The sequence below is a fragment of the Ornithorhynchus anatinus genome, chromosome 9, assembly GCF_004115215.2.
Source record: "Ornithorhynchus anatinus isolate Pmale09 chromosome 9, mOrnAna1.pri.v4, whole genome shotgun sequence".
Taxonomy (NCBI): domain Eukaryota; kingdom Metazoa; phylum Chordata; class Mammalia; order Monotremata; family Ornithorhynchidae; genus Ornithorhynchus; species Ornithorhynchus anatinus.
The window spans coordinates 49605992-49750170 of record NC_041736.1 but is presented as its reverse complement, the minus strand read 5'-3'; the positions used below and the strand labels follow the sequence as shown (position 1 = coordinate 49750170).

The following is a 144179-nucleotide window of genomic DNA, read 5'->3' as shown; positions in this document are numbered from 1 at the left end:
ACACCAAATGGTGTTTTTAATCCTCTACAACCAAAACCCTTTAATCGTCAAAGGAACTGCAGAATCCTACCACAAAAAAATCCTTTTATCTTTCACTGCTCTGCCGGGCAAATCTGAGTAGACCCATCATGGTTGCGTAGCAGCTTCTCCTTCTAGTCAGTGGATGAAATTTGGGACCTGCAAAACTATTATTTTCTCATTTAACCTTCTTGGGAAAGACACCGTAACCCCCGTGTCTTTCAGAAGCACACTTAAGGACAAACTTCTTACTTAGTCGGGCACAAAAAGTACAGGAGGTACTCTAACAATAAGGCCCGTGTTGATAAATGCACAGTCCTATCATCTGAAAGATGGTGAGCTACTTTTCCCAAGGGAAGATCTTACACTGCCATTTTCCTGTTGAAAATGGAAATATGTAAGTTCCCGGCCCCCAGTGAGGGAGGGCATCTCATTTTGAGTAAATAGTCCTGTAAGTTTCATTGTTCCCCGCTCTCTACAGAGGAAACTAGAGCCCTGTCTCTTGTATTCAAGGCAAGAGTTATCTCTAAATTCAAAATGGTTTCAATAACACTAGATAAACAAGAACAGACTTGCATTACATCACAAAACTGGCATAGCCGAATCTCACCCCAAAGAAGGGATTGCCAAAGTCAACACAGAGACTGCACGTCCATACCTTATGTATGCATGATGTTGAAATAATATAGAAATTAGAAGACCTCACCGATAACTCCAAAACACCATATATCTTCAGGCTATCCTAGCCTCAACCATTAGGAGCCAGTGATTGAGCAATTAACCCACAAACACAATTACTGCATCTCAATTTGTTTAAAAAAAAAAAGAAGTTAAAATATAGAAACTTATTTTTAGAAGACAGAGGAACAGGTTCAATCTTGGATAATCCCTTCTTGGCTTCTGGTTAGATTTTTTTTTCCCCTTTACATTAAAAATGTATTTTTAACAAGACCAAATGACATTGGCACTTATATATGTAACGCAACCAGTAACTCTTATAAAAGTGGCACACGGGAATGACAGGTTAGCTTGCAAGAAAAAAGATTTTCATTTCGAGCCTGATCTACATGACACAAAAAGCATCACCCTTAAAATTACGTCTCACATTATCATCTGGGTTGATGAGGCATACAGGCAAAGAAATAATAGCAATGACATTTTTAGGGCATACTACATGTCAAGCTATAAGGAAGTGGGGGAAGGAGGGATACAAGAGAAGGGAAAGACTTATCTACTCACCATTCAAAAGAGAAAAGTGGGCCAAAATCAGGAGCCGTCTACTGTAGTTAAAAATTCTGCCACCCCAATGCTCTATATTTAAAATGTCTACTAGCTTAAGAAGTGACTGAAAGAGCTTTAAAACTGGAAGCTCTGATACATCACGTAAGACTTTAAAAGTTCCTACTGAATCTCAAGTGAATAACTCTCTTAGAGGGCTAGAAAATTAACAGAGCTGGTTGATCTACTCTCCTTATACACCGACACTCAACTGTTAAAGGGAAGGAAAATGGGAGAAATTCAGACCTACAGAGGTCCTTTATGAAAAGACTCTAATCATTATGACCATTTATTCGTTTTGTGGACATTTTGGCGGAAACTACGGCTGGTTTGAGGAGAGTTACATCAGTTACCATGATGAATGAAAAAAAAAACCTGCTAATGCCGAGGTGCATTTGTGTTGTGCAGCATCACAAAGTGATAAAAACTAATTTTCTGAATTCCTCAATTCCAAGCAAAATCGATTTTACCAAAAAGGAAAAAAAAAAAAAAGAAAAACCAAAGGTACTCATATATACCTTCTTGAGTGCCCTGAAGTGCCCAGAATTTAACAATAAAATGAATTCATTAATAAAGGACTCTTTATTCCTTGCGTTAATATGTCAGTATCTGAAACTGGTTGAGTGCCGAGTTAAAGTTCCAACAAGACTTATAACAATAACAATAGTGATGATGTTTTGTTAAGTGCTTACTGTGTGTCCAGCACTGTTCTAAGAGCTGGGGCAGATAAAAGCAAATGAGACTGGACACAGTCCCTGTCCCACATGGGGCTCAAAGACAATCCCCATTTTACAGATGAGGTAACTGAGGCACAGAGAAGTGAGGTGATTAGCCCAAGGTCACACAGCAGACAAGTGGCAGAGCCGAGATTAGAACCCAGGTCCTTAGGACTCCCAGGCCTGTGCTCCAATCCACTAAAACCAAGCCACTTCTCACTTCAGAGTGATGTTGGTAAATCGGGAAAACTGCCCTACAGAAAGAGGATGAAATTCAACAAGGACAAGGATACCCTGTTCACTTACGAGCTAACAGCAAATCCACCCACACGGCATGAAGAAAAATGAGCAACCTCCGCACAAATAATAATATTTAATAATAACAGGGGTATTTGTTAAGCGCTTACTATGTGCCAACCACTGTTCTAAGCGCTGGGGTAGATACAAGGTCATCAGGTTGTCCCACATGGGGCTCACAGTCTTCAGCCCCATTTTACAGATGAGGGAACTGAGGCACAGAGAAGTTAAGTGACTTGCCCAAGGTCACACAGCAGACAAGTGGCAGAGCCGGGAGGAATCAGTAATTCAGTAAAAAAGACAAGTTAAGCAGCTTGCCAGGGTCGCATTACAGGCAGCAGCACAACTGGGGTACAAACACAGGCCTTCGGACTTACGGTTCTGTGCTCTTTCCCCTAGGGCACACGGCTCTCAAGCGCTTAGCCCAGCCGTTTGCGCGCAATAAGCGCTCAATTTATCCGACCGATTGATGAAGAGAGCGAAGAGTTGTTCATTTCTCTGTGGAAACGAATAAAAAAAAACTCCTTAGTTGCACTCTAAAGGTTGGCTATCCCGACGGGCGTTCAGTTCTGGTAATTAAGCAGTGAAACGGGTAAGAGGGAGTCATCGTCGTCACCGTGTGTCCTCGGTAGTTATTTCTCTGCATGTGAGCCCTCGAGAATACTCCCAGGCCTGGGGTTGTGCGTCCAGACCATTGAGTGAGACGCTGGGGCAAACGGGAGATTTCACTCAATCACTGGTATTTACTGAATGCTTACTTTGTGCAGCGCACTGTACTAAGCGCTTGAAATCGGTATAGCCTAGTGGAAAGAGCATGGAACTGAACGTCGGAAGGCCTGTGCTCCGCTACTGCCTGTCCCTGTGACCCTGGCAAGTCACTTAACTTGTCTGTGCCTCAGTTTCCTCATCTGTAAAATGGGAATTTAAAAAAAAAAAATCCTGTTCTCCCTTTCATTTTGCCTGCGAGGCCTGTGGGGAGCAGGGACGGGGTTCGATTGGATTTTCCTGCATCTACCCACCGTTTAGCAAAAACAATCTACACCGTAAACTCCTGATGGGCAGGGAATGTGTCTGTCAACTCTGCTGTATTATACTCAACCCAGCATTTAGTACAGTGTTCTGCACACAGCAGTCGCTCGAGAGGTAGCGTGGCTTAGTGGAAAGAACACTGGCTTGCGAGTCAGAAGATATGGGTTCTAATCCCAGCTCCTCCACTTGTCTGCTGTGTGACCTTGGGCAAGCCCCTTCACTTCTCTGGGCCTCAGTTCCCTCATGTGTAAAAGGGGGATTACGATTGTGAGCCCCACGTGGGACAACCTGATTATCATGTATCTAGCCCAGCAGCTTAGAACATTGCTTGGCACATAGTAAGCACTTAATTAACACCATATTATTATTAAATACAACAGCTTAATGCAGTAAGCTCTTAACGAGTACCACAATAATAATAATGAGGTTGGTATTTGTTAAGCCATTACTATGTGCCAAGCACTGTTCTAAGCGCTGGGGTAGATACAGGGTAATCAGGTTGTCCCATGTTGGGCTCACAGTCTTCATCCCCATTTTACAGATAAGGCGACTGAGGCACAGAGAAGTTAGGTGGCTTGCCCAAAGTCACCCAGTTGACAGGCGGAAGAGCCAGGATTCGAACCCAAGACCTCTGACTCCCAAACCCGGGCTCTTGCCACTAAACCACGCCGCTTCTCTACAATCATCATCATTACTGCTTCCCTCCTGGGCATAAGGGAGGGACAGGCCTTGCGGTGGTCATAACCACTAGGCTCCTTTTTTAAAAATGGTATCCGGTAAGCGTCTACTAGGCGACATAACACTGTTCTAAGCGCCAGAGAAGGTATAACTTAATTAGGTCGAATTCAAGCCCTGTCCTGCATGGGGCTCACAGTCTAAGTGATGATGATGATGGTATTTTATTCAATAGTATTTATTGAGCGCTTACTATGTGCAGAGCACTGTACTAAGCGCTTGGAATGTACAAGATCGGCAACAGATAGAGACAGTCCCTGCCGTTTGATGGGCTTACGGTCTAATCGGGGGAGACAGGAAGACGAGAACAATGGCAATGGCAATAAATAGAGTCAAGGGGAAGAACATCTCATTAAAACAATAGCAAATAAATAGAATCAGGGTGACGTACACCTCATTAAACAAAATAAATAGTATTTAAGTGCTTCCTATGTGCCCGGCACTGTAGTAAGCGCTGGCGTGGATATGAGCAAATCGAGTTGGACACAGTCCCTGGCCCATGTGGGGCTCACAGTCTCAATCCCCATTTCACAGATGAGCTACCTGAGGCACGGAGCAAGTGAAATGACTTGCCCTAAGTCACACGGCCGACACGCGGGGTAGGGGGATTAGAACCCAAGACCTTCTGACTCCCAGGCCCGTGCTCTGTCCACTAGGCCAGGCGGCTTCTCCTAAGTAGGAGGGAGCACGAGTATTTAGGGGAGCAGCGGGGCTCAGTGGAAAGAGCCCGGGCTTGGGAGTCAGAGGTCATGGGTTCGAATCCCGCCTCTGCCCCTTGTCAGCTGTGTGACCGTGGGCAGGTCACTGCACTTCTCTGTGCCTCACTGACCCCATCTGGAAAATGGGGGTGAAGACTGGATGACAAATAGAGAAGCGGCGTGGCTCAGTGGAAAGAGCACGGGCTTGGGAGTCGGAGGTCATGACTTCGACTCCTGGCTCTGCCACTTGTCAGCTGTGTGATGTGGGCAAGTCACTTCACTTCTCTGTGCCTCAGTTACCTCATCTGGAAAATGGGGATTAGCTGTGAGCCTCATGTGGGACAATCTGATTACCCTGTATACCCCAGCGCTTAGAACAGTGCTCTGCACAGAGTAAGCGCTTAACAAATGCCAACAATATGAATCCCCATTTTAGGGTTGAGGAAAGGGGGGGGGGAGGGAAATGACTTGCCCAAGGTCTCACCGGCGACACGTGGTGGAGGCGGCATTCGAACCCAGATCCGACTCCAAGCTGTGTCGGCAGCACAGCGCCCTCCGCTGGGCAAACGGAGTTACTCCCTTCGCTTCTCCCGTCGGGCAGGAGATAGCGGAGGAAGGCCGGCCGGAGGTGCGCATGCTCACTGCGGGGGATGGGAGGGGGGAGAGGGGCATAGGCGCATGCTCACTCGTGGGGGGGGGGGCGGGAAAGAGGAGAGCAGCGCATGCTCAGTCTGGGGTGGGAGGGGGAGATAGGCGCATGCTCAGTCTGGGGTGGGAGGGGGGCGCATGCTCACACCCGCGGGCGGGTGGAACCCGAAGGGGAACCCAAGCAAGTCGGGGTTTAGGGCCCCCTCCGGCCCTCAAAGTGTCAATTAAAAAACAATGGGTAGGCGCCAAAGGAAAGGCCGGAGGTTGTGTGCGTGAATACCTCGCTTCGAGTCGGGCTTGTTTCCTAAACGCGGCGTCGGCGGCGGCGGCTCCCCTTCCTTCTGCGCCGGGCCCCGCTCAGACTCGACCAGCCGAGCTCCCGCTGCGCGATCGACGCCGACCCAGACGCGACCAATCGAGCTCCCGCCGCGCCATCGGCCGTGCTGCGCCTGCGCACTGAGTCCACCGCCCTCCGCCGCGGCCGCAGGACCGCCCCGACCCGGCTCCTTCCGCGCCCTCCCACAAAGGAGGCCCTCCTGGGCCTCCTGCCACGGTTTAATCGCCGCAGCAACGGGGTGCACGGGGGCTCTCGGTCTGCCTGAATGATGAAAATGTTCACGCAGGTCAATTGGACTTGCATTCATTCATTCAGTCGTATTCATTGAGCCCTTACTGGGTGCAGAGCACTGTACTAAGCGCTTGGAAAGTACAATTGGGTAACAAAGGGAGACAATCCCTGCTCGACAACGGGTTCACCGTCTGGAATTCATTCATTCGATCGTGTTGATTGAGCGCTTACTATGTGCAGAGCACTGCACTCATTCATTCAATACTATTTATTGAGCGCTTACCATGTGCAGAGCACTGCATTCATTCATTCAATACTATTTATTGAGCGCTTACCATGTGCAGAGCACTGCATTCATTCATTCAATACTATTTATTGAGCGCTTACCATGTGCAGAGCACTGCATTCATTCATTCAATAGTATGTATTGAGCACTTACTATGAGCAGAGCACCGTATTAAGCGCTTGGAATGGACAATTCAGCAACAGATAGAGACCATCCCTGCTCAGTGACGGGCTCACAGTCTCAACGGGGGTGACAGACAGCAGAACAAAACAAAAGCAAGACAACATCATCAAGATAAATAGAATCAAGGAGATGTACACCTCATTAAAATAAATACCTTGGAATGAACAACAGATAGAGACCATCCTTGCCCCATAACAGGTGCCACAGTCTAAATGGGGAAAGGGGGGACGGTGAGCCAACCGGAATAATAAGGATGGTATTTGTTAAGCGCTTACTATGTGCAGGCACTGTAATAATAATAATAATGATGGCATTTGTTAAGCACCTACTATGGGCCAAGTACTGTTCTAGGCGCTGGGGTAGATACAAGGTCATCAAGTTGTCCCACGTGGGGCTCCCAGTCTTCATCCCCATTTTACAGATGAGGTAACTGGGGCCCAGAGAAGTCAAGTGACTTGCCCAAAGTCACACAGCTGATCACTGGCAGAGCCGGGATTAGAACCCACGTAGTAAGCGCCGGGGTTGGACACAAGCAAATCGGGGTGGACACAATCTCTAGCCCACATGGGGCTCACTGACTCGATCCCCATTTTACAGACGAGGTAACTGAGGCCAAGAGAAATGAAACGACTTACCCAATGTCACCCAGCAGACAAGTGGCAGAGCCGGGATTAGAACCCATGCCCTTCTGACTCCCAGGCCACTGATGAGTCTCTGTTCCTCTAGACTGTAAGCTCGTGGGCAGGGAACCTATCGACCAACTTTGTTGTATCGTAATAATAATGATAATGTTTGCTAAGCGCTTACTCTGTGCCAGGCACCGTACCAAGCGCTGGAGGGGATACAAGCAAATCGGGTTGGACGCAGTCCCCTTCCCACGTGGGGCTCAGAGTCTTAATCCCCGTTTTGCAGATGAGGAAATTGAGGCATAGGCAGGTGAGGGAAGGCAAAGGAACAGGAGCTAATAAGTACCACCGGGTCCCGGGGAAATTCCCTGGGCCTCTGAGACCTGGAGTGACTGCTTTATGCATGATGTAGCTTTAGACCAGGACAGACTCAGGACACCTGCTCCAATCTATACTTCGAGCCCTCTCTGGCCCTCAGAAGGAAAAGAAGAAAAACTGGAGCATTTGTTAAGCACATACTATGGGCCAGGCGTGGGAGAGCTACAGGGTCATCAGATTAGGCCCTCACTTGTCCTAAAGAAGCCTCCTAGGTGTGGGGTTTTTTTTGCTGCTTGTGAGCGAGAAGACTCAATCGCTCCAGCGAGATGTGGGATCCCTTAGAATGGAACAGAAAAGATAAAGAAATGAGTTCACCCCCTTGGGAGGCCGCTTTAACTCTTTCAGACCACTAAAGGAGCAACCGGCTCACTGCAAGAATTAAAGGCGCCTTCCAAGGGGCCAAACGTAATCCCAAAAAGTGGATGAATTCTATTCTTGGAATGGGGCTAGGGTTTCTTCTCCCACTCCCTTCTGTGTCACCCTTCCACTTGGATTTGCACCCTTTATTCACTCCTCCCTCCGTCCTCCAGCACTTATGTACAGATCCGTAATTTATATTAATGTCTCTTTCCCTCTAGACCGTAAGCTCATTGTAGGCAGGGAACTTGTCTATCAACTCCACTATACTCTCCCAGACACTCAATGCCTCAGTTACCTCATCTGTAAAAAATGGGGATTAAAACTGTGAGCCCCACGTGGGACAACCTGATCACCTTGTATCCCCCCAGCGCTTAGAACAATGCTTTGCACATAATAAGTGCTTAACAAATACCACCATTAAATATGACATTGATTCCCACAGGGTGATTTTTCTTTTGTTTCACTGGAATTTAAATGAGAATTGGTCTCGGCTATCCTACCACGCCTTCCCGAAATGCATTTATACAACTTCAGAAGACCACTATTTTATTAACACGGCAGTCTGTTAGACACCCCATTTTTTTTGTCCATTGTGTGTTGCAGTGGGGAAAAAAAAATGACCAAAACTTTTAACACCCTTCTTCCTTCACATTGAGCAATATAATAGAGATTTAAGTTCAAATTTCCTTACTCATAAAGACCTGAAGAATATAATCCTACTAAAATATCAAAGTAACCTTCAATTTATTAATGAAAATCCCCATTAGTGTCCCAACCTTTAATAATGTGTTCTTTTCCGACTTCAGAGCACCCTTGTCTCTCAGTTTTTAATATGTTGAAACAATCTACAATGGCTCTTTGTAAATGTGCCTGCCAATTTTTTTTCTAGCAAAGACACTGATAATTTCATTTAGATATAATTCATTTTGGTCTCTGAATAAGGAAATCAGAGCCCTTTCCTGATAACAGTACCCCTGGAACTCTAATGAACAGGCTCTTTTTGCTTTTTTTTATTGTAAAGCTGCATTCCACTTCCATAAGTTAGTCTACAGAGCAGGATGAAACTGACATTTGACAATAGATTATGGTTTTCGGTTCTGCTTTGCACTTACTCCTATCTGATGTATGCCTCAGAGGACAGATGCAAATCACATAAAGTTCCAGTGAATACGATGTATTGACACCTAACAAATTAATCCAAGTAATGCCTTTCATCCAAGGATCCCAAAGCACTTTACAAAAGTATCTTCTGCTGTAGCCTTGTTTGCCATGCGGACCTGCCCAAAAATCCCCTTTTGCCTTCTCCTAGTCTTCTAATTCCAACATCTGAAGAGGAGAAAGATCAAGAGCAGCATTGATTGGGCATCTTCTGGGTACAGGCCACTGTGTTATGCGTTTGAGAATATACACAAGAAGTAAAAGATGGGTCTTCTCTCAAGGAGCTTATAGAGGGGAAGCAATGGTGTGGGCCAGGAATCGGGGGCAAGAAATATGGACTCAAGAGAGTGAGTGTCTACATAGATCTAGAAACAAGAATGGAAGCTCTATACTCGATCTTTCCTCCTAAGAGCTATTTTAGAGAAATAAAATAGCAGGCACCCCAGGAAACTAAATATGGTTACTATCTGTAAATATGTGGAGAAATTAACTAGGTAGGTAGATAGAAGGCAGGTTAGATAGAAGATAGATAGATAATTGGAAGCAGTCTGGCCTCACAGGAAAAGTCCAGACTTGGAAGTCAGAGGACCTGGGTACTAATCCCCGCTCTGCCACTTGCCTGCTATGTGACCCTGGGCAGATCACTTAACTTCTCTGCGCCTCAGTTTCCTCAACTGAAAAAGGGGGATTCATTATCTGTTCTCCCTCCTACTCAGACTCCACCAATCTGATTGACTTGATGTATCTACCCCAGCGCTTAGAACAGTGCTTGACATATAGTACGCACTTAACAATTACTATTTAAGTAAAATAAAAATCGCAGTATTTGTTAAGCACTTACTATGTACTATACATACACATATATACATATATACTATATAGAGAAGCAGCTTGGCTCAGTGGAAAGAGCCCGTTCTTGGGAGTCAGAGGTCATTAGTTCAAATACCAGCTCTGCCACTTTTTTTTTGGCATTTCTTAAGCGCTTACTATGTGCAGAGCACTGTTCTAAGTGCTGGGGTAGATACAGGTTAATCAGGTTGTCCCACGTGAGGCTCACAGTCTTAACCCCCATTTTACAGTTGAGGTAACTGAGACCTAGAGAGGTTAAGTGACTTGCCCACAGTCACACAACTGGCAGGTGGAAGAGCCGGGATTCAAACCCATGACCTCTGACTCCCAAGCCCGTGCTCTTTCCACTGAGCCACACTGCTTCTCTTGTCAGCTGTGTGACTGTGGGCAAGTCACAACTTCTCTGTGCCTCAGTTACCTCATCTGTAAAATGGGGATTAACTGTGAGCCTCACATGGGACAACATGATGACCCTGTATCTACCCCAGCACTTAGAACAGTGCTCTGCACATAGTAAGTGCTTAACAAATAACAGCATTAATTAATTATACACTGGGGTAAGGACTGGGGAAGACCCAATACAATCAGGTGAGACAATCCTTGTCCCATATGGGGTTTATGATCTAAAGAGGCATTTAATTTAATTTAATTTAATTAATAGGCATTTAATTCCTATTTTACAGATGAGGAAAGTGAGGCCAGGAGAAGTTAAGTGACTTGACCAAAGTCAAAGCAGGAAAGCTGTGGACCTGGGACTAGAACCCAGATCTCCCGGCTCCCCTTCAGATAAGTAGCTAGATCATCAACACTGGTATGTAGACAGGTGGGAATGCCTAGTAGAATTTAAGATACGTTTGCATTAATTCTTACTTTCACTTTCAAGAGTGAATTTCCTCAGGACCCTTCTTTGAGCACCAACAGGGAGAATGTAAATATTGTGTTCCTTTCCTCACAACCATCTTCTCTTCAAATGTGGACATGCTATCTTTTCAAAGGGCCTTGCACTCATCAGAGGAAGGACATGGTGTGAATATAAAAGTAATGACCAGTCATTTGTTTCTGGTTCAACTCAATCACCTTAGAATTGTCAAATATTCAAGACGTTAAGTAAGTAATGAGACCATCGAGTGGGTTTTATGGCAGGCTTGGTGGACCTTAGGAGGCACCAGGTTAAGAAGTAAGTGCTTTCAGCTGCTCACTGTGGACAGTAATGGTTCAATTAAATGCCTAAAGACTAGTGTTCCGCTCGTTCTGGTGATTTTCCGGACCCCTCCGCTCCACCGAAACAGCACTGTCGAAAGTCACCGGTGACCTCCTGACAACCAAATCCAATGGCCTCTCCTATATCCTAATTTTCCTCAAACTCGTGTCTAAAATTGAACTCTCCATCTTCTTTTCCCAAGCTGGCCCTCCTTATAAGTCTTTTTTTAATGGGATTTGGGGGAGGTGGGGACTATGGCATATGTCCCAAAGAGCCCCTCATAGTTCTACCTTTAGCATCTCGGTCATTCAGGTCTGACCCCTTTGTTCCTCCATAAATTAAGCCACTGCCTCGATTTTCAACTCTAGTCAGGAACCCCTTAAAATGCCTTATCACTCTATTTCCCCCCCGAGACTAATGGCTGACCGGAGAAAAGTCAGATTCTCCTGAAGCACTGACTGGATGAAATAATTCCTTCTGTAGAATAGCACGTTCTGTTCTCATTTAACCAGAGAAGAGCTACGTGTTTGGCTTTCATCTAGGGCTGGAATTCTACCTTTATAATAACCTTGGGGGAAGAATTGCCTTGGAAATATTCCTTATGAATAGCACAGGAAGGCTTATTGTTCATGCAGAAGAATGTTGTATCCTCCTGGTGGAAAATAAAATGAAACTCGCAATTAGAGACAGAGCTGAATTGAGGGCTCGAAGTCCAAATCCAAAGTCAGAACATTCTGGGCCGAGTCTCCGTCCTCAGTTGACTTGAGCCGCACCTGGCTATCACCCAGGTGGGATAACCTTGTTTGACCTTGCCTAATTAATCAACTCATGACGGGAAAGCACTCTCAGATCCTTGAGGGACAGGAACAATGGCTGCGCAGCTAATTACGATCATGGCTCAATACCTGGGTTAATTAGGAGGAAAGTTTCGGCCTACCTGACAGATTCCACAAAAGCGATGGAATTCAAAGGAAATTCTCCGGGGAGGTGACCGTCATACACTCCTGGGAACGTGCTAGTTTAGGGGCTGAGAAACAACCGTAGAATAATGGGGACAGTGTGCAGATGCTGGAGACTCAAACATATTAGCTTCTTATCACAAAAGTTGATTTAATGGTCATAAATCATGTGTGGATATCTGAATAGGCCTTTTGGTATGTTTTTTCCTGCTGGTTTAGGCAATCTTCGACTTAGGATGTTTGGAGTTTAGACAAATGACGCAGCATTCCTAAATGTCTAATTTGCACCTTTTTTTCAGCTCTACGACCCGTCGGTTTTGACTTCACAATGTCAGCCTCCTTTATGGAACTAACTCTGGGCAGGGTGGGGAGAGGGTGGAGGGTGGGGGACAAGGGTTGCAAGGAAATGGGGAACCGATTCTAAAAGCTGCGATGGGATGAGGGGAAACGTTTAAAGCTGGCCCGGGGGGGGGGGGGGGGGGGAGATGGTGCATTTAAAGATGGCGGGGGGGGGGGGCAAGAGAGCCGTTATCTGATTGACAGGAAGAAGTGAAGCAGCCTTGTTTTCAGTGATTTCCCTCAAAAAGGAGGATTTGCAACGCAACCACTTTAATTTTGTCATTTGAGAGTCCAGCTGAGAGTCATACATTATAATCAGAGTGTTTACCATATGATAGGACATTTCTGGCTGCCTGCTGATTGGGTGGTGCTACTGGGAGACCTGCAGGACCTGAGTGGGTTAGGGAGGAGGCCTAGGGAAGCTGCTGTTTCTACCCGGTCCAGTTCCATCTCCAGACCTGGTCGAGAAACACAGATCTCTAATCCATTTTCCTGAATGAGAAGAAGAGGCTAGGAAATATCATATCCATTGGATCACAGCTTTTCCCCATCTTCAAAACCCTTCCAAAATCCCCTTTTCTGCTGGAGGCCTGCTCTCTCACTGCCCAACTAGTATTCCTCTCTTGCCACTTCAATCCTTCGAGCCACCTAAGCTAAAGTGGACAAGTGGGAAGAGGACTGAGACCCAAGGGAAGTGAGACCCACCTTAAAGCAAGATGAAAAAAACCTTAGTAGGACTGCTTCATAGAGGGAGTGGAGCACCCCTGTTTCATGCTCAGAGGGAGGGTGAGGGCTTCGTGTCCCTCCCCTTCCCTATCCCTCAGCTCGCCACATAATAATAATGATAATGATGATGGTATTTGTTAAGCGCTTACTGTGTGCCAAGCACTGCCCCAAGAGCTGAGGTAGATATAATCAGGTGGTCCCACATGGGGCTCACACTCTGAATCCCCATTTTACAGACGAGGTAACTGAAGCACAGAGAAGTCAAGTGACTTGCCCAAAGTCACAAGGCTGACAAGTGGCAGAGCCGGGATTAGAACCCATGACCTCTGACTCCCAAACCCGTGCTCTTTCCACTAAGCCACGCTGCTTCTCATAATGATAATAATGATAATGGTATTTGTTAAGCACTTGGAAAGGCATTTGGAAGTAGCGTGGCTCAGTGGCTAGAGCACGGGCCTGGGAGTCAGAAAGTTGTGGTCTAATCCTGGCTTTGCCTCTTGTCTGTTGTGGCCTTGGGCAAGTCACTTCACTTCTCTGTACTTCAGTTATCTCATCTGGAAAATGGGGATTGAGATTGTGAGCCCCACGTGGGACAGGGACTGTGTCCAATCCGGTTTGCTTGTATCCACTCCAGTGTTTAGTACAGTGTCTGGCACACGGTAAGCGCTTAACAAATACCAGTTATTATAAGTGTTTAATATAGTGCCCTGCCAAAGGTAAGCGCTTAATGAATACGATTGAATTGAATGAACTTACTGTGTGCCAGGCACTGTTCTAAGTGCTGGGCTAGATACAAGATAACATGTGGGCCAGGGGAAATATTAGTGAGCACCTGATCCAGTCCACTGCCACACACACATAGATACGCCCCAACCCCAATCCCATCCTGGCAGCCAGGAAGCAGCATGGCCTAGTGGAAAAACCACGGGCCTGGGAGGCAGAAGACCCAGGTTCTGCTCCCTACTCTGCTTGCCCGCCGTGTAACCTTGGGCAAATCACTTAACTACTCTGGGCCTTAGTTTCCTCAACTGTCAAGTGGCAGTGAAATACTTGTTCTTCCTCCTTCAGAGACCGGGAGCCCCATGGGGGACATGAACTGTGTCCAACTTGATTATTTTGCATCTGTCCCCGTGCTGAGCACAATGCATAGCACATAGTAAGTGCTTAAGAAATACCACAATTAGTATTAGTATTAAAAGAGGCAGTATCTAAACTTCTTACTCTCCCTCTTCCCTCAATGTGCAAAAGACAGTATATCTGTCCCAATCACCTACCGCCCACTTTCCCAATTGCATCACACCAATGACTTTACGAAAGAATAACAATTATCATATCTAGTGAGCACTTCTATGTGCTAAGCCCTAATACAGATAAAAAATAATCAGATCAGACACAACCCCTGTTCCTTACGGGGCTCAGAATCTAAGAGGAAGGGAGATGCTCTGATTATATCTACTCAGCATTTAGCACATAGTAACCATTTAGCAAATACCATTTTAATTATTATTGTCGTACAGATGAAGAAACAAACTTCAGGAGGTCAAATGAGTCACCCAAGGTGACACAGTAGTTTAGAAGATGGGTCTTCCCAGGCCCATCCTCTTTCCAGTAGGCCATATTGCCCCCCAGGATACTCGATCCCTGCAGACAGGAGGGAGATTGGCTTAACGTCTAGGACCGAAAACCGGATGCTTAAATGACTGCATCGGGAATGCAAGAATTTCTGCAAACTGCTCTCCCTAGCAAGTACCGTGGAAAAAAACTCAGCTCCATCGAGAAAAAGAGAGCAGTAAAAATTAAGGGATGTGTTAGAAACCTTAGGATCTGCTTCGGTTGATCAATCAATGAACAAGACTTACTGAGCACCTACTGTGTGCAAAGGGCTGTGCCGAGTAGCCACCGTCATTATGAAGGTTACTTGCAAAAATACGTATCTATAATGAGCCGGTCCTCCACGGAGCAACAAAAATCATGTTTGCTGTGTTCCTCAGAGAACCGTTCGGCCTGCTGTCTCACTCTTTCTGGTCTCCGTGAGAGGGAGAGGGCCAAGATCAACATATATTTATATAACAAAGATTAAACCATTATAGGCCCATCTTTATCTCCTCTCTAGCCCTTTTTCAGCTGAACAATCCTGGGGAACTGAAACTGAACTATCTGAAAAAAAAATTATACTTTAAATAGGCAAGAAGGGTAAATTACTCCATCCAAAGTGGAGAACTGTGTCTTAATTCTCAATCTCTCAGTCTCTCTATTTTGCTCTCTCTTTTTCTCACTCATCCTTCCTCTGCATGCTCTTGCTTATTCTGTTTCATTTCATCCCTCCTTCCCCTTCCTTCGCTGTAGTCTGCAAAGCTCTTCCAAATATTTGTCTTTTTTTTCCTGGGCTTTTAAATGCCATATCTCCAAGTTAGAAGAAGATAGGCTCCTTGGGGTAATCTATTAAAAATAGGAGGTCTGAGTGGGCTTTGCATTTTGCAGTGTGTTCTCTGCGTGGTGTCTGATCATTTTCCCAAGCAATGCTATTATGCAACTGGGTGGGAACACACAGTTTTCAGCCTCAGAACAGTCTCACCTCTGTCCTTTATCTAATTGGGTATGGAACGGGAAGTTTGGCTTTATATACTAGCCTTGAAATGAAATAGGGGACACAGTGAGGGGACAATTGAGTTGTGACCATAAAGTCAAGTACTGGATTTCCTCTTTCAAGGAAGCATACCTCACAGACTGCATCTTCGCCATCTCCGGGCAAAGCTGTTTTTCTGAAAACAAACAGGCTGAGGTGCAAAGTCAACTGAGAGTACTTTTCTCAGTCCGGGAGAAGCTTTCTGCCATACCTGAGGTATAGCTGATCCCTTTATTCCAAAAGGCACTCTTGTCTGTTATAATTGTGATATTTAAGCGCTGGGCCAAGGACTGTACTAAGCGCTGAAACAGATACAAGATAATCAGGTGGAATATAGCTTAACGGAAAAGGGGAATAGGTATTTATTGCTTATTTTACAAGTGAGATAACTGAGGCACGGAGAAGTTAAGTAACTGCTCTAGGTCACACCGCAGCAGACATCCTCCCCAAAATCCTTGGGAGACAGGTAATCAATCAATCATATTTTATTGAGAGCTTAGTGCGCTGTACTAAGCACTTGGGTGAGGTGCAATATAACGGAGTTGGTAGCCCCATTCCCTGCCCACAGTGAGCTCTAGACTGTAAGCTCCTTGTGGATGGGGAATGTGTCTGTTTATTGTTGTACTGTACTCTCCCAAGCGCTTAGTAAAGGCTCTGCTCATAGTAAATGCTCAATAAATACGATTGAATGAATGAACGAACTTATAGTCTAGAGGGGGAACATACATTAATATTAATGAAAAGTAAATAAAGGAGGGAAGGTACCATTTGCCCCATTTCACAGATGAAACACCTAGAACCCAAAGAGGGGACGGTTTACCCCAAATTTCCTCCTCACCTCCTGTCTCCCTCCGCTGGCCTGGGGTAGGACAGGAGTCTGTGACCTTGCGCGGTCACAGGGCAGTCAAAGGATCATGAACCTACTAGGTCTCTGGGGTCTAAATCCCCAGCGTAGGGTCAGCTGAACTTCCACTCAACTCCCCTCTGAAACCCCTCTGGAAACGTCTGGGCTTCTTAGCTCAAATTAGATTAGATGGGCTCTCTTTCTACCTACCCCTGGCTCCTTTCCCTTTCTCTGGACAAACAAACAAAAAATTCCTAATCAAAATAGAGATGTCTAAGGAGCCCAGAAGAAAGCAAGCAAGAGCCTAGTGGCTTTGTGTCTGGGGGAGAGTGGAGGAAAAAAAAACCCAAACTCTCTAATTCAACATGACTTGTTACGACCCTCTGATTAAAGCTTTTTGAAACAACAACAGATAGGAAGCCCAGATCTACATCCAGATAAAGATAGTTAGTAGAGATCAAAAGGGCTGACCCTTATGTCAGTGAGATTAAATGACAGGATGTGGGGGAACTGCTGGATTAGGTCTCCAGTTACTTTATGGAGGGGCTCATTTGCTGAAGGCAGGTACACTAATAGGTTATTCACTTATAGGGAAACTATAGAAATTAATGGAAAGCCATCTATAATGGATCGAGTGTTTGTTCTGACATGGTTCCAAGACCACATTTCTCCTAATTAGAGTATCACCGTAATTTTTTATAACTGTCTCTTTTACTCTGCCCAGGGTAGTAAATTACCTTAAAAACTTTTAACTCCCTCTGCCAGCATTAGGCTTAAGTACTCCCTGCCTTCCATGCCTGTAGTTAGCTTAGTATTGCCTGACTCAGTTCCCGATCCCATTAGGACAAGAGCGGGAGAGGAGAGTTTGAAAGAAAGGCAGAGTTTTAAGGCCCCCACAGATAAGTCCATCAAAATCGGATGGAGGGGAGGGGGAGAAGTTCTTTTTTCCATTTCCAATTCCATTAAGCCTTCTAATAAAACTGCCTGGGAATTCTAAAAGGACATATGAAGAAAGGGAGAATTCAGTAGAGACGATTAGACCTGTTGGTGTCGTTTCAAAAATCCCTCAGAGTTTTGTTTCTTTTCGGGGGGGACTTGTTAAACGCTTACTATGAGACAGGCACTATACTAAACGCTGGGGTAGATAAAAGTTAATCGGATTGGACACCATCCATGTCTCACATGGGGCTCACAATCTTAATCCCCATTTTAGAGATGAGGTAACTAAGAGAGAGGTTAAGTGACTTACCCGAGGTGACAGAGCAGACAAGCGATGGAGCCGGGCTTTGAACCTTGGTCCTCTGACTCCCAGGCCTTGGCTCTTTCCACTAGGCCATGCCGTTCCATGTGGGCAGGGAAAGTGTTTACCAACTCTGATGAACTGTATTTGCCCAAGCACTTAGTACAGTGCTCTGCATACAAAAAGGGCTCAATAAATACCAATCGATGCATTGACTGATTGATCCAACATCAACTCAACTGGGGATGAAGTAGTTCGGCCCCGTGGCATGGGAGGTGTTTCTGGACATTCATATCAGGACAATAATAATAATAATGATGATATTTGATATTAGGATCTAATGCCTTCCATCTTGGAAAAGACTTGGATCCAGCAGCCAGTGCTCTTGAGCAACTTTAGAGGGCAGATGGCTGGAATCGGGCATCTGAACCAGGCCAGGAGGACTGATTGACACTGCTGGGGGCAACTGAACTGGGTAGATCCAGGCTGGCTGGCTAGCAGGAACCCAACTCACCCACAACTGAGCTGTCTCAGGCTGAATATATGACTCCCTCAGTAATCCACTCCGGAACGGCCCCAGGGATGCATAAAAACGTGCGATTAGATTCAAGAGTGATACGTTCCTTCTGCGCCATATATTTCTCTGACAGCCCTTTCTCTCCCCAGCGAGTAAGTGCACTGGAGCACAGTGAACGGGGTATTGACTTTAGTGAGTTTTCCTCAAGCCTCCAAGCGTGAAGCATTTCAAACCTCCTGCTTCGAGTCTGCATAGGGGGAACAAAAACACTCCATAGCAATGCAAGTAGGGAAATTTTGAAACAGAAATATACGTGAAAGGAATACCATTTCAAATCTTGAGCTCTCGAAATGGGTCTCTTTAACACACTTCCCGACTTTCTGAATGGGAACCTTTTTTTTTTTTAAATGTTATTTGTTAAGCGCTTACTATGTGCCAGGCACTGTACTGAGCGCTGGGGTGGATACAAGCAAATCGGGTTGGACACAAGAAATACTTAGTTTTTGGGTTCTGAAAATCTGAGGTAATGAGTTTAACCATATACCTAAATCAAACATGAATACTGTCCACTGGGAACTGCTGTCTAGAATTCCAAAGGCTTACTCTCGGTGCGATGGCAAGATTCAGGCTCCCAGCTTTCTAACGGATTTACACACAATGACGAGTTGGACAAAAACATAACAAACCTCAGTTAATGGGTTAATTGCTTAATACGTACAGAACCCAAAATTCCCATACCCTTCCAGAAGTACAATACAATTGATAGGCCAAAAACTGATCTAGCAACTAATTCGGATAGGAGACAAAACACACGTGAGACCCGTGCTCTACTCCACATGGGGCTCACAATCTCAATCCCCATTTTACAGATGAGGGAACTGAGGCAAAGAGAAGTGAAGTGACATGCCATAGGTCACATAGCAGCCACGTGGAAGAGCCAGGATTTGAACTCATGACGCTCTTTGATTCCGATAATCTCTATCCCCTACAGCCTACTTTTCCCGTCTCCTTTCCCAAAAGCCTCTGAACCGTCCAACCCTGGCTCTAGCATCTCATCAACAAAGAGTCGTTCTCCAAAAGAACGCGATATCACAGCTTCATTCATTCATTCAATCGCATTTATTGAGCGCTTACTGTGTGCAGAGCACTGTACTAGTAAGCGCTTGGGAGAGTACAATATGGCAATAAAGAGAGACAATCCCTGCCCACAAAGAGCTTGTTTAGAGATACAAGTCTGCCTTTTGGTTGAGGGAAAGGCAGAGTTGAGGCAGAGCTGAGGCAGCCAAATGGATAGGATGCCTCTGACTGGTGGAATTGTTGTAGGGGGAGGAGCAAGGCATAGGAGTGTGGATCCTTTCCCCCTCCCACTTTTTCTCCTGCCAAACCCAACTCCAGTCCATGAGTCACGATCCACCCTGAGACCTAATCCTTCCCATTTATCCACTGTAGAAACACACTCCCACTGCAGTTTACTAAGCACCATGATGTGTTATCATTATTAAATACTTTTAACATTGTTCTAAAGGGAGACTCAACTTGCTTTATATATCAATCGATTGGTCAATGGTAGTTATTGAGCACTTACTAAGTGCACAGCACTGGGCTAAGCACTTGGGAGTATACAACTGAGGTAGGATGCAGTGAAGAAACAGGATAGAAAGAACATCGATTCTTTTGAAATGTGGTGTTGGAGAAAGCTTTTACAAATGCCACGGACTGCCCAAAAAACAAACAAATGGATTTGGGAGAAAATAAAATCAAAGTGGTCTTTGGAAGGCCAAATGATTTGACTTATATTAGCATATTTTGAACACATAATATTTTGAACACAGCATATTTTGAACACACAGGAGGTCTAATTCTCTGGAGAAGACACTAATGATAGGAAAACGCGGAAGAGACAGACCAGCAGCTAGATGGACAGAGACCATAACAACGATAACGGAAGAACCGTTAGAAAGGTTGAGGATTACGGCAGAGGACAGGCCGTTCTGGAGAGTGTATATCCATGGAGTCGCTATGAATCGGAAACTACTCAACGGCACTTATAATAATAAAAAGGGTGCATCCGCTCAGGGTGATGGAAAACAATGTCAAGTTTATTTCCCTAGGAGTTCACTTTGGGGTATAAACAGCTGACCCAGAGAACTCTTTCAATAGGAGTTTTATTCTTGGCCGGGGCCTGCTCAAGGAAGGAGTCAAGCAGGGGTGGGCGGAAGAGATGGAAAAAGAGTCCCAGCTGCCCGGGCTAGGGAGTCCCTAAGCTCTTTAAAAGAAGACAAACGGCTCTTTTTAGAATCGCGTTTTTCTTCTTGCTCCCACTGATCTTTATGTTCGCCTCTCTCCCCCACTCAGACCGTTAGCTTCCTGTGGGGAGGGATCACAGTGTTTGCGTTCACTGAATTCTCCCAGGTGGCAAGTAAAGCGCTCTGCACCCAGTCAGTACTCAATCGTTCACAGGTATTGAGAGCTTACTATGTGCACAGCACTGTACTAAGCACTCGGAAGACTACAACAGAGTCTCCTGCCCACAATGAGCTTTCAGTCTAGAAACATGAATAAACGAATGAATGCATGAATGAATCGGAGAGGGTGGCTTTGGCTTTCCTAGATGCCAGAGTATCAAATATAAAGTCTGTATTTCAAAAGCACTATTAATAACAATAATAATAATAACTGCGGTATTTAAGTGTTTACTAAATGCCAGACACTGTACTAAGCGCTGGGGTGGATACAAGCAAATATAGTTGGACACAGTCCCCATCCCATGTGGGGCTCACAGTCTCAATCCCCAATTTACACGTGAGGCCACTACCACAACGATGGCAGATGGAGGTGGGGGACTCCGGGAGAGATGTGTCCATGGTGTCGCTATGGGTCTGAGATGACTTGACAGCATAAGATGAGACAAAAACCGAGGCACAGAGAATTGAAGTGACCTGCCCAAGCTCCCACAGCAGGCAAGCGGCAGAGCCAGGATCAGAACCCAGGACCTTCTGACTCCCAGACCTGTGCTCTATCCACTGCGCCATGCTGTTTCCGAGAAGAGGATAAGTAGGAAAGTTTTAGTGAATTTTTTTTGGTATAATCAAAAAATCTTGCATCATTTTGTGCTAGCAGGGAAAGCAACTCTCTTTAGACCTGAAAGCAGGAGTACCAGAAACCAGAATACCAACAAACCTACCACCATTGTCTAGAATGCGAACAGCCTCAGTGGGGAGAGGAACAAAATGGATTCAGCAGAAAAAATCAAATGGTTCAAGAAACGGTTAGCATAAATGCATGGATGCCAGATCCATGAGGGTTAGGAGGGAAAAATCAGCGGTGTTAAAGGATCTATCTTTAATCATGAGGGTGGATATCACCATTTCTCCAGCCACCTTATGGCACCACCATTAGATATAGGGCCCTGGGCTGGAGGATTACTCAAGTAATAGTGTTTCTTATGGCCTAATAACGCCAAGCAACTCACTGTACGTCGACCTCATCTATCGTGCCGCCGAACTCTCACCCACATCCTGCCTCTGGTCCGGAACGCCCTCTCTCTTCATATCTAACAATCACTCTCCCCACCTTCGAAGCCTTATTCAAAACACATTTCTTCAGCTTGGCCCTCCCCGACCGAGTCTTCAGTTTTTCTTCTCCCACTCCCTTCTGCATCACCCCTGCACTTGGATTTGCAGCCTTTATTCACCCCTCCCTCAAGCCCATAGCACTAATATTTATATCCATAATTTATTTATTTAAATTCACATCTACATCCCCCTCTAGACTAAGTTCATTGTGGGAAGTGAACATGTCTACCAACTCTTTTATATTGTACTCTCCTAAGCGTTTAGTACTGTGCTCTGCACACAGTAAGGCTCGATAAATATGATTGATTGATTAATATACTACTCATAAAACTGCCACACTGTTCATCCCCATTCTTCCAAGCAGGGACTGGGAAAGGTACCTGAAGCGTTTAGGATGAGAAAAAATTCCTATCCGAAGCTCAGGTGTCACTATTAGGCAGGGTGGAACTCTCTCCAGATGAACACAGTTTCTGGTTCACTTCCGGTATCATTTTAAGAGTTTAAAAGTGATGCTCTAAGACCATTAGGAGCAGGAGGACTTTATTTCCCACTCGAGTCCTCAGTGGCAATTTCTCAACTTCCTGATGTGGTTTGCCATTTGTATGCCTCATCTCCTTCATCCAAGTGGGTAGGCTGGTGGTGACGTTCAGGACGTCGGGAAAAGGCATGACCTCATTTTAAAAAAAATTATCATTATTATTATTATGTTTGTTAAGCGCTTACTATGTGCCAAGGACTGTAGTAAGGGCTGGGGTGGATACAAGTAAATTGGTTCGGACACAGTCGCTATCCCACGTGGAGCTCAGTCTTAATCTACATTTAATAATAATAATAATAATAATAATGGTATTTATTAAATGCTTACTATGTGCCAGGCACTGTTCTAAGCACTGGGGTAGACAGAAGATAATCGGGTTGGACGCAGTCCCTGTCCCACATAGGGCTCACAGTCTTAATCTCAATTTTACAGATGAGGCAACTGAGGTACAGAGAAGCTAAGTGACTTGCCCAAGGTCACCCAGCAGACAAGTCCCAGAGCCAGGATTAAAACCTAGATCCCTTCTGATGCCCAGGCCTGTGCTCTACACACTAGGCAACATTGTTTCTCTTTTCATTTTCCATCCCACTCCTGAAAGTGCCCAGAGATTTTCCCATCGGGCCAGAGGCGAAGCCAGTCCCGGGGGCAGAGCTCAGAGAGGGGTTGGCCCTATGAAAAATGCAACGGTTCCATGAAGTAAGAAACAACAGGCTGAATAATTCAGAAACTATTAAGTCAAGGGACTTCCTGTCGGTTTGTCAATATGGACTTTTTCAATTAGACAATTTTATTACAATGATGAATACCGGTGGCACGATTTAGGAGCGACTCTGCCATAAATGATGGTCGGCTTAGCCTGACGATCCATATTTGCTGTCGAATGAATGTGATGACCGGAGCTAACCGGTGATTAACGGGGCTTTATTGGCAGCTCCTACCTGCGGCGGTACTTAATTCAGGAGGAACGGGAGTGATTTTCCTCACGTTTCTCCCTCCCCTCCTGCAGGGGCTCATCTGGTGGGCTGCCACGATGAGCCCCTCTCTCCCTCCAGCTCCAGAAGAGGAAGCTCCAGCCATGCTGATAACTTGCAACTCAGAATGCCGTGAGTGGATGGTGCTCTGTTTCCCCAGCCCTCAGCCTAAAGTGAGAGAGCAACAGGGGAGATGTGAATATAAGTCTACCCAGGGAAGGTGGGGAGTGGGCAGCCCCTAGACCGTAAGCTCTCCTCTATGCCATAAATCCGGTAGGGGCAAGAAATGTGCCCGCTTATTCCGTTGTACTCGCCCCAGCGCTCTGCACGTTGCAAGCTCTCGATAAATCCCACTGATTGATCGATTGGACTTTTAAAGCTCTTTTCTGCTGTAAATCCCCAGAGCAGTCAGGGAAGCCAATATACCTTGAAAATAGATCTCTTTCGTTCTGAGGGGATGCCAGCCGTACCCTTCAAATAGGTTGTGACGGCAGTGTCACTCGTGGTCGAAGCCGGGCCCACTGTCGGGTGGTCGGCGGGGGCTCCTTCTTAGCCCGGGGTGGCGGCATTAAATGCCTCTTTTTTATGGTGTTTGTTAAGCACTTACTATGTGCCAGGCACTGTATTAAGCGCTAGGGTAGATAACAAGGTAATCAGTTTGGAAGGTCCCTGTCCCACATGGGGTTCAGTCTTTATAGGTGAGCTACGCAAGGAACAGAAACACAAGATGACTTGCCCACGGTCACCCAGCGGACAAGTGGTAGATCCGAGATTAGAATGCAGAGCCACGTATGGTGCCAAGAAGAGCCGGATACGCCTCCCACGTCAGACTAGAGGAAAAGGGGATGCAGGGTGGCTCCGAGGCCTACGTATTCCTCTTGGCACCGCAATGAACATTCCTGATCCGAACACGGGTTCGGAGGAGGGCACGGTGGAACCCTCGCTCCGCAATGGACATAGAGAAAAAAGAGTACGGATCCGTGTGCCAATATCTCCTACGAATCACCGCCTCATCGTGGCAGGAGAGTTTGCGTACGCTGATGAAGCGTGGAGCTATGCCACACAGGATCACCCAGAACGGAAAGGCCTAAGCCCGAAGCATCAGACAAAGTCGATTCCACCTGTGCTGGGTGGCAGCAGCATGGAAAAGAGTCAAAGGTGGACGATCAAGGGATCAAAGGCAGAGACTCAAGTTTTTACTGCGCGGAAGAAGGCAACGGTAAACCACTTCCGTATCTTTACCGAAAAAATTCTACAGATACACAGACCAGAACGAATTTATGACAGAAGATGAGATGTTCTGAAGAGGGTGCGTCCACGGAGTCGTTATGGGTCGGAAACGACTCGGCGGCACTGAAGATGAAAACGTGTGCGGGTGGGGAAGGCAAAGGACCCAGGAGGTGCCTAAGAAATGCCAAGGGTCAACTGCAGGAGAGTAAACCCCGAAGCCAAGAAGAACTACCCCTTAGTCACCACCAAACGGCTGTATCTACGCCTAACGTTGCCCTCACATCCCCCGGGCTCCCTGCCAAGCCTGGAACGGGAAGGCGACAGTTCTCAGTCCCGTTTTACGGCCAAAGCATCGAATAGACGACCCAACCGTGGCCGCGCCTGAAACCAGAGAACAGGCCCGGCTAGCTCTGGCCCCAGCCTCTCTAAACGACTCGTCGGCAAGGGAAAAAGAGAAACTCTAGCTACAAGCGGCAGCTCCCCAGTGGCTACTGAACATCTGAGTTTAGCAGCTGCCAAGGTGCTAGTCAGGGTTTCCTTTCCAAAAGCTTGAGGGAGAAGGGCCACTTCCCCATGGCCTGAATCCATCTTTCCCGCAGCTGTCTAGGGAGTTAGCTCTGGCAGGGAGGAGATTTTGTGACCAGGGAAGAATTTCAGCCAATTCTCGCTCTAGGCCCCCAGATTCTCTTTATGAAGAATCCAAAAGTCACACCTCATTCCATCTCTCTGAAGCACAACAGAGCCAGTTTATGGAACCTCAGAAGCTGTTTTCTGAGGGCATTCTACTTCCACAGTGTTATCTCACTGCTATCAGTGTTATCACCCTCTATAAAAGGAAATAGTCATTGTTAAGGCAAACAACATGTGGTACCTGGTGAGAGCCAGGGTTCAGCTGCAACTTCCCCGGTTGGGTGTTTTGAATGGCAGAGGGTGTTTCCCTTTTGCTTCCCCTTTCCCTCCTCCCCATCCCTGCAGGACCCACTTCCTCTGGCGGAGCCTGGGAATCTGCCCGATAAACTCTTGTGTCTGCTTCTGGGAATCTGCCCGATAAACTCTTCAGTCTGCTTCTCTCTCCCCCCAACACCACGCCCCCATCCAAATGTTGCGAAACTTGAAACTTCCTTTCTTGTCATTTCTCCATTCAGGATGCAACCATTTTGTGGGACCCCCGGCCAGACCGCTTGCTCCCCCGCATCCACTGCCGTGGAGGGTCAAGACCCGCAGGGACTAGAGTGGAAATGGCTTCACACAAAACACTAGAATCAGAGTCAATTCCGGTGTGCGGGTCCTCGGACATGAAGTCTTTGTGGGTGGACCAAGGTCCGTCCAGGACTCTTGACCACCTGCAGACTTGGGTTCTAATCCCGGCTCTGCCGGTTACCTGCTGCGAGATCTTGGGCAAGTCACTTACCTTCCCCGAGCCTTGCTTTCTTCAGCTTTACAACGGAAGGATTAAATACCTATTCCCTCTAAGTCTTAGGCTTTATCTGTATTGTACTGTCTCTGACCTGATTATCTTGTACCTACCCAAGTGCTTGGCATATAATAAGCACGACTGACTGACCTGGGTTCTAATCCCGGCTCTGCCACATACCTGCTCTGTGACCTTGGGCAAGCCATAACTTCTCTGGGTCTCATCTGCAAAATGAGGATTCTTTTCCCTCCTATGTAGACTGTGAGAAGAATACTTCATCTCCCTCCTATGTAGACTGTGAGTCCCGTGTGAGACCTGATTATCTCGTATTTATCCGAGCGGTCGGTACAGTGCTTGGCACACAGTAAGTGCTTAAAAATCTCACAATTATTATTATTACCAGAATGTTAGTAAACATGCTCTCAAGGAGCTTATGCTATAGTGAACTTTTCTCCCTCCCTCTTAGATCGTGAGCCTCATGTGTGGCAGGGCTGGGTTCAGTCTAGTGATCTTGTATCTGCCCTACGTCTTGGCACATAGTCATCACTTTATCGGTGGTATTCATTGAGTGCTTTCTGTGTGTAGAGCTCTGTACTATGCAAAGGAGAGCTCAATAAAGCGCTATCCATGAAAATATATACAGCAGATCCTCTTGAATCCGGCAGAACAATGAGTGTTCTTAAATTAAACTTCACTCAGTTTGGAAGAAGACTCTGTGCAAGCAAAACAGTGACGATTTCCCAGTTACACTGAAAGAAAAATCGATTTCCTTTGGTATTTCAAGTATGGTTGCTATACATATGGCTTTCCACCAGAGGACACTGAATCTTTAGCTATTACAGTGCCTGAAGTCAACAAATTCAGCTCAACGCCATCAGAGGGCCCTTTTTTTTTTTTTCCGAGGAAGCCACTTCGAAATAGAAAAACCTCCACCTGAAAACCTGGTATCAGAAATGTTTTAGCTCTCACTAAAATTCACCCTTTTTTCAGTGGGTCAAATAGTCTTTCCAAGAACAGAGCTCTGAGGTATCCCTCTAACAGAAATAACAGAGGTGAATCCCTCTAACGAAGGAATGAATCGATCTCGCGTTGGCCTCTTCCGTCACATGCACCTTCGTAAGTAAATTCTGCCATCTGGACCCTCTATTTTGAAGACAGAGTACGACTGCTACACATTGTAAGGATATTCAATCCTTGGAAATTCAGATACATACATTTTCTCTGCAATTAAAATGTAATTATATCAGCAACGCAGATGCGCTAGGATCTACCAAATGTCTTCGTTTCAGGTTTTAAGTTATTCCCTTTTATGCAGTCGTCGGTTCTATTGACAGATGGACGCTAGCTAAGAATTCGGCCTGGACGATGTGCTGTTCTATAGTATGAAAGGTCATCTAGGTTTTGAAATAAGACGGACACTTGGGGAATGTAATCAACCGGTCAATGGTCTTTCCTGAATGTTTTTCCGTGCAAAGCACTGCACTATAGAGTACTGTAATAGAGATGATAGACCCATTCTCTTCCCACAAGGAGTTTAGAGTCTAGATGGGGAGACAGATATTAAAACAAATTATAGATTTGTATATAAGGGCTGTGGAACTGAAGGTGGCGTGAATATCAAGCGCTTAAAGGGTACAGATCAAGTGCACAGGCAATGCGGAAGGGAGAGCGAGGAGGGGAAAGGAGGGTTCTGTCAGGGAAGGTCTTTCGCAGGAGATGCGTTTTTAATAAGGTTTTGAGAAGGTCCGTCAGATGGCTATAAAGGAGGGTCGAGGCCAGAGGGAGGTTGGGGGCAAAATGTCAGCAGACGAGATTGACGAGATCAAAGTATACTGAGTAGGCTGGCGTTAGAGGAGCAAAGTGTGCGGACTGGGTTGTATTAGGAAATCAGTGAGGTAGGTAAGGTAAGAGGGAATGAGCTGATGGACTGCTTGCCAATGGTAAAAAGCTTCTGTTTGATGTTGAGGTAGATGGGCAAACACTGGGTGTTCTTGAGGAGTGGGGAGATATGGACTCCATTTTTTTTTAATATTTTTTTTAGAAAAACAATCTGGGCAGCAGAGTGAAGTAAGGACCGGAGTGGGTGGAGATAGGAGGCAGAGGTCAGCAAGGAGGCTGATAACGGTAATCAAAGCTGGAGAGCTGTTTGGGTGGGGAGGATTTTAACTATGCTATGAAGGGAGAACCGACAGGATTTGGTGACAGATTGAATACGTGGGCTGAATGAGAGAGAGGAGACGAGGATGACGTCAAGGTTATGGGTTTTTGAGACAGGGAGGATGGTGGCGTGGGTCTGAAGTGATGGGAAAGTCAGGGGAAGGATAGGGTTTGGGTGGGAAGATGAGGAGCTCTGTATTGAGCTGTGTCACTCAGAAATCGACTTTGAGCTGTTTTACTCAACTGTTAGTTCAGAGAGCAAACTGGCAAGGAAAAAGAACTGGTTACGTTCTCTTGGTAACGTACTAATCAATCGACCAAAAGTAGTTATTGAGCACTGTATGCACTGCACTTAGAGCTTTAATGTAATCTATTTCCATAAATTGTTTTTTTCAGTAAAACAAGATCTTCCCTGCACAAAAGGGTTTTTTTAAAAAATCAATGGGCCGAATTTCCCATAATTTAATGAAAATATATTTACTCTTTTCACTAGTTAATACTCTTTTGTATTATTACCTTTCCTTGGCTAAGGAGGCAGTGAAGTTGACACAGGGCTTGTACTTCCAGGCCTTGAACAACCATTGATTAAGAAGTAACCTCACCTTGCTGCCTGTTTTCTCTGAAAGCCAAGATGGCTTAATTGTACATAACCTGATGAATCTTGGCCCTCCCAAAACCAAATGAAAAATTTGGTTTCATCCCAGCTCTTAATCTGCCACACAGAAATTATACATGATTTCTTTACATTTCAAAAATGAACACTTTTTATTAATGAAATACAGTATATCAAAAAAGTTTTCCCAAATTAGCAGAGGGTTTCAAAAATAACATTCCCGTCCCTTCCAATCACCAAAAATGATCAGTGTCTATTCTCAGAAGTCTTACTATCATTAAAACATCCCCTCTAGGGTAAAAGTAGTTTATCAAAAAATTAAACAAGGAGTCTTAAAAATCTAGATGTTCCATTGTAAATGTAGTGAAAGTATCAGTCAGACACGGCCTAGCTTTCATAAATAAATACTGTCCAGTAAAATTCGGCAAAGAAACTGACGGATTCACGTGTCTAGGTTTAGCGGGGGGAGGGAGTCTCATCAAACAGAATGAAATAATTTCTTCCTTCAACTAATTCAATTATAAGAATCATCACAAATGTGAAAAATAACTTTTGAACTACTGCTTTATTTTTTAAGTTTACACTGTCAAAAACCTGAGAGAGAAATACACTTAGCTCCTGAGACGATTTACTCTAACCTGCCAACAGCCAAGTCGGTATTCATTCAGGTAAATACATCTAACTTCCTCGCACTGTAAGTCACCCTTTACATCAACCTTATTCCACTTTTACTCAGTGAAATGATCCACGGCCAATAAAGCGTCACCTCCCCTGGTCTTCCTGGCAGTTGGCAAGTCCGAGTGTCACACCTTATTGAGCTTGGTAACTATCAGCACTCTCACCGTCTGGTCAAATGCACTACACACACAGAGCCCTCTTTTGTCGGGACTCCAGTCAAGACTAGAGATGGGCTGGGTGGACAACGTTACATTCTGCAGCAGACTGACCGAACCGGCAATGCCCATCTCCACTCCCTCGGAATCTTTCTTGGAGCGCTGAATTGGATATTCGCTGAAACAAGACCAAAGGGATCAATCTAAAAACCTCTAGTGCTAACTGTTAATAATAATAATGCTGATGGTATTTGTTAAGCACTTACTAAGTGCCAAGCACTGAAGCAGCGTGGCCTAGCGGACGGAGCACGGGCTTGGGTTCTCATCCCGGCTCTGCCTCCTGTCTGCTGTGTGACCCTGAGCAAGTCACTTCACTTCTCTGTGCCCTCAGTTACCTCATCTGTGATATGGGGATTAAGATTTTGAGCCTCAAGTGGGACATGGACTGTGTCCAACCTGTATCTACCCCGGAGCTCAGTACAGTGTCTGGCACTTAGGAAGTGCTTAACAAACACCCTAAACAAAAACAAACCAACCTGTGGCTCTTTGTGTAAATCCCTACATTTGCACTTTCTTATGTGAGAGAATATACAGAGCAGTGTAAGTAACTTTTTTGTTTCACCATCATGTTGCTTCAAACTCTTTAATATTTGTACATTTTACTACAAAGCAATTTAAGATTTCTTCACTTAACACACCTGAATCACGCTCTAAAAGCTATACTTTACTTTTCATCTCTTAGATGAGCTTTGAAGAAAATTAGCTATTCCAAAAATACTAGACCAAGACTTGCTGGATTGCAGATCCAGTGAATCATGTTAAAGTGGGAATTTTCTGCTTTTGTACGGAACCCTCTGAAGAGCAGGGACCGGATCAATCTGTACCTGATGTAGCCTGGCCCTCAAGACCCTGCAAACATTAATGAATCAATCAATTGCATTTATTGAGCACTCAATGCAGAGCACTGTACTAAGCACTCGGGAGAGTACGACGCAACATTCACTGATCTATACCACTAAATTTTGAGTTCATTACTATTTTTATCTTCACAATGTACCACTGGGAATTGTCGATCATTTCTATGGATTTTGCACAGAAGAGCATTTGGGATTTGCTCTTTCTGAAAAATTGTACGAGGACCCGATTCTTGGCTTAAAAGAATCAAGTCCTCATAAAACTAGACTAACACAGAAAAATCTCCCTATTAATTCTTTGAACTTGGAGCCAACCTTTTCTCCAGGGAGCTCAAAGTTCTTGATCAACATTTAACTGATTAATCCTGAGAGTACCTTTGCAGCTGCTGAGTATTATTCCATTTTACGGGTGGCATAAAGAGGTGAGGTGACTCCTCTCGGGTCACACGTAAGTCGAACATGGAGCTAGAGTCCAGGTGCTTTCCAATACCTTTCCTCAATATGATTTAAGGGGGATAAAACGCTCGAAAGAACAAATCGTTAAAAGCAAACCCTCCTTCTTAGTAGGCCCATTAGCAAGTGCATCGACTGTTAAGTAGGGTATGCAGAGTCCACGTAATTTTTTTTTAATCCTACACGATCCATTAAAGTTTTATGGGCCCAGTGGAGGAATCGATGAGCCCAAAAGGTTCACAGGCTCTCTCTGATGAAGGGAATTAATACCCAAGGGACAGAAGTGATTCGCAAATCAAACTGGAAGCTAAGTGGATCAAATTCACTGTATCTTCCTGGAGGGCTCTGAAAGGTGTGGAAAATGCCTATGCCTGTGAACTACCTCTATGTCTCCACGCGTGGCCTAGTGGATAGAGCACGGGCCTGGGAGACAGAAGGAACTGGGTTCTAATCCCGGATCTGGTGGGGGAAGGTATGACTCTGCCTCATCGGAGTCAGAGACAGAGGGGAAAGGTCTAGATAAGGCAGCCTCGCTCTCCAGATCTGCAATATAAAAGAAATGGCTCGCTAAGGTAATATCCGGACTCTAAGCTTGTTTTGGCCGGGGACATGTCTACCAACTCTGTTAAAGTGTACTTGCCCAAGCACTTAGTACAGTGTGCCCTGCAAAGAGTAAACACTCAATACCATGAATTGATTGATTATCTCCAGTGATTATCTGGGGGGGCACCAGGCTAATAAATCCAACTGAAATGTTTTCATAGGACCCTCTGGGGTCTTTAGAACATATATCTACTTATTTCATGATTATAAGAACATGTAGATAATTACTTCTGCGACACCCAAACGTACAGGAAACACAGTTGGAACCAACCTCTCTGTGGTTGACACCACTGAGAAAACTGGTAATTTTGTGAGTAAAACAATTACTTAAAATTCAGAGGCAGTAATAACTGGCTAATTATGATTATTGATAATAATCAAATTATTATTATGGTATTTCTTAAGCACTTACTATGTGGCAGGCACTGTAATAAGCACAGGGGTGGATACAAGTAAATTGGGTTGGTCGCAGTCCCTGTCCCATGTGGGGCCCACAGTCTCAATCCCCATTTTACAGATGAGGGAACTGAAGCTCAGAGAAGTGAAGTGACTTGCCGAAGGTCACAGGGCAGACAAACAACAGACAAGAGTCTGGATTAGAACCTATGACTTTTTGACTCCCAGGCCCATGCTCTCTCCATCAAGCCACGCTGCTTCTCTGTTCTTTCTTACAAGTTTCAAATGTACCTTGAAACTATGCTGAAGGTATGAGAAGCAGCGAGGCCTAGTGGAACGATCATGGGCTATGAGAAGCAGCGGGGCCTAGTGGAACGATCATGGGCCTAGGAGTCAGAGGATCTGGGTTCTAATCTCAGTTCGGCTACATGTCTGCTGTGACCTCGGGCAAGTCACTTGAGTTCTTGGTGCCTCAATTACCCCCTCTGTAAAATGGGGATTAAATCTTACTCCTTTTTACTTAGACTGTGTCCGACCTGATTAAATGGTATCTACCCCATTGCTTAGAACAGTGCTTGCCACATAGTAACAAGCCCCATCATTATATTTATTAAGGCATCAAATTCTGCTTCCAAGTATAGGAAGGTACCTATTTGTATCTTATACCTAAAGGCAACTTTTCCAGAGTGAGTTTTTTTTCCAGAGGAAAAATCCACTAAAAATAAACGCTGCCGTCCATTAGCATTAGACTTACTATTTCCAGAGATGAAGGCTCCCAGCTCCTCCAGCGGTCATAAAAATCTCTCTGTTCTGGGGCAAGTGTCGAACTTGCCACATGGTAGATTTGTGAGCCTAATTCAGATCAATAATCACAGAAACGGAGGTAAATGAACAGGGACACATTTAAATATGGATGTTCACAATTCAAAGGTAATCATTTTTAAGAAAATAAATAATATTATCCGGCTCTCCCCACCCCACATTTTGTGTCGGCTACCGGAATTTAACTGAAACTAGTCCAAAAGAAATCTTGAAACGATACCAAGAAAATACAATTAAAGAACCACGGAAGAAGCCTGAACTCTGCTGAGCCCAAGTTAAGAGGTTTCAGAGGTACTATAATTTAAAACATCCATATTTATGGAGCACAGAGTCACCCATTAGGTTCAAAATAGATTTACTCAAATACTCAATGCTTATTTAGCTTTCACTTTCATTAACTTTTAAATATTTTAGAGGGTCATTTCAAGTATTGATATTCTGAATTTCCTCAAGAATGCATTTTCTCCAGAGAATTTTTGATCCGCGACAACAAATGGAGAAAAACCCCATTAACTAGATTTCTTTCCGGCCAAAGCGGGTGCGCCCAACTGAATTCAAATTTCAAACTCCAAATCGGGAGGGTTTTGCTGACTTTTGAGAGCCAGGAGGACCTGCGGACAGAGACCAGGGGCTTATGTGAAAGGTGAGATACCTGCTGGAAGAAAATTAACGCCTTCCAGAAACAGCCTGTAAACCTATTCCAGAAGGAGGGTCATTCAGGAAGCTATCACAGAGGGGAGTTCTAATCTACAAGAGCAGAGAGTCTGGGAAAAATGTAGCCAGCACACATCCAAGGGCTTAGCGCCGTGCTAGATAAATACCACCGATTGATTGATCTGTAATTCTCCAGAACCTAGTGAACAGGAAGCCTCAAAACTGTGGTTTCAGCGGCATCCCCAGTACCCCTCTGTGACACGGCCACAATGAGCGTCCTGGAACACTGGGCAGAGGAGCTCATTGTAATTTGTGCTGAACTTTAAATTCCTCTTAGCACGCTGCCACTTAATACTGCTCTCCTGATGTTGAGCAAATCCACAGGGGGTAGATTCTACCCAGGAAACTGGTAAACACAATTACTGAAGCACAGAGGCAAAGGGGGAAAAAAAAGAAAACACCTTTAACGATCTATCGAAGACATTCATTAGCTAGAGTGAGCCACTAGTCGATGATGAACGCAAGGATTTGCAGCAGAGTACGTCTCCTTGGAGCAGTTTGGGTGCTACCCTGGGTTTCGAGGCACAGTCAACCTCAGCCCCGCTGCCCAAATAGGCGCTAACTAAATTCAATCTCATCTTGACGACAACAAATAATACTCAAATGGATAATAATTGATTTCATCTCAAGATAACTTGCCATATGCCTGTAGCAACTTGTCTTCCCGGGTATTTGGCAAAAGGTGAGCGTGTGTATTGATGATGATGCATAATGCAGAAGCCTGCATATTCCCTAAACTGATTTGCCCTGCTGTTACACCACTCCCCAGGGCCCCTTCTCCTCCTCAGTGACTGGGGGTCAAAACGCTTGTCAAATCCAACTGCAGGGGCATGGGGGAGGTTGGCAATGTGGTGCCAAGGGTTCCAGACGTGGCTGTCACGGGCTGTGGCAGTCGATTGTATTTATTGAGCGCTCACTGGGGGAAGAGCACTGTACTAAGCGCTTGGGAGAGTGTGAATAAACAGATACATTCCCTGCCCACGACGAACTTACAGTCTAGAGGGGTGGCAGTGAAGAGGAGAGCCCGGGAAGACGGGGTGACTCTCCGGAGGCTGCACCAACCAGGAAGCACCTCCATGGCCCCGGGGCGCAAGCCGAGATGGACAGAAATGAGCAGTAGCGTCCTTGGTCCCGCCGGAATGGCCTGGCAGACTATCCACTGGGCACGTACTATGGGTTCCCTTTCCCCTGTCCAAGTGTCCTGGCCCAGCCTCCCACTGGATTCCTATAAGGCGGAATGGCTCGAGCCCTCTCCCTTCACTAGGGAAGAGTTGGAAACCAGCTGCTGGAATCCTGAGGGTACGGACATGTACGAGAAATAAAAGTGGCACCTCTTTAAATCCAGTGTAATCCTTTCCAAAAAATTCCAGTAAGTTCAGCACCTCCTCATTTTTCAGTGATTTTCAGTGGACGGTAAAGAGGGGATGACCAATTGCTCAAAACTGTACACTTAAAGCCCAATCATCAATTTTCCCAAAACTCAGTCAACCTCTTAATAAAGTTAAAGCTGGGCATCTGGCTCAGATTAGATATTAATGGCTGAAGTGAGTTTATTTTATTTTTTTTTGACAATTAGAGCTTCCTGGACCAGTCACTGGACGATTAATTTGTTAACACTTTAGGATGTTTCTTTTACACACAACTTGTTCCACTCTTACAAAAGACTACCTGGGCATTTGCAAATTTATGTCAAGGCGGTCTTATGTAAAGACAGACCATGGTGACTGTTGAGTGCTCAAGGGTGAGAAACAGCTTAAAGACTGGCTGCTAAAAACTACTCTTTATTCTGTATCGATCAATCAATGACTCATATTTATTGAGTGCTTACTGTGTGCAGAACACTGAACTTGGGAGTGTACAATATAAGAGCATTAGTAGACATGTTCCCTGTCCACAATGAGCTTAGAGTCTAGAGAAGGAGATGGACATTACTATAAACATAATTTATCTGAATCTCAAAGAGCCCCAAAATGCAAGAAACCATTACATTTCCACTACAGGAGTTTCTACCTGATTCCTTACCTTTTCTGAAACGGAGGCAAAGCCTTTGGTGGGATGCTGGGTCCTTAAGTCAAAAACATGGAATTTTCCTTCCAGTGATGTGGCTACTAATTTATTCATATTTATGTCTTTCCTGTCAAACTCTACACTACATACCTGGAAAAAAACAGAAGACATGTCATTTATGAACAAATGAACATCTTTAACTTCCTTAACTCTCTTCCGCATTTTTCCCCACCATGTGCTTTTTAAATCAACAATCTCATTTTAATGTGAATATCCCTGCTATGTACTCATCTAATGCTTGAGAACTAAATACCATAAGATTGTTTAAAAATTCGGAAAGCACCTTTGGACTTTCTGGACACAGAAGAGATTACTCTATATAAAGTAAAATCGCTTAGTTATTTCTCTGATCAGATTAACTTCCAGTTTTGCTGCGGCTATGGGGAGCGGCACAGGTCACTACCTTACTCCCACTTGTCTCCAAAACAAGACGACCCTCTGGATTTAGGATGTAATCCCCCAAATCTGATACCACAAAATGGAAAAAAAAAAAATTTAACACAACGAGCAATTCCAGCATAGCGAGATATCTGAGTGCAAATTCAACCTTGATATTACTTTTGTTGTTTATGTTATCGATTCGGCATGACAACTTAAGTTTAACAAAACCGTCACTACTCATCACCTCCACTGGAGCCCACCCCGACTCCTTCGCAGCATTCGTCGTGTGCTGCGTCACTGTCATGCCTCCTCCCCGCGAACGCTCGCAGAGACACTCACCCCCGAGATACCACCTATGGCCCAAATCATCTCACTTACACAGTGCTGATGATAAAAAAAAGCAGTTTTAAGTGGAAGCTTGGTGGCTCCTGATGCCCCTGCTCCCTTGCGGTGAGTGGGCTTTCTGAGGAAGGGAGGGCTTGGGGACACGTGGCTATCTAGCCACAGAAGGCAGATTTAGCTACCCAGATCTAGCTTTAGTGGATACAGCAAGGGCCTGGGAGTCAGAAAGTCATGGGTTCTAATCCTAGCTCCTTCACTTGTCTGCTGGGTGACCTTGGACAAGTCTCTTCACTTCTCTGTGCCTCAGTTACCTCATCTGTTCAATAGGGATTAAGATGGTGAGCCTCATGTGGGACACGGACCGCGTCCAACCCGAATAATGATAATGATGGTATTTGTCAAGCGCTCATTCCGTGCCAGGCACTGCTGTACTAAGCGCTGGGTCCACCCCAGCATCTTAGTACAGTGCCTGGCACAGAGTGAGCGCTAACAAATACCAGAATTATATTTTGCCCAACCGTAATTTAACAGAAAATGACTGCAAGAGAAATTATAGAAACTAAACATAGACTGCTATTATTATTATAATTGTACTGCACATTACCCCATTTTTAATGTTTGTCTCCCATCGTAAGGACATATTTCTCAGATCGAAGAGTTTAATATCTCCGTTGTCATAGCCAGCACAAACGACCCGCTCCTCTTGATTGTAAGCATTGCCTATAAAGAGAAGCTGTGTTTCAAATAAAGAAAAACACATGCAATTCGCTCTTGAAGATGACAGCAAGCTGCCTGACTACAGAATCTTAGGTGACAGGTGGTGATCAGGCAGGTACGTGAAAAGGCAACCTCAAGCAATACGGGATGGATGTGGACGGTGTGGAGAAAAGGGTGGCTGACAGACTGGTCTGGCAATCGCAAGAGAGACGGGCACGAGTGCGAAGCGGTGAGACCTAGGGGACAGAGCATGGACCTCGGCGGCCAGGGCAAGGGTTTGGAAGTCAGGCGTTCTGGTTCCATTTAAGCTCTGCCACTGGCAAGCTGTGTGACGTTAAACAAGACACTAAACCTCTCTGGGCCCAAGTTTATAAAACATGGACAATTTTACCTGCTTCTCCCTACCCTGCAGAGAGGTTGCACAAACAAAATAGAATGGGGATTCATCTGGAAAATGGGGGTTAACTGCCTGTTCTCCCTCCTAACAAGGAGGGAGATAATAATAAGGATTATTGAATATTATATTATTTTTATTATATGAGATACGTAAGGTGACCGTGCTTTGCTCAAATAAAAGCACTCTACAAATTCATGGTATTACTTTTAAAGCTGCTCTGACAGTTGGAACCGGCGTCGGGAGTTGACAGGGCAGAGGGGGAAAACCCACCCGTGGAATCGCTGAAAACATGCAGTGTTTGCATGTTGCTTTGGGCCCATAGTTGGATGCTACTGGATTACGGCCACAATCAATCAGTGTACTATGTGTAGACCATTGTACTAAGCGCTTGAGAGAGTACAATACAACAGAATTAGCAAACACGTTCCCTGCTCTTAACGAGTTTACATGAATCAGAGTTATGTAGAAGATCTTTCCCAGAGGGACCCCAATTTGAGTTTTGGGGTCTTGCGGGAGTCACTTCGATATGAAACTAACTTACACCACTATTGTTACAGCTGAACTTGCCAACCACATCGGGGCATAATAATTCCCATTTCAATGACAATCAGCTAGAGTAATATGAATTCCACAAAAGCCAGGTTGTGCTGTATCTTTAACCCGAAACTTAAAAACCCCCAAATTGATCAAATACATACCAAATGCCACAGTCCAACAGTCTCTCTTGCTTTCTCCTTGTACGGGTTCCATATTAGCTACAGGAGTGTCTTTTTGCCTGGGATCCCATACTTTCACAGTTCCTGCAATGAGGTAACAAAGTCCATGCTATGTTTGCCAATAACCTATGCATTCTCTTTTCATCATTTTAAAACCAGTTCCTGAACATCTACTGGGTTTTCAGCACGGTTCCACACTCTGCAATATTTCAAGATATTTGCATTCAAACGGCTGAATGCATTTAACAGAAAGAGAAATAGCCCAAATAACAATGGATAATTTGCTTTCTAAATGAACTGATGAACCAAACATCTAATAACATCATTCTGAAATCAACTACGGTAGATTCGATTCACTTGGTCAGCACAATACCAGCCCAGTTAAAATTCTAACCTCCTTTCTTTATTCTATCCTTTCCCGCTTATCCAGATCACCTTGTCCCTTCCCAACAATTTGGAGCATGGCATTGTGGCATCCTTTTTATGTACCCCCTTCACCCACTTACCACTGGTGTTTTGTACGTGCATGTTTTCACGTGATTTCTGACTACCGCATTCTGTCTGGGACCGAAGTAGCGGATTTTCGATTAGCCTAAGAATTTCATTTTCTGGCACTCCCTCAGTGGAACCGCTCATCGCGGGGAAACAGCCAAGAGACCGGCAGAAGAAGGGATTGGCCACAGACTGACTCATCACCTCTGATACTGAACAGATGGCTCGACTTCACATCAGATGGCAGTGAGAGGATGCCATGTTAAACTCCGGCTCCAAAAACTGGCCGGACAATGATGTTTCCAGTTTTTTGCTCTCAGCCAGTAGCAACCAATGCAAAAATTCTCAGTAAGTTACACGGGACCCTATTCCTAAAGTGACACTGCCCCAGAGGGAAGCAAGCCACGGTCTGTCTCTCTGTTCTTCTCCATGAGGCTGAGGCATTGAGGCTCACCTTATTGAAAGCCTGCTACAGGATGGAAGGATGAAATTTTGACTTCGACTAGCTGTCGATTTGGGACTTTTCACAAGGCCGAAATTTGCTTGAGAATGAAAAGAAGAAATAGCGACGCCACCACCCATGTTATATTGGCAGCTGTTTCAAAAACCTGCAACTAGCTTTCAGAAGTCTGCAAACCCCACAGGAAACCACAGGTCTGACTTGGCCAGCCCAAACTGAAATAGCAAGCGCTCTGCCACTAACCAAAATACCCTGCAAGCTAACTTCCACATCATGTGGCCGGCTCGGCACGTACCGACAAGGAAGACATGGACGGACGAAGGTGGATTTTTCAGAGCCCACAGGGCAGAATGCACATTTTCTCGGGAAAAACCAAAGAGCCACAGAGCGGGCTGACTCACCGTCTCGGCTGCCGGTTACAATCTCCGGGGCTCCTTCCCCGATCCCTAAACCACCTACACCATCTATAGTATTGATGATTTCCTTGTGGCCCTTCACGGTGTACACTGGGATCTCAGGAGCTTCCAAATTCCTACACGACAAAAAAACCCATCAGGATGACATGTCCCAGATGCCTGAGTCCATCACTAGAATTTAGGGAGGAATTTATCAATCACATAAGCCCGAAACAAAACTCTACTGGATTCTACCTTCACGAGGACATTTTCCTCTAATGTCTTCACAATAAAAGTTACACATTTCACTTATAATGCCTAACGCCTCCATGGGCTTCAGGGGTCTACCTCTGATCCCATTTTGAATGCCTCGGAAAATTTTAGCTTAAGCCCCAAGTCAGATGTGACGAACACATTTAAGACCTTTAGAGATATATGGGAAAAGTGTGGATGGAGGGGAGCAGACAGAGGAGGGATCCAGTAAAGAGTACAGCTAAGTAACTTTCATCTGAAAATGGGAGGTCGCTAATGCCAACCAGGAATCACAATAGAGCAGTTCATGTCAACTAGGGGTATCCAGGAAAAGTCAGATTTCACAGAACTCACTGGAGTTTTCAGGCCAGGGTCACTAACTAGACCACTGAAGTCTTTACTCTGCTATTTGTGGTCTTTGGCTGATGGTTATCTTCAATGAAAAGGCATTGTTTACTTTCACAGTTTGCTCTAAGTGACATTTCAGTCCTGCAGCTGATTTCCCTCCTCTCGAAATGGTATTCTCCAAAAGAGACAACTGCGGTTTGTTTTGGTTTTTTTTTACTGGTATTTGTTAATCGCTAACTCTGTGCCAGGGACTCTACTAAGCGCTACGGTAGTACAAGTTAATCGGGTTGGCCACAGTTCACGTCCATAAGGGGCTCACGATCTTATTCCCCATTTTACAGTTGAGGTGACTGAGACACAGAGAAGTGAAGTGACTTGCCCAAGGTCACACAGCAGACAAGTGGTGAAGGCAGGATTAGAACCCAGGTCCTTCTGACTCCCAGACCTGGGCTCTATCCTTCAGGCCGTGCTGCTTCTCTGTAACTGAAAAGGTAACTTTAGTTATAAATACATATAACATTTCTTAACCCATCAGTGCCGGATGGTGACATGACAATAAATTGATTAATCTAGGTACCCTCAAACGGCAGGTTGATAACATTTCAGGTAGCTAAAGAAAATATGCAGCCATCTTCTTAACCCGCATCTTAATATAAATTCCCAAAATAGGTGTTGAAAATCATTTCTCATCTAAAAACCTGCTAGAGCTGAACAAGAAAGGATGTATTTTTAAAATAAGTGTTCTCTTCCACGGGAAGAACGATCGGGACATCAAAGAACTTCTGATCCCATCTGTCTAAACACAGATTAACTGTTCTTACCATATATGAAGGTTTCCATCAAAATCCCCTGTAGCGAGATATCTTTGCTGTAGAGATGTTGCCCCAAAAGTTCCACATTTAATGGGCTTGGCCTTTTCAATCTGAGGAGAGAAGAAACGATAACTGACTTACTTAAGAAGCTATCTGTAACCCACAATATTTATGGACCTGTTTTGAGATTTAAATGACACGGAATATACCGTGTAATTAAAATATCGCAAGCCGAAATGACAGCCATATTTACTTTTCTCTTTCCAAAAGTTGGAAAATATCACGTTCCTTTCAAAAAGGGGAGCAACAAAGTTGTCAGTGAGGCTTTTAAAATTGTGTCTCTATTCCTTTCCTCTCCCCAAGCTGTTAAGGACATATTCAAAACTGGCTACCTCTGCCCGACTCTCCTCCTGATTTGCAGAGGTAATTTCAAACTACGGTACTGTTCTTATCCCTGAGATCTGCAATCCAAAGAATTAAATTAGGAGAAAACACAATGAAGATATTATTCTTCCTAGAAGACCGGAGGAACCGAATGCTCAAATTTCTTTCCTAGGGACCCCTAGGAACCATAAAAATCTAAGCTCCAACGTCTCTAGCTAACTTTGCATCTCCTCATGCACCAGAGGCACTACAGCTAAGCAAGTCCTTTGAGGTTTCTTTTAATTTCAAGTACTTGAAATTAGAGTAAAGGGCCCAAAGTCAGAGAAAACATAAAGTTAAGGGCTTAAATGTACTTTCCTACATTATAACTTTCTGATAAAGTCTGGATGCTAACTTTTGAACAGAAGAGTAGTTTTTTTTAATACAGTTAATTTGTACACTGGTATTCCGGTAAACAAACGTTATTTACACTGGCTGTTTATCTCGGTGCTGAAACAGTCTTCTGCAAAGGCTTTTGTTTTTTTTCAACTACAGGAAATTAACAAAAATGTACACTATTCAAAGATTAGCTACAATTTTGCTTGAATCATACATTCAGGGACAGTCAAGCTGCAAACAAAAAGACATTTATAGGAGCTATAACCTGGGGTTGTGTTTGTAGCTTACAGTTACTGAATACATAAGTTGACTGCAGTTGAAGGAGGATTCCTCTTCTTGGAGCTGCATTTATTCACTTCGTCTAATTAGACAGAACTTTAGTTCATCTGCTCTTCATTTGAACTGGTTATTTCTAGTACTTAATGATGTTAGCATGCTCTGTACCTTTAGGCTGTAAACTCTTTTCTAGACTATCAACTCTTTATGGGCAGGGAAGCTTTTGCCAGCTCTGCTGTATTGTACTCTCCCAAGCGCTTAGTACAGCACTCTGCATACAATAAGCACTACAATAAACAACATTCTACATACAATAAGCACTCAATAAACTGATCTACCGATTGCCAAGCACTATATCACACCGGGGGATACAGACAAGTTTGGACACAGTCCCTGTCTCACTTGAGGTTCACAGTCTAAGCAGGAGGGAGAACAGGTACTAAATCCCCATTTTACAGATGATGAAATTGAAGGACAGAGAAGTTAAGTGACTTGTCCAAGGTCACACAGCAGGCAGGGTAGGGAGCAGTATTAGAACTCAAGTCCTTTTGCTCCCAAGCCCATGCTCTTTCCATTAGGCCAGGCTACTTCTCCAGACCACTGATGCAGGTCTCTAGACATGATTTGTTAATTTTTCTTTCTTACTTTCCATTTTTGGAGGAAGGCCTACGGACAGAAATAGTAATTATGGTATTTGTTAAGCCCTTATTGTGTCAAGTACGTTTCTCGGGGCTGGGTAAAGGCAAGTTAATTGGGTTGGACACAGTCCCTGTCCCCCATGGGGCTCACAATCTAAGAAAGAGAACAGGTATTTAATCCCCATTTTACAGATAAGGAAATTGAAGCACAAGGAAATTAAGTGATTTGTCCCAGGCACTCGGCAGATCTGGGATTAGAATCCAGGTTCTCTGACTTCCAGGCCCACTACTATGTCCCACTACGCAATACAAAAATACAAAATATCACAAAATGGCATTCAATGGTATAAGGGGAAGCAGCATGGTTTAGTGGATACAGCATGGGACTGGGAGTCAGCAGGTCATGGGTCTAATCCCGGCTCTGCTGCCTGTCTGCTACAGGACCCTGGGCAAGTCACTTCACTTCTCTGTGCCTCAGATAGCTCATCTGTAAAATGGGGATTGAGACTGTGAGCCCCACATGGGACAGGGACAGTGTCCAACTCGATTTGCTTGTATCCACCCCAGCGCTTAGTACAGAGACAGACACATAGTACGCACTTAAATATCATCATTATTATTATTACAACATTTACTGTACACAAAAAGTCACTACATTATCCAGCCCTTGCTGAATGACCAAAACATGACTAGCTGCCTCCCTACTTAATTTGCTACTTTGTTCTCCTGCTATCCCCTACCTCACTTTCTGCACTCCTCTCAAGATCACCCTAGTAATAATAATAATAATGTTGGCATTTGTTAAGCGCTTACTATGTGCAGAGCACTGTTCTAAGCGCTGGGGTAGACATAGGGGAATCAGGTTGTTCCACGTGAGGCTCACAGTCTTCATCCCCATTTTCCAGATGAGGTAACTGAGGCACAGAGAAGTGAAGTGACTTGCCCACAGTCACACAGCGGACAAGTGGCAGAGCCGAGATTCGAACCCATGACCTCTGACTCCCAAGCCCATGCTCTTTCCACTGAGCCACGCTGCTTCTCATGAAGCCTAATTTGCTCCCAATTTTCCTCATTTCCACCTTAGGGTTCGTGCCTTCCCCTGGGCAGACTCCTTCTAGACCTCAGAACGGCCCAATGAAGATCATCCCTCCCTTTACTTCACTTCATCCTCAATAAAGCACCTCCTCCAGGAGGTCTTCTCTGACTAACCTCCACTCCCCTGATCCAATCCCATTAGCCCCCCTTGAAGTGAAGTTTGCGGACTCAGATACAGCAGGAGAGGAGGCCGGGGAAGAGAGCGGATTGAGAGCCTCGAATCCAGGGGTGAGGAGCTGAATTGTACATTCCAAGCGCTTGGTACAGTGCTCTGCACATAGTAAGCGCTCAATAAATACTACTGAATGAATGAATGAGCTTCTGTTAGAGATGGAGGAGGACTGGGAAAGCGTTTTATTCGCAAAAGCCGCGACAGCTTTAAAATGGGCCCCGGTTGACTCACTGCAAAAACAGCTTGCTCTCTGGGGAGTCTCCAAGAAATTCACCACATCTGGGTAAAACGAAAGGTGCTTCTCAGAGCTTCTGCAAATTATATACAAGTATTAAGAATTTTATCTATTCTGCAAAATATGGGCCCCCAAACTGTGAGCTTCTAAGCTCCTTGGGTTTAAATGCCAAGGCCCCGGCTGCAATCCGATGATGAAACCATCCGAATAGTTGGCCAGGAACTTAAAGAAGGGAGGGCGGCCACTGACCCGATGCTGGTAGCAACTAAATTAAATAGTGCAAATAAATAAACCACTAATAATAATAAAAATGATGGTATTTGTTAAGCACTTACTATGTGCTAAGCACTGGGGGATGTTGGTATTTGTTAAGCACTTACTATGTGCAGAGCACTGTTCTAAGCGCCGGGGTAGACACAGGGGAATCAGGTTGTCCCACGTGAGGCTCACAGTTAATCCCCATTTTACAGATGAGGTAACTGAGGCACAGAGAAGTTAAGTAACTTGCCCACAGTCACACAGCTGACAAGTAGCTGAGCTGGGATTCGAACCTATGACCTCTGACTCCAAAGCCCAGGCTCTTTCCACTGAGCCACGCTGCTGTAAAATCCCCATTTTACAGATGAGGTCACTGAGGCACAGAGAAGTTAAGTGACTTGCCCAAAGTCACACAGATGACAAGTGGCAGAGCTGGGATTAGAACCCACGACCTCTGATTCCCAAGCCCGTGCTCTTTCCACTAAAGCAGGCTGCTTCTCAAGTGACTCGCCCAGGGTCACACAGCATCCAAGTGGCAGAATCGGGATTAGAACTCACGGCTCCCAGGACCGCGCTCTATCCACTATCCACGGAGAAGCAGCGTGGCTTAGGGGAAAGAGCTCGGGTTTGGCAGTCAGAGGCTGTGGGTTCTAATCGCAGCCCCGCCACTTTGTCAGCTGTGTGACTCTGGGCAAGCCGCTTCACTTCTCTGGGCCTCAGTGACCTCATCTGTAAAAATAGGGATCAAGACTGGGAGCCCCACGTTGGTCAACCTGCTTACCTTCTATTCATTCAGTCATATTTATTGAGCGCTTACGATGTGCAGAGCACTGTACTAAGCACTTGTATCCAGAGAAGCAGCCTGGTTTAGTGGTAAGAGCACGGACTTGAGAGTCAGAGGTCACAGGTTCTAAAACCGGTTCCGTCACGTGTCAGCTGGGTGACTTTGGGCAAGTCCCTTAACTTCTCTGTGCCTCAGTTCCCTCATTTGTAAAAAAAAAAAGGGGGATGAAGACAGTGAGCCCCACGTGGGACAACCTGATTACCCTGTATCTAACCCATTGCTTGGCACATAGTAAGCGCTTAACAAATACCATAATAATTAATAATTATAATAATGTTAGTTGTGTGACTTTGAGCAAGTCCCTTAACTTCTCTGGGCCTCAGTGACCTCATCTGTAAAATGGGGATTAAGACTGTGAGCCCCACATGGAACCACCTGATGACCTTATATCTACCCCAGCACTTAAAACAGTGCTTGGCACCTAGTGAGCGCTCAACAAATACCATCATCATGATTATTATTATTATTATTATTAGGGCAGCCTGCTTCTAAACCCGGCTCCTCCACTTGCCTGCTGGGTGACCCGGGGCCTCAGTTTTCTCACCTGTAAAATGGTCACCAATGGTCCGGGTTCCTATATTCATTCATTCAATCGTCTCTATCGAGCGCTTACCGTGAGCAGAGCACTGGCCTAAGCATTTGGGATGGACAATTGGGGACCAGAGAGAGGCCCTCCCTGCCCAACAACGAGCTCACAGTGCTTGGCACCTAGTAAGCACTTAACAAATACCAACATTATTATCATTATTCATTCAATAGTATTTATTGAGCGCTTACTATGTGCAGAGCACTGTACTAAGCGCTTGGAATGGACAATTTGGCAACAGATAGAGACAATCCCTGCTCACTGATGGATTAACTACCCCAAGGCTTAGAGCGGTGCTTGGCACCTAGTAAGCGCTTAACGAATACCATGATGATGATGATGATGATTATTAGGGCAGGCCGCTTCTAATCCCGGCTCCTCCATCTGCCTGCTGGGTGACCCAGGGCCTCAGTTTCCTCACCTCTAAAATGGGCACCAACGGCCCGGGTTCCTAGATTCATTCATTCAATCGTCCTTATCGAGCACTCACCGTGTGCGGAGCACTGGCCTAAGCGTTCGGGATGGACAACTGGGCCCCAGAGAGAGGCCCTCCCTGCCCAACAACGGGCTCACGGTGCTCGGCACCTAGTAAGCGCTTAACAAATACTAACATTATCATCATTATTAACTACCCCAAGGCTTAGAGCGGTGCTTGGCACCTAGTAAGCGCTTAACGAATACCATGATGATGATGATGATGATTTATTATTATTAAGGGAGGCCGCTTCTAAGCCCGGCTTCTCCATCTGCCTGCTGGGTGACCCGAGGCCTCAGTTTCCTCACCTGTAAAATGGGCACCAACGGCCCGGGTCCCTAGATACATTCATTCAGTCGTCCTTATCGAGCGCTCACCGTGTGCAGGGCACTGGCCTAAACGTTCGGGATGGCCAATTGGGCCCCAGAGAGAGGCCCTCCCTGCCCAACAACGGGCTCACGGTGCTCGGCACCAAGTAAACGCTTAGCAAATCCCAACCTAATTATCATTATTAGCTACCCCGAGGCTGGGAACGGTGCTTGGCACCTAGTGAGCGCTTAACAAATACCATGATGATGATGACGATCGATTATCATGATTAATGAGGGCGGGCCGCTTCTACTGCGGCTGGTCCACGTGCCTGCGGGGTGAGCCGGGGCCTCGGCTTCCTCGGCTGTGAAATGGGCCCCAACGTCCCGGGTCCCCACCTCCCTCCACGCCATCGGGGCGGCGGCTGGAAGCCGGGCGGGTGCCGAGCACTGGGCTGAACGCTGGGGCGAGGCCGCCGCGGGCCCCGGGGACCGGCGCTCTCCTGGCCAACGGCGCCTCGGGGGTGCGGGACGCTGTGCTGAGCGTTGGGGAGAGGGGAGGGGAGGCGGGAGGGAAGGAAGGAAGGAAGGATGGAAGGAAGGAAGGATGGAAGGAAGGATGGAAGGAAGGAAGGAAGGATGGAAGGATGGAAGGACGGACCTCCCGCAGCAGGCGGACGTCCCCGTGTTGGATCTCGTAGAGCTGGATGACGCCGGTGCCCCGGGCCAGGTTGCCCAGGGCCACGAACTTGGCGCTGCAGGGCACCCACTTGCAGTCGAAGACGGTGTAATGGACGCCCTTCTGGATGTGCGCGATGATCTGCGGCTTCTCCAACGCCGACATGGCGCCCCCAAACACACCGGACCCGGCAACCGGGACCGCCCCCCCCCTGACCTCCTAAACCCCGCCCCTCAGTCGGTCACTCACTCGCTAGTATTTATTGAGCGCTTCCTCTGTGCACACCCCTGCACTAAGCGCTTGGAATGAACAAGTGGGCCAGAGAGAGACCAGCTGATGGATCATCTGGGCCCTAAGCCCCGCCCGCAACCCGCGGGGAGGCGTTCATTCACTCAAAAGTACTTATTGAGCGCTTCCCCTGTGCACAGCACTGCACTAAGCGCTTGGAATGGACAATTTGGCCACAGATGGAGACCATCCCATACGTCACCGAACCCCTCAGCCCCACCCGCAAACCAATGGGAGGCGTTCAATCAATCAATAGTATTTATTGAGCGCTTACTATGGGCAGAGCGCTGGACTAAGCGCTTGGAATGGACAATTCGGCGACAGATAGAGACAATCTGCTAGGTCACCTGACCCCCTCAGCCCCGCCCACCAGCCGTTGGGAGACCCTCATTCATTCACTCCATAGTATTTATTGAACACTTCCTCGGTGCAGCAGCACTGTACTAAACGCTTGGAATGGATAATTCGGCAACAGATTAAAGACAATCTGATACGTCATCTGACCCTAAACCCCGCCCACAACCCGCTGGGATAGGTCCTCTGCCCCCTAAGCCCCGCCCACAACTCGCCGGAAGACGTCATCTGACCCCCTACGCCCCGCCCACCACCCACTGGGATTGGTCAAATGCCCCCTAAACCCCGCCCACACCCTGCCGGGATAGGTCAGCTGGCCCCTAAGCCCCGCCTACAACCCGCCGGGACCCATCACCTGACCCCCTAAGCCCCGCCCACAGAGCCCTGGGAGACGTCACCTGTCCCCTAAGCCCCGCCCCTAACCCGCTGGGATAGGTCATCTGGCCCTTAAGCCCCGCCCACAGACAGCCGAGCCCCGCCTCCTGGCCCTTGAGCCCCGCCCCCAACCCGCTGCGTCACGTCATCTGGGCCCTAAGCCCCGCCCCCAACCCTCTGGGATAGGTCACCCGGCCCCTGAGTGACGCCCACACCCCGGCGGGGACACGTCCCCGATTGGCCGGGCCACGCCCAGAAACCGCCTATCGCCGCCCGTGGCTCCTAGACCCCGCCCCCGCCCGCTGGGAAGCTCTTTGAAAGGGCCGAGCCCCGCCCCTGACCCCTAAGCCCCGCCCCTCGGCTGCCCTCCGCTCCCCTCCCCCTCCCTCCGGCCCCCGCCCGGATGTAGCTGCCCCATCGAAAGCCGGACTCCTGGCGGCTGTCCGCCCGCCTCTTCCCACGGGGCGCGGGGTTCCGAGCGGCCCCTTCTTACTTCACGTCCTCCCGTGACCCGAGGCGACGGGGTCTGGGGCGGGCGGAGCCGCGGCTTTGCAGGGGCCGGGGCGGGCGTTCGTCGGGCCCAGCGGGGGGCAGCCCTGAGCGCCGTCGGGAAGGGAAGGGGCGGGGCTTCGGCGCCAGGGCCGCTACTTCCGGTGGGGGGGGGTGCACGTGGGGGGAGCCGGAGATGGACGGGCCCGCGGTCATGGAGGCTGGGGAAGGGGCTGGCGATGAGGCCGGCTTTACGCGGGTTTCCCGCAAGGGCGGTAAACGGGAGCTGAAGCGTCGGGCGGAGCCGGGGGAAAGCAGCGGCCTCATGGACACCGGGGAGCCCCCGCCCCCTAAGAGACCCGACTTCCCCGCCATCACCGCCGACCGGCTTCAGGTGGGGTTCGGCTCCGATCGGATCGGATCGGATGGGTTCGGATGGGATCCGATGCGTTCGTCTCCGTTCGGATGGGTTCGGATCGGCTCCGATGCGTTCGGCTCGGACGGGATCGGCTCCGTTCGGCTCGGACCGGATGGCCGCGATTCCCATCGGCTCCGTCCGGATGGGATCGGATGGATTCGGCTCCGATCGGATGGGTTCGGCTCGGCTCCGATGCGTTCGGCTCGGACGGGATCGGCTCCGTTCGGCTCGGACCGGATGGTCGCGATTCCCATCGGCTCCGTCCGGATGGGAGCGGAAGGATTCGGCTCCGTTCGGCTGGGCTCGGCTGGGCTGTCTGCCGCCGCTCTCCTGCCCCCCTCCTCCAAGACGCCCTCCCTGATTCCGGGGGCCGGGCCGCAACCAAAACCATAACAACAATGACGGCATTTGAAAAGCGCTTACTAGGTGCCCAGCACTGTTCTAAGCGCTGTGGGGGATACAAGGTCATAATAATAATACTACTTATTATGTGCCAAACACTGTTCTAAGCGCTGGGGGGGGGAATATAAGGTCTTAATAATAATAGTATTTAAGTGCCTACTATGTGCCAAGCACTGTTCTAAGCATTGGGGGGGGATACAAGGTAACAATAATGATAATATTATGCGCTTACTGTGTGTCAAACACTGTTCTAAGCGCTGGGGGGGGATACAGGGTACTAATAATAGTATTTCTTAAGCACTTACTATGTCCAAGCACCGTTCTAAGTGCAGGGTGGGGCTACAAGGTAATAATAATAAAAGTATTTCTTAAGTACTTACTATGTGCCAACCTCTCTTCTAAGCGCTGGGGGAGGCGGGGATATAATGTAATAATAATAATAGTATTTAAGCGCTTACTACGTGAACAGAAGCCAAATGACTTACCCAAGGTCACCCAGCAGGCAAGTGGCAGAACTGAGATTAGAACCCACGACCTCTGCCTCCCAAGCCCGGGCTTCGGCCACCGAGCCACGCCGCTTCTCACCGAGAGTGGATCGGGCCTTGTGGCGAAAATCCAAGGAAGAATTCTTTGGAAGGGAGCATTTTGGGCCACCGCCGTGCAGCATTTTTAGATGCCATTAGGGTTTGAACGCTGAAAAATGATTGGAGCAGCAGGGTGAGTGAAGTAAGGACTGGAGGCAGGGAGGGCTGCGAGGAGGCTGACGCAAAAGTCGAGGCAGGGCGTACGTGGAAAGTGCTGGGCCGGCAGCCTGGGGGGCGAGGAAGGAACATGTTCTGGAGGTGGGCTGAAGAAAGAACCAGTGGGATTTTGGAACTGAATATGTGTCTTTTTTTTTTGTTCTTCCCCCCCCCCCCCCCCCCCCCCGTAGGGCGGCAAGAGTGAAATAAGGAGAATTCCTGTTCCGGCACACAGATACACACCACTGAAAGAGAACTGGTTGAAGATATTCACACCTATCGTCGAACACTTAGAACTTCAGATACGATTTAACTTAAAATCAAGAAATGTAGAAATCAGGGTAAGGGAAACATGCATTCTTCTAAGCTGCAGGAAGTGATCTTCTTCTGGCAGCGTTTTCGAGGTGTTGGATCAACCCTTTCCTTCTCTATTAAGAGCTTCTTGGAGCCTAAATGATCTTAAAGTTTTAGGGGATCCTTCCTTAATTTTATAGTATTCTAACTGAAAATTCCTTGGGGATTGCTGTGTAGGATGCCGGAGACAAATCCAATTAGAACGGTGGAAACTTTTGAAATGTGACCGTTCCAAGATTTTTTTAACCGCCAGTTTTGGCAGGACTTAGCTTGCCCCCCTAATATCATTTAATCTGGAAAATATTAGTAGGATAAGGCCTTTTGGCCGGGCAGAGGGCATTAGAAAAATATTACTCTGTTCCAGGTCTTCATGGCGTGGATAGCGGTTTTGAACGTCCATCTTTGATTCCGTGAAAATGGAGATCTCCTTAGAACGGCCAGATATTATTACTGTATTTGTTAAGCGCCGTTCTGAGTGATGCGGTAGATACAGGTTGATCAGGTTGGACACAGGCCTTGTCCCACATGGGGTTTAACAGTCTAAGTAGGGGAGAGGCCAGGTATCTAATCCCCTTTTTTACAGTTGAGGAAATATAGATTCAGAGAAGCTGAAATGACTTGCCAAGGCTCACCCAGCCAGCAATTAGTAGAGCTGGGATTTGAACTTGGGTCCTATAACTCCCAGGCCCGGGCTCTTTCCGCTCGGCCAAGCTGCTCTGTTGAATTGGAGAAATCCCAACGACAGACTTGGAGGATGTAGTGCAAACCTAGCAGCGTGGCTCAGTGGAAAAGAGCCTGGGCTTCGGAGTCAGAGGTCATGAGTTCGACTCCCGGCTCTGCCACTTGTCAGCTGTGTGACTGTGGGCAAGTCACTTAACTTCTCTGTGCCTCAGTTACCTCATCTGTAAAATGGGGATTAACTGTGAGCCTCACGTGGGACAACATGATTACCCTGTATCTACCCCAGCGCTTAGAACAGTGCTCTGCACATAGTAAGCGCTTAACAAATACCACCATTATTAACTTCTTTCAATTATCCTCTAGTTAGAGAATCTAAACTAAGCCACTGTTCTGCTGAAGAGCGAAAGATTAAGGCTCTAATATGATCCCAAATTAGCTCGGGAAAGAAGTCGAAGATTTCCGAGTGTTGTGGTCCCCTCCTGAGGTGTCCTTTGCACTCTTCCACAATAGCGCTATTGGATTTTAATGTCAGTATCTCTTACGGGCTCTCTCACTTGGTGAGCAAACTGCAAAGTTCACCTTGGCTTTAAGCACACTTTACCCCTCCGTTTGCACTTAATTCTGCAGTTTAGTATTTGGCTAAGATGCTGTTGGGGAAATTAATCAGTGGCTTTTATTTAATTCTTGAAATTAGAGGTAGGGGAAACGGGAGAGTATAAGGATATGTACAGAAGCGCTTCAGGGCTGGGGTCAATGTCGGGTGTTTAAGGAGTACAGACCCGAGTGTGGCGGCGGCGCAGTAGGGGAGGGGAGGACTTAGTCAGGGGAGGCCTCTTGGAAGAGATGAGATTTTAATACTTTGAAAGTGAGGAGGAGGAGTGGGTGGTCTGTTGGATATGAAGGGCGAGGAAGCTCCAAGCCAGAGGGAGGATGTGGGCCAGGGATCGGTGGCGAGATAGAGGAGGTGGAGGTACGGTGAGTGAGTGGTGTAAGAGGCATAAAGGGCGCGGCCTGGGTCGGAGCAGATCAGTGAGATAAAGTAGGAGAGGGGCGAGCCGACTGAACGCTTTAAAGCCGACGGTGAGGAGTTTCTGTTTGATGCAGAGGTGGATGGGCAACCACCACAAGGTTCTTGAGAAGTGGGGAGGCAGTGTGAGCCTCTATTTTTTTTTTTTTAATAAGTGCTTACAATGTGCCAGGCACTGTTCTAAGCACTAGGGAAGATACAGTTAATCAGGTTGGACACAGACCATGTTCCATATGAGGCTCACGGTCTTAATCCCGACTCTACAGATGAGGGAACTGAGGCCCAGAGGGAGGAAAAAAGTTGGTTTTGGTCAAGTGCTTACTCTTTACCAAGCACTATTCTAAGCACTGGGGTAGATACGGGGTAACGAGGTCCCACGTGAGGCTCACAGTCTTAATCCCCATTTTACAGATGAGGTCACTGAGGCACCGAGAAGTTAAGTGACGTGCCCAGAGTCACTCAGGAGACACACGGCAGAGCCGGGATTAGAACCTAGGTCCTCCTGACTCCCCGGCCTGTGCTCTCCACTAGACCACGCTGCTTCACAGAAAGAAAGATTCAGGAAGAGCTTTAAGTTGTGGCTGGTAATTGGCTTCAAGTTGCCCAGCTGTACTTCCCGAGTGCTTAGTAACAGTGCTCTGCACACAGTAAGCACTCAAGAAATACGATTGATGGAATGAACGAGTGAATGAAGTTGGCCTCGTAGGCGGTAAAGAGCCGCCCCTCAAATGGCTGGAGGAAGGGGGGCCTTGGCGTTAATCCGCTTCCATCAGTTGGTTGTCCAGATCCAGTGTGCGCAGGTGCACGGTCCACAGGTCAGTCAGTTTTGGTGATGGTCATTTAAGGCTTTCACCAGTTTCCTGTAGGCGCCAGCCCTGTTCACATCAAATCCCTAAAATGGACCAGTTTTTCTGGACATTCTTAGTAGGTAGCTAGGACATTTGCCAGTTGGGAATGGGAAGTTGTGTGTATCCCTCGGATGCCTGTAGATTTACCCCTGTGCTAAGTCTGTGAATATCGGAGAGAGCTGAGTAAGCTCCCGGATCTGTGCGCCTCCTACAGTTGACAGAATTGGAGGGAGGGATCTTAGGGTGATACTTGGGAAAGGCCTCTTCTACTTTTCTCCCCCTCGTACAGCTCACCTGCAGATGATTGTCATAACACCGCATTTTGATTCTCAGCCCGGTTTTGTCTGTTCTTGCAGACTTGCAAAGAAACCAAAGATATAGGTGCTCTGACCAAGGCTGCCGACTTTGTGAAAGCTTTTATTCTGGGATTTCAGGTGGAGGTAAGTAGTCTCGTCGGGCAGCCCCCACGCTTGATCTGGAAATCTATAACAGACAAAAAAAAAACAGCGGCAAGTTCTAATGGGTCGGTGGTCCAGGATTATAGAGGTCTTTTTACATTTTAGAGATTCTAGCCCTTTTTTTTTTTAGTGGGAGAAATCTACAGGTGGAAGGTCTCTGGTTAATAGCAAATGGCTGGGTTTCTCATTGCCTAATTTTCCCTTCATATCCTCAGAAGATGAGAACATAGCTGCATTTCCAGTGGGACCAGAGCAACCACTCTCTTTCCCATTTAATTCAATAGCATTTATTGAGCGCTTACTATGTGCAGAGCACTGTACTAAGCGCTTGGAATGTACAGTTCGGCAATAGATGCAGCAGGAGGGGAAAAAAGGCCATTTCTGGTCTGGTGGCAGCTTCCCCCTTGAAGTGCCGGTAGCCCAGTTAGCTGCAGGGAGACTTGGGGTACGGGCACAAGCCCAGGGATGTCTTTTCCAAGCTAGGAGGAGTCACCGGCTCGCGCTGGAGAAGATACCACTACTCAGCCTTTACTTAAACACTGAAACTGTGCTTGGCTTCTACCAAAGTCCACGTGATAGTAAAAATTTTAATATACGTTAAGCACTTGGCCCTACCGAGGACTGCACCAAGCATTGGGATGGTGCCAAATGAGCATTTGAAAATACTCGCTGGGCAGTGGAATGTCGACTCGGAATTAACTCTGCCCCCTTCGTATTTTAGGATGCCCTGGCTCTCATCCGATTAGATGATCTGTTTCTGGAGAGCTTTGAGATTACAGATGGTGAGTGAATTGGGGCTCCTTTCCTGTGCTCCATTATCTTTCTGTTTCCTGTATGGTATTATCTGAAATGTCATACCTGCTTGATTTTGAACGTGCGACAGATAATGAAAAGTGTGGAAAATCCCAAGCAGAGTGATTTGAAAACGGACGGAGCCCCGGAGAGGGTTTTGCCGACCACCCGATGCCCGTTTCACTTACTGTTTCTCTTCTGCTTCAGTTAAACCTTTGAAAGGGGACCATCTCTCCAGGGCCATTGGAAGAATTGCTGGGAAAGGAGGGAAAACCAAATTCACCATAGAAAATGTGACCCGGACACGGATAGTGCTAGCTGACTTGTGAGTAACCCATCTTACAAAATATCATCATCAGTCCGTTATGGCAGACGATTGGGCGGATTAAGTTGAAGAAATGCAGTGTTAATCTGTGGATGAGATACCAGTGGTAGATCCAAAAATTGGGATTCCACCTATCAGTTTGAGCCTGGGTGCACGGCTCAGGAGCCGGATCTGTCTGCAGAGGAAGCGGACGGGGACACTTTCAGAAACCCCATTATTTGCTCTCACTGCAAGTCAGGGGTGTGTGCAGAGCGGCCAAGGTTTCTCCCGAGGGCCCAGGACGGGTGGCTGCATATCTGGGTTCCCCAGCCTGAGCTGGAGGCCATTTGGAGTAGCTGGGGAGGGGTTTTCCTCCAGAAATATCTTCCAATCGAAAGGCACCGGGAGTTTGCAAACCCAAGGTGAGCAGCAGGCAGAGAGTAACCCCCTACGATCTCTTAGAGAATGTGAAAGGTGCTTAAAGTAAGAGAGTGCTCAAAGCGCAGGGTGGATTAGCCCTAATTAAGTTTGAAGTTGATCTGTCCACAGGGATTCCAAATGGCGACAGATGGTAGAGGAGTTTACGCAGGCTTCATCAAGCTGTGAAATGAGGCAGGCAGGGGTTGCGAGGAGGAGGAGTTTGCTGCAAAATCCAGGCTCCGATATTTCTTTTGAAATATATTTGTAGATTATATAGATGAGAGGAATAGTTGAAAAAGAATGCATAGGTACACACCTGCACACATACACAAACTTCCCCTTGTGTCCCAAGAGAAATCAGTGCAATCGATGGGTCGAGACCCTAGCCCCCTAATTTACCACTGGAACTCAGAGGATCTGCAGGATTGCCGCTGACGTGTCAAAGGAGGGATGGCTGGCGTGGTGACGGTTTGGGCAGGCTAAGTGTCTGCTGAATCTGTTGTACTGAACTCTCCCAAGCGCTCAGTACAGTGTTCTGCACATAGTCTCAGTAAATAGTTGATTGATTGGGCGTCGGTCATGATTTTATTCACCCGACTGATGCCCTTTCGCAAGTGGATAATAATGATAATTATGGCATTTGTTAAGCACTTACTAGGTGCCAGACACCATGTTGAGTACCGGGGTGGGTACAGGCAAATCGGGTGGTGGGAGGGTAACGCAGCTAGGGAGTCAACTCCAGAAAAGAGGTTTTGTGTAACTCCCTTCCTCTGCTTGTGTGTGTGTCCCTTCCAGGAAGGTTCACATCCTTGGCTCTTTCCAAAACATCAAGATGGCACGAACGGCCATCTGCAACCTCATCCTAGGTAAGTGCCGGTAAAAACTTTCCAGCGGTTTTCAGAAAACATCTCAACGGGGAGCCCGGAACCGCCAGTGGTTGGCCATTTACGGGCCGGTCTGGGTAGAGAAGGAAAGGGGAAAGGGTGGTGGGGCTGGGGGGTGCAGAGCCAGTTAGAGATCCCTAAGTCACCTGTGAAAGGAGCGAAACCGTCCACTCTGTCCTCTTTCCCTTGGCCGCTGGAAGGGAACATCTGGCTTTCAGGTGGACGAATAACTGAAGTGTATCGGGCTAGGAGAAAACCCTCCTCCCTAGGGTTTGGACAGAGCTGGGAACAGCTAGCTAAGCCTAGTGGGAATCACCCGCTTGGACTTTTAACCAGTGGGAGAAAAACATCAGTCTTCCATAACTTTAGAACCACAGTCGTTTGCCCCGAAGGAGAAAATAGGTGTCAGTGGAAAGAGAGTCAAACAAGTTGCAGAATTCCAGCAAATCCTCAGTGGGGCGGGGAGGACGACTGTTAAAGTCAGGTTGCTTTTAAGAAGTGCTGTCTCACTGGGGTGGATGGAGGCAACTCCTCCCCTTAGATTGGTGACCCCTGATCAATGCTATTTGAGCACTTACTGTGTGCAGAGCACTCTAATAAGCTTTTGGGAGAGTACGGTGCAGTGGAGTTGATAGACCCGATCCCCACCTTCAAGGAGTTTACAGCCAGGTTCTGCATTTCCTGTAGCATCTGTGAATGGCTTGATTTATGTTGGGTTTTTTTCTTCTTTCCCTCCTTCTAGGCAGTCCCCCATCGAAGGTTTACGGTAACATTCGAGCCGTGGCTAGCAGAGCAGCAGAAAGATTCTAATTCTCAGATGCGGGACCGTGTCGGACAGACTTGTAGGCGGTCACTCTGAAGAAACTGCGCGACTGTCGATGCGTGAGACACGCCTCCTCTCCCTTCGTTCTCATCTGGACGCCTAAGGAGGGCCAAGCTACAGTCACACTGTGCTTGGGGGCCGCTTAATAGCTTTTATACTATTTAAATCAAAACTCCTAACTTATCCCTACTGATTAAGAAAGAATAATTAACTACTCTCATTATTGACAGCAGTCAGAAAGTAGGTGGAATTCCTCATTTAAGAGGAAAACTGACTTAACTCCTAAGCGGTTTTTAGATCTGAATTAGCAAAGCAGTTTTTGGGGGGTTTTTTGTTGTTGTTTTTTAAAGAATCAGGATTTTTCAGTGACTAAGTTGCTGTGCCTGAATGTGACTGGAAGTGTTGTAAGCACGGGACAGTCGGGGATGGTTTTGCCTCCACCTTGCTCTTTGACTCGGGACAAACCATTCAGTGCCTGAATGAGGTTCTCCAAACCTCCTCTGCAGGGGTGTTGTGTGAAATGCTCTACTTGCCGAGTAAATGTGCTTGTCAAACAATATACAGCGTGTTCATAAAGCAGTAAAAAGGAATAAGTGAAAGTAAAATTGCCACTAGTCTTTTTTTCTTTTCCTGTTGAGATCCTGGAAATTTTGATCCTACAGGGTAAAGAGCTGGAGCCCTAAATTTCATTAGCAAATATATTAACGTGGACATGGTTCATTATCTCAAAAGGGTAAGAATGGATAAGATTGCATTTCTGATGATCATTGTGGAATCTCCACTCGCACGACGGGGGGAAGCCTCAGTCATATCACTAGTTACCACCAAGATCCGCTGCAAAGAATGGAATCTAGAACCAACTGCACTCTCTCTCATCCTAATCCTCAGCCTGGGAGGGCAGTGGGTTCAACACACATTGCGATGTATAACCCAGTTTTCTGATGAAGAGAGAGAGAAAAAGTTAAGCACGAGGAAGTGAAGTCACTTGCCCCAGTTCACACGGCAGACAAGTGGTGGAGCCGGGATTAAAACCCAGATCCTTCCGACTCCCAGACCCGTGCTCGTCCACTAGGCCATGCCCCTGACGGAGGGTACGGTGTGGTAGTAAACCTGTGATGAACAGAATTCCAGTTTTAAAAAATTACTACTCCCGAAACAGCCCGTTTCAATTAGTTTGGACAAACTGATGCCCTATTTCAAAAATCAACATTATTTGAACACCAATGATGCAGAAGAACCCTGTACGAAGTGCTTGTACGTTTACTCACATCTCTAATGAAAGGACGTGGCATCCGCCATCTAGATCCTGTGCTGCAAGTTTATCAGTCACCGGCGGGAGAATCTGCACCTTTAAGTAATAATATGAAATTATTCAAAGTTCCCTTGGGGAGGCGGGGACCCTTGATTAACCACTTTAAAAACATGAGGCCCTGGAAGTGAACGACAAATTCTCCACCGAGGGAGCTTAACAGACGGTTTCAAGCACGCTGGAGCAAGGTTCAAATATTTTATTTTTTTATTCATACAGTATGAAGTTTCCTAAAGATCCCACAACATGATGTAGCATGCAGAAGAAAAACTAAACATTCAACAGAAATCATCCCCGCCGCCCCCACCCCCGACACAAACTAAAAAAAAAACAAAACAAAAAAAACCTCATCCCCGATAAGGAAATAATGTTTGCACTATTTTCTATAACGCCAGCCAAGATATGCACAAGCAAGAGAAATAGAAAGCGTTCGCTAAAATGTTCGTAACAAATACTTATGTACAAAAAATTCACAAAAGACTAGTTCCCCCTTGAAGCAGAGCACATGGCAGTTGACACTGGAACAGATCAAACCCCTGGCTGAGATTATAAGCCACGTACTGATCCAGAGGAAGAAGGTTACATGTAGTGGAGATTTTCGGTTTGAACGTTAACATTTACCAAAGTTTGGCAACATTCTCTTTTTAAATTATGCAAATTATGTAAACAAGAGGAACATTTCAAATCGATCTACATGCAAAACTCCATGTCATGCAAGGACACCAAGCACCTGGATTTCTCTCTCACAGACAGACAGAGCCCATGTTGTGCAGCACTCAGTTGAAGGAACAGCTATGGCAAGACAGGTGCTCGATTGAAGGTTCATACACTACCTGCCCTTTCCACCGCTGATTATAAAACCAGTTTTTATAGAAAAAACTTCTATATAGGAAAGATTGTACTCTTCTAAAAATCTAACAAAAGTTTTTGTTTTTTCTTCCAGCCAATAAGTACCATTGCAGAAAAGGGAAGGGATGATATAAAGTGGTGGAACATATGATTCGCTACTTTTATATCACACAAATATATCAAGATAGCTTTCAATATAAATCAGGATATAGACAAATCAAGAAAGAAAACTCTCCAAATGCTCTCGGCCCCCGAGGCGGGCAGAAAGAGGTTTGAATTTGGATATGTCAAAGTTTCCCTTCTCTATGGCATTGGTTAACAAGATTTCCCCACTGTATGAATCCAATATATATATACATACGCCCACACACACGCCCACGCGCACACACACCCGCACATTAAATATTACCAGTTAGGCTACCTGCATTTTTCTTTTTTCATGCCAAAAGAAAACTATTATGGTTCCAACGTAAGGTTAATGACCAACGTTGTCTCATTTCACTCTGCAGTGTAGAAGACGAGCAGTCGGGAAGGAATCCTGCGCAACTAGAAGATCGGGCTTAAGTTCTCATCATTAAGCTAAGCTGGGCCCTAGAGAAATCACGAATGCGCCAGATACTTTCCAGCTGCTGAACGTAAAACGCACCCGGTCACGCCTGGTGATTTCCATTCACCTCGGTCACTAAGGAGATGCAACTGATTCCGCAGTTCCCAAATCTTTGGGATCAAACGGCCCTAAGCATTGCTCCGTGACCAGGTGCGCCCAAAGCCGAATTCTTGGCATTCGTGTTAAATGACATCTTCTCCTTAAGTAGACGTGTATTAAAGGCTACTCCGCAAAGAGACACAGTCCCTGGTAATATATTAACAGGTATAAATAAACGTACAGATTCTTCCGTTACCAAACTAAGGTCGAGAACAGGAAGATAGCAATGCTTTGTCAAACCTGTCAGAAGACAGGGCATCAAAGGAAAAGACAGACAGTTGACCTAACACCCAGTTTAAATTTTACAGTCTTCTACTACTATATATATAAAACTGTGTGAAATAAAAGTAAGGATGTATATCCATATTTTGAACTCTTCACGTTCTGCTTGGCACTTTTGTACTCTAGTTTTGTTTCGGTTAATCAAGTATATTTAAATTAAAGCCAACCTAACTACTACATATAGAAAGCTACATATATATCTATATATAAATACATTTACATATATATATATAGATAGATATTTCCTTGTTATAAAAGATGAAGAAAAATAAATTAAAAAGCCAACCCCTTCCCTTTCTCCGCCATACTGATATGCTCTTTCCATCGTGCTGTCCTTCAGACTTTAAAGTGCTACACTGAGTTATTGAGAGAATAAAAGTTCAATAACAGTTGGCTTCATGAGGCTCATGTTGGAAAATGTGGCTTCACAGAGAAAAATACTTCCATTTAAATACACAGAGAGCGTTGCTGGACATCTTGAGCAGATCTTCAGAGATGGAGAAGAAAGCAAAAGTGTTGGGTGGTGCTCTAAAATGAGTCACACGTCTACCACCATCTTTTTGTGGATATCTAGGCCTCCTACAACCTGAAACAGACGGGGGAAAAAAAAAAATCAAAGTTAACAAACTGACAAATCTTGCCATGCATACAAGTGAGGAAATAAAATTGGATACGCCCCACAAATCAAATGTTTTTAGGATTTTGAATACTAAATAATAAGGGGTATCTGTTGAGCGCTTACAACGTGCCAAGCCCTTTGTGAAGCACCGGGTAGATACAAGATAATCAGGTTAGTCACAGTCCCTGCCCGACATGGGGCTCAGAGTCTCGGGGGAGAGAGAACAGGTCCTGCATCCCAGTTTGCTGATGATGAAATTGAGGCTCAGAGAAGTGAAGTGACTTGCCAAGGTCCTACAGCTGACAAATGGTGGAGCGGCATTAGAACCCGGGTCCTCTGACTCGCAGGCCCGTGCTCTTTCCGCTAGGCCACGCGTAAAAGACGTTACTGACCCGTAAGGGACAGTTTAGGTAAAGTTTACTTCAGTCAATCGGAAACCTAGGCTTTTAATTTTTTGCGCTTTAATTATTTCATATTGGTTCATAAGATCCTATTTTGCACCCCTAAATGTCCAGTGCATGTTCTAGAAAAGAACCTGTGACATAAAATATGTTACATGATTTCTTTTATGGAATTTAGCATAAGGAAAGAACTGGCATTCAGATAAATCCCAAACGAGTATTCACGGTGGGATCTATCTAAAATATAATCTAATTTTAATATAAGATCAACGGGACTGTCATCTCTCCACAAAATTTACTGTTAAAAAAAAAATTTAGCATGTATCAGTACAATCAGCTTCGGTAACAGATTTGTTCAAGTGAAAAAAAATTCAGAGTTGCTGATGCAATTAAAATCCCAAGCTCCCAATTCAAAATCAGGAAAATATTTTCATTTCCTAATTATGCAGGTAAAGTATTATGCAAAATGCAATTTTTCATTGCAAAGAACTCATTTAAAACCACCTGGACACCCATCAAAAATTAAACAAACTTCAAAATGTTTTACCTGGAGAACCAGACAAAAAAAAATATTTACAGGGCTCATGAGCGATTTCTTTTTTTCAACGGTGCAGCCCAGCATCAGCTTTAACGAATACCCCATGTGTCCAGACCCCCCCCCCCCCCCCCCCCCCAAGGGATCTTCAGCAATAGTTGGACTCAAACTTCGGACGCTGACTTGAAACTCCATTTTCCAGGCATTAAACTCACTGTTAGTGGCAGCTACAGAAGAGGTGAGAAGGTTAACGGAGGCATTCACCCACTGATTTTGGACTCTTCCAACTGAACAGTGGAAGGGGAAAAGCACCGAAGTACAATAAATGTGCGGAAAAAAAATTTCTTTTGAACTTACAGCACAGAATTCTTCAAAGGATATTCTTCCATCTCCATCCTTATCTGCATTAATTATGGTTTTGTCTACGATCTGCTGTAACTGTGTATCCTTCAGATTGTTCCCAACCATCATCTTCAGAACCTGGAAGAGCTCCCCATTGGAGATATAACCATCCTTATCCATATCATAGATACGGAAAGCAACTGAAAAAATAAACACATTTTAAGAAAAGCTAGACAATACAATATAATCAATTTCAACAGTATTCACCATGACATTTCCAAACTGCTCTAGGTTTTAAATACCTCTCAGTGGTAATAAGAAATCATTCTACAGGAAGATCACTAGACTGGGTTCTCTATCTTTTGGGGTCTCGTCCTCTATTTGTGATAAAAAAGTGTAACCACCTTAAATTGGATCCTAGACCTTATGGCAACTTTCACTAAAACAATACTTCTCAAAAGGAAAAGCAAGCGAAATTGTATTTTTCACTGCCTACTAAAAAGGTTCTATTTTGGGGAGAAAAAAAAAAAAAAGGGATTTGCCAGGTCTCCAGAGAAAAATTTCTATTTTTGCCACTGTAAATATTACACCATCAGTTACTAACTTCAAAATGGAGCATTACAATATGTGTACCTCAAAATAATTACTTAAGCATAACCACTCATACCGGATATTACTGCAGCAACAGGCCTAAAGGAAAGAACCCAGGCCTGGGAATTAGGGGAGCTCAGTTCTAATCCTGCCTCCACCACTTGCCTGCTCTGTGACCTTGGCCAAGTCACTTAATGTCTTTGTGCCTCAGTCAGTGTTTGGCACAGAGTAAGTATTTAAATAACGTAATTATTACTGTTCTCATTATTCTTCCCGTTTTCAGTAAGGCAGTAATAATAATAATTATTGTGGTATTTGTTAAGTGCTTGTGTGCCAAGCACTGTTCTAAGCACAGGGGTAGATACAAGGTAATCAGGTTGTCCCACCAGATTGTCTCGGTCTTAATCCTGATTTTACAGATGAGGTGACTGAGGCGCAGAGAAGTGAAGTTGCTTGCCCAAGGTCACACAGCAGACAAGCAGTGGATCAGAGATTAGAACCCACATCCTCTGTCTCTCAAGCCCATGCTCACTAAGCCTCACTGCTTCTCTTGACATACTTTGGAAAATCACCTTTCACCAATACAAAAGAAAAATGCAAGTGTGCCTACTCATCTGAGGCTAGCACTTTTTGACAGGCACTAGCCATACCTTTGATAGGGCCTTGCCAAACCTACAAAGGAGTTTGTTGAAAATATTCATTTCATAGGAATTTTAAAAAACTAAATAAAAATGTGAAAGAAGTTTTAGAAAAAAAGAAAGCTACTTACACCTCAATTTCTGTTCCTTATCTCCTTTGACACTGAACTGTGAGACACCTTCAATGAATTCTAAAACATACCAAGTAGGAAGAAGTGGTTACAAATCAGTCAATCAGTGGCGCTTATTGAGGGCAGAAGACTATGTTATGTGCTTGGGAGAGTTGGTAGACACAACCACGGCCCACAAGGGGGTACAATCTAGTTACACATAAAGTCGTATTTTTTTTTTCTCTTGGAAAAGAATCTAATGGTTAACTTACATATGCATAAAAAGAAATCCTACTCTCTGGCTAACAAAAACCATGAGAGCACCCAAAACAACAAAAATAAAACCAAAAAAAATCCACTCAATTCCAAGGGATAAACTCCCAAAATACATCTGACTTCCCATACTCTCTATCAAAGGAAAACTGCTTCCACGTAAAGTCTACAACATTGAAGGCCCTGTTGCCGGGGTGCAAAAATTTTATTTTGAGCGTGAATATGGTCAAGGGGCAGAGACAGAGGGAATGAGGAGGCAAAGAGAAGGAGAGAGGAAGGGAGAGAAAGAGGAGAAGCGGGGAAGTGAGAGGAGAAGGAAGAGTTGCTCAACTCCCTACCACTATACCAACTTCTCCTCGTCTTTCACAGCCAGTCATGACTGGGTACTGGAGCTGGCCCAGTATGGATCATTTGGGCTGCAGCAGCTGCTTGCTCAGTGGTGGCCAAGGATAGTGGGAGGTGGATGAGTTAGCCGGCCTCACAGAGCATCCCTCCCTGGGTGCCTAGGTGGAAGTGGACTCCAATGGACTCCAGAGCCAGGGATGAGAGGGGTTTCTGGTCCAGCTCCAGGGCCTAAGGAGGATAGGAACACCCAGGGGTGGAAGTGGTTGGGGTAAAAGGTTTGGCAGAAGGAGCCAAAAAGTGGAGCTGACATCTTGGCTCCCCTCCTGTCTGCTTTCTGACTCCAAAGGGAACAAGACTGGAAGGCTAGCTGTGGCCGACTGCCCTACTCAAGCTATGCAAGTGAAACTTCGTCCCCTATCTGCAATTTTCAGAGGATAATGGTACCTCCTCGCTTCCATGGAGCTAGCACTCTGCTTTTTAACGAGTGGAAAGTCAGGTAACATTCTGCTTCAAAATCAAGTTCCATACTTTAAAAGTAAGTAAAAGTGTCTGTGGTTGGAAGGATGGGAAGCAGAGGAGGAGGGAGTAAAAAGGGAGAGGGAATTTAAAGAGATTCTAACTTTTGATGCTGCTTTCAAACTCAAACCAAGTATTTTTAACCAAAAGACTGCAACAATAAAGTATTCGATAACCTCATTTTCACATTCAAAGAGGAAAAAAAACGAGGGGCTAATTTCAAAAATGGGCATGTGAACTAACCAGTCTTGATCTTGAAAAGTGGCAACTTCTAAACAATGAGAGTAAAGGAAGGTCTTCCTTGGAAAAACTCACAACTGATTTTTTTTTCCCTCCATGTCTATGAAAACTAGATCAACATTAAAATGTAGGTTAATTATTCCCAGAATGAACACATCTGCAAATATGCCCTGTGATTCCTCTAGCTATTAGGGTAAATTCCCCACTGAAACTCTTGGCGTGGACAAGGAGATGTGAGGCTTAGGGCCAGAAGTGAAATCAGGGAAAAGGAAAAGATAGCAAAGGGAGATTTCTAAGTCTCAAGCCTTTGGGGAACATTAGTCCTAGTGCTACAGTTTGGGAAACTGATGGTTTCTAGAACTCTATAAACCAGGAATGATGGCGGTGGAAGAATGTCTTACATCTCCAGTGCTACCACTGTGAGTTTCCCTTACTTTTGTGCTGGGAGACGTACCCTTAGAAAGCCATTCTGCAGAGGGAAATGTGTGGAAAAAGAATCCTGGGGCTCAGATTGTGACCCTTTCCCAAACTAAACTCTACAGTTGTTTCAGCATGGTGCTCGGCACACAGGAAGGGCTCAATAACAATCCCGAGATACTTCCTCGGTGAACCATCTTCAGGATGATTCTGGGTTTGGCGTAGTGTTCTGCCAACAGAAAGTGCTTAATAAATATCTTTAGTATGACTCACCCATTATGAAACTGGACTGACACGCTAATTCACTATGGGTCACAAACGGTTGTGCGCAAAGTGACTCTAAGCTTGTCCAGTGTGAATGCACAAAACACAAGATGTTTCTGTTGCAGGACAAAGAGTCAGACATGAAAAATCTGCCTGGAAAAGGTTATGGCTCTTTTTGATGGGGTTTTTGCTGAAAATCAAGTTTGCTTTCTTCAATCGAGCCATTTTATTTGGGGTCACAGCATCCACAAAAGGTAACTGGGCAAGAAAAGCAGGAAAAAGTAATAATAGTAATGACATTTATCTACTGTGTGCAGAGCACTGTACTAAGGTACAGCAGAAGCAAGCACAGAAGAAAATGAGGGCATTTGTGGATTTCAAGGAGGGAATAATTGTTGCTGCAGAGTTACTGATAATAATAATAATAAAAATAATAATGGTATTTGTTGAGCACTTACTATGTGCCATGCACTGTACTAAGCACCAGGGGTATACAAGTAAATCAGGTTGGACATACGGTCCCTGTCCCACATGCAGATCAGTCTTAAACCCCATTTTGCATGTAAAGAGTCTATTACCACCCTTTAAGCAGTGCTAAAAAAAAAAAATTACAGGATCCCTTAAAACAAGGATTAATTACCTTTTATTCCAGATACTTTCAAAATTTTAAATGGAGTTCAACCCGATGTCATTGCTCTAATGAACTATTTGATCCCTTTCTTCAACATTTTCTTTAAAAAGCATTTTATCCATTTTAGTGTTTTGAAATTTGGAACCAATTACCTTCCCAGGTAATAAAGCATCTAAAATTTTAAAAAGCTTCCATGATACAGAAATTACAGAGTATTTTAGAAAATGGTATACTAAGTTAATTTTGTACTCTGCTACTGTGGTAAAGATGCTTTACTGATATAATATTTTAAGGTGCTATTTTATTTCAAAATATTTTGGAATATTGATTCAATCGTATTTATTGAATGCTTACTGTTTGCAGAGCACTGTACTTAGCAATTGGGAGAGTACATAATTACAATAAACAGACACATTCCCTTCCAGTTTTCTGAAATTTTCTTTGTTTGTACTTCCTCCCCTAAAAGCCCACTTTATTCCATTTGACTCTGCACTGCTTTGTTTCTAGTCAACACTTCTCTAAACTAAAACAGCTTATTTTAAAAAGTTGACCAGTTGAAAAAGAAATGTTCTAAAATGTCAATTTAAAAATATGTGTGGTACCTCAGGAATATGGGCTCCATGGGAATAAATTTTTATTTTACATATATAAATTCCCAAATTAAGATTCTGTAGTATTTAGTAATAAAACAACTGTGTAAACAGATTGTTCTTGAAAGATCCAGGATTAGCTATAGAAAAATAATCTTCTGCTGCAGTAATTCTCCCCCAATTACTGCTATGTATTCTTGATTAGTTGATTACATAAGACAGATCTGTAACCTTAGGAAAACTGCTAAAAAGCACCTGCATTTTTTAATACTGTAGCGTATAACACGTTGAACTTATTTTCTCGGCTCAAACATGTACTATGTCTGGATACAATTATTAATTGTATTTATAAACTGCTGCTGCTTCTTTCATTCCTTAAATGAATGTTGGACAGATACATCTTTGTTCCGTAGAAATGTCAAGATCAGGACACATTAACTCAGTATTAAAAACTGGTACTACCAAACAAAAAAAAAAAAAAACCCAAAAAACAGGGAAATAGGAAAAGACATCTTACGTACAGAATCAACTTACAATCAAGACATCAGTATTCATAGAGTCTGTAAGGTTGACAGCATTGGCTTCTATTTCAAATTCAATGTAAAAATGATTTCCTTACCTTTGAAGTCTACTTCTCCATTTCCATCGGTGTCAAATATATCTATTACCCGTTGAACTAAAGGGTTCTGTTGTAACTCGGGCAGAGACATGAACTCTTCCACACTCAACGAACCAGAGTTGTCTAAGTCGAGCTTCTTAAATCTCTTCCCTAACCTTTTAATTTCATCAGCATCAACTAGAAAGTAAAGGAACACATAGTTAAAGGACTTTATACAAGTTTCCTGTACATCTACAGCTGTAAAACAGTTAACGGGGTGCTTAAAATTCCAGTTTCATCAAAAACTCCACCCTGCCACAGCTCCAGGAGTATAAATTTTGGTAAAGCTGGATCACCTAAGATTTATAATTATTACCCTTTTTTTTGCCTCCACCATCCATATCATCCAACCTGCAATTAGCTACGCCGAGTACACCACGACTTCAGAAAGATTGACAACGCTTAGCTGATCAAGGTCACGTGCTATCTTATTAACTATGTCAAATCAATCCTGTTCTCTGCTTTGGTATTGCTCCTTCATTAACCCAGTCATATGAGGAGGAAAAGAATTCCAATTCCATATCTTCTCCATGCCTTCAAGGAAAAGGGCTCCGGATTAATACCATCCATTTGGTTTAGTTTCAAATGGAAGAATCCAGTGTATACTAACAAGCAGATTATCTGGGCATGTTGGGGGAGACTGTTCTCGCCCACCCTTCTGTCCATGCTCTCACAGGGCCTTCCCTTGCTGCTCAAGCAAGGCTGGCCTCGGCCTCACCTCCGTGTTGGCAATGAGCGTGCTGACAGATAAAGGGTATAATGTTCATCTGCGCATACCTATTATTCACCTCTACTCGTTTGATTTTCCAAATGAATACTTCCTCTAAAGGCTTACGCAATCGACTGGACTGTCCTTATATTCTCATGACCCGTGTGGGTGATTACAGAAGCACGCCCTATTGATTTCGAGTTTAACTACCCTTAACAACATACCCTAACTTCTGCCGTAATGCATGTTTTCCCTTCAACAGAATGGAGCTAGGGAATTAGGAAACATTCATCCAACAAACCACATTTGTTCGGATACAGCACCCTGAGGTGTCCTAACGGGTCAGCACTGGAGCGGAGGTTCTCTAAGAAACCAATTTCTGCCTTAAGAGAACTGGGTATGTTTGTCTTTTAATAAACTAAAATAAACAGCAACAAAAACCGGCCAACACCACATATTAACTGCTTTGTCAGTGCCCTGAAAACAGCCTTACCTATTTCAATATTGAAATAAAGTATATACAGTCCACTTCAACCCAAGTAGGGTGAACTGTTCAAAACAGCACATCTGCATTTAAGAATCCCCACCGATATTAAGAACCAACAAATGCCTTTTCTTTTTCTTAAAATATCTCCTATATAAAAGCAAATCGCAATGGTCCTTTTATCTCTCCTGGCTTCTAATCCCAATAGTGATAAAAATCAACTCCTCTGCAAAGAACAACAGAAACAGGATTCAGGGGTTCAACAGTTTACTAGTAGAAATTCCAAGTTTTATCATCTTTGCCACTAACCACTATTTTAATGGTAATTGTTAAGCACTTACTATGTAGCAAGCAGTGTTCAAAGCACTGGGGTAGATACAAGATAATCAGATTGGACACAATCTGTGTCCCACCTGGGGCTCAAAGTCCTTATCCCCGTTTTACAGATAAGGTAACAGGCACAGAGAAGTTAGGTGACTTGTCCAAGGTCACACAGCAGAGAAGAAGGGGAGCCGGGATCAGAACCCACGTCCTTCTGATTCCCAGGCCCATGCTCTTTCCACCAGGTCATGTTGCTTCTCGACTCAACAGTCTTCTAGCAAATTAGTCCGCTTCGGCTTCACACAAAAGGGAAAACAAAGACAAAACAACCCAAGGATATTTTTGGATTTTTCAGAAGCCCAATTATGCTCAGGAAGGCTGACTCTTCCAAAGTACCAGACAACAGTGGTAGCCGTCACCAGGGAGATGGCCAGGTTGTCAGCGCAATGCTGAAAAACTTTTAGAAACACTGAAACTCAAATCAAATGATATTCAATAGAGAGAAACGATTCAAAATTGAGTAAATGGAGTGCCTTTAGCCTTACTGCTGATGAAAATAATTCTTTCAACTTCTGAAGACTCAGTCAGAGGCCATGCCTCAACTGCCAAAAGGCATCCTCTCACATTTCCTGACCACATTCCTGCTGCTCCTTCAAAGCTCAGCCTCATTCCCAACTCCTAGCTCTTTTACAACAAGGAGGCATAGATTCGTGTCCACCCTTGACTAGTAACCCTTCCTGAAGTCCTTCAAACAATTTGAGTGTTTGATTTCACATAATACCCTGGACCATCCCGCCATTGAGGGCAATTTTGTGTCCTAGAATACATATTCCCAAATATCAACCAAGTCATTGGTATTTGTGTTAACTGTGTGAAAAGCATAACCGCTTGGGAGAGGACAATGCAGAGTTGGTAGACGTGTTTCCTGTCCACAAGGAGCTTACAGTCTAGAGGGGAGGTGGATATTAACGTATAGATTAAAGATGTGTTCATAAGTACTGTGGGGCTGAGACCGGGGTGAATATCAAGTGCTTATAGGGTAGGGAGCCATATCAATCAATGGGATTGAGCACTTACTGTGTGCAGAACACTGTACTAAGCACCTGGGACAGTACAACATGGCAAAGTTGACTGACACTTTCCCTGCCCACAAAAGAAATGAGTATTTATTCTTTTCCTAAAACAATATTCTAGAAACTGGTATGTAATGTCAGTCTACGTTATCATCGCCGGTACTTGAGCCTCCCTTACAGTGCCCTGTAATAGACGTTTGCGAATGCACCAAGCTGTTGCCCTTCGGTTCAAAGATGATGCCGTTTATGGTAGCACTGTATCTGACCGAAAACCGACTGCGCATTTTGTCCGTGAAAATCCGGAAATGCACTTCTTCCAGCCCCCTGGCATTCAGGATAAGCACTGCTCAGGCACCGGCGGCCGGGGGGAAGCCGGTAGGACGCATCGCTTGAGTTGTTCAGGCAGTAGTGTTGATGGTTTGAGCTGAGGCAGCATCACTCTCTTGCCGGCGTGGCCCGGTGTGTGGCGGCACGTACTCTAAGATGGCTGGAGCAGTCTGTAGTCATAAAACAGAATATCTCTGGGAGACATTCCAGATGTCACTGTGCCTCACCCATTTCTTAAGTGTCCCGCACGCTCAATAAATACCACCGACTGATTTCTTAAGGCGTCTCCAATGGAAAAAATCACAAAAAAAGACTGTCGCCTACTACCAGTACTACTGATAATAGTGGTATTTAAATGGCCATTATGTGCCGGACACTGGACTGAGCCCTGAGGTAGACACGAGATAATGTCAGACACAGTCCCTCTCCCAAATGGGGCTCACAGTTTAAGTAAGAGGGAGAACAAGTTCTTAATCCCCCATTTTACCGATGAGGAAACTGAGGTACAGAGAAGTCATGACTTGCCCAAGGTCGCACAGCAAGCAAGAGGCAGAGCTGGGATTAGAACCCAGGTCCTCTGACTCTGAGGGCCGTGGATAGAGCATGGGGCTGGGAAGTCATGGGTTCTAATCCCACATGGGCCACTTGTCTGCTGTGTGACCTTGGCCAACTCACTTCATTCCTCTGGACTTCAGTTTCCTCAACTGTCAAATGGGGGATTCAATGTCTGTTCTCCTTCCTACTTAGATTGGTGACCCCATGTGGGACAGGAGCACTTAGCACAGTGCCTGGCATAGAGTATATACTTAACAAATGCCATAAAACAGACAAAATTGGATGTGTGGGTCCCAAGAGATGACTTTTTCACTATGGGAAAAACTGGACTTGTTTGATGGCCGCAAGAATGGAAAAGTAAGAGGGGAAGAGGTTGACAACCAGTATTTTTAAGAGGTGAGTGGAGAATATGTACTTTCCAAGCGCTTAGTATAGTGCTCTGCACACAGTAAGTGCTCAATAAATATGAATGAAAGAATAAGGTCCATGGCAGGGGTAGAGGAGTCAGATTTTAAAGGGCAGGCAAGAGAGACAGGGGGAAGAAAGGTAATATGGATGTGGGTTTGGAGAGGGGGCCTAGGCTAAAAGGAGCCTAAGTGAAGCTTACATCCTTTGGGCCCCTATTTTACTATGTTAGAGAGGTCATCGGGGCATAGCACCTCACCGGGCAGGGAACGTGTCTGCTAATTCTGCTGAACTGTACTCTCCCAAGTGCTCAGTAAAGTGCACAGAATAAGTGCTCAATAAATACCACTGGTTGACTGACTGAAGTGGTGGGAGCGCTGGAGACCTCAGAAGCGAGTTAAAGGGGTGCAAAGGTCAGGGAATGCTCATAGTGAGGGAGCGGAGTGAAATGGACATAGTGCAAATTGCAAAATCTCAACTCTTGGTAGATATTTGCCACAGCAGACTTTGCTATTAGACCCAGTTCTCTACATTGAAAACAACCACGGAAATAATGTTCCTGCTGGAACAAATGCCTCAACATACACTCAGCACATCTGCACTTAGCAATGAAACAGGATAAACACTCGGAGAGTGGATAATCACCTCTGTGGCAACAACTTTCCTCTAAGGTTTCCATACTGCTTAGGATCACACTTGTTTATAACAAATGGAAGGGGAAAACTAAGCCTCACCCACTTGACTCATCTTGAGTCAGAGATACTGACTTTTTGCAGATATTCTTCTAACAGAGTACTGGGATATTTGCCACTTTTTGCCATATAAAAGTGTGCCTGCATTCTTTTGGGACACAGCTAAACCTGGTCTTCCCCTCTTGAGTTTTGTCGTTCTATTAAATAACGAGAGCACTGATTACATCTTGCCTGATGGCACATCTGAAAAAAGGACAACTCTGCAACCAAGGGACATAAGTGTCAAGATGACATATTATTTATAAACTTTTAGGCGAGGAAGTAGGAGGTGGGTGCCTAACATTCAAAATGTGTTTGAAGATGTGGAAGGAGTTAAAATAACATTCATACTAACCCAAGAATAGAATAAGCTCTTATATAACCTTCATCACACTTAAAGCACCTTTTGGGAGTGCTGGAGAGGCAGCCTGGCCTCATGGAAAGCGCATGGGCCTGGGGGTCAGAGGACCTAATCCCGGCTCCGCCACGTACCGGTGTGTGACCTTGGGCAAGCCCCTAATTTCTCTGTGCCTCTGTTCCCTCATCTGCAAAATGGGGAATACCTTTTCTCCCTACTACGTAGACCGTGAGCCTCATGTGGGACCTGATTATCTTCTATCTACCCATCGCTCAGTACAGTGCTTGACGCATAGTACGTGCTTCAACATCACAGTCACTACTATCAGTTTGGAGTAGGCAGAGCCCTGTCGGTACCAGACAGCGCTAACATTTCAGCAGATCAGGGATGGAGAGAACGTGTATAATCCTTTCAGATTTGATGGCAACAAAGTTGAATTATATTCCTTTAGCATACGCTGAATATGCTTTCTCTATTGAAGGGGGGAAAATACGCATAGGGTTACCTCAAAGGATCCATTCACTTAGTAGATTAAAAATAGCTCTGAAAAGAATGTTGACTCTCTATTTTAACTGAGGTGGGGGTAGAGGAAGAACAACTAGATAAAATGGAATAAAGAAAAAACAGCGAGGGTTAGGCTAGAGGCTAAAATCTTAGCCAGACCCACAACTCATTTTCTCAGTTCCTTAAATGCTAAGAAAAACATTTCTCACAAAAGTTAACCCAATCTCAATATGCCGTTAGGAACTGTACAGTTGTATTAGGATGCTGATGATTCACTTTAGTAGAACTCTCGTTATAACAGCTGTTCAGTTTTTTGTTTTTTGGGTCAGCCTATAAAAGTTTACCAGTCCTTCTCATTGTTCTAGAAATGAAACATCTTTTAAAGCTTGGGGGTCTGTGAGTTTTTGTCAGTTTGCCATGTACACACATGACTCCCAAAATCTGTGGTATTGAGAGATTACTACTTCTAGATGACGACGTACATCATCCATTGCATGAAGTTACTTGAGTTGGTGGATGACCCATATATCAAGGAGAACAATATAGCTCAATCTATGGTTAACCAGAACCTAATGGCCAGAAACACTCTAAAAAGAAACCAATTTTTCAACCATAGGCAAACATGGAGTCACTGAACAAATCCCAAAATAGGAAACCCAAACCGCCCCCCCCCCCCCCAAGACTGAATTATTACTCTGGTACAGGAGACTCTGAGACGGTTTAACAAATTTCTTTGACAGGGATATTTATGAGTCTCCAAAAGGGCTCTAACATGATCCTCCAGATTGAGATGTCAGATGGTCTCAAAAAAGCAGATGATGTAAATATAAACCTTTTTGTTAGAACCTGTCCAAACCCACTGCTATGAAACAAAAAGGCCGGATGAATTCTTTGTAGCTATTTCTGCTATATACCTCTAGGACAGCATGTAACAGCTAAAGAAATGGTGAAAGACAAATAACTGATTAAGCTTGATTGTTTCTAAAGAAGGAATCCAAGGTGATTCTGTAGCACCAACTTATAGAGTAAAGGTCCCAGTGACTAATTATCCTGCCACAAAATGTTATAATAATGAAGTCAGTGTTTCAAAAATGATTTTTTGTATTAGAATATCAAGTTGCAGTTCAAGTCACTTGAAAGCAGAAGCTCCAAAGACTCTTGAAATTTCCCCTCTAGACTGAGAGCTCATTGTGGGCAGGGAATGTGTTTACCAACTCTGTTGTACTGTACCCTCCCAAGAGCTTAGTACAGTGTTCTGAACACAGTAAGCGCTCAATAAATACAATTGATTCATGAACAGGGACATCGAAGGCTACCAAACTTAATCACAGAATCCCAAACAACAGCATTTTACACATTCTGTAGACCTGCAGTACCGTCAGTTATAAATTAATGTTCCATAACTCCAAGATATTGAAGCTTCTTTGCATCAGATCATAAATTGCTTCTAATTATGAGAAAAGTATCTCTAACAAATATTTTCTGGACACCACATTATGGCATCACGATGGTCCATGTCAAATTCAACCTTCACACCCAAACGCTATCACCCAGTTTTCATTTTCCAGAACATCAAGTGACTGATCTTAGTCTCCTTCAGCCTGCGTTTTTCTTTGAATTGTCTTATTCTTTCGGTGATCAATGTGTCAGGAGGAGTGAAATTTGGATTAAAATCTGAAAGGGCAGCTTTTCTTCAATTCGATGAAGCCCAACAGAAGTAACTGCCTCATGGCCTCCTATTGGGTTTTTGAAGGTATCAAACTCTCTCCCACAGCTCAGAGATCCTGTCCTTTTCTAGCACAGACATATTCTATGAGAAAGTGACAGGAGACCTCATGTAAGTCCTCTTCCTCATATGCTTCAGATACATTCACTTCAGCCACCGCACGTCTTCACAACACGCTTCGGCTAGAACTTTGTTAGGGAAGGTTAATCCAATACTGAAAGCCTGTTCGGATACACCGTGCCACAGTCAGAAGAAACGTCTTTTGCACATGACGTCGGAAAGAATACTGCCGCAAGAGTTTCTTTCACGGGTTTTGCAAAAACCTAACTCCCGCATTACAAAATCAGATATTTTTACAGTCCAACAAACAGGTTAACGAGAATGGGCACGCAACATCCTCATATCAAAAAGAGGGCGAAACAGCATCTCTGTAGTTGGAAACTGACAAAGGATTTTATACGTCACCTTAAAAACATTTGGCTAAGCTTCTTATATTTTAGTTTTTTTCTTTTCTCATTTGGGAAATTATTAGAAACGGTGGGAGGGAACACACTAAAGAAGAATCAAAGAATGAGAACATTTATAAATCAGTATAAGAAAAAAATCGATTCAGTTTCTTGGAGACTCATCTTTCATAAGCCTAGCTAAAAGACAGAAGCAAACATTTCCAAGTTGTAAAGTACTCCGCTGTTCGGCCAAAAGTGGCTTTTCTCTTTCCATAAATAAGGTGTTAAAAGCACAGACATAAACAGGAGTGACTCACCGAGAGGCAATCTGGAGGTTTTATTCTGGAAAACCCATATCCAAATGGCAGAGGCTAACAATTTGAAAGAGCGGTTCTGACAGAAGGTTCAAAAGGTCAAACAAATTCCCATGGTATGTTCCTATCACCCGTAACTAGTCATCTGTTCCCAAAATGTCCGTTTGCTGTTGTGCAGGCAGAGTCTACGTAGCACACATTTTACTTTTAAGAATATACGGGTAGCAATCTGGTAGGGGGCTAATTGGAACCATAATTAGAACATTTTGGAGTCTTCCATCTCCTGGAAAGAGAATTTCCAATGAGTCAAGTAAGAGCTAGGCTGAAACAGTACAACCACCAGAGGGAGTAGTGCTAAAAGACTTCCTGCTAAAAGGGCTAAAAGAAAAATCTCCTCCGAACAGAAAAATTAAAAATCGATAAAACCCCCCTCACGAAATCGAAGCATCCTTGTTTATAACGTAACATCACCTCTCACGCTATAATCAATATTTCCTATGACTACCGAGGAGAGAACATTATCAACAGAGATGTGTAAGGATGGATTTTAAAAGGCATCATTCTCCCCTCTGGCGAAATCACCTAGAAAATCAGCTTTTTTTCTATTTACAAAACCTACCGTGCACTTGAGATGACTTCAGTGCCAAAACAAAACATTTTCCGATGCTTCATTAGCCTGGAAAGTATTTAAGAATTCGATGTGCTGGAAACTTAGAAGATGTCTCTTTCGACGCGTGTTGGGAATGTACTACTACTGAACAGACGTTTGAGAATAACATTTCTACAAAAATATCCAATCTGGATATTAAAATTTAAATGCAAGTTGTACTTTTCTCTCGTTGTATATTTTAACAGACTTCAATGTAAGAGGCCTTACACATCTGCAGCCAGATTTCTGAGAAAAAGGAGAGCTGAAAATATTTAAAGTATGGGCAAAACCCTAAAGGGAAACTAAAATGTGATCATTTGATCAAGAAAATGTTTATGAAGGTAACTCTTCTTGACATTCTTGAACTGACCCTAAGTGATGCAACACATTTTTAATCTTTCCATCTATAGTTTTTTTTTCTTTTTACCACATGAGTCACAAATGAACAAAAAGAAGAACTGAGCAGGCTGCATGTGGAGGCTGAAAATGGAGGTACGATTCTAATATTTCTTAAAGGGAAAGTAATAAATCTACAAGATAAAAATTTTATTTGGGCTTCAGAAACTTCAATAAATGAATAGCCCCTCCTCCCCTAACTTCAAGCTATTTTGCAACAAAGTCTGAGGCAAAATTTGATAGACCTACTATGACTACATCGAGATATACAAATATAGATCTGCTCTTCAGCTTCAAATATGATGCGGAGATTGGATCAGTGGGTAGGGGTGTGGCTGATCGGACGCTGTTATTAGACAACATACTCCAAGCACAGGGTGTCAGTACAGGAATACAACATCAGTACTTCCACTCTACATGATACTTATAAAGCAGTCCTCAACAGTCTCCTGCCTGAGCCATAACCACAGACGGTTGGGGCAGTGGGAAAGACGTCGTGGATTCTTGAAGCTCTCCCAGATTTGCCTTTTATTTTACTTTCATCTTAGAGGCACCTTGTATTGTGGGAATAGGCAACATAGTAGGCATCAAGCTGCCCCCATGGATGGGAACAATAGTGGGGATTAGGAAGCCCGGTCACCATAGGAGCTCCGAAGACCCTAGAATTTGAGTGAGAAAGATGTCCCATGTCAGAACCTACCCCGCTGTTTGATAACTACGAGTACTGTGAGTCATGCGTATGGCTAACGATTAGCCACTTTAAAATGAAGTCAGCTCTCCTCCATCACAGGGTTACATTCTTGAAGAGTCGAGGAAAACCTGCATTAGGGCAGTTACACCTTGGCTCTCCTGAAAGAATGTCGAAGCAGCACGGAGTAGTGCTTAGACCACAGACTGGGAGTCCAAAGTTCATGGGTTCTAATCCCAGCTCTGCCACTTGTCTGCTGTGGGGCTTTGGGCAAATCACTTAACTTCTCTGGGCCTCAGTTACTGCATCTGTAAAATGGGGAGTGAGACTGTGAGCCCCACTTGGGACAGGGACCGTGTCCAACCTGATTTGCTTGTATCCACCCCAGTACTTAGTGCCTGGAACGTAGTAAATGCTTAACAAATACAAATAACAAATACCACTATGATTATTATTATTAATGTGCACATCACAAGGCAGTGAAACAACTATTACAACTAACATTAGGTATTTCTCAGAGCCATTTGAACTCCTTATAGTTGCCCAGGTGAATTAGCAGGGAACATATGTGGGAGGGTGGATGAGGAGCTGGGCAATCAGAGTCCAAGTGAAACCTCTCTAGAGGATGGTACTAGCTGAACCAACACAGGAAACTAGCACTGACAATACAAGGCTTTTGCTGTCTTTTTAAAATTTTATTTGTATGGAGACCATCCTTGAAAAACCTACTTTTGAGAAAACTAACTTCTTTCACTTCTCCATCTTTTGGGGCAAACTGGAGTGGAATCCACCAGCTAGATAGGTGCATTAGGGGTCAGGAAAATCAACCCTCCCTCAGAGAATTACAGCATTGACCCTTATAATGCTTCCCACCCCACTTTCACGATAGTGCTGTTATCACTTACAGCACTCTGTAAATGATAACTTACAGGGGAACTTAAGGGGAACTCGGCAAAGCTAACAAATCCCTTTCCCCCTTTGATCTACCTGATAGACAGATTAAAGCCCATTTCAACTTCGCATTAGATGATGACATCCATTTGACACAGATAATGACAGGTCTGTTAGCAAAAGGTGTCCTTTTGCGAAGAAGGATGTGAAAGATAACCTATTGAATATCAAGTGTTGTTATTTACATATGCACAAAAAAGTTAACTCAGAATCTTTCATTATTGGTACATATTTACTGCTATTTGGTAGTGTAACTATACTGTTTTATTACTAGTTTTTATATATTTGTATTATTTGCTCAGTTTTTTTGGATCTTTGGAAGGCATTAATATACTTTCCGACATTATTTCATTTGCTGATTTTTTGCATTACTCCTTATTGTCATGGAACCAGTTAAGGGTGCTAACTGGGATATATATAATAGACTATATTATACACCATGTGATCAAGAACAACCGTAGCTGAACCATGGACTTCCCTCCTGGAAAGCTGCTGGAGTGGGGTCCAACTGGAACGTTGCTCTATTTCTCCTCAGTTTCTCTTTTCCCAAATCATACGGTCCCCATTAAAGGGCAAAGAAGGGGATTACAAGGGAGGTACTCACCACAAAGCATCATCCCATTTGGATCCTGCCTCCTTTCCTGGCTGATTGGGACCGAGGCCTAGGATGGTGAGTAAATACTGCATGTATGTTTATTTGGGTATGTCTCTGGGCCTGTGTTTCTAGTATGCTCTATTACAGGTGTTTAATGGAAATATTTAACATGGGACACACAACTGATTTTTCTTCTCTTCTACCCATTTATATTTTTCTTCCTCTTCTGGCTTGCTGTATTCGTGACTCAGTTTTCAGTTTTTAATTTTTTCTGTGTTGGCTAACCTTTTTGCAAATATTTCTTTTCATGCTAACCTGCCTTTTAATACTTTTTCAAATGCTCTGAATTTTCCTGTTGTGGGAAACTGCATTCTTGCAGAACTTCGTATTAAGGAAAATAATGCCACGCACAAGGCCAATGTAGCCTTGAATCCAGGCAGCTCATATTGCGAGAAGAACATTCCCTAATTGTGCCAAGACACATAATAAAAACATATATTCTGGCAGAACTGTATAGATTTGCTTTGCCCATACTCCTTAATGTTTCGACACCTCTCCACTGGTGGGAACTCTCCTCCTTCCTTAAACAGATAAGATTTACATTTCTATTTTTTTATGTGTGGCTTTTTTTATGGTATTTGCTAAGCATTTACTCACTGCTGAGGAACATACAAACTAATCAAGTTGGTTACAATCCTTGTCCCACAAGGGGCTCACAGTCTTAATCCCCATTTTACAGAACAGGTAACTGAGGCCCAGAAAGGTTAAGTGACTTACCCAAGGTCACACAGCAGACAAGTGGCAGAGCCGGGATTCGAACCCAGGTCTTGCTGACTCCCAGGCCCGTGCTCTGTCCGCTAGGCAGTGCTGCTGCTTCTTTTGTATTTATTATACCCCCTTTCCCTTCTCTACCATTTATCTACGATCCTATCTGCTATGTTTACCAGTGATGGAAAGCAGCTTTAGGAGTGACCTCCCAGCCCTGGGATGTTTCCACTAGGCCATGCTACTTCTCTTCTTTAATATTCCTTTCAAGATCAAAATCAAAGGGGTTAGAATGTTGCTGCTATTTAAAAACCAAAGGTTTGTTTAAAGTATCACGTATCTCGACTTACATATTCAGCTTCTTATTAGGAAAGACTAGATTTCAATGAAACCTTTCACCGTGATTCTCGCCTCTATCATCTCATCCTATTCGGAAATATAATGTGTCTGGTAAGCTACTACGATAACATCTATTTCGATCTTTGAGATCAAATTCCCAAAAGTCACTGCCCTTGAGAATATCTGACCACTTGTCTTGTATACGCTTACACACAGCTGGTTTAATCCTTTACACGGCTTTCAGATGTGCCAATTAACATTTCTTATTCAAAGAATACGGGAGGCACTCCCATATGCCAAAATAATTCACAAACACAATTATTAAATTGCTTTCTTTGATTTTCTACCACCATTCCAACCGACATATTAACAAGGGAACTAAAATGTATTTGAAAAGTTAACCTAGATAGCCCCAAATTCAAAGGCAGCCACGGTTGCATTCTTATAAGCTCCAAGTTAAGTTTTAAAGGCCAATATGTTAAGAGGGCTTCTTATTAAAAGTTAAGGATCAGAGCAAAAAGATGGGCCTGCATTTGAATGTCAAGGAAACAAAGATCACGACAAATGGAAGTTTTAACACATTTGTAGTGGATGGAGAGAAGATCGAAATAGTTGACAGTTTCTCTCTCCTGGACAAGAAATACACCGAAGATTAATGTTAGGAAGACTAGCTATGAAGAGCTTGGAAAAAGTCCTGAAATGTGCTGATGTATGGATTTGAAAGCTGGACAGTGAAAAAACAGGATAGAAAGAACATCGATTCTCTTGAAACGTGGTTGGCGAAGGCTTTTGTGAATAGCACGGACTGCCCGAAAAACAAATGGATTTTAGAGCAAATTAAACCAAAGTGGACTTGGGAAGGCCAAATGACAACTTAGATTAGCATATTTTGGACACAATCAGGAGGACTAATTCTCTGGAAAAGACACTAATGCTAGGAAAAGTCCAGGGAAAACATGGAAAAGGCAGAGCAGCAGGTAGGTGGATAGAGACCATAACGACAATAATGGAAGAACCATTAAAAAGGCTGCGGATCATGGCAGAGGACAGGACGTTCTGGAGAAAGTATATAACCATGGATTTGCTATGAATCGGAAACGACTCGATGGCACTTAATCATAATAATAAAAATAATAATAATAATAATAATAATGATGTAAAGAGGCTAGTCCTCCTGCTCGTTGCAGATTGATAAAGTAGGCTTGCAGGATTTCAGACATCTAGGAACAAGTTGTCATTCTTTGACCTACACGTTTATAAACACCACAGAAAAAAAAGAGCGGTTAAAAAAAATCCCATCCCAGCATTTTATTACCTGCATTCCTTGACCCAAAAATATTCAAAGAAGATTTGCTTATTTTATTTTTGCATTTGGTCTTTTACATACTATATTTACACACCAGGCACAGAAGAAAAGCACTCAAACTGAAAATGCAAGTCTATTTATAACATTTATAATGTTTTCTGGCATCTTAAAATTATGGCAGCAATACCATTAAAGCAGAGGTGGGGAAAATATCGCTCCAAAACTGGACCCAGATCGTCAACTGATTCATAGAAGTAGAATCTCTGCAAGTTTCTCTGCAGGTTGGGAGCCAGAGATAGGCTTGTGTGGCCCCATGCAATAGCTTCTTCCATTCAACACTTCCCCCGACCTCTTTACTGGACACCAGGTTTTGTTTACTCAAGATGAAAACTAGCCAAAATAGTTACTCATCCCTGAAGCACAAACAATCTCCTTATACTTATTTTGAGGTTTTCTGTAATGATATCTCAAGGCTTCTTAAATACTTCCAACAGGTTTTAGATTAGCAAAATATTATATATTCTCTAGTCTAAGAAATATTTAAGGACTTACAGTGTGAGCACATTTCCAAGGGGTAGCTTGCTTCATTACCCTGAAAGACAAAAAAAATTGTAATTAGTCATAATGATAGTCATAACTAGAATTATTTTTATTTTCAAACTAAAGTTGAAATCTTTTAGGACAGGCCCCCTGAAATGCTTCAAAATGTAGGATTTGAATTTTCTGTCAAGTTATAAATATAGCCATGAAGATATTTTCCCTGGAAAAGAACACAACAGACCAGCAAAATTTCAAGAGAAGCCAGCATTAAAAATTTTACTTTTGTCTGCTGTGACATTTTGGGAAAGTCACTTAACTTTTCTGTGCCTCCTTAAAATGAGGATTACGACTGCGACCCCCATATGGGACCTGGACCTTGTCCCACCTGATTAGATTGAATCTATCCCAGCCCTTAATATAGTGCCTGGCACATAGTAAGCACCTAAGAAATACCATTTAAAAAAACCCCAATTCAAACAATTTAAAAAGCATCAGTGTTCTAACAAGTCAATATTTAACAAATGCAGCCAACAATAAGGGTCAGAAGAGAGAGAATTCATTACAGGCTTTTTCGGGGCACTGTAGCCCCGTGCCATCCTCTGAGGCAACCCTCGAGTTACCACGGCCAAAGAAAGCCCCCTGAACGAGGGCAATCGGCTGAAAGGAAGGAAAGCAAAGTTTCAGCCGGACGGATCCTCTCTTGCACCAAAAACCCTACTCCAGTGAAGGGAAGAGTGCCATCCGAAGCCAGTGGTGGTATTGGAAGATCTATCAGCTGGGATTGTGACATCAGAAAGGACCTCATGGTGATTTTTGCCTGGGTGGGGACAGCAGAACATTTGGCTGTTATGGAACATGTTGATACTACGACACAGAGAAGAAGAGCACGAAGGTAGGTTACTGAGGCCAAATTTGATTTGTTAGGGAGGAGACCAAAGTCCAGCTCCTCTACGTAACTTTTCTAAAACTGTTGGATTCAGAGCAAAGTAGAGGTTAAGAAGAATCTTGCCTATCCTTCTTGTACACGAGGCCGCTGAAGTTAAGAACTACTCTATCACTCTTGCAATTTATAAAGTGGTAAACTGGAGGAAGTCAGGTGAGTGAAGGAGGCCTGGACTGACAACCTACAGCAAGAAGGTGGTTTGAGGTCAAGGGAGTACTCTGGAACCTTAAAGGAAATCCAGTAGGCCATAGGAGGAAGTGAGAGCAGATTACACAAATACAAACCAAGCAAAACAAATTCAAAATATGCAAATGCTTCTATCCTCATGCTAGAAGCCTGAAAAATGAAACAGAGGAACTGGAATACTTGATGGCCAGTGAGCAGCTTAATATAAATAGCCCTCTTGAGACTTGATGGAGAGAAGAAAAAGCAATGAAATACAGTCCTGTCAGCTTTTAAATGCTATTATTGCCGTATTTAAGTGCTTACTGTGCACTAAGCACTGTACTAATTAATGGGTCAGATACAGGTCTAGCAGGTCCAACAGTCCCTCTCCCACAATCTAAGGTGGAGAGAGAACCAATATTTTATCCCCATTTTACAGTCGCCCAAACAGTACACAGTGAATGAGTGCTCATCAAAATCCAGTGACTGATGCAGAAACATAGGCACAGAGAAGCGACAGAGAGAGAGGTGTATGTAAGGGACTGGTGAATATAAAAATCTTGCCCAATAGGAACAGCATGGATTAGGAAGGCCAAAGGGATAGAAAGCCCAAATTTAAACATATGTACCATCATAGGAGTGACTAGCATGAGGTAAGTGATGAGGAAACTGTAAATGAGCCTGGGGAAGCTGTAAAACTCAGGAAGAGAATTTCCTTTTTCCAGAAGCTGAGAACCTACTGGGCTACTCAGAATGTAGTCTACCTACTCTTTCCGAGGGAAAGAAAATAACAGGTGGGTACATAAAAAAATAACCACAAGATTCTAAACTTTCATTCTGTAATATTTTGGTCATCTTGGATTAGCAGTCTTACAGGATATATCGTACCCAGAGAATACAGCTAGCAAAGCTAGCCAACTTTCAGCATGACTGAAGACCTTTAATACCAAGAAAATATATTCCAATTCCAGGAGAAGAAAGAAAATAAAGGATATCTATATAATCAACTGTATTTATTGAGCACTTATTGTATGCCAACCACTGTACTAAGCATTTGGGAGAGTACGATGTAATAATATAACAGAGTTGGTCCGACATGTTCCCTGCCCACAATGAGCTATAAAATAATGTTACTGTGGATGCTATCATACAAAATATGCTACAAATTTTTCAAATTGTAATTCTGAGTCAAGCTAAGGATTATTTATGCAAAGGTGAAGTTACACAACACTACACCAATAGTTACAATTATATAAAAAGTTAGGCAAGAGACACCACCCCAAAAAATTATTTTTGGCAATTAACAGATTACAGAGTTTAGGACATTAAGCAATGCTGACCACTAATTCACAGGGGAATGGGATCCAAGGAATTACACCCCAACTGTTTCATGAATCATGAATAGGAAAATTAAGCTGAACTTCTACATTCACAAACTGAAGTTGGGAAATGAAATATCTCCTACATACTAAAGCTCTATCGCTGACAATCAAAGGCCAGTGCTAATAAATATCACAATTTTTAAGTTTCCCTAGTTTCCTAAGTTTAACTCACCTAAAAATAGCTTTGGGGGACTAGTGGGTTTTCAAACTGTAAGACTGCAAATTTTGCTCCTCACTAAAGCAAACAAAAAAGGAAACCCTCTCACAGCACTGTGCTCATTTGTATATATTTTTATTACCCTATTTTGTTAATGAGGTGTACATCCCCTTGATTCTATTTACTGTGATTAAGCTGCCTTGTTTTTGTCCGTCTGTCTCCCCCTCCCCCGATTAGACTGTACGCCCGTCAATGGGCAGGGATTGTCTCTATCTGTTGCCGAACTGTACATTCCAAGCACTTAGTACAATGCTCTGCACATAGTAAGCGCTCAATAAATACTATGGAATGAATGAACAGTTCAGACCCAATGGCCCTGATGTTACAGCAGAATGGGGACAGTCAGATGGAATCAACTGGTCTCTATAATACCTCATTTGAGAAACAATGCTCCAAACCAGTTCCCAAGCTCTTTCAACCTGCAATTTCCCAAGAGAACCCAGACCGTTTGTTCTTTCCTACGAATGCCTAAACTAGAGCAAATGAGTTTAAACTGCAGCAAGAAAGTGTTGCACTTGACCTAAGGAAGAATAATTTGACTGTTAAAAGAGGTAAATTACGGAGAGTGGAGATTTTGTAAACAAATGCCAAAAACATGTCAGCATTCCAGTGTTCATTTCCCTGGACCGGAAGAATTATTGAGGTTCTTTTCAATGATCCCCTCAAAACCCTCTCTGAAGTGGTCCACAGATTCCTGAACCTGTTTGTGAAATACTATGCTAAAAGAATATACAACCAAGAACAAGGAAACTTTTTCACTCTAGCAGTCATCTGGTAATTTTTATTCCACAATGTACACTTAAATTCTCTCTCTCTCATTAATCTGTATTTCAGTTTTCAGAAACAAGCCGTCCCTTCCATTTTTAGCCTCCCTATAGAGCTTGAAGCATACGGACTCAGTTCCAAATTAGCCAAGGAGAAGAACAAACCTGTACACGCTTTCCCTACAAGGTCTGGAAAGAAGTTGCTGAATGCGACCAGAGACACACCCAAGTGGAAGCTGAGCCCAATAACTCTTTAGAAAAGACTTCCTGGGGCAATCTGATCCAAGCCAGCTCAGGCTTGAATCTTCATGCCCCAAAACCAGGTGAGCCAGTGACACTTATTTAAAGCACCACCTGGAAGCACACTGTTTCCTTAACTAACTCCCCAGTGCCCAAAATTTCTCCAGCCAAAATGACACTTTGGAAGAGGAGAGTAATAACAACTATAATAATGACGATGGTATTTGTTAACCACTTACTATGTGCCGAGCACTAAAATGCCATAAAAATAATAATTAATGACAACCACAATGGTACTTTTTAAGAGCTTACCAGTAGTAACTGTTTTGAATCTCCAGACGTTTGTTTAGGGCATTGAGACACTAGATACACAATGTATGGAATAAAGCATTAAGCAACCCACTAATGGTCTGAAGAATTAGTGTCCCTCCCAAAGTGATCATTTATAGTTGCTGAATAAATTTAGGAAGTAGAAGAGTTGTACTTAGCAAAGAAGTAATAAGTGGCTAAATTAATCAAGGAATACCTCAATAGGCCCCAAAAGTTGATAAAGATTTTTTTTAATTACTTCTCTAGAGACTACTCAAAGATTCGGGCCAAATTTCCTATTTAGCCTCACAAATTTACTCTGGATTTAGCATCCAACATGAGGCAGCACGTTTCAAATGTGATGAAGAAATACAGATGAATAATTTTTCCAGGGCAATTCCAAAAATTTATGTTTTATGAACTCCTGTCCAAAAAAATAAAAGTCCCATTTCCGCTATGATTGTTAAATGAAGATGGGGGTGGTGCCCTTTTCAGTGCACAATCTTTTAACCATCCAAGTAACATGGTAATGCCTGTTCTCATAAGTTACTACTGTCCATTTTCAACTGTATTGTGATAGCATTACTTGGAATTTAATTAGCACCTTCCAACGAGAGGTTTGGCATGCCTGACATTTTATTAATCTTCAAAACATCTCTGTCAGTTAATGACAGCACTGGGTATGTCACCCAGTTTAATGAGAGGAAGATATTAGGCATAAAAACAAAAACTTGATGGCTTGGCCAAGACACACAGTTAGTCATTGGTAGAAGACACACTTTGAAACCAGGGTTCCTGACTCAGTCCAGTGTTCTTTCTCCTCTGCTGCCTTTCTATCATCTTCTTCATCTCTGTTTGTTCTTTTCACTTGCCTTTTATTTTTGCTAATCTCTTCATCCCAGCCAGTTTCTAATTTGATCCAGCTTTTTATTTCTCCAAACTCTTCCTCTTTTTTACTGTTCTTTCCATTTGTTCTCTTCTCAAAAATAATAACCACCTTTACTAATCACCTCAAAATGGCATTCTGTTCAGATCCCTAATTACAGGTCTAATTTATCTGGGCTCTGAGGAGGAAAAAAAAAAAAAATCACAGGAATGAGTTGTGAAGCACATTTTCTCATGGGTCTAATGTTTGCCCCTGGAATACCCTTCAAGTTTCCTCCAAGTAAAATATTCCAAGTTAGGCTTCACTTAATTACAAACAACAGGATTCAGTAAACCTGCATCATGTCAGGAGGCCATTCCCTTTCCATCGTATCCAGTAAGGAATACCTCTTCTGAAGTAAATGGAATTGTCAATGTGGAGGGAAAAAAAGTCATGTCTCTAAAAAGGAATTGCTAAACAGAAGAGGAAAGAAGGTGCGCAGGCCCTTGTGGTCCTAGGAGAAAGTAAAGAAACAGGGAGGAAAAAAGAAGATAAAACGTCGTAAAGTATCAAAGGAATAAACAGCCTCACCTTGGGACTAAGGCTCCTAATTTTCCACAATCTATTTATCAACTTCTACTTCATTTCAATTTCACAGAGTGGTGAGAAAATGTAAAGAAACAATATTTCCCAAAGTTCTAAACAAAAATTTGAAGTCTATTGTTGATGAAAAACTGGCATTCCAGAGGTGAAGACAGAAATCAAGTCGTTCAGCGAAGGGAGCTGAGAAAAATGTCATTTTTTGCAAAGTACGTAATTTCCAAGGCCCTTGCCTCTCCTTCCATCCTTAGTACTCCGCCAGTAGTCAGCATTCATTTTTAGCACCTTCAATATCCTTTTAAAAAAAACAAACAAAAAAACCTTTTTCCCTTCTTCCATACACTTGAATGCTGAAGAATTCCCAAGGGCACTCATTGATCCTTATATCTGCCTACTCATTCTCTCATATCAATCCTGTATTCCTCATCTCTCCCCACCTCTCTGTGACCAAGAGCTGTCCATTTGATCTTCAATTCTGTCTTCCTCATCTCTCTCTTTTTCTCCACTTCCCAGGAGTCACTCGTCTTTACTGGGTGGCTAATGAGTGTTAAGAACTTGGAGGAATATTGGCAAGGGGTGTAATTCAGGTCAAAATAAGTCCATGCTTTTGACAGCTGTGAGGTTGGGAATTCCTCTTCTCAGTACGAGACTCTGGGCCTGTCCAAACCCACCACTTTATCAACCTCAGGTTCCAAATGTTCTGCAAAAGCAGTGTCACTTGCCCTGTTAGCTTCCTCCAGCACATAGTAATGATGCCTAAGCCAAAATAAGACACCAAAATAAGAATGATGCAAGTGGCCTAGCCATGGTATTTTTTTTTTTTTAAGAGCCCTGTGCAGACTTCTTCTTTCAAGCCCTTGCAAGTCTTAGCTGTCCTACTCTGTCATTTATTACATTTCTCAAATTCCTCAAACTCGCTTCTGCTGTCTTCAAACCCTCGCTTCTGGCCAATGCTCCTTGACTATCTCCAATCCACTACAAGTGTCTGGCCAATTCCCTCAGATTAAACTCAAAGATTTCCTTTACGCATTATTCTCCAAGACATCTCTGTCCCAAATGTCTCTGTCCCAAGAGTGGCATGCTCTTTGGTCCTTTGCTTCTGTGGCCAGATCCTCTCTCACCTTGCCTTTGTACCAACACATTGACCCCTTTCCAATGAGCATCTTTCAAGGCTTAGCTGTTCAACCATCTCTTCTCCCTCATGGAAGCAATCCACTCGTGACTTCAGGTACCATCTTTACAAAGACAATTTAAGCTTCTTTCTTGTGGTAACCTCTCTTCAGTTTTTAGGACAATTTCAAACTGAATGTTCCCAACCAAGAAAGCAAAGGATTCCATCTTCTCCCAAACTGCCCCCTTTCCAGCTCAATTAGTTGACTGATAGAAAGACAAACCCACCAGAATAACCTACAACACAATTCACATGTTATCTTGCATATTTCTGCCTTCATCTCCTACTGATCCTTGACACTTCACTATTTTTTGTGGCCCATAATCACCAAGACTCTCTATTCTTTCCTCATTCTCCCACTTCATTCTCTTCCCCGGACCACCCATTACCCATTTCTTGAGGGTGGAACCTAGGGCTTTCTTCAGGGGGGAACCTAGGACTTTCTTCCCAGGCCCCCCCCAACCAAAACCTGCTTTGACACCTGAGACCCTCCTGGCATATTCCTAATCTTGGGCTCTAACCTCTTCACTTGAGTTCCTTGTCAATTCAAATCCTTCTAGGGTAGATTAAGATAAGGTTTCCCCTAGTATTCTTTTCTTTTCCTCAAGAAAGCATGGCTAAAATAAACTCTGACTCAAGTAAGATGAAGCAGCCTATCCTTTTATTTTACTAGAGTAAGGTCTCAGTTTCACACACCCACACTAGTCAGGGAATGTGTCTATCATTATATTGTACTCTCCCAAGCGCTTAATACAGTGCTCAGCACACAGTAAGCACTCCATAAATACAACTGACTGATTTATGTCAAATAACTACTCTGTTCACATGACTGAAAATCAGATAGAACTTAAATATGTGAAAAACGTGATAGTCAACAATTGACTATGAATGGGGAAAGTCCAGATACACAACACTCTCAAATCTGTCAATGGCAGAGAAACTGGAGAAATATGGCTCACATAAAAATATTTTAATTGTCCAACTCAAGGTGAAAGTACATTTTTTCTTAGGTGAATTTTTAATTATTTTACCCAACTTTTCCATTTCAACTCCAAAGATTTTAAAAGATTTAAAAAATCCACTTCTCAGAATTTGTATATGTAAAAAAAAAATGGTGACTAACTCACCATTAACAATCACACACTTCAAACCAGAGATGGAACCAAGAAATGGAGGCAGTATTTCTTATTATTTACTACTACTAATAATAATAGTAGTATTTGTTAAGCGCTTACTCTGTGCCCAGCTCTGGGGTAGACACGAATTGGACTCTGTCCCTATCCCACAAGGGCTCACAGTCTAAGTAGGAGGGAGAACAGGTATAGAACCCCCATTTTACAGGTGAGGAAACTGAGGCTCAGAGATGTGAACTGCCCAAGATCACACAGCAGGCAAGTGGAGGAGCCGGAATTAGAACCCAGGTCCTCTGACTCTCAGGCATGTGGTCTTCCTCCTGGGTCACATGCTCTAGTGGCAGGCCTCAAGCATGTTCTGGGAGCAAAACTGGGAACATCCACAAGTGAAGAACTCTGGTTTTGTTCAGTATCGAAGGAAATTTCCAAAACAGAGATATGTACTCATAAAAGAGTGCTTGGCTTTACTTTGCAACTATCTCAAGCAGGATGGAATTTTGACAGGGAATGTCATACGTAGGCTTTGGACAGCTGGGGTAGGGAGCTGCATAAAACTAACTTTTGGTTTTGGTAACTTCTTAACACTGCTTGAAATGCCCAAGACCCTGAAATAGCATTTTAGCTCTCTGTGTTTAAACACTAGGAAAAAAAAAACCCAGAAACTTTCATATGCTTAACAGCCAGGTTTTTCTTAAGTAGGCTTTAAATTACTTTTGGGGAACACTTTAAGTTGCAACTTACATGCTGAGCTATCACCTGTTCTAGACTGTTCAGCCATAACCATACTGAGCCCCCTAAACTCAAGTGGCCCCTTTTCAGGATCGCACCTGGAGAGTTTCCAATACTCTATCAGTCTAATCTGCGGGAAGGAGAGTCTAGAAGGGGAATACCCATTCCATTCCTAGCTTGGGCAGTGGCTATCGAGTGGAAGGCAATCTGCTACAAGTCAAACCTCAGCTTTGCTGGGCAGCAGCAGGATGGGAGAGAGTCAAGGGAGGAGATTCAAGTTTACTGCATGGAAGAAGGCAGTGGTAAACCATTTCTGGGTTTTCACCAAGAAAAATCTATGGATAAACTACCAGAATGGCCACAGGTGGAGAGAGGGACATTCTGGGAGAGATGTGTCCATGGCGTCTCTATGGGTCAGAAAAAACTCGACAGCATAAGACAAGACAAAGTCAAATGGGGTCTAGAACCTGAGCCATTAGAGTTTTGGCCAATGAGTGCACAAATCATTCCCTGGATTAATTTTAGTGCTTACCCAAATTTTAACCATTTTAATACAATCACTTCTCTCCATGATACTGATGAAAAACAAAACTCTTCTAATCTTTTGGCCAATAAAAATGTGCTCCTCCAAGTATGTGTCATTTTATTCAGAAATGTGGAGGTTGTATCATGGGAGTATTTTCTAACCTATCTTTTTCACTTAGATGCTAGAACTAAAAGCCACAAGAGAGATAAATATCTGCTCATTTACCTTCTTAAACCCATCACTCTACTCCATAACCCAAGGTAATAGAATTACTACCTCCTGGCTCTAAAAAAAAAAGTAGAAACAAAATAATGGCCCAAATTCAGAATGGAATTTGAGTTAATCAAAAAACTGTGTCCTCTAGTGTATCCCTGCTGTGAAAACTCCGAGAAAAACTAGTTTCCCTTCAGTTAGCCACATTTTCTATATCCAAAAAGTCTTAGCCCCTTACAAACTAACCAAAATTCAGATTGTTATAAAAAGAAAAAGCTGAGTGTGCACAAAGAGAATGTAGGAGAAAAATGTATACTTCCTACTCAAAAAAGGAAAGATGGATTAATATGGCACTCATTTATTAGCATTTAATACTATGGAATCAGGTGGCTCAATTTATCAAAGCTTGAAGGATGCTTTTAAAACAGACCCTTCACAATAGGTAATGTTGAATTATTAGCCTTTTGATTATTTTAAATGGTATTTGTTAAGCACTTACTATGTGCCAGGCACTGTACAGTGCTGGGGTAGATAAAAGCTAACCAAGTTGGACACAGTCCATGTCCCTCATGGGGCTCACACAGTATTTTACAGATGAAGTAAGTGATGCACAGAGAAGTTAAGTGACTTGCCCAAAGTCACACAGCAGGTAAGTAGCACTCGGGTCATTCTGATTCCCAGGCCTATGCCCTATTCACTAGGCCATGCTGCTTCTCTAATTTCTACGCAATTTCATGTTTGGGTCTGGCTGCTTGTTTGCTAGCCGCTATAATTTGGTTTAATGAAACACTGTATTCACAAAGCCATTACAACTGTTTCTGCTATGGAGTTATTAGAACTCTGGGCTAGGTCATGGATAGTATTTTCCCCCCACTGTTTTAACACTGAGATAAGATTCATTTCAAAGCAGATTCACAAAAGAAATCTAAATGTGAATTTCATAAGTTAGGCATTAATGATGAGGCAAAAGATGGCCAGCTGATTTGAGGAGAGTTCAAAATCTTTTCTAAAAGGCCAAGTAGATTACAGCTCATCCAGCAAAAGAACTGTGTACCAGAGAATTTTGAGTCAGGAAAGCCCTTCGGGCACTGCACTTCCACAGACAACTAGATGGAGGTGTGAACATTCATTCATTCAGTAGTATTTATTGAGCGCTTACTGTGTGCAGAGCACTGGACTAAGCACTTGGAGTATACAATTTGGCAACAGATAGAGACAATCCCTGCCCAATGACGGGCTTACAGTCTAACTGGGGACATGTAAGGAGGCCCAAGGTCACAAAACATGATATGCAGAATGCTAGCCAGTGGGATTTTTAATGGGGCGGTATGAACTATGGACATAATCCAGCGTGGCTCAGTGGAAAGAGCACGGGCCTGGGAGTCAGAGGTCATGGGTTCGAATTCCGGCTCTGCCACTTGTCAGCTGTTTGACTGTGGGCAAGTCTCTTCATTTCTCAGTGCCTCAGTTACCTGATCTGTCAAATGGGGATGAAGACTGTGAGCCTCATGTGGGACAACCTGATGACCCTGTATCTACCCCAGCGCTTAGAACAGTCCTCTGCACATAGTAAGCGCTTAACAAATACCAACATTATTAGTACTAATGTGCTACACTTTTCTGTTCCTAATGATTTTCTCCCTCAACTTGCATTTCACTGCTAAAAGAACTTTGCAATTCCAAACCTACTCTGGTTTAAAAGAAAAAGGTGTTCTCATGTGCTCTAAGACATTGGTAATTACTTAAAATATCATTCTTACCAAAATTTCACATGTTAGTACATGAACCCAAAATGTTGTATATACGCTCATTTTCAGCACTTTAAAAAGGTGTTCAGGAATTTTAAGAGATAAAAAGCAAACAAAAGTCCATAACTTATTTGGAAAATATCCCCTCCCTCTAAAAATCAATATAAACTGAGGCTCAATAAATTCACTGTTCTACGATCAGGGACTAGTGAAAAAAAGTCGAGGTTGAAAAGCAGGTTATCCTACATCCAATTAGCAAACAATAAGCTTCTGTCCTTTACATCTATATGTACTGTGCATTGTTCCAAATATAAATTGTGCTCCACTTCTAAAAAAATTAATTTATAGTAACTTTTAGATTAATGAAAACGTTTTCAGCCATGATTTGGAGTAAGCTTTTTTAATTTGACCAATATCATCTAGTCTCATCTTTTGAATTTGACAATGTTTTCCACAGCATTGTAAGTTGTGTCTGTAAATACAGCTGCCAAAAGCAATGCAGAAACAACGTCTTTCATACCAATTACCTACAGAGATTAATCGGTCTTATATACAGCAGACTGATTCCTGACTGTAAGCTGCTCGTAGGCAGGAAATGTGTCTGCCAACTCTGTTGTATTGTACGCTCCCAAATGATTAGTATGATGTTCTGCATCTTACTGCACATAGTAAGCACTCAAATACCATCGACTGACTATTACCTACACCCATAATAGATTCTGCATCCATATGCATACTTGTACTAAAAACTAAACTTTAAAACCGAAGCCCGTCCATTTTAAATTAGTGTAGTGTAATTTTTTTTCAAACTGTGCTTCCCCATATTTTGAAACTTGCCTTTACTCATGCTGAACAAAACCCTTGTCTTCCATTTGTCCTTCACTGACTACAAATCACACTAATTCTTTTCAAGTTTACTACTTTGTCAACCTCAATAGTTATACCCCACTCTACAAGAGATCAACAAGGCGTTTTTCTAGTGGAATGCTTTCAACATACTCACTGCCTGAGTCATAATGCCTTGTTTCCATTTGTACACACTCAATTCAGAAACTGAGTCCAACAAATCAAAAGGAAAATGGCACTTCTGTTTGCCAGGCCAAACAAACTTAAGACTTTAAAAGATACTACAAGCCATAACAATGTTTAGTTTACATGATTAAATTACCGGCTTCAGTACATCCAAAATTTCGGGGACTTATTTCGGACCTGCTCTGCTCAAGAAAGGTGGGCAGACCCTGCAACTACCCAGCCCAAACCCCTTCCACCAGTACAACCCCCCACCCCTGGCCTCTAGGGTCTGGGGGGTGGAGACAGGACACACCTGTCAAATGAGAAAACTCCTGCCTGCCCACAAAATTGTGAGTTTTCTGTAGGCCAGACTGTTTCTAAATCAATACCCTTGTACCTTTCCCCAGTGCTCTGTGCAAGATGCTTAGTGAGTGGATAAAGAAAAGTTAACATGCACATCTCCAGGAAACAAGCACTTAGTGCCAACTTTCTACAGCAAAGGGATTTGAATTAAATGTCATGTTGAACTGTAGTTACCAGAAATAGGGAACCAAGACCAAAGGGATAGCGAGCAGAAGTCAGGATTACAGAGAGAGTCAAATTAAGATTCTTAGAGCATTTTCGGCATGGTTGCTCTTTGCAAATTAGAACATGGTGTTATAGTGATTACAGCATAGTTTATGGTGCAAAATGCTAATCACCCGTTCTTTATGGCTAGGCATTTCATATTAAGTAAAAAGGGCACATAGGAAATTGTCCTTTCCCCAGATCTGCCACTGATTTCAGTGAACTAAACTATAACCTTTGTACTCTAATTTCCCTCTCTGCAAAATGAGGATAATGTTACTTACCACCTAAAATAACAAAGGAGTCAAAGATAAAATATGTACTCATTAAATGTGCCTGTGGAGAAAGGCATTATTAAGTTGAAAGGCTACCGGCTTATCCAGCAAAACAGCTTCTAACCAAAAGAATAAAAACAAGATGACTGTTCGAAATCCTTTCCTATGTGACTAACACGGACTTTTTTTAATCTTTGATGATCTAGGGTGGGAAGAATACTAAACCTAAGGGGACGACTAAAACCTGAATGAGTCAAAAACAGAGCCTCTTGGGACCAGATGGAGAAAATGTGGACGGTAAAAAATACTTGGTATCTTCCCAGTTTTTAATTTCTTACTCATTTAAAGTAGCACAATAGATAAAATTATTCTTACTAGTTTGTTGTTGGTTTGTTTTTTTTTTTTTAACACGGAAGAGAAATTTTGCTTTGAAATGTTATTTAGAACACTACTGTGGATGATTTAAAACCGAAAGGGATAGAAAGAGCAAGCATAATCTGCTACTGCCTCAGCAATGTACATTAGGCCATTCAGGCAACCGAGACTAGGGAATGATACCAATTTTACCCATCTCTGGTTGTGCTGTCCCAAATTTGGGGAAACGTTTTAAGAAAACTAGTGTTCTACGACATTAACACATTTGTGATGAGGCAGGGAAGAAATGAGCCGCTCCTTGAAATTGTCTCATTGATTGAATTTGAATGCTACCAATTATGTTTTGGGGTTTTTTTACCCCAAATCTGGTATTCTTTTTCCATTGTCAGTAGGCTTGGCCTCTCCAGCTCCCTCTCCCTACCACCACCCCCTCCCCCCTCACAAAGACAACAAACACACACTAAATTCCATAAGGAATTGTACCACTACTTCCAAATAGGGTTGATTCACTTCACAGCAGTAGTAACTGTAGAACAATGATACTACAGGTTTATTCCATTATATCACCAGGCTACATCCCTTGAAAATGTGATTTATCATGGGGTACACTTTCCCACAGACCTACATGTATAAAGTAAGACCCATCCAGAGCCTCTGGAAAACACGAAATTCCTCCACATGTTAATATATTGAAATGCTAACCTAACTACTAAAGTCACTCAGAGGTACATCAGATTTTTTCAACAAGAGTTATAAAAGGATTCTATTAATGAAAAACCTGTCCAATAGCCTTATCTTCTTAAAGTACCCTGCAGCAAGCTAGATTCTTCTCAACACCCCTGTACAGCTTTAAACCCTTCCCTCCATTAGGGCCTTTTTCAATCATACTAATCAGTCAATCTACTTTCTTGAAAATTGATGCAAAATTTCAATCCCAAAATCTTAACTGGTGAAGAAATCACTACTACTATTTTGGCACCTTGCAGTGATACAGTAGATTGTCAAAATGTTATGTGGTCCCTGTTTAATGATTTCTCCGAGTAGGATGCAATTGTCTTCCTGAAATATGGATTGTCCATTTCTACCAACTTTATCAATCAACTTAAGGGCATTTGAGTGCTTTACTGTGTGCAGAGCACTGTACTAAACACTTGGGAGAGCACAACAGAGTTGGTAGTTTCATTCTCTGCTCACAAGGAGCTTAAAGTCTAGGGCACCTAAGTCCAGAGCACTCTACTAAACCTTTGTGAGATCAGCATGGGAAACAGGACTGCTGCTCTAAAGGACTCTACAATCTCGTATGGGATCATGGTGGAAAAACAAAAAAATAAATTAGTTAAATCAACAATCCAAGATAACAGTGCAAAGCAAGTAGACCCAATCCTTGGAAAGTGGGATCCTCACCTTCCTCCCAGCTCCAGGTATAGTTAATACTAAAAAAGGATCTGTCATTATCTAATGCTAAATTAAAACAGGCTGTAATCATTCCTCGCTAGAGAGCGGAAGCACTTCAAAGGCGAAGGAGGAGGGAAAGTGGAGTTGGGGAGTGGGAGTTTAGACCAAACTAAATTTTGCAGTGACATTGCTAAGAATAATTTCTCAAATGCCCCATCCAGTTCAACAATGTCTTTGGTTATCTGTTAAAAGGTCTCTTAAACATCTTGAAAATCTTACACATATTGTGAGCGGTGCTTTTTCAAGATCCATTCACTGTTGATTGCTTAATCTCAACTCAGATGGGGAAGGGGTGGAGCACTCACTTACCTAGAGCACTCAGCCGAATCAGGGCCCATCATGCAACCATGGGTGGTAAGGCATCTAATGGTACTGGTTATAACCCCAAGTTCTTGTAATCACCCGAATAGTAACCAGGAGTACGCTTGCACTGGTATTAAATCTTTCAGAAATCCTGAGAAGTTGCTCTAACACATCTCTGCAAGTAAATATGATTCAAGGAATGAATTTAAACCCCTTTTTATGGCCATAAACTTGCTGTTCTCAAAATGTAATTGTGAGAATGTTGAAAAAGAATAGGTACACAAGATCGCTCACCTCTTGCATTTACTTGAATCAATTTCTACTCCCTACTTGACAATTTGCATGTCACCCACACCATTTTTACCAGCTTCCTCTTCACCTGCTTCAACAAATGGGTAGCTTGAAAAACTGAAGAAAATTAATGCAATTGTCATAAAAGCTAACAACCTGAAAGGGAGCATTACATCCACTGGGCAATAGGGACAGCTAGTTAAAGGAATCAAAAAGTAAATGGGGTGATTCTGTGCATGGGTAGCTATGTTCTGAAGATCCCAAAAGCAGAGGCCAATGAATTAGCCCCCTGAAACCAATCAACTGCATTTATTGAGCGCTATGTACAAAAATGTATTAAGTGCTTCGGAGATAACAGGCACACTCTCTGCCCACAGCAAGCGTACAGTCTAGAGGGGGAGAAAGACATTAATATGAACTACAGATCTGTATCTAAGTGCTGTGGGGTGGATGGGTGGGGAAGAATAAAGGGAGCAAGTCTGGGCAACACAGAAGGGAGTGGAAGAAAAGGAAAAAAGAGGCCTTAATCAGGGAAGGCCTCTTCGGGATGTGCCTTCAAAAAGGCTTTGAAGTAGGGGGAGAGTAATTGTCTATGTCGGGTATGAAGAGGGAGGGATTTCCAGGCTAGAGGCAAGACGTGGGCAAGAGGTCAGCGGCGAGATAGAGGAGATCAAGGTACGGTAAGTCGGCATTAGAGGAGCAAAGTGTGCGGGTTGAGTTGTAGAAGGAGAATAGCAAGGTGAGGTAGAAGGGGACAAGGTAACTGAGTGCTTTAAAGCTAACGGTTAGGAGTTTCTGTTTGTTGAGGAAGTAATTGGGTAACCCCTGAAGGTTCTTGAGGAGTGGGAAACACGGACTGGACGTCTTTGTAGAAACATGATCTGGGCAGCAGAGTGAAGTATGGACCGGACTGGGGAGAGACGGGAGGCAGGAAGGTCAGCAAGGAGTTCGACGCAGTAATCAAGGTGAGATAGGAGAAGTGCTTGGATTAACATGGCAGCAGTTTGGATGGAGAGGAAAGGAAGGATTTTAGTGATGTTATAGAGGTTAATAATAATAATGATGGAATGTGTCAAGCGCTTACTATGTGCCATGCACTGTTCCAAGCGCTGGGGGAGATACACGATTATCAGGTTAGACAGGATCCCTGTCCCACTTAAGGCTCACAGTCTCAATCCCCAGTTTACAGATGAGGTAACTGAGGCACAGAAGGGAGGTGACTTGCCCAAGATCACATTATTTAGTACAGATTGATCACGTGGGTTGAATGAAAGACAGAAGAGTCAAGGACACCACCAAGGTTACGGTCTTGTGAAATGGAAAGGATGGTGATGCTGTCTACGGTGATGGGAAAGTCAGGGGAAGGCATGCTGCTAACAGGAGATATTAGTCACTACCTAATACCCATGAAACATTGTTTTTAAAGTCACCCTTTCCTCCCCCTGCCCCTCTTCCATGTCTTCTACTTGTCTGTCACATACTCTTCTGTCATTCTAGTCAGTGCTAATCTCAACTATTTCCTGGTCTATCTATCCAGCCCACTTTTCTCCAAACACACATTGCTCTCCAACCAGATACTGCATCCCAACTCATTTTTGGCACGTCCACTCTCTCACCTATCCCTACGGCTGTCTTATCTAGGCTTCCACTCTCTTAGTTGGTGTGGTCCAATCAAATTTCCTGTTTCTCAAAATAAACATTTTCTTTTGCCATTCTTCTTGGGGCTCCTTGGTTTAGGTGACTCATCTCTCCTCCTCTGGCCTTTCATCTACCTATATTCCCCAGGGGCTCCAGCGGGTCCTCACCCTGTCAGCACTCCACTTTGGTATCTCACGTCCACTTTTCTCCCTCGAGATACGATTGCAGTTTCACTGTGGCTTTTCAATTTTAGCTTCTGGACCTGGGTGCTTTTGCATGCCCAAATGACCACCTTTCTTCCTGCTGCTGCAAGGTCATCATATAATCAGTGGGGATTTCCCTTCTTTCTTCCACTCGGCTGCCCATGCGTGCCAGAGTAGTTAACCTTATTAGTGACAAAAATCGGTCTGGCCAACTCGGTTTCCATGCAAGTCATTACTTACATAGGAATGTGTACTGAATAAAAGTTAAAATATTAACAAGGTAGGTATTTCACGTATTGCGTGTGCATGAATGAACGTCCCTTTACTCACTCAAACCACAGAGCACAGGCCTGGGAGTGAGAAGGACCTGGGTTCTAATCCCGGCTCTGCCACTTGTCTGCTGAGTGCCCTTGGGCAAGTCACTTCACTTCTCTGCCTCATTTGCCAAATGGGAATTGAGATTGTGAGTCCCAGATGGACAGGGACCGTGACCAATCCCCCTTTGCTTTTTCTCCCCCAGCACTTAGTACAGTGCCTGCCACATAGTAAGTGCTTAACAAATACCACTGTTATTATTAAATTTAATATTCCCCAAAGAAAAGCTTCTATAACAGAGCCGAAGTGGAATCCATTTTAAAGTAGCAAAGCTAGGAACAAGAGTCACCAAAATATTGTCTACATAGCACAAGTTAACATGATACCCACTTAATTTTTTATCAAATTTGTTCAAGCTAGTATAGGTGTCAAACACTAACCCAGATAATCTTAGAAATAGAGTTTACATTTTGTAATCAATCTTGTGATTCCTCTAACTTCTATCAGATTCGATGCTGAAAATAGTTAATTTTTCATGCACTCAAACTCTGTAGCTGGTGTTTTTATTTACTATCTTGATGTTCTGAATAAACTGGGATACACTTTTAATATTCCGAAGATTTCCCTCATGCACCATAGTAATGCTTTATCATCAAAGTTGTGTACAGCTTCACCCATTTCCATTCCTCACCTAATAATCACTGGCTCATTTTTCCCTCATAAGAGCTTCATCTGTTCTTACTCTTTACTCCTTCACAGTCCATAATTTTTCTTTCTTCCAGAAGCAACTCCTGGCTCCGAAGACATGCTCATGAATAAAAGCCAATTGCTGAACTACAGAGGTCCCATTTTGGGAAACTGTACCAATTCAAGTACAGTAAAAATTGAATTGTAGACAAAGAAGCCTTACAAGAAAAATTCAACTAAAACCAAAGTATTTTTAAAAATAAATTTATGCATGCAAACAAGAGACTTGTTTCATTTTTTTAAAGAAAGACCTAAATATGGTTCCTAATTTCAGGTGTTATTGAACTTTAGTTTTCAGTGTCTCTAAAATTCTGCTCTTGAAATATTCATTACTAATTTCTGAAGATTTCTAAACCATCAAATATAGAATTAGAATGGGACTAGGTCATAAGACCCTTAGGAAAAAACACTATTCTGCGACTATTAACTTGGCAATCAGACAATTCATTTGAATAACAACTGGAATTTGTTAAGCACTTAAGTGTCAAGCACTGTACTAAACACTGACATATATATAAGAGATAATCAGATTCCACATGGGGCTTTAAGAGATAATCAGATTCCACATGGGGCTCAGAGTCTAAGCACGAAGGAGAACAGGTATTGAACCCTCAATTTGCAAATGAGGGAACTGAAGTACAGAGAAGTTAAGTGCTTGCCCAAGATCACACAGCAGGTAAAAATGGTGGTGCTGGGATTAGAACCCAGATCCTGACTTCCAGGCCTGTGCTCTGTACACTAGTCCATTTTGCTCCTTTGAATAGCAATAATAGTATGTAGTAAGTGCTTACTGTCTGCAGAACACTGCATTAAGCACTGGGCATCATACTAAGTGCTGGATATGATCTCGGTTTTACAGAGAGGCTATGGGACTTGCTCAAGATCACATAATCAGTGGAGGACTTGGAAACACAACCCAGATCTCCTGACTCCTCAGCCAACTTTCGTTTTGTGGGACCATATGGTCTATGAAACTTCAATAAGTCTTCAAAAACCTCATCAAATTAAAGAGTCATTTGCTGATCTAGATCATTAGAAGCAGAGAGTCATCCACAACTCACAGGGCCAGATGCACACATTACAGGAATGTAACAGAAAAACATTACTTTAAATGCCATTAACTTTTCTTTCAGGGGCTCAAATTTGGTTCCACAGAAAGTTTTGCCCACATATTCAGAGAGACAAAACTGGTTTTCCTAAAACACCACTGCCCTCTTAGGAATAAAGTCAATTCACTTAGGGGGATAAAGTTAAAATTCAAAAGGATATAAACCCCTTATCATATTCCTTGAGATCACGGAATCCTTTAAAAGTGACCTTGAAATGTCAATTAGCCCAGCACATCCTTAGCTTCTTGCTCCCTTACAGGGAGGACCACTTGAGCCATCCCACAGCACGAATCATCTCCCTAACAAATGAGGGACATGTTCACTTGAGGAAGGCTGGGGGAAGAAAGGAGGCCGGGGGTGAGGGTGAAGACAGCCACTGCTGAAAGTAGATTCTAATTCTGACCAGTACATCCAGGCACTAGAATAGCCTCGAGCAATGCTTGCCAATACCAGACTAGATGCATGTGATACATATTATGCGGGCAACAAGTGAACTCTGATGTCACCAACATCAATTTCCCGAAGAACAAAGACCTAGAGCATTAGTTAGCCTGGGGGGGACTCCTGAACTTTCCCATTTGCTCCAGAACCTTTGCGTTCCCATCCCAGGTCAGTGTGACATCTGTTGCAGTGTTGGAGCTGCAGAACTTAGGAGCAGGACCTGTAGCACGGAGAGGTTTGGTGCAAAAGTTAAAAAGGGACAAAAAGAATCGGTTCTAAATAATTCATACCGGAATGCCATACCATCACTTATGGTTTTACCGGCACTATGGATCAGGCCCAATAGGCCTATTTTCACCCTTGGAGACAATTTAGGCGGTCTTCCGACCAACACACAGCTTCTAGGACAGCGCTTGGACCATTAGCAGCAAAACTGGGGATCCTCCAGCCACTATGAAATGTTACTGGGTTGGGCTAATGGTTTATCGAACTCCGCATTCACTACGGCCCAAGGTGCTTTTATGAACTGTGGGACGTCCTCTGTCCTAATGGTTACGGTTATGCCATCTAACACACCTGATATTTCTTTCTAGATCCCTACCTTCTCTCTCTAGCAACCCATTAAGGACTTCTTGACTGAGTATTTATCCAACCTCTCGATCCTGCTAATGATTTCTGGCCGCTACTTTCGGCTACTTTCCGCTGCGCGGAAAGGGGTTTCCTTTTGTTCTGAACCTGCCACTTTCAAGCTTAAAGGATTGCAGTCACTTCCTTCTGTTATGGGATATAAAGGGCATCAGTTCCACGCTGACCTTATTGACCTGTTTCAGGATTCTGAAGATATCAACCATGTCCCCTCAGTCGTTCTCCTCCTATTCTGAAGAGTCCTTCTATATCACCCTGATCAGCTTTGTGGCCCTTCTCTTGTACTTTTTCCAGAAACACTGTGTCTTTCCTTGCCCCTACCTTCCTTCTCTTCACTGCACAGCGTATTCCAACATATAGGGATGCCAAAGTTTTATATAATAGCCAATTACTCCTATTTTGTTTGTACCTGAAAGCTGGCTATTTTGGTTGCACAAATGATCTGAATGAAGTCTTCAGTGACCAGGAGAGAGATCCTTTTCCTGAGATGTTTGCTACCGTTATCTTAAACCCCAATTCCATGTAGTTTTCATCATTTATTTTCCCTTGCATTTGCTCACATTGAAGCACTTATGCTATTAGCCCATTCACTCACACTTCTGGGTTTTCTTGCCATGTAGCCCCATCAGCAGGGTATTTCACCATCTGGAAGGGTTTAATGTCATCAGTAAACCTGATTTTCTGTCTTCCAGATCATTTATAACGATGTTAAATGAAACCCATCTTAGCACTGATCCTTGGGAGACTCAACAATATACATTCCTCCATCTCGAAAGAGATTTACTACTTTTTCAACCATTTTTTTATCCATGATATTCCCTCCAATCCCAATTTTTAAAAGTCTTTTGGAGTGAGACTTCAGGTCTTTAGAAAAGGAAATTGAGGAAGAGAGGCTGACTACATTCTCATAATCCCTTCAAAATTCCAGTAGATTAATGCGGCATAATTTCCTTTTACAGAAACTGTGTTATTTTTCCTGCTACTGATGGCATATACTAAGTGCTTAGGACATACCAGGCACTTCTCAACTATAGCCCCTACCAATTTCCCAGGTATGGAGGTGAGACTCAATCTACCATTCTTAGGATCACCCCTGGAATCCTTCCTTAAGTGGGAGTCATATGATCTAACCATGGCGTCAATTATGCAAACCAGTTGTTGGCGATCTCCGGCACAGAAGCCAAGAGATGTCACTTGTCCCACAGATGAGGTTCAGTAATATAAATAATAATTTTAAGTGCTTATCAGGTGCAAAGCACAATATTAAGCAATGGGATAGGTATAAGAATCAGGTCAGGCACATACCTGTCCCACTCTGGGGTTTGCAGTTTAAGGGTGGGAGGTGGAGAGCAGGCATTTCATCCCCATTGTACAGATGAGAAAGCTGAGGTACAGAGAAGTTACGTGACTTGCTCAAGGTCACGGGGCAGGCAAGTGGAACAGCTGCAATCAGAATTCCAGGTCCTCTGACTCCCAAGCCCGTTCCCTTTCCACTGGGTCATGCTGCTTCTCAACTAGGTTTTTACTATGTAGGCTGACATGCCTTCGAACACATTTGCACGCTGGGCTCACTGGCCTCCTCCCGGCCTCCGTTCATGTGGATGGAGCACGATGGAGGCAGCTAGGAGAGGAAGGGTGGCAAAGGAATCCAGAGCAGTCACACAGGAGCCCTTAGAAATGACACGGAATGCACACGCAGAGGGAGAATCAGCAACTTCCAAACCATAGCCAGAGGAGTCATGCTAGATCACAGCTACACACTTTCACATCTGGCTCTAAGTCAGTTCATTCATCTCTGGTCACTGCCCACCACACTGACCTGTCTTCTGTGGCTATCTCCCAACTGTCCGCTGCTGTACCTCGGCATTTGAGGTTTTGCTTCACTGGGCCTTTAAAGCATTTCTTCCAACTACCGCATCTTCAATTACCCAGAAGTAGTTTGAGTATATTCCTCATCTGCTCTGCTTCTCTGTTGGTGTGTTCTGATTGTATTCTAGGACCTCAATGTTTCTGATCCTGTCTTGACTCTTAATCAGTCGATCAATGGTATTTATTGAGCACATACTGTGTGCAGAGCCCTGTACTGCTTGGGAGAGTATGAGATTCAACAGTAGGTAGACAAGTGCCCTTCCCACAAGGAGCTTAGGGTCTTATACTTTGGTACTCATGGCATGTGGAAAAGCCAGAAACCAAAGCCATAGATAAGGCTGAACAATAAAACTGTTCTGCAACTTTCAGTTCTGTCTGAATCTCGATGCAGTGTTTGTGTCATACTTTTATTCATTCAACAGTATTTATTGAGAGCTTACTACATGCAGAGTCTGTACTAAGCGCTTGGAATGTACAATTTGGCTACAGATAGAGACGAGCCCGTCATTCCCATTTGAGCCTCCTCAACAGGGCATCAGCGCTACTCAAAAGCTCGATGGGTAGAAATTTGCAAGGTTCATCCCTGAAAATTGTCAGTGAAACATTTTTCTCAGAAACAACTCTTCCAATGAGGTGGTTTATTCCTAACTGCCACTATTTGCATGAAAACTTGTAGAAAAGTATATTTTTTTCCTGAAGTTGAGATCTTCCAGATAATAAAGGATCATAATGGATCTGATCTGGCAAAATGAAAGAATTCTTCCCCAACAGATTATGGCACATTTTAACAACTAAAGTTAATACTACAAAACAAAAAAAAAAAACTCAAAAAAATACTACTAGAGTTTTAACCATAGACTGGTTTTTCAGAATGCAGACTTTTACCATGTGCTTTGAAATAATAACAATAATGATAAATAGAAAATAATAATCGTGGTATTTGTTAAGCACTTACTATGTGCCAAGCATTGTACTAAGTGCCTGGATAGATTTCAGATAATCAGGTTTACACACCGTCCCTGTCAAGACTCACAGTCTAAGTACGAGTGAGAACAAGTTTTGAATCCCTATTGTATGTATGAGGGAACTGAGGCACGAAACAGTTAAGTGACTTGCCCAAGGTCACACAGCAGACAAGTGGCAGAGCCGGGATTAGAACCCAGATCTTCTGACTCCCGGGCCCATGCTCTTTCCACTCCGCAGCACCGCTTCCCAAGAGATGGCGGAGGGAGAAAGGTTATTCGAACAATGTGCATCTACCTGGATGAGATGCGATGTCAGAAGAGGTCACGCACAATATTGTTCGAGGCCCGACTGTTGGTTGTACCATGACTTTTCCTTAGCCCAAGGTTTGTCAAGAATGAAACCCAAGTATCTCAGCAGAGCTAATTAAAACATTTGGGAAATCACCATTAAGTGGTCAGCTTTATAAAAAAAGGTCCCAGAAAGCCATCGAGTAACACCCGGGAGAGTAAACAATACAATACTTAGAGATCATTTTCTTCTCAACTCAGGATACTTGAAATCAAGTGCCTGCCTTTGCCCATTCGCACTGGGATGGCAATTTTATGTGTTGTTCATACATCTCCCAATGCACAGCAGTAACTACCATGGAAGTGTGACAATAAGAGGGTGTGAGAGTAGGTGGGGACAGTTGACAAGGAGATGAGTGAAGGGTTGATAATACCAAGTACCAATATGAGGAACTGGTGCACAACTTTCTTTTAGGCAGCAAAGAGTTGTGGGTGGGATTAGGGTTTAATAAAAAGAATAGGAAACAACAAATTCTAAAGAGCCAAACCTGGAAAGCATCAAACTTCCAGTGGAGAAAAACAGCACAGAGAATACTAAAAATGACCAAAAACAGAGGGAAAAAGTCGGTCAAATTAATCGATAGTATTTACTGAGTTCCTGGGTGAAGAGCACTGTAGTAAGTGCATGAGAGAGTACAGTAACTTGCATGAGCCCCATCCTCACGCAGCTTCCAGTTCAGCACAAATGCTTTGTGCTTCTGGGGAGAAAAGCTCACTTCAAAAGAGTGTGTGGATAGGTTTCATTCTCATATGTAATTTTCTTCGTCTTCTCTCTCATCTCTAAGAGAAAACATGAAAAGTACAGGGGCAGAACTTTATCAGTCGTGGGCAGGGAATGTGACTGTTTACAGCTGTAATGTACTCTTCCAAGCTCTTAGCACAGTGTTCTGCACACACAGTAAGTGTGCAATAAGACTGAATGAATGTTGGCTTGGACAGAGGGGGGGATTGGGAGCAGGGAGAGATGGCAGGGGAGAGGGGCAGCACTGGAAGGAAAGCTCTGCCCATTCCTCCACATCCTGCTCTCTCCTCATCTCTGGCATGACAACATCCCTATTTTCAGACTCCTAGAAGCCTAAGTAGCATGAAGTTCAAATCCATTACTACTTACACCACCTCAGATCTTCAAAAGCTCTCTAAGAGTCACCTCCAAGGGGCATTTCCCCATCTATTTGGTCATTCTACTTCACTGGCCATCTTAACACGCCAGTATCTGCCTGACTTGCCTATTCTGTATTTTTCATTTGTAACCATCTTACCCTTTTAAAAACTGTATACTTGGCCATATAGGTCCCCACGTCTCTTCCATTAGAATGAAGGCCCTTCAAGGACAGTGAATTTTTTTAAAACTCTATTTTATGTACCCCAGTGCCTAATGCAGACTCTACAGATGCTCAATAAATGTTGGTTATGCTAACACCCAAGATGGCCAGATGGCTAAACATAGTGGTTTCATCTCAGCTGATAAAGGGCAAATGTATCCAGTAGCCTCTCTTTATGCTCCCACTTAAATGCAGAGGTATATTTGTTTATTCGACTATTTATTCAACTATTTCACCCAGATAGATCTGCAATATTGCCTGCTCTACTGTTCTTCCACATGTTCCCACTCTTTGTAATTAACTTTTTGTCTATCCATTATAGTGTAAACTCCTTGGTAGACAGTTATTATGGGCCCTGATTTCATTTTACTTTCCCAAGAGCTTCACAATCAGCTCAATAAATACCACTGATGATAAAGGAGGAGCTAGATACAGCAGGGAGGAAAGAGGAAAGGGAACAGGGGTGTGAAACTGGAAAAAGCAAAGGCACCCTAATCCCACCACTGAAAAATACTCTGTGATAGCGTCTAAATAAGGTTTCTCAGAAGTCTGCAAATCTGATACATAAAGCAAATCTGGGCTGTTGCCGCAGTCTGGGGGTCAACAGACCTGGATTCTAGTCTCCCCTCTACTACTAGCTGGTTAAGTGCTCCTGAGTAAGCCACGTAATCTCTTAGTGCTACAGTTTTTCTTATCTGTAAAATTAGACTAGGGAGGCTCTAAAGACAAAATGAAAATGCTCATGAAGAAAGACTTTGGAAATTAAAGAACTACGTAATTTTTTTAATGGCATTTGTTAAGTGCTTACTATGTGTCAGGCACTGTACTAAGTGCTGGGGGTAGATACAAATTAATCAGGTTGGGCACAGTCCCTATACCACAAGGGGCTCTCAGTCTTAATCCCCATTTTACAGATGAGGTTAATGAGGCCCTGAGAAATTAAGTGACTTGACCAAGGTCACACAATAGACCTTAGAGAAGCAGCGTGGCTCAGTGGAAAGAGCACGGGCTTTGGAGTTAGAGGTCCTGGGTTCGAATCCCGGCTTGGCCACTTGTCAGCTGTGTGACTTTGGGCAAGTCACTTCACTTCTCGGTGCCTCAGTTACCTCATCTGTAAAATGGGGATTAAGACTGTGAGCCCCATGTGGGACAACCTGATTCCCCTATGTCTACCCCAGTGCTTAGAACAGTGCTCGGCACATAGTAAGCACTTAACAAATACCAACATTATTATTATTATTAGACAAGTGGTAGAACCCGGATTAGCACCCAGATCCTTCCACCTCTCAGGCCTGTGCTCTGTCCACTAGGTCATGCCGCTTCCTTAAAATCAAATTCAAGCTATTAATCATTTCCAGCATCTAATGCCAGTCTAATACCTCCAAGAACCTCTTCTCGCGCCAACCATCTATAGATTCTAAATCCAACATTCATCTTCACCATGTGCCCACACATCTGCGGAAAACTCTACCTAACTCTAAAATGAAAGGTAGGACTCATTAAGAGGCAAGAGTACCAAGTACTCAAAACTAAAGATGAAAACTAGTTCCAAGCAAACAATAGTTTCACAGTCATGTGCACAGAGCTCTCCAATAGGAGGAAAAGAACACTGGCTATAATTGCCAAGTCACCCCCTAAAACCATAACTTGAGCACATTCATCTCATTTACAAGGTGAATTCAAGCTTTTCCACAGATGCCAATTCCCTTTTCCACCCCCCTCCGCCAGTTTAGCACACCTCTGGGCAGGTCTCAGATCCCAGGCTGTTTGGCAGCAGGGAGGGAGACCAGACCGCCACAATTCCTTGGCAGCAGCAGTTAATTTGGACTTCCCAACTGAGAAGCGGCGTGGCTTAGAAGTCCGAGGACCTGGGGTCTGATCCCGGCTGTGCCACTAGGCTGCTGTGACCTTGGGCAAGCCATTTAACTTCTCTGTGCCCCAGTTCCCTCATCTGTAAAGTGGGGATTGTCCCTCCTCAGACTGTGGGACAAGGACTGGGTCCGATCAGATTGCATTGGACCGAGCCCAGCACTTAACACATAGTAAGCACTGAAGTAGCACAATTATTACTACTATTCCCCCAAGAGGCTCTAAGATACAATATCATGACACCTTAACGAATTTGCTTTAAGGTTTTCCAACCCTCCTTGCTGAACTGTGACCAAAAAAACCCCTTCGTTAAACTGAAAGATGAGACTACCGGTGTAAACATTACATGTCAGACGGTTATTTTTGGAGGTTTTTCCTCTTAGCTTCTCTGTGGAATAGGCAGGATAAGGTTGGGTGACTCGATCGATTAATGGTATCGACTGAGTCCTAGGAAGTGCACTCTGGGCTTGGGAGAGTACAACAATAACCACTCGGGTATTTTTTGAGCTCTTGCTATGTGCCGAGCATTATACTAAACAAACGCTGGGGTAGGTACAAGCTAATCGGGTTGGACATAGGCTTCGGTCCACGTAGGGCTCGCTCTCTAAGGGAGGAGGGAGAACAGGTATTCAGTCCCATTCTGCAGATGAGGAAACGGGGGAAGGAAATTTTCATGACTTGCCCATGTCACTCAGCAGGCAAGTGGGAGAGCTGGGATTAGAATCCAAGTGCTTCCAGTCCCAGGTCAGTGTTCTTTACACTTGGCCAGGTTGCTTGTTCAGTAGCAGGATATATATCCCACCCTACCCCCCCAATATACACATCTCTCGAGGAGGTCACCATTTAATGGGGAAGAGCCAAAATTTCTTACAGGTACTGAAAGCACAAGAAAGGACACACTGCAGGAAGCAGTACAAACATCTCAGGATGAAACAGCTCAAATAACTGAATGTACAGGTAAATGTACACAAATACATACACAAATCACAGGTCAGTTATTGTGTAAATAAGGCAGCAGAGGGAGAAATGGGGGGATGAGGAACAAAGAATGAAGGGGAGTGAGCTTCCATGACTGGTAGAAACACAAGTGCAACTGCGCTTTGTGTAAACAGCTCAAAGTGGAGATTTAGGTGATTATCCCATTAATCCAATTGATTCAAATACCCAAATTAAAGCACTCAGATCGCAAGGTGTCATCGATTAACCAAGCAATTGCTAAATCTCCACCTTATCTTGTGTAATTCTAGCCTGGGTCATGAGTGAAGGAGGAGGATGGGGAAAGAAGTAGATAATGAGGAAAGATAGGTACATCATCTATCAGTGTTCTCTAGGGGTGAGAGATGATTCCTTGCCTCTGTTGGATTTCTACTGGCTTTCAATTTTCCACGTTATTCCCTTCTCTAATTTCCAATGGTTAGTTTGAATATTATAAGATGCTAGTCACAGCTCAAATATACCTCATGTGTGCAAAGTTAGAAAAGACTCTGGCGAGGTAAATATGAAGCACAAGTAAAACATCTGAAGCTAAACTAATAATGAAGCAAGGAGGGAGAGTATGCTCGAACTATGCATCTAATGATGAATTAAGTGCAAAATCAGGCAGGCTGTTTGTTTTTCCAAAACGATGACTTCTAATTACCAAAAATGCCATTTGAGCAGCACAAAATATATTTCTCCTGGAGGTGTCGGAAAATGAGCTTGTTAAAATTGAAAATATTTTACAACTCTTATTTTCTGACTGATTTTTGTACAACTATAGGTATGGAGTCAAAAGAAGCGATGCTGAGTCAAATGAACAAAAGCTTCATTATTTCCAGGAGATGTAAAATAACTACAGTTTTGGATTTTTTTTTCCTTGGTATCAGACTAGGACATCTTACAGAACATTCTCTAAAAGGCTGTATTTCCAATCCTCACCTCATGCAGGGCAAATTTGCTTTATGACTGCTTCAGGATTTAGTACAGAATAGTATCAATACCATCAAAAGCACCTCAAGGGCTTTCCCCAACCACCCCTCTACTTTAAGTATATTTCTGCCAGTCTCCCTCACAGTACCAATTCTATGTTCTGCTCCCTGTTCATCCACTCCATGCTATGACTCTCCTTCAACTTGAGCTCATCCCCCCGGCCTCACCCCCCACAAAAGCACCTCTTATAGCAAAAGGCAAACTCATGACATCTCTATTACCTCGGTGCCACCAGGGAAAAGCTATTACGTAGAAAGTACAAACACAACCAAATCCCTCCTACTTGTACATGTTCTGAAAGGAGACAGCATAAATCACTAGACGTGGGAGAAGAGGAACACAATCTAAAACTCCATTTTTCTTTACAAGTTTAATGCAAACCAGACTATCCATCGAAAAACCTAGAATATCATGCTTCAGAATTTGATTTATTTATCCTCGTTTTGTTTATACCTGCCTTTTACACTTTTAACTATTGCAAACAGCAATTTAGAGAGCTGAGAGAGCATCTTAATATTCTCTCTCAGGCTTTATTCGGTGCTCTACCCCCAGTAGATTCATTCAATCACTTATATTGAGTGTTTACTGCCTGCAAAGTACTGTACTAAGCGCTTGGGAGAGTACAGTATAACAGACACATTCCCTGTTCACAATAAGCTCACATGCTCAAATGTCACTGAAAGACTCACTTTCAGAAGCAACAGTTATGTAACAATCTCTTCCACAATACATAATATGGGCAAGAATAAGGGAGGGCATCATACCACTCTCATAATTCTGTAGTGATGTGAAAATAATACACCGAATTCTCCAGTAAATGGGGGTTGCATTCTTCGAACACCCCCACGCTAAGGGGGTTATGATCAATAAATGATCAGGGTAACAATCTTCAATCACAAAACAGTTGGCTACTTTGGCAGAGTAAAAGATTATTTCTCCAAGTGATCGGACCCATTGGGCCATAACTATGGTGTGAGCTTGGTTTCTACTCAGATCCAGTTCGTTTTCAGCCTTTTTGCTGGAGGGGGCAAATGAGACAGAAGGTCCCTGTATAGGTAGTTAGCTCCACTTCAACTGGGGTACAACCAACTAAAACTTTAGCGATATCACACAGATAAACAAAGTGTCTGGATTAAAAGGTTATTATGGAATTTACTCTGAAGAGGCTGAATTTTTTCAAAAAATACAACCACTTATGGTGACCAGGGAACATGTCTACCAACCCTGTTACATTGTACTCTCCCCAGTGCTGAGTATGGTGGTCTGCACATAGTAAGTGCTCAAAAAATATGACAATTATTATAGAATAAGTCAGGTGAGCTATGTAAAATTCCAGCCTAAGGTTGGAAGAAAAAAAAAATCAGACCAAGGTAAAGAATCAGATAAAACAAGAATTCCACTAAAAACCGAAAATACAACACAAACATACTAGTACTATTCTCCATCTTAATCAGATAAAGTCTGACTTGCTATTTGCTAAGAAGGGGTTGGTAAATGGACTGATTTCTGAATCTCTATCTGCAAGGCTTGAGGTTGAGTGCCAAGTTGGTGGGCGGCAATAAATGACTTCTTAAAATCCCTTCCATCCCTAGAGTTTTAAGATGCCTGAATGTATTTCCAGGATCTTTCCCAAAAGAATACTGTTATTTCTGGGAGGATCAAAACATGAAGAAAAATAAAGCGAAAAAAAATCCATAGCACAAAACCCATTCCTTCCAACTTTGATTTTTAGTATCTGTGGATCACTTAAATGCAGTGCAAATAGAACAGTAAAGCCTCACATGACGGAAGAGAGAGTGTGGACAGTAAGCTGATAGGGGCTAAGAGATGTGTGAAGAAGTGAAGGGAAGTGGTCTAGTTTGACAAACCCACAGAAAGTAGTGCAGTTTAATAGCGTACTGCAAAACCCCTGAAGTTTACATAAAACACTCAGAGACACAGAAAGAGTTACTATTACTTCTGCATGTAAGTCTCTTAAAATTACTAATGAAACACTTATAAGTCTGGGAGTAAATAACTACATCCCTAAAAGTGTTGTTTTCCCCCAGAATACAATTCTAAGAACACTGAACAGGTCTTCAGCTTGGTTCCGAGTGTCCTTTGCCAATTTAAGATGCATATAGCTTGTATATTAGTAAAACCACTGCCAACTAAGATAATTATACAAACAAGGGTATTTCGACTGTACTTTGGAAGTTCTGGTTTAGGTCCTTACTAATGGTTACAAATTCAGGTTACAGTGCTAGAATAAACTAGTCTTCAGAGACACAGTAATTACGGTACTTCACTGTAATTTGTTCACTACATTTCTTAGCATTTATGGTCTATAGAAAACTAAGAAAAATTTTTTTTTTTTTTTAAAAAAGCCTCAAAACAAAGGAATGAAGAACTCCAAAAAAACCCAAAAAACCTTCCCTATAGGATGCCCACAGTGGACATCCAAGAACATGATCCAGTCAAATTTGCTACTGGGAACCAACAAAAGAGAACTTCTAGCCTCCAAGGGCTTTGTTGACTTCGTAACTGAAGAGATCCTTGAAGTGTCTAAAACTATAACCTTAAGAGCAAAAAAATTATATACTCTTTTCATTCACGATCAAGTTGACCTAATGAAATCATTCATTTCATTCAATTCTTTTACTTAGAGCTTCACAAGGGACCATCCAGGAGGAAACTGAAAATTCAGACATTTAAAAATCTATTATTGACATCTCGATTACTTGAAAAATCATCCAACTGAAAGAAAAGGAGAGCGTGCTTGTCATCGCCTAACTGTTAACGACCATTGGGTTCCTCCAAATTTTTGCTTATCTGAACCAGACTCCGTGTTGACTACTTTGGAGAACGGATAACTCTGTGGCTCTGGACGACCGAGGGTCTGCCAGCGGCTGAACTGCCCCTAGGATGGGTGAATCCATTGCCTCCAGGCCCCAGTTCCCCAGGGCTTCATCCGGGAGGTGAGACAGTTGGTGGGCTATCCTTTGTCTCCTCTCTGGCAGCAATGAGGTGGCCAGAAGTGGTTGCGACGGCAGGCGGTAACCGCTCGAGGTTGAGTGCCAAGTTGGTGGGTGCCAGAGGAACCCTCCTCGCTTCTCTTCCAATCCCTGCCAGCTGGAGCGAGGGAAGAGATTGGGCACAGAACGTGGCCATTGTCCGTTTGTGCCCCGGGACCCTAATTTTTTTTTATTATTATTGCTTTTAACTTTTATGGTATTTAAGCGTTTACTGTGTACTATGTTATGCACTGGGGTGGACGTACTATCATGGGGCTGGAAAGAGTCCACGTCCCACACGTAGGACTCAAAGTCTTAATCCCCATTTTACAGATAAGGTAACGGAAGCTCGGAGCAGTTAAATGACTTGTCCAAGGTCGCACAGCAGGTAACTGGCAGAGGAGGGATTAGAACCCAGATTCTCCCACTCGCTAGGCCACGTTGCTTCTCAGTAACAGTAGTTCTGCCACGGCAGCCCAGCCCACCTTTCCGGGAGCCTCGTATTCATATAGAATATGATGCCATCATGTAAGTTTTTAGGGTTTTTTAAAAAAAGTAAATTCTAATCTTCAAGGAATTCCAAATGCCTTTTAAAAAAATCACTGGTGGGCACTTCTTCCCAATAGACTTTGCAAAGTTTCTCTATGAGGTCAGTGAGAAATGTGACGGAACTGCCATCTCTGTCATCCATTACTCCCCCAGAACTGAGTTTGGGAATTCCAAGAGACCTTCTGACAAAATACTGGAGTGCTCACTTATCAGAACTGAATTAGGTTGCGGGAGGGAGAAAGGAAACAGAGAATCAACGGTGAAGGAGTTTTCTACGGGGGCTGAAGGAGTCGGTGGCTCCTTAGCAGAGTGGGGGGAATTATGGACAGAGCCCACACGGTGAAGGTCTGGAGAGATCACAAGGAAATGCAAGAAGTATTGACTGCAGTGCGCACATGGGAAGAGAAACCTCAAAATAAACTAAAAGGAAGTTCCTGATACTTGAAAACCTGTCAAGAGAGGCCCAACGGAAAAATATCTGGAAACCACGGCATTGCTTTTAAAAAACAATAGCCATGTGCAATAACGCTCCCCGTGCCACCGCTCCACACGAAATAAAAACTACGGACTGCGCAAAAACTCTACTCGTTTTCATAACCATATATTCACTTCCCAATCTAAGGAACCGGATCATTCGGCCCCGCACTCCCACACGAAACATCTGACAGACCGCATCTGCCCCACAACACTTAACAATGCCTAGGACCCCCAAAAGGGCCAGACACAGGCCTCGTCCTATGCAATCAAAACAGTCAGTGGAAGGCCGCGGATCTTAATAGGGAAGCCCCCTTCCTATTTGGGTCCCAAAGAGTTGGCCTCTGATGATCTTCGTTGTGTAGTATGAAATTAATAATTTTTAAAAAGGAGTCGGGCTCCGGCATCGAAATGTTTATTCCGTGCCATTCTGCCAGACGAACCTCGCGCCTCTTTGGAAAAGGACTGCCCGCATTCGCGTTCTTCAGGCTGCACCTTCCTCCACGAGATTCCCTGGCATTTTGTTTTTTTCGTTAGCCACCTCCCCTTCCCCTAACTTGCCCATTTCTTCGATGGGGGCGGCTGGCGCAGGTTAGGCAGAACCTCGCCCCGCCTGCCAAATCCCCAGCCCGACTCCGGGCCGCTGTATTTTACAACCCTCGACAAGGGCCGGCGGCTTTGCAAAATATAAACAGCATAACAACAACAAAAAAGACACCACGGCCGCCAAGGCTCCCCAGCGGTCGATCCAAATGGCGGGGGGGAGGGGGGCTTCGAGGGCGACCGGGCCGTGCTCGCCCACTCGCCGATTCTCCGGAGGGCGACTTCGAGGCGGGGCAAATCATCAATGTGGATCGCAGAGGGCGTTGATTTCTTGGCAATGGTGGGCCAGGCCTCAAACGCTCCGACCCGCCTCGGGCTTCCCGGCGGGGCTGCGAGGGCCGATTTAAATCGCCACGATTCACAAACCACCTCCGCCACGGGGGATAATTTCGGAGGGGGGTGCGGGGAGGGAAAAAAAGGCGCCCCAATTGTGCAGAAACCGGAGGGAGGGGGGGGAATCCGGCGGCCCCTTCCCGGGCAGCCAGGCCTCGGGCCCGTCCTGCAGGAACGAAGCCGGCCTCCGATCCTCGGCGGGCCCTCCTGCCTCGGCTTCGGGACTTAGGGGGGCGAGGGGCCGCCACCCCAGGTGACCACCCTGAGCGGAAGCAATCCCAGAGGGAGGGATGGCGGGGGAAGAGGGGGCCACCCCTGCGGGAACGGGGCCGTTTTTCACGGGCAGCGGCCGGTGCGGGGATGGCGGGAGGGACCGGCGGAGGAGGAGGAGGAGGAAGGGAGGACTGACACGTTCTCCCCCCCGCACTCCCTCACGCGGCCCATCGGGGGAAGGGACCCCCCGCTCGGGCGGAGGGACGGGGAGAAGCGGCCTCACCATTTTGAGCGGCGGCGGCCGGCCGGCGGGACCGACTGGAGGGACGGCGAGCGGGCGGGCGGGTCCGGGCTGGTCCTGGCGAGGCGGTGCGGGCCGGGAAGGGGACTGGGGGGGGAGAGGGGGACGGGGAGGACCCAAGGGGGCGGAAAAAGGGAGGACGACGAGAGGCACAGAGAGAAAGAGAGAGAAAGGAGGAGGGGAGGCTGAAGGCTGGTGACGGTTGCACTGCAGTGGCTCGCTCTGACCCGCAACCTCGGGCAGGAAAAAAAAAAGGGGGGGGGGGAAGGAGGGAGCAGGGGGCGGGGCCGGAGGAGGCTGCACATCCGGGCACTTGCGGACCCGACCGGGGAGGGAGGGAGGGGGAGGGAGCCGCTCCGCGCGTCTTCTGCGCCTGCGCCGTCGCCGGCCTGGGCCCTTCTCCTCAGGAGCCCGCGGGGGCGGGCGGGGGAGGGGGGAGGGAGAAGCCCCAGTGGGCCGGGGAAGATGGAGGGAACAGCCCCCTTTGGGGACGGGGGGAGAAAGCGCTCCGCCTTGGCAGGGCGATGGAGGAAAGAGTCGGGCCCTGACGGGGGGATGGAGGGAAGAACCCCCACCGGGCCAGGGGGATGGAGGGAAAGAGCCTCCACCGTGTCAGGGGGATGGGGGAAAGAGCCCCCACCGTGCCAGGATTATGGAGGAAAGAGCCCCTCTGTGCCAGGGGGATGGGGGAGAGAGTTCCCACCGTGCCAGGGGGATGGAGGAAAGAGCCCCCACCGTGCCAGGATTATGGAGGAAAGAGCCCCCTGTGCCAGGGGGATGGGGAGAGAGTTCCCACCGTGCCAGGGGGATGGAGGAAAGAGCCTCCACCGTGCCAGGCGGATGGAGGAAAGATCCTCCACCATGCCAGGGGGATGGAGGAAAGATCCTCCACCGTGCCAGGGGGATGGAGGAAAGATCCTCCACCGTGCCAGGGGGATGGAGGAAAGAGCCCCCACCGTGCCAGGGCGATGGAGGAAAGAGCCTCCAACCGTGCCAGCGCGATGGAGGAAAGCCCCCACCATGCCAGGGTGATGGAGGAAACAGCCTTCATGGTGCCAGGGGGATGGAGGACAGAGTCCCCACCGTGCCAGGGGGATGGAGGAAAGAAGCCCCACAGTGCCAAGGCGATGGAGGACAAAGCCCATTGGCACAGGGGGACAATAGAGGAATAGTTGCAGCCATACAGTTTAAACAAACTCACACAGACCCACCAAAAGCCACCCCCCGTACAGGGTGTTGTTTTTCCGGCAAGGGGGAATGCTTTCCCTGTCAATAGTCCCACATTAGGATTTGGACCTGCAATAGATGTCACGTTGAATGAATTGGGCTGTTTCATCAGGGAAACCTAAAGTCCAACGTCCAGGATGAGTTGGTAGGGCCAGATAACCAATAATAAGTCCAGGAGCACTTCCTAGTACAGTGGTCTGCACACAGTAAGCACTCAATAAATATGATTGAATGAAGAAAGTGGCAAGGCCGAGGGGTAGATGGAAAGCTGTTTCTCACTAAAGACCCTTGCTTTGGGGGCAGGTCGTTTGGTTTTTGCTTCCACTGTATTCACCCGTAGATTTAGTGAAGTGTGTCGCAATAAATAACATTATTGCTATTATAACTACCTGTCTCCATAAATTCCTAAGGGGCTATACAGTGGCATAATGCTTCACGTTGCTTTATCTTATTGCTTTCATCTGCTACAACTCAGCTCTTGATTTAAACAGTGATCCCTTCAAGCATGGGTCCTCACCACCATCTTCAAAGAATTCAAACGTAGCTGCCTACATCACTTCCCTTTTTCCTTCTTACCGTCAGAATTGATGTTGAAAATAGGGAATGACTTTGAGTAAAATCCAGAAAATATTGTATCTTTAATTGGTAGAATGCTTTAATTTTTTCAGAGCATTCATGGCTATTATCTTCACAACCTCTCTTTGGGTTTGGGAGAGGCAATCATTAGTATTTCCATTCTCCAGATGAGGAAATGGAGGCCTAGGGAGTTTAAGTGATTTTCCTGAAGTCACCACTGGACAGTAACAGAAATGGGAGTACAACCCAAAACTCCTGGTAACCAGGGCCAAAGACTGTGTCTTCCACCAGACCAAATGACCTCCCAAGAAAAAAAAAGGGTATTTAAGTTCAAGAAAAATATAACCACAAAAAAGGAATGCACAGGGGAGACAGCACAAAACAATAAAATGATAAGTTATATTTTCATTTTTTTTAAGTATCCAAATGTTCCTTATTCTTAGGAAGCATCATTCTCCCAGAATGATCTATGCGTACTAACTTCCTTCCAATAGCCCTTAAGAGGTGTGAATTCTAATTTTACTAATGAGGCACAGAGCTTGTCTGACAATCTCCCTAGTTTGAAATTATTAGAGGTAGAAGGCTGGCCTGGGATCAGACACATCAATTTATAGAGAATTTGAAATGAAAAGACCCGAAAAAGGGAACCGCACATACCAAAATTGCTTATTCTCAGCTTGTCGGCTTAGAAGTCACTGGAATCGCTAACTTTAAGGAATACATATGTTTCCATTCAGAGCATTCAAGAAATTCGGGAAGCATCAGGAACTAAGATTATCTGTTTATACAACTTTTGGTGCCTACTTTTACTGGGAGGATGAGAGGAGGGGGGAAGGGCAATCGGAGCAGGCGGTGGGAGCAGCATAGAGGATGTGGATGGTAGGTAATTTCAAAGAGTTAACAGTTCAGAAAGACCTTATTTGCTTCTCATCATTGCCACTTGAAAAATAGCTCTTTTAAGCCTGCTCAGGCCTTGTAGAAGATTTGAAATAAATGAGGCCGGGTGTCCAGTTCAAAAGCTGTGGGGCTGAAAATAATGGGGTCAACCCCAACAGCTAAAAACTCAGAAGGGCAAAAGGTTTCCACTACCTGTTTGGAATTGGCACCTGTGCATATACTCATTTTGCCTGCAAGTTGGATGCACACAATGTCAGGAGGCGGAGGAGGTTCGTGTAGGGTTGGACTAGGTTGCCCCTACCTTCAGCAGCTTCCCCGCTCTCAGGCCAACACTTGCACTAGAAATTTGGGAAGGGGACAATCTGGTTAAATGGGGCAGCCAAAATCTTTGACCTACTGAGATGTCGTCCCTCCTATCGCAGGCCAAAGCTGATAAGAAGCTGCAGTGCTCGCCTATGCCACCCATTCAAACCTAATCTGGCCTGGTTCGCAGAGAACCAGCTTTCCCGAGTAATCAATCCATCAATCGGTGGTATTTACTGAGCGCTTGCTGGATGCAGAGCACTGTACCAACCCCTTGAAAGTGCGCCGTCCGGTCGAGTGGGAAGATACGAGCCGCTGGAGCTGAAAGGTCGTAGAGCCTTAGCGTAGGAGACTGAGCAATGGCCTGGGTTTGGGGAGATCTGAGATCGCAGTGAACTCTGAAAGTCTAAGCTGAAACCCAAGACGGTTTGAACCGGAGTCCGGTCTTTGGCCTGGAGCCTGCAAATCAGCAGATCGGGCTTCTTAAAGAGGATCAAGAGGCTCATGGTAAAGTTGGAAACAGGAGGTCTGATCCAACAGTTGATGTGGGTGCTCCCTCTTCAGGAGACAGAGCTATAATGGCTCCAACCCCCCTGGGCCAAATCAAAACAGAGCAAGTTCAGCATGACCCAGTGGGTGGACATCTTTTACTTCCTCTTGCACTCACTCCAGGAGTACAGACATTTCAGTGGCACCGGCCCCGTCTCCTAGATAAACCTTTTTAATTTATTTTTCTTTACTCCACTTCCTTGCCCTCATGTCCTCTTCTCCCACTCCCTTCTGGTTTGCCCTTGCATTCGAATTTGCACCCTTCATTGACCCCATCCCCCGATCCATTATCTATTTGTTTATATTACTGTCTCCCCCTCTAGACTGTAAGCTCACTGTGGCCAGGGAATGTGTCTATTTATTGCTACATTGAACTGTCCCCAGTAAGCGCACAGTAAGCACTAAATAAATATGACCGACTGATTCCTTTCCCACCCTCCAGCTCCACTTGCCCCACTACTTGTAGTCTTTTCAACGTTTACTTCCATGACTCCCTGGGTCTTCCCGTCTTGGCAGCTCCATAGCCCAAACTCACTTAAAAAATTATTTGGTCCGACCACGGCCTCTCCATCCCATGCCGCCACCCAAATTGCCACAGGTCCATCCATCCATCCTTAAGACGGCTGGGCAACAAAGTGGGTGTGAAAGGACTGGTAGGCATTCATTCATTCAGTAGTATTTATTGAGCGCTTACTATGTGCAGAGCACTGTACTAAGCACTTGGAATGTACAATTCGGCAACAGATAGGCAGAGGAGGCCTGGGAAGAGATTGCCGCTGCTTTCTCCCTTCTCCTTCCCTCTCCCGGCAAACCGAGTCCCCATGCTGATCTGGCCTGGTTTACGAAGAACCACCAGCTTTCCTGAGTGATCAATCCATCGACTAATGGTGTTTACTGAGCACTTGCTGGATGCAGAGCACTGTACTAAGCGTTTGAAAGTGTGCAGTACAGTTGAGTTGGTAGATACGATCCATTGCAGCCGAAAGGTTTAGAACCTTAGTACTGTGGTCTGCACCGAGTAAGTGCTCAGTAAATAGCATTGATTGATTTATTGATTAAAATTTCAGTAAATAACAGAGAAAACCAGCACTCCGTAGAGATAACTAGAATTTTGCAACCCATGGAAGTCATTTAACCTCAGTCATTAACCTCAGTTTACTCATCAATACCACAGCATTGAAAACGTTTGATCTCTCTCAGAGGGATACAATACGAGTTAAGCACAAATATGTGCTAGGAATCTTTTTTTAATCACCTCATATTTTCCTCTCTATTTTTGCAAGGATTTTTGTGCATACGCTGCAGTTTCTTAGACCTAGTTAAAGAAAAAGGAAATGAATCGACATCTATTCATGAAAAGAGATACTCATTCAATTTAATTGAAAGTTAATAAAAAATTAAATACTGTGTTTGCTTAAATGTCTATTAAAATGCACTAGATTTATATGGGTCTTTTAGAAATTAATACTGCAGTAGTTTGCCTAAATATGGAAATTTGGGAATTCGCTTTAACAAATGTCAGCAGTTGCAGAGAACATGTAAGGAAATTTATGCTTACACTTCATTTTCCTCAGAGCCTTTATTGCAGTAGATCTAATATCTGCACACTGTAAAAACTTACTCTTAAGGCTAATACAAAATTACCAAGTTTTATAATAAAACCTTCATGTAGATTTCAGTTATGGCAAGGAACCCAAATTAGCCCTGCACAGTTTTGCTAATTATGCTAGAATAATGCTCCTCTTTAGTTAGTTCATAAATCAAGTTCAAAGTATAAAATGCTTTACCAGGTGACTTATTTTCACTTGGTCTTCTGAGAGTCCAAAGAACCTCTGAAAAAGACCCAACTACGCATTGATCCTGAAGACTAAAAACAACCAACTTTTGTATTTAAAAAATCAAAAGTGTTACACTTTTCATTTTAGGAGTATTTTAAAACACGTATCTGATGTTCCTACACTGAGCCAATTTCAATATAGCAAATATTCAGATTAACAAATGTTAAAAAAAGCTTTCCCTGATGATTGGTAAAGACAAGAATTTAATCATCGTGATTTTTTTTAAGAGCTTATTCTGTGTCAAGCGCTGTATTAAACGCTGGGGTAGATACAAGATAAGCAGGTCACACGTGGGGCTCACAATCTGAGTAGGAGGGAGAACAGGCAATGAATCCCCATTTGTCATACGAGGGAAACGTGGCCCAGACAAGCTGTGACTTGTCTAGAGTCACGCGGCCAACGTGGGGTGGGACCAGGATTTGAACCCAATTCCTCTGCTTCCCAGGGCTGTGTTCTTTCCGCTAGGCCAGGCTGCTTTGAGTTTACCTCGATTGCATTTAAACTACTACTCAGGGATTTAATAATGTTGGTATTTGTTAAGCGCTTACTATGTGCAGAGCACTGTTCTAAGCGCTGGGGTAAACACAGGGGAATCAGGTTGTCCCACGTGGGGCTCACAGTCTTAATCCCCATTTTACAGATGAGGGAACTGAGGCACAGAGAAGTTAAGTGACTCGCCCACAGTCACACAGCTGACAAGTGGCAGAGCGGGGATTCGAACTCATGAGCCCTGACTCCAAAGCCCGTGCTCTTTCCACTGCGCTATGCTGCTTCTCAGCAGGGATTTGGTGAAAGGCAATTGCAAACATTAGAATTTGACCAGCATCAACACCTATACTTATGAATAGCATTAAGTGAGCACCTAGTTGGTACAAGGAATATAAGGCAGTTTTCCAAGAACTCTACAAGATCTTTAGCGAATGCACTTAGGACCTCAGGTTTATATTTCATCTGACAACAGCCCATTATCCCTAATGCTCGGCTTAGGCCCTGATCACTTCATTCAGTAACCAGGTTGAATACACGATTTTGGCACATCTTCAACTAAACTCTGTCACTGGAGAAGAGCAGAGGTCAGAGGTCAGATTCCTGGAGACCAGTGGCTGGAGACTAAATACTTGAATACTATCCTGTAAAGAGGAAGAGAACTGTCTGACCAAGGAGATTTAGTTTTGGCATTGAGCCTTTCAATCCCCTCCACTGCCTCCATTTAGCCAGGGTAGCACTTTATTTAATACAGTTCAAGCGCAATAAAAGGCAGCTCACTCTTCCACTCATCTTCAGATACGTCAGTGGATAAATCGATCGGTAGTATTTACGGAAAGCCTACTGTGTGCACACCACTGTACTGAGCACTGCAGAGAGTGATGTAGTCCCCTATTGAGCCCAGTGGACAAACCTCGGTCCCGAGATTTTAAGACTCAGGAGTTGATTTAAGTGATATTAGCTCACTCAGTTCCATCCCTGCAATCTCAGAGAACACCAAGCAAATATATGTCTAGTCTATAAATTTCCTCTAGTAATAATAATAATAATAATGCTAGTCTGCAAGATCCTTTTTTATGGTATTTGTTAAGCACTTGCTATGTGCCAGGCACTGTACTAAGCGCTGGGGTAGATGAGCCACATAGGACTCATACTTTTAATCCCCATTTTACAGATGCGGGAACTGAGGCACAGAGAAGTGAAGTGACTTGACAAGATCACACAGCAGACAAGTGGCAGAGCCAGGATTAGAACCCAGGTCCTTCTGGCTCCCAGGCCATGCTCTATCCACTAGGCCACACTGCTCCTCACAGGCAGGAATCGTCTGTACCTACTCTTCCGTGATGTACTCTCCCAAACACTTAACTGTCGGCACTCAATAAATACCAACTGATTGACTGATGGACGAACAGGGAAATGAGCACGTTGTGAAGCACACATGATTGTATTTTATATGTAGGACACATTTACCGGCCCAAGTTACCACAGCCTAGTGCTGATGCTCTGCCACTGAACTTTAACCCAACAGGCAGTTGCCTTGGTAACGTCTGTGATCTATGCTGCCATGTTAGCCAGCTATTAATTAAGATAATACCGGGCCTCTCCACATGACAGTAATTCTTCACAACAAAACCTTCCACCACAGACGGCCTGTCCTGCGGGCATCCCCTATTTTCAGAGGTGGGTTTAGAAGCCAGATCTACTGATTCTCCAAACCGGGCCCTTCCGCTGAACCAAAAAAAGAGCTACTTGGCTCTCAAGTACAATAGAAATAAAACACACAACCCCTGTTCTTAAGGAGCTCTGAAACATTTTCCTTAACCTAGACCCCCTATAGACCTGCATTAAAACAAGTTTTATTTTACTACATGCAGGATTGGTTCAAAAAGCAGCGTGGTTTAATGGACAGAGCATGGGCCGGGGAGTCGGAAGGACGTGGGTTCTAATCCCGACTCTGCCACCTGTCTGCTGTGTGATCTTGGGCAAGTCATTTTACTTCTCTGGGCCTCAGTTACCTCATCTGTAAAATGGAGATTGCATGTGAGCCCCATGTGGGACAGGGTCCATTTCCAACCTGATTAACTTGTATCTCCCCCAGCACTTAAAACAGTGCTTGATATATAGTAAGCACTTAACAAGTACTACTGTTATTATTATTATCAGTTTTGATCCAAGTGAGATATCCACTTGGTCTCTTCAATTAGAACTATTTATGCCTTTCAGAGCAGGCCCACTGAAAAGGTAGGTCTCTGTGGGCATAACTTTTGACTACCGCCCAATGTCTACAGTCCAAAAGAATTATGAAGATAAAGTCAGCACATCCAGCTGAGGTGTTCTCAGGCCTACTCACAGAGTCGGGTCAGGTGAGTTCTTATCACCAAAGCAGTTGTCGGAAATCAGTGTTTTTCCCAGCGACTCCTGAGGTTCCCTATTAAGAGTCTGAAGAAAACTGGAAATAGTTGCCATGATTCCCACTGTCCAAAGTATGGGATGAGTCAGTCATCCCTGGAGGCTAATAGAAGAATGAACTCCAACAACCATATCACCCCAAGCAACTCCTAAGCAAAGACAATATCAATAGAGCTAGAAATCTTGAGTAATTCTTGGTTTGACTGGAGTTTTCGCCTCAGCATTGCAGTTCAAGGTCCATCAGAGCTACGTATTCCACTGTGGATCCCATCAGGAAGATGAGAAAAATATCATTCAAAATCACACTCACTAGCATTACCTAGTGCTGCCTCCAAGCCATGAGTTTCATAGTGGCAGGTGAACGTCACTATGGAATTTTTTCATCTGGCTACCTCATTAATAATAATAACTGATTATGGCATCTTTTAGGTGCTTTGAAAAAAATAGTATTTGTTAATGCTTACTATGTGGCAGGCCTTGTACAATGCGCTAGGGTGGATACAAGCTAATCAGGTTGGACACAGTCCATGTCCCACATAGGGTCAAAGTCTTAATCTCCATTTTTCAGCTGAGGTGACTGAGGCACAGAGAAGTTAAGTGGGTCCCACATTGACCTTTTTGGCTAAACACACACTCAGAGGCCAATTTCACCGACAATAATGTTTTTTGAAAACAAAGGACAGCTGTTTTATATACACAATCTTAATTTTCCTTCAAAAACCTTTTGATCCAAATCCCATCTATAAACACGTGGCTAAATTTGTGATTTCTATCAAGATCCGTACTATAGATTTAGGTATATAACTTGTGTTGCACACAGGTCTCAAGACACTTTTGCAGCTTTAAATTAAGTTGTGAGCCGTATAACATGGAACCCATATACTTACCCTCAAATGAGAAATATTTGCTTTAAAATCACAGTCAGCCTATAATTACCTAGGGGTGCCTCCAAGGCATGGGTTTCAGTTTAGAATATAATTAATTCTCTGTGTGTTGTAACTGGGCCTTACTCACAGGAAATCCTAATTTAAAATAATCTTTAAAAAACAGGGCTTTCAGTCCATAATGTCAACTACTCTTCGAAATTACTTTGACTGTCATATAAACCTTAATAGTGCATTTACGCTTTGAACAAAATTTAAATCTGTGCAACATTTTGTGCAATTCATTTCTTCAAGTCAACATGGAAAAATATAACCAATAGAAAGAATGTTTGGTAGAATAGGTATGTACATTACATAATGCAGAATGAATATCCAGCAGAAATGCCACACTTGCTTTTTATTATTCTAGATTTAGTATAATAAACAGAGTGGACTATTTGAAAGGTGATTTCTAAGAGTAAGATGTAAAATTTTAAAGTGTGTTTTTCTCATTTTAGCCTAATTGTACTGTTATTATTATGAAATTGCATAAGATCAGAGCTCAAAAATATGCTGTAGATATTCATTCATTCATTCATTCATTCAATCAAGCGCTTACTATGTGCAGAGCACTGTACAAATTTACTCTAATCTAGAACAATTCTAATCAAGAACATGAGCATATTTCTACATAGGGAAGGAGGATGGGTCAGAGTTTAACAAAGGGTCAGCTCCTGTTCAGTTTCAAGTTTATATTCTGAAAGTCAGTGGAACTGGAGTAGGGAAAACCCAGATTGAAGAGGTTAGGGGAGGAAGGAAGGAAAAGCAATGAAGGACCCACAAAACAATTTAAAAAAAAGAAAATCAACCCTTGGAATTTGCTCCTAAAATGGTAAAATGGAAAAGGAATCTCAATTAGAACCTCTTAGGACCATATCTTCTACCCATTGAATATCTTCCTTCTCCTCTACCTCAACCTTCTTCAGAAAGAATGAAAGAAACAGCATTTGGAAGAAATAAAGGCATATCATGTATTGTGTATATTTTAAGAGGCCTTTTCCACATCATTATCTGCCTATTTACCACTCCCTTTTAATAGAAACCATCATTCGTTAGAGAAAAAAATTAAAGTGATTTTTAACCATGTTTTTTATTGCTTTCATTTAAAAATGCAGTCGCTACGTTAGTCAAATTACTGAATAACATTGTATTTACTTCCCAAGATACACATTACTGTATTCTCTTCTGTGCGTACATTTAAAAATGGCCCTTTCCACACAGTCTATTTTTAAGTGTTAGCTAAACACCAGTAACGTCACTGCAGAGGGTACAGTATTGTTCTGGTTAGCATTAAATCTGAATTCAGCCTTACAGGCAGCCCTTAAAACCCCAGACTTCTGAGTTTTCCATTTTTTTTTAAATTTTTAAATAGCGGCTGCCCCAGTTTTGAAGTTGTCCTCAATGTTATGCCGCAAAAAGAAGCTGTTAAATGTTATAGAAATCACTCCTAAATAGAATTATGCAGTATTATAAAACTGTTCTTCAAAAGGAATGCTCTCCTTGGCCTGGTGAAACAATAAAAAATGCCAACCCTTTATTTCATATGCTCATTTAAATTTGACAAGGCATTGATATTCAAATTAAAAAATCCCCCCCCCCATTCCATAAACTGCAGATTTCACTCCTAAGTGGCTTGATTGAGACCCAGATTTGGATTGCCTGAAAAGAGTTTTCCATCCCGTGGGATACTATCTTTCAACAAACATGAACATCAGGAATAAGCAAGCCCCATCCTTTATCGGATGGTTGTGTTACACTATTTGCTCATTATTTTCTTTGTTCAGGGGCTCTCCATGCCCTAGGAAATTATCCATAAAATTCAGGTCCCCAAGTACGTTTTGCCCTCATTTATACCACCATCTGAGCCAGCAAAAAGAATGCTTGCCTAAAATATTTGGACAACTAATGCCAAGTACTTTGAAGTCTGACTTTTCTGGCTATCACTAGAGTAGAACAGGTTTATGGTGGGTCTGAATAGGAGAAGCATGCTTTTTGAAGCAAGTTTATATATATATAAAACTCGATTTGGGGCCTAAGTCTGCCAGATGGGACAAACCTAACAATGAGCGCATCTTGGTCTCAGGATTTTCCAGTCACCCAGCTTTTTCCCCCTCCACCTGACTGCCATCTGAGAGCAACCTTGGATGACTAAACTCCGGTGCAGTAAGTTGCCAAATGGATATCCAAAGGTATTATTGATGCCTGCTTACCTGTTTTGGTGTCTGTCTCCCTCATTCTGGACTGTAAACCTGGTGTGGGCAGGGACTGTCTCTCTTTATTGCTGAATCGTACTTTCCAAGTGCTTAGTACAGTGCTCTGCACACAGTAAGTGCTCAATAAATACCATTGAATAATAATAATAATGTTGGTATTTGTTAAGCGCTTACTGTGTGCCGAGCACTGTTCTAAGCGCTGGGGTAGACACAGGGGAATCAGGTTGTCCCACGTGGGGCTCACAGTCTTAATCCCCATTTTACAGATGAGGGAACTGAGGCACCGAGAAGTTAAATGACTTGCCCAAAGTCACACAGCTGACAAGTGGCAGAGCTGGAGTTCGAACCCATGACCTCTGACTCCAAAGCCCGTGCTCTTTCCAGTGAGCCACGCTATTCACGAGGACATCAATCAATCAGTGGTATTTATTATGCTCTTAATGGGTGTAGAACACTGAACTAAGCACTTGGGAGAGTACAGTACAACAGAGTTGGCAGATGTAACCCCCTGCCCCCAAGGAGGTTACAGGCTAGAGGGGGAAACAGGCATTAATATGAATAATTAATAGGTACATACATAGGTGCTGTGGGGCTGAGTGTGAGGCAAATACTAAGTGCCCAAAGGGCCCAGATCCAAGCGCATAGATGACTTTTCCATGATGCCCAAACTTTCTTGCCTGCACAGCCTCAACTAGAGTGGTAAAATCTGCCTAAGCAGGAAAAGGGCCATTCAATCAACCAATTAATCAAAAAGGTTCTTGGGATAGAAGAACACTGGGTTAAAAAATGGGAAACGATTGATCACAGCTGTTCAGATTGAGATCCTGAAATTGACCAGGATTCTCTTTTGTAAAAATGCTCCATCTTAGTCAAAAATTGGAAGACAGCACCGTTTTTATTTCTCGGTGGCTTGGCGGCCTTTTTCCTTACATTCCTTCCCTTTTATTGCCCTGGAGATTATTCCTACTGGACCCTTGTACCTAGTTTGGGTCACCCCATTTTAAAAAGCCTCCCAGTTGTTACTCAGCTCTTCCAGGGAGTCCAATGTTGCAGTACAATAGCCCAGGTGCTGCAAATAACTCTGAGTTCCCACCACCCTTGGCCTTGGAAACAGTTTTACAAACTCCAAGAATCCATATCAGGAATTCCAGGGAGCTAGCAGTGGCAACAACGGCATTGTAGATTTACCTTCTTTTCCTACTGCTGTTTGGCTCTTTACTGAACAGGTCTTTTCCAACTTTCTTCCCTGTTTTCTCACCTCCTCCTCTTCCCTCACCCTTGCAATTCTTAAGTCACTGGCCATACCCCATTACACTTTGAGCACTAGAAAATTTGGTAATTTAAGACTCGACTGGTACAGAACTATAGCTGAAACATGCTTTTAAAGGGAAAGGATTTATTTGCTATTTCTTCTTGTCCACCAGGGAGGTGTCACTTTCTCTGATTTTAAATTTTTGACAATTATTTTTTATTTTGCCTTTTTTGGGCTCAAGCTAGTTGTACATACTCCCAAGTCTTTCTAGCTTTTCTAGTCTTGCATTATGTCTCGAATTAGTCTTCAAAGACTTGGCCTTATTTCCACTTTTTGTAGCTCTTCCATTTGCCTTTCCTCTCCCTCATGGGTTTTTGGATTAACCAACGTGACCTCTTCCTAGCCTTCTATTTCATCTTCATTGATGTTAGTAGTCCATTTCCAAGGTGACGCTGCCCATGGTGAGAATGTATCTGTGAGTGGGATTGTCTTCGAGAGAGAATCTTTTGCATATGTGCCGACTTTGTTCACGAAAATATAGAAATCATTGTGCTTAGCCCCATGTGCTCAGATTTTGGTAAACTGGGATACCATTTCTTCTGGAGTGAAGCAGAGCTTGAAATAGTAAACTCTACCTTAAGAAAGCTGTAAATATATATATACAAATGTTACCTGACACCCCTGGCCCAAAACCCCCCCCATACTGTAGGTGTTCTATGGATTGAATAATTTTCTTTTTAAGATTAATTTGAATTTAAGCAGGTTTTAACCATTCTCTTAGTTATAATAATCATTCCAATTACCTACAAGTATGTGACAGGGAGTTCTTGCTCAGCCAAGAGAGGCGGTCTGGCTGAGAGGTAAATACTACTGAACTACAAGGTCTACTGTAGCTAGAAAGAAACCTGCCTTAGGGTAACAACGAGACAGTCAGAAGGGGACTGGCTCTTAGCTCCACATCCAAAGGGGTCATGGCCATTCCCCCAGATTTCAAGGAAATACAGTCCCTGAGGTCAGTCCAGCCCAGGCTGCCAAAGTACCTGCTGCCTGGGCAGCCACTTGGGGGTAATTGAGGAACTGTGTTATCTCATCTGGGTGTGTAGCTGGGGAACCCACTTATCTCTGCCGGGTGAGTTACCCAGGAAACTTTGTTATCTTGTCTAGGTTTGTAACTGGGGAACTGCTCTATTTGTTCCATAGTGTTATCTGGAGAGCTGGGTGCACACCCTCACCTAATAAACTCTCTATATCACTAGCTGGAGAGGGGGGCGGGGGGGCGTTGCAGGTAGAATATCTCCAGCATCACTTAGGGCCTCAGGTTTTCAGGTGGGAGCTTGTGCCATGAGCTGAGAGGAAACAGTAAAGGAGTCAAACCAACCCTTTCGGGTAGAGAGAGTGAGAACAAATGAGTTGCATTTATTTTGAAAATGTGTACATAGCTCCTTTGTTCCTAATCACTGTCTCCCCAGAGCTCATCCTCTAGACTGTAAGCTCATTGTGTGCAGGGAATGAGTCTGCTTATTGTTATTTGTACTCTCCGAAGTGCTCAGTACAGTGCTCTGCACATAGTAAGCACTCAGTAAATATGATCAACTGAATGAAAGGAGCTGGATACATTAGGAATGCGAGTTCGGAGGCTGCTTTCAGGAATCTGCAGTTTTCTATAAAGTATGTCACTGTCCTTTTAGCTTTCAGTGAGTTACAGTTTGTGCTTTTATTTAATGCAGGTCTTGAAGACATTCAGCTGGAAGATGTGTAAGGGAGGAATGGTGATGCCAGGGAGGCTGAAGACAGTTGTAACCAAGAAATGAGGACACTGCCCAGTGAACACACCCTCCAACTTGCTGAACAGATTATTATTGTCTTCTGAGTAATAAATATTGAAATAAACCAGATACCAGTGTTGGTAGCCTAAAACAGCAGAGATGGTGAATTTTTCTTAGAATATTGCCGACTTTCTCTCCTGTCCTTCCTGTCTTTCTCTCTACTTCACTCCTCATTTCCTCTCACATTACGAATTTCCCTCCCCTCTCCCATCTCAACACCACTCTCATAAAAAAAAAACCCTATTCCCTGAACTTTCTTCTACTGATATTGTCTCTGCGTACATCTTTGTGCATACTGAGAAAAAGGACTCAAATAAAGAAGAGTGGGAAAAATGGGAGGGGACTTTGCCTATGGTTTCTCAGCAGTGGAAAGTGGAAGCGTTGGGATGACCACGTGAAGCATCTCTAAAAGATCCATCTACAAGCTTGACTGACCATAAGCTCCCTTTGGGTCTGGTCGGAATACTAAACAGGGTGTGACTCTACTAATTGGTGATGGGACTGAGAATGGATATGGAAAGTGTTTCACATCTGACTAGCATGAAACAGAAAACTTTCTCAATGAGCCCCAAACATTTTACTAAAAAATAAATACATGGGTGTGACCCAATGATCGCCATGTCCCCACTTTTCTTCCCCCTTCTTATTTCTCCCCAAATTTTAACTCATCAACAACTTTTTACTACCTGTAGTTTTGTGGGAGGTCGTTTTGGAATACTCTTACTCAAGTGCTGACCCAGCCCGGCTTTTTAAAATCACACACCAGTAATGATAATAATAATAATAATAATAATAATAATAATGTGTTAAGTACTTGCTATTGTTTGCCAAACACTGTACTAATTGCTGGAGTAGGAACAGCGCAATTGGATCAGAAACTGTCACACAGCGTGAGACTCACAGTCTGAGGGAGAAAGATGAAGCGGATGAAACAGCATCATCAGAAGTGTGATGAGGTAGCTATGACCTGGGGAGAACTGAAAATAATCAGGAAAGGCCTTCTGGAGGAAATGAAGTTTCAGAAGGCCTTTGAAAATGGGCAGAACTGTGCTGTGACAGATTTGAATGGGGAAGGAGTTCCAGGAGTGGGGGGAAGATGTGGCTCAGTGGAAAGAGCCCGGGCCTGGGAGTCAGAAGTCATGGGTTCAAATCCTGTCTCTGCCGCTTGCCAGCTGTGTGACTTTGGGCAAGTCACTTCTCTGTGCCTCAGTTACCTCATCTGTAAAATGGCGATTAAAACTATGAGCCCCACGTGGGACAACCTGATCACCTTGTATCCCCCAGCGTTTAGAACAGTGCTTTACACATAGTAAGCACTTAACAAATACCACCATTTGAGAAGTGGCACAGTGTAGTGGATAGAGCACGGAGCTGGGAGTCAGGAGGTCATGGGTTCTAATTCCGGCTCCACCACTTGTCTGCTGTGTGACTTGGGGCAAGTCGCTTCACTTCTCTGGGCCTCAGTTATCTCATCTGTCAAATGAGGATTGAGACTGTGAGCTCCACATGGGACAGGGACTGTGTCCAACCCGATCTGCTTGTATCCACCCCAGCGCTTAGTACGGTGCCTGGCACATAGTTAAGCGCTTAACAAATACCAACATTATTATTATTATTATGAGCTAGAGGTAGGTGGCAAGGAAAGGTGAGAACAAGTTGTGAAGTGCTTCAAGCACTTAGTACGATGCTCTGTACACAGTAAGAGCTCAATAGATATGATTGAATGAATGAGTGAGTAGCTTAGCTTTAGATAAATGAATAGTGCAAGCTGGGGTATAATGGGAGAAGGGAGTGGAACAGTAAGAGAGATGATAGAGTGCCTTAAAGCCCATGGTCAGGAGGTTCTCCTTGATGCAGAGGGTAACCACTTGAGGTTTTTGAAAAGTGGGGAAGTATGTGCTTTAGAAAAATGACCCGGGCAGCAGAGTCAAAAGAGGAGAGATTGGAGGCAAGGAGGCAAGGAAGAGGCTGTTGCAGTAGTCAAGCTGGGATGTGACAAGGGCCTGGACCACCAGTGTGGTGGCCATTTGGTTGGAGGAAGAGGCAGATCCTGGCAATGTTATGAGAGAAAAACTGACAGGATTTGGTGACAGACTGAATAGGGACTTGGAAAAAAAGGGAAGAGTTGAGAATAATGCCACGATGCAAATCCGGAGAAAGGGAGGATGGTGGTGTTGTCAATAGTGATGGGAAAATCAGGTGTAGGAGAGGATTTGGGAGGGAAGATGAGAAGTTCAGTTTGGAACATATTGAGCTTGAGTTGCTTGCTGGTAGGACATGCGGGTAGAGATGTAGGAGAAAGTATGAGTAGAGAAGAGAGATAAGAGCTAGCTAAGTAGACTTGGGAATCATCCACCCAGATGTGGTAGAAGAAGTTCTGAAGCCAAAGAGTTTCCCAAGGGAGTAAGTGTAAAAAGAGAAAAGAAGGAAGTGAGAAGAGAAGGGTCCCAGAAAAGAGCCTGAGGGGACATTTTACAGCTAGCAGGTAGGAGGCAGAAGAAGAACTAGCTAGAGAGGTGTGCCAGGAGAGAACTATGTCAGTAGAGCCAACATTAAAGACTAAAAGTATATGATGAATAAATAAGGCACTTATTCTGCCTACAATTAAGGCATTATATACTTAAACCATTCTCCTAAGAGTTTCAAAGTATAATTGAATTATATGTCTATGAGCTCATGTTTTACCATGGTTGGGAAAGGCAATCTGACAATTCCATCCATTTCCACCTGTCTTCCCTTTTCATTTCATGCAATAGAATTAAATGTGCTTTAAACAAGAATTTTAGCTAAATGTGATCACTAATCCCCTCCCCCCCGCAAAAAAAATCCAACTATGAGTGAGCAGTAGAGGTTACCAAAAGCCCCAGAGAAAGGCAATCCTGAAGGGAATATACTGATTCTGTTAGCAAACCCCCATTCTTCCCACCATCCTTGAGTTTTATCCCTCTCACACCTCCAGTTATCTGTTGCCCGCAGAGCTCTCTATGAAATCAAAGACTGCTCTGTGTGTGTGGGAGAGAGATGAGACTCAAAATCTGCTTTATATGAAAGTATATATTCAAGAGTCTAATGAGTCTCAAAAAATACCTCACATATGAAATGTGGGCGAGTTTGTGTTACTTATAAGACCCTTGACTTTTGTATTCCTTAACCCTGTTGGATTAAATTGCTGGTCTGAGTGTTGAGTTTGCAGAGGTTTTATTTTCTCATTTAATTCCCTTGAAATAAAACATAATCCACATACTCTTATAAAGAAGGAGCAAAATAGGAAAAGAACGGAGGGGGCGTGGAAGGAATAAAAGCCTTCTGCAGCTATCCACCTCCACAGAGAAGCAGCAGCATGAAACCAGAGTTTCAGAACTATCAAGCAAGGCAAGTGTTTATTTACAAGTCATAGAAACAGCTATGTAACTGTAGAAGTTATGGAAATCTTATGAGAGCCTATATTTTTCTAAAATGGCCAAGAGGTTTTTCTTCAGTTTAAGATTAGGCCCATGGAAAGTTTCCACTGTATTTTTTAAATTGCTGCAAACCCAAATTTACCAAACGAACCAAAAAACAAACCAAACCACTTGGGGAGGGTTGCCAGCTAGCCTTCAGCTTCCATAAGAGTAGAGCAAGAGGAAAAGGTTTGAGGGATTAAGGTTAGATAGCAGGAATTACCTCCTGACATGCAGACAGTTACCATTTCATTTTTCTCCGAATCAATAGGTAAGATTTCCCTTTAAATCTAACCTTTTTTTTAAACCAGGATCTCTGAGGAAGAGGTATCCAAGATTCTCTAAAGGACATGTCTAAATTCCACATCTCCATTCTCTCATTGCTTAGTACAGTGTTCTGCACACAGTACATGCTTACTAAATACATTTACTACTATAATAGTCCAGGATGGTTTCAGTATGTCTGGGCTAACTAGGTAGTCCAACGAGAGAAGCAGCATGGCTTAGAGGCAAGAGCATGGACTTGAGAGTCAGAGGACAAGGATTCTAATCTCGGCTCTGCCACTTGTCTGCTGTGTGACCTTGGGCAAGACACTTAACTTCTCTCTGCTTCAGCTACCTCATCTGTAAAATGGGGATTAAGACCGTGAGCCCCACGTGGGACAACCTGATTACCCTGTATCTACCCTATTGCTTAGAACAGTGCTTGGTGCATGGTAAGCACTTAAATATCGTAATAATTATTATTATTAGGTAATCTGACTCAGAGTTTCCCAAGAATCTGTAAGCCCTCTCATTTCATAATGTACTTAAAGTAAAAAATAATTTTTTCTCATCGGTAACCTACTAAAAATCAGCAACCAAAGCAGAAAAAATAGCAAAATTCAGCCCTCAGAGGAAAATATGCTGAAATTCCCATTCAAACTTAGAAGATCCAGTATGTACTTTTAGCATCACTGTGGCAAACTTTATCATAAGTGCTCTCTAATTCTCTAGTTTATCTGGAGACCAAGACCTACATATGAAATATTTCAGAGTGAAAGTGGAAAGTCTTTCTTGGAAACAGCTCTAAGAAACATCCTTAGAGAAATCTGGACCTGTATTGTAGCCCTAGATGGAGGAATAGGCTTATAGAAATGGCCTTCTCTCTAAGACATAAATCTTAGTTAAAAATAAAGAAAAAAATATTAAGGAACCTTCAGGAGAAGGTGTTTGACATCATTTCTTGACTTAGGCCCTGTGTGTGTTTCAGAATCCAAGTGATCTCCTGAAACCCAGCTCAAATCTTAAACTGGCTAAATCAATCTGGGCAAGAACAAGTCCTGAGATCTGAAAGTTGATTAGACTGTGGTGTTGTGTTTGCTTTCATACCTAAGGTGTCCTCCAACAGGTGAGTGTCACATGGTATTCAACTTCCTGGCTAATAATCCATGAGCACCAGAGGCTGAGAAATATGTTTATCACCAGGCAGGAGAAAACACTGGGTTCAAACCCTCAGTGGGGCAGCTCTCAGTGCTTTCTAGTGGTGCCAAACCCCCGTGGAAAGGAGTCTCTAAACTCAAGCACATTACCCAGAAGGTTTGCGATCCCTGGGGTCGGTCCATTCCTTAATCAACATTAGGTCTGGGATTCTGGCTCATGAGATCCTTCAGGGAGAGTGTGAAATGGTTCAAATCACATTGTTTATCTGTCCACATTTGGGAAGGAAATCAGACCACATCTGTCCATCAGGCAATGATTCAGGAAAATTGAAGGCATCTTAAATATGACAATTATGTGGTATATAAAAATGTCACAGTTGTTTTTTTTTACCAAGAGTCTGGTAACGTCTGGAGGTGCCTGAGTAATACTGGATGAAAATTGAATCAAACTAGCTTGACGTAGGCCACGGTAATCTAGAACAAAGAATAACAGACCTGGGTTCTGATTCCAGCTCTAGCACTTACCTGTTGTGTGACCTTGGACAAGTCACTTATCTCCTCTATGCCTCAGTTTCCTCTTCTGTATAATGGGGGTTAAATACCTGTTCTACCTCCTCCTTATACTATGGGCTCGATGAGGGTCAGGGATTGTTTCTGATCTGATTATATTGTATTGAGCACAGTTCTTGGCACATAGAAAGTGCTGAGAAAATGCCATGATGATTATTATTATATTTACAAACAACAAACCTGTACTGTGCTTGGGTGTGAAAGAGACACAGGCCTAGAGATGGATATAGACGTGGGAAGAGAATCAGACACAGAAGGGGAAGAATAGACACAGACGCTCTGGTAGATATACAGACGGACATGTTTGGGAGAGACAGATACAGAAAGATGTAGAGTATTAGGAGATAGAGTCACGCAGGAGGAAAGATAACCAGAGGACAAGAAACACTGAGACATGGAGTCTCAATAACGTTACTCTTCTTAGCAACCTGGTGTCTCAGTCTCTGCCAACGCGGTTGTCGGAATCTGAAAGCAGGAAGCTCATTGGGTGATTCCAGGATTGACCACCATTCCGATCACTCTAGGTTCTGCTTGGGAATCACCCGCAGGCCAATGAGAGTGAACAAATCTTTAGGTAGAGATGTCCCCTGCAACACACACTTGTACTGAACTCATGTGAAATGTCACATTTTTCTAAGATGCTAAAATGCCCCAGAGCAGGTTAAGATCCGGGGCAGCATGTTGTGGCAGAAAGGACCATAGCCCAGTTCTCTGTCCAGCCAAGTTGAAGGCTGCAGCTGAGGGAAACTACCATTAACCAGAGACAAAGTAGAGTAAGGATGGTGATCTCAGAGCCAAGCTCTCTGCGGGGGCAGGGATCGAGCATGTGTGTCTGTCCTCTGCAGGATCGGGGAAGGGGCCTAAGGACAAAAGGGAGATTTTCTTGGCTAGCTAAGAACAATAGCCCCATTGCCAGATTTGCGGCATTTTCAGATTTTTGGCAGCATTTCAGATTTTCAACAGCAAAAGTATGCTGCCACACTGCCAACAACAGTTGGCAGCCTGGCCTAGTGGAAAGACTACGGGCCCAGGAGTCACGGGACCTGGGTTCTAATCCCAGTTCTGCCACTTACCTGCTTGGTGACTTTGGACTTCTCTAGGTTCAGTTTCCTCATCTGTAAACTGGGGATTAAATACTTGTTTTCCCTCCTTCTTACACTGTGAACCCTATGACGGATAGGGATGGTGTCCAACCTGATTATCTCATACCTAACCCCAGTGCTTAGTACAGTGTCCGGCTCATAATTACCACTTAACAAACACCACGGTTATTATTATTAGGGGATCCCTGGTGAGTTGTCCCTCGCAGCCTGTGATTCTTCCAGAAATATCTGTGGATGGAGGGGAGATGTCCAGGGCAGGAGACTGCAGCTTCCCAAAACTGGGGAGGGGGCTGGAAAAGGACTAAGTGACAAAGGGGAAAGAAAAGGCCAGAGGTTTGCATATCCCAACCAGTAGAAATCTCAGAAAGATGGGACACCCTACTTTTCTAGGTTGTATGAATGATGTGCTGGTTACTGCTTCCTGGCATGGGAGAGACAGGAAGACCAAGAGTAGTCAGTCAATCAATCATTGATATTTATTGAGTGCTTACTACGTGCAGAGTGCTGTACTAAGTGCTTGGGAGAATACAAAAAAGTTGGTGGACACTTTCCCCACCCACAAGAGAAGCAGTGTGTCTGTGTGGAGAGACCAGGGGCCTGGGGGTCGGGAGCATCCGAATTCTAATCCTGAATCTGCCAATTGGGTTGCTGTGTGACCTTGGGCACTTGTTTCTCTGTGCCTCAGTTTCCTCAACTGTAAAATGGGGACACCTCTTCTCTCTGCTACTTAGACTGGGAACCCCATGAGGGAGAGGGACTGTGTCCAACCTAATTAACTTGTACTTGTCCCAGCTCTTAGAACAGTGTTGGACATATAGTAAGAATTCAACAAATACCATAGAAAATAAACAAGTTTACAGTCTTGAGGATCAGCAGTAATAACTGCTTTGTGGTTCTACAGGTTGGAGTTCCATAATGGGTCAGCACCAATAATTTTTCCCATTGTTTGCTATGATTTGTCATTCTTGGTATATAGGTTTCTCATTCTCAATGACAGACAAATTGTTTTCCTTCACCTTTTTCCCCATCCTCCTATTTGCCCCTGGGTTTTACTGACATACTTATATTTTAGGTCATGGTTCCCTGCCCGAGTTTACTTGACTTTTTTTTAAATGGCAAGTCCAATAAACAGGCGTCTGGATGACTGGGATAGATTTGTTTCATGGAAGGAGGCAACTGATACAAGTTAATCATGGATTAACTTGGATTAACTCTGGTAGCCTGGGTGAGCCAGATGTGTTTACCTGTGAAGCTAATTGGGCCCAGCACTTTCAGGGGGCCCTTTAGCTCTCCCATGCAGCACTCTTCTCTCTCTCCCTTCCCCCATCTCCTCTACAGCTACTTTCCGAAGGCTAACAAGAGGTCTGGCAATATCAGAGAGGCTCACACCTACATGGAGGTAGAGGCCCGTAAGGGCTACAGGAAGGGGGAACGTGTTAGTCTGAGAAATCCACTCTAGCCTAGTAAAGGAGTTGAATTATCAGAGTTTTGCCCCATTCCCTCAGTGCTAGGAAGATCACATTGCTTGCTCATCCCAAAGTGAGTGGGACCAACCAAGCTCGGTATTTATCCAGGCTCGATAATAATAATAATAATGTTGGTGTTTGTTAAGCGCTTACTATGTGCAGAGCACTGTTCTAAGCACTGGGGTAGACATAGGGGAATCAGGTTGTCCCACATGGGGCTCACAGTCTTAATCCCCATTTTACAGATGAGGTAACTGAGGCCCAGAAAAGTTGAGTGACTTGCCCACAGTCACACAGCTGACAAGTGGCAGAGCTGGACTTCGAACTCATGACCTCTGACTCCAAAGCCCGTGCTCTTTCCACTTAGCCACGCTGTTTCGATGGCCATGCTCAGTACCGTTATCATCAATGCATGAGACAATTTGTAATTTCAGGTGCTGCTTGTTAAATACCTCATGTTATCATCCAGGTCAGTCATTCACTTGACTTCTTCCAAAAACTTTTCTCCATCTGGAGATGTGTTGCCACCTTCACTGAAGTGGTGCAGCTGGTAGAGTGTTGTCTTGTGTCAGAGCCAAGGGACTCAAGATCCAATCTTCAGGGTTCTCTTCTTGGCGCTGCAATTTCACTGCAATACACCCTAGGGGACAACACTTTGACTCACTGAGTCTCGGTTTCTCTTCTCTTATAAGGGGGGGGGCGGGCGGGAGGAGGGAGGTAATCATATTTACACCTCAAGGGCATGTGGTGAATTAATTAAGGTAGGAAAAAGACTCTAAGGTGATACTGTGAGTTATAGACCTTTCAATTTATGTGAAACTGGAAAATATCAATTCCTCTCTGTCCAAAATGTGAGACATGGTACCTTCAGATTTTAGATGTGAATGTGACTGTGCTGACTCTATCCCTGCTAATTATTTCCTTTAAAATATGGCTCCATTAATGCTCCAATATTCTTTAATTCCATTTCAGAACAGTAAGGCATCCTTTGCTGCAGCTTATTTTTGCAGTCAATGGCATTAATGTCTCCTTGACAGCCAGATCGAGGGAGTTTTAAAAAAGATATTTTAGGAATGCTTTGCCATCAGCTACTCCATTTTCAATGTCTTAGGGCTCTGGGGAAATTTTCAAATCCCTCTTTTGCCAGGTCCACACTCACACATTATTTGAATACTAGAAATGAAAATATTTGGGGGACAGAAAACCTGGATAAATGAAGTCAGAGTAAAGCTTTTTGCCTAGATGCTTGGCAAAAGCATTGATTGTGGTAGCAATAATGGTATTGATTGAGTGTCCAGTTGACCACCAGTTTTTGGCCCTCGGCATGTCCTGGCCACATCCCTTGTGAACTGTGTGGGAAGAAGAATGGCACCTGCTCAGAACAACTATGTTTGAGAGAAGCATCAGGCACAATTCTTTATATGCATTTAACCCCATGTCCCAGAGCTGATAGCACCCCCGTGGAGGTGAAAATCAAGCTAATGACCTGGGTGAGAGGTCTGGAAAAGGATTTGCTAATAACCACCAGAAAAAAAGACATCAGATTTAACTTTGTGTAGCTTGATGAAGAACATCCATAATTAACCTAATAAACAATACTTTCCTCAGGCCTAGTCTTTGGAATATGAAAGAGAAGTGTGGGTCAGTGGAAAGAGCCCGGGCTTGGGAGTCAGAAGTCATGGGTTCTAATTCCGACTCTCCCACTTGTCAGCTGTGTGACTTTGGGCAAGTCCCTTCATTTTTCTGTGCCTCAGTTCCCTAATCTGTAAAATGGGGATGAAGACTGTGAGCCCCACTTGGGACAACCTGATCACCTTGTATCCCCCCAGCACTTAGAACAGTGCTTTGCACATAGTAAGTACTTAATTACCATTATCATCATTATTATTATTAAGGAGGTAAAATATCCAAAGTAATGGGTGATCATCTATACTTGCCCAAAACTTAGTACAAGGCTCTGCATCTAGTAGGCACTAAATAAGAATACTCAACCTCAACTTTAAAGTACCTTAGTGTATTTTTCTGGTAATTTTTGGATCTACTGCTGGTCCCTAAACAGAACAGTTTTTATAGAGTCAGTCATTCAGGCAAAATGAAGTGTCACTAGCTTTAGGGCAGATTATAACTTACATCTGTCACAGTATTAACCTTTACAAATAGGACCCAAAAAATGTCATGCCCAAAGTCAGTAAGAGGTTGATGAAAAGGAAAAAAAAATTACCTTTTTAGGGAATGATGAATTCTTGTCATCATCCTCTCACTGACTTTGGACATGGAGTCTTTGGTTTGTGATGAGAAATTTAAAAAGAAATCCCCCTATTTGGGCAGGTGACAGTTTAGTACTTTGAAATCTCTTACATTTCTTTATTTCAAAATAAACAATTACCTGGTGATTTGCAGTTTCAATTTTTCACATTACATCAGTTGGCCTGTTTTATATGATCCCCCGAGTCATATATTACATTACTCCAGAGGTAACTGTAAGTTGATGTTTGTTATTTTGAATGTTTAAACAAGTAGAGAATAAATCTATTGTTTTTGAGAGTTATTAAAATAATAATTTCAGAAGGATAAAAAAAGCCTTTACCTCCATGTTCATCACATCATTTCCCATTCTAATTCAAGTAAAGAATTAATAGATGCTTGCAAATCACTTTGTATAGAGTAAGTGTGGGTCTAAATAAAGGTTAACCACTCAATGCTAACCCTTTTTCTAATAGCTCTAGGATTACAGTTATTAAAATGTTCTGACATGGTCTTAGCCCACTTGAATCATTCCCACCAAAGGACTTAATTTCTACATTCCTTCTAGGTCTTGAGAATAATGAAAGATAGTTGCACATGGGAACAAAGAAAATTGGAGCATCAAGTCAGCTTTCCCCAGCTTCCCCTTCTCCCCTGGGACCCATTAACATTGTACAAACAAGGCCAGGTCCTGCTTACGTTTATCTGGCTCCAGATCCCAGCCTCTCAGGTGAGAGAAACCAACTCTCTAGAGTTAGCTGTCTTGTCTGGAACTAGTTTGGGTTTCATGTTTTGTTTAAAAGTTTTCCCTTTGTATTTGTTTCTCTTTCACATTATGCCTGAGGAAATTTAATATTTTTAAGTTTTAAATTATCCTGACTGCATCTCAGGAGTTGTTATTTTCCAGTAGGGCACCTGAAAATAAATTGATCACATAAACCGAATTTGAAAGAAACCCAACCCTGCCAACACCGCTGGAATGTTCTACCCAGATCACTCCCTTTTAGAGGTGGAAATGCAGATTGGGATGGAGGATCCAGAGGGGAAGAGGAGAAGCGGTAGGGAAGTAATGAGCAAGAGTTTGAGAGGGTGGGAATGGGGAGAAGGAGGAGTGAGGGATGGTGGTGGGAGAGGGCCCAGGATTTATTGAGCACCAACTGGGTTCAGAGCTTTCCCCTAGGCCCTGTGGGGTGTTTCAAAGAAAGAATTAGGAGTGTGCATTCTAATGAGAGAGGAGGTAGAGCAAAGACAAAGCACAAGTATTCAAATAAACATAAAACACAAGTCCCAGAAGAGTAACTACATAACAAAGACCCATAAGGAAACAAAGACAGAGAGGACTTTCTTTTCAGATGTCAAAGATAGGACCAAACATTGCCTTGCTATTCATTCATTCGATCATATTTATTGAGCACTTACTCTGTGCAGAGCACCGGAATAAGCGCTTGGGAGAGTATAGTACAACAACAATAAGCAGACACATTCCCTGCCCACATTGAGCTTACAATCTACATTTTAAGTCCTAAGTGTCATGAAAGTACGAATATCCTAGTACCACTTAGGAAAAGAGAGCTAAATACTCTGGTATTGTTAAATTCATGCTTGGGCAAATTTTAGGAGTATATACTAAACTCCTGTTACCGATAATGGGAGGTAACTGTGTACTCGTAGAAGATATTATGCCCTCTAGATCTGAAGGTAGACCATGGGGACCAAAAATCTCCCCAGCCAATAAAGGCTGGGAACAGTACAGTCTAAAATTTATTCCCTGCTGGCTTGACATCATTGAATTTGGAAGAGCATACGTAAGTTTATTCAGGGGTAGCAGAGGCAGAGTTGACTTGAAAAAATGAAAGATACCAACTCAGTATTTTAACTGTTACAGAAGTGTCCTATCTACTGTCCCATTAGATCAAGCTCCAGTCTCAATTCCCTGCTAGGGAGGAGACTTGGAAGATTAATTCTAGTTGGCTTCTAGAAATTGATCATCTGCAGAATATTTTTCTCCAGTAAATCAGGTTACTAAAATCAAACTGTACCTTTCCTCTGGAAGCAGGAAATAAGATCTGGTAGGTTGAAACATGGTAACACCAAAGACAGAAGCACTAGTGCTCACCCAGGGAGTAGAGTTGTTTTTGGGAAATCGTTTGTTTTCCTGAATCTTGTCCAGGCAACAGAAAATGAGTCTCATTTATAAAGATGTGACCCCAGGGGAGTTCACAGCTGTTACCCTTCCCTCTCCCACTCCACCCAAAGATCTCTCTAGAGCTGTGGCAGTAGGCTGGAAGAGAACCAAGCCTGTTCTGAGACCATGAAATTTGGAATGAAGTTGGTTAACAGCAGAGATCATTACATGGGGTCCATTTTAAATATATTCACTTCATCAATTCCAATGGATTCATTTAGTTCTTATTTTCCTGGTATTGTGGACTTCAGTAAAAACTATAAATGGCGAAGGCCAGTTCATCCCAAAGGAACAGACCACATATTTTAACAGGATGTAATGTCTTGAAGTTCACAGGAAAGGTTCATTTTTCAACTGCGATTGCTCTAGAATGAGCCTAGAATCCTTTGCTAAAATGTGGTGAGAAGGAAAAGAAAACTACCTTTTTCTGGAGGGTGGTGGGCCACCATTTTGGAGCTAGCAGATGAGAGATTCTCTATTAAAAGACTGAAGTAGATAAAAGAGTTCTCATTTATCCTGGTTTTAATATTTCCCCAGGAAACGATACCATTGTAGCCAATGCCTGAGTTGTAAACACATAAGGCAAGTGAAAAAAAATACTAGAAATGGAAAATTAGTTAGGGATTTCAGGGTTTGGAAACCTGGAAAATAGTTCCAGATACCCCTTTGCATCAGCTGAGGACATTTTTGTCTCAGGAGTGAAATAGAGGAAAAAAGATGTTTTTGGATAAATCTTCCAAAACCTCTTCTCTGTAGGCAGGCACCTGGCTCTTTTCCCCACAGTTCACCAAAGAAAGAGAAACATCAATCAGCCAATCATACTTATTGTATTATGTATTATACATACTGTATACATACATACATATTGTATTATGTGCAGAGCACTGCACTAAGCACTTGAGAGAGTACAGTATAACAGTTGATAGACACATTCCTTATCCGCAAGGAAACAGAACTAAGAAGTTGATTAATTCCTCACCATCTTCCTGAATCCTACCTTAGCTGGGAGAAAATGCCTTGTCAGAAAGATCTAGAGAAGACTTCAGGAGTAAAGAAATTCACCAACTGGGTTGGAACGGCCCTGAGTGGAATGAGGTTCCTCCTTAATAGAGAAGCAGAGTGGTCAATTAGAAACACCAGGACCTAGGACTCAGAGGATCTGGGTTCTAATCTCAGCTCTGCCACTTGGCTGCTGTATGACCTTACTTTCCTTATCAAGTTTAAGTTGAATTTAACTCTCTTAGTTTTTTTTTTTATTTTAATTCTTTCCTCCTTTACTTAGTATGCTAGACTATAAGCTTTTTTTTAATGGTATTTGTTAAGTACTTACCATGTACTTAACAGCCATGAGAAGCAGCATGGTGAAGTAGATAGAGCACGGGCCTGGGAGTCAGAAGGTCACGGGCTCTAATCCTGGCTCCGCCACTTGTCTGTTGTGGGACCTTGGTCAAGTGACTTCATTTCTCTATGTCTCAGTTACCTCCACTGTAAAATGGAGATTGCGACTGTGAGCCCCAGGTGGGACAGGGACTGTGTCCAACTCCATTTGCTTGTATCCACCCCAGCGCTTAGTACAGTGTCTGGCACATAATGAGTGCTTCACGATTACCATCATCATCATTGTACTAAGGGCTAGGATATATAGAAGCCCTGGAATAGAGAGAGCTCTTTGTGAGCTCCCAACTCTGTT

The 144179-nt window shown here is 43.8% G+C and overlaps 4 protein-coding genes and 2 long non-coding RNA genes across 15 annotated transcripts in view; 3 read left to right on the top strand and 3 right to left on the bottom strand.

Annotated features, from left to right (window-relative positions):
• C1D (C1D nuclear receptor corepressor) overlaps positions 1-5819 on the bottom strand; it is a 13539-nt gene extending 7720 nt beyond the window's left edge. The window contains exons 1-2 of one of the 4 annotated variants that reach the window (XM_003431284.4): positions 5700-5818; positions 2687-2807 (exon numbers count right to left, since the gene is read on the bottom strand). The gene's annotated coding sequence lies outside the window, so the exon portion shown is untranslated. Of the gene's footprint in view, positions 1-2686; positions 2808-5255; positions 5375-5699 lie in introns of those variants that run through there. The other 3 variants (XM_007672077.4, XM_003431283.4, XM_007672078.4) reach the window with 3 other exon arrangements.
• Positions 5820-29323: 23504 nt separating this feature from the next.
• DNAAF10 (dynein axonemal assembly factor 10) lies at positions 29324-47414 on the bottom strand. 2 transcript variants are annotated; one of them, XM_001514140.6, is made up of 8 exons: positions 47202-47414; positions 40901-41001; positions 39486-39616; positions 38115-38216; positions 36907-37022; positions 35535-35669; positions 32731-32828; positions 29324-29788 (listed from the first exon to the last, which is right to left on the bottom strand). In XM_001514140.6, exons 1-8 carry the CDS (start codon positions 47382-47384, stop codon positions 29581-29583), a joined length of 1074 nt encoding a protein of 357 aa, XP_001514190.2. In that variant the 5' UTR covers positions 47385-47414; the 3' UTR covers positions 29324-29580. The 2 variants fall into 2 exon arrangements, with proteins under 2 accessions (XP_001514190.2, XP_028928276.1); XM_029072443.2 differs by lacking the exon at positions 47202-47414 and adding an exon at positions 46801-46825.
• Positions 47415-48900: 1486 nt separating this feature from the next.
• PNO1 (partner of NOB1 homolog) lies at positions 48901-57481 on the top strand. The gene is made up of 7 exons (XM_007672082.3): positions 48901-49119; positions 50477-50626; positions 53552-53635; positions 54375-54435; positions 54653-54770; positions 55965-56035; positions 56796-57481. The coding sequence occupies exons 1-7, from the start codon at positions 48922-48924 to the stop codon at positions 56861-56863; spliced, it is 750 nt and encodes a 249-aa protein (XP_007670272.2). The 5' UTR covers positions 48901-48921; the 3' UTR covers positions 56864-57481.
• An 888-nt stretch (positions 57482-58369) lies between these two features.
• PPP3R1 (protein phosphatase 3 regulatory subunit B, alpha) lies at positions 58370-115824 on the bottom strand. 2 transcript variants are annotated; one of them, XM_007672083.3, is made up of 6 exons: positions 115544-115824; positions 81387-81426; positions 67154-67330; positions 63280-63339; positions 61935-62119; positions 58370-60608 (listed from the first exon to the last, which is right to left on the bottom strand). In XM_007672083.3, exons 1-6 carry the CDS (start codon positions 115544-115546, stop codon positions 60561-60563), a joined length of 513 nt encoding a protein of 170 aa, XP_007670273.1. In that variant the 5' UTR covers positions 115547-115824; the 3' UTR covers positions 58370-60560. The 2 variants fall into 2 exon arrangements, with proteins under 2 accessions (XP_007670273.1, XP_001514232.2); XM_001514182.5 differs by lacking the exon at positions 115544-115824 and adding an exon at positions 81938-82121.
• Positions 82157-99782, top strand: LOC103171209. 5 transcript variants are annotated; one of them, XR_003762014.2, is made up of 6 exons: positions 82157-82266; positions 83208-83276; positions 84916-85168; positions 86918-87068; positions 94439-94529; positions 99595-99782. It is a non-coding gene; the product is annotated as an uncharacterized LOC103171209 (long non-coding RNA). The 5 variants fall into 5 exon arrangements; XR_003762013.2 differs by lacking the exon at positions 86918-87068 and having other exon boundaries at positions 82158-82266; positions 94439-94543; XR_486654.3 differs by lacking the exon at positions 86918-87068 and having other exon boundaries at positions 82159-82266.
• Positions 115825-123664: 7840 nt separating the features above from the next.
• Positions 123665-130153, top strand: LOC114814252. Its single transcript, XR_003762015.2, has 2 exons — positions 123665-123800; positions 129962-130153. It is a non-coding gene; the product is annotated as an uncharacterized LOC114814252 (long non-coding RNA).
• The last annotated feature ends 14026 nt before the right edge of the window (positions 130154-144179 follow it).

Excerpts from the sequence above, each read along its gene's own strand:
- DNAAF10 (XM_001514140.6), bottom strand. The coding sequence starts at position 47,384 with ATGTCGGCGTTGGAGAAGCCGCAGATCATCGCGCACATCCAGAAGGGC. Across the intron at positions 41,002-47,201 it reads ACGTCCGCCTGCTGCGGGAG|ATTGAAAAGGCCAAGCCCAT; the intron begins GTCCGTCCTTCC and ends TTCTCTCCTCAG. Across the intron at positions 29,789-32,730 it reads AGCCTTCATCTCTGGAAATA|CGAATATCCAATTCAGCGCT; the intron begins GTAAGTCTAATG and ends GTCTTGTTTCAG.
- PPP3R1 (XM_001514182.5), bottom strand. The coding sequence starts at position 81,970 with ATGGCACGGGGCTACAGTGCCCCGAAAAAGCCT. Across the intron at positions 81,427-81,937 it reads ACAGTGCCCCGAAAAAGCCT|GGTAATGAAGCAAGCTACCC; the intron begins GTAATGAATTCT and ends TTTGTCTTTCAG. Across the intron at positions 62,120-63,279 it reads TAAGGAACAGAAATTGAGGT|TTGCTTTCCGTATCTATGAT; the intron begins GTAAGTAGCTTT and ends TTATTTTTTCAG.
- PNO1 (XM_007672082.3), top strand. The coding sequence starts at position 48,922 with ATGGACGGGCCCGCGGTCATGGAGGCTGGGGAAGGGGCTGGCGATGAG. Across the intron at positions 54,436-54,652 it reads GAGCTTTGAGATTACAGATG|TTAAACCTTTGAAAGGGGAC; the intron begins GTGAGTGAATTG and ends CTTCTGCTTCAG. Across the intron at positions 54,771-55,964 it reads CGGATAGTGCTAGCTGACTT|GAAGGTTCACATCCTTGGCT; the intron begins GTGAGTAACCCA and ends TGTCCCTTCCAG.